This window comes from Pseudopipra pipra, chromosome 3 (assembly GCF_036250125.1).
Source record: "Pseudopipra pipra isolate bDixPip1 chromosome 3, bDixPip1.hap1, whole genome shotgun sequence".
NCBI lineage: Eukaryota > Metazoa > Chordata > Aves > Passeriformes > Pipridae > Pseudopipra > Pseudopipra pipra.
In genome coordinates, this window is record NC_087551.1 from 46,044,028 (window position 1) to 46,188,206 (window position 144,179).

Genomic DNA, 144,179 nt, shown 5'->3' on the forward strand with positions numbered 1-144,179 from the left:
GGTTGTTCAGCCTGGAGAAGAGGAGGCTCAGGGGAGACCTCATCACTCTCTACAACTCCCTGAGAGGAGGTTCTAGCCAGGTGGGCATCAGTCTCTTCTCTCAGGCAGCTATCACTAAGACAAGAGGGCATGGTCTTAAGCTCTGCCAGCGGAGGTTTAGGTTAGATAGTAGGAAGAAATTCTTTGCAGAGAGGGTAATCAGGCATTGGAATGGTCTGCCCAGGGAAGTGATAGATTCTCCATCCCTGGAGGTTTTTAAGATGAGTTTGGATGTGGCACTTAGTGCCATGGTCTAGTAACCACAGCAGTAGTGGACCAAGGGTTGGACTTGATGACTGCAGATGTCCCTTCCAACCCAGCTGATTCTAAGATTCTATGATTCTATACTGAGACAGATAGGTCACTGCAAAAGCCATCATTTTTTTTACTAGACCCACCTGAATAGCATTGTAAAGGACACTTGTGGTGGCTGCCTTTTAATTTATGACTCAGACTGGGCCGTAAGTTTATGTGGACAAAAATGCCTCTTTCCTTAACTCTAAAAATTAAATATCACCAGCACAGAGCTGCAGAGATCATGTGCTAATCCTTCCTTGAATTCAGATGTGAGAAGTGGAGCAGCCTCTTGTTTACTTGGCTTTGAAGTACAGTTGTGTATGGCCTAGAGGGCAAGATTATTTAAATATTAATAATTTTTCCTGAAAATTTGAAACAGCTAATATCCAGGATGTAATTTCCTCTTTTCTACTTCAGTGAATTGCATCTGAGTCCTTTTTTCAGGATGAACTGACTCCTACAAAGTAGGAGATGTTCTTCTACCTAGAACAGGGATGGATGTAATGGAGGGGGTGTGGAAGTGCGGATTGGGTACAGAAGGCTGTGATGGAAAAGGAGCTCATGACTGATACTCTGATTTTGCTTCAGTGATTTTCCTCAGTGGTTGATGCTAGACCCTCCTGATCATTCACTGGGAGCAAATACTGGTGTACTTTGATATTGTGTCCTTTTCCTCAAAATTAAGGCATTCCTTTCAGTCTCTTCTGTTCTGGAAAAGCCAAAATGCAAGTCTCATTCCAAGGCTGGCTAGCTACAGATAAAAAGAATGCCCATGGAACAGTAGCAGATAGGAGTTTGTTCTGCAGCACCTGAGTGCAATGGCACTGAGGTCCCTCTGGATCTCTGTTTCAGGCAGAGAAGCAAAAGGTTCCCCATAACAAAGTTCTCCTATCTCCAGGCCCAATGTTCCCTGCAGATACCAACACTGATAGGAAAAGGCAGGGCAAATGGGCAGGCACAACGTGACTCTTATGGCTATGGCACATCTACCTTCTTCATTTGACATGGCCTCCACTCCATGCACAGCAGATCTTTAGTAATTGCCTTGCCACTGGGTTTTATTTTGACTCTTTGGAGTATAATGAACTTCCCCCTTTTACGTATTGCATTTGCAGATATGTACTGCATTTGCAGTTATGTCTTCGGTATGAACAATCCCTGCCTTATAAAGTGTTTTCATGGTGCCACTAAGCACCCTGAGGAAGGAAGCTGAAATCTGAACAGGACATTCATCCCATATGACTCTCAGCAAGACTGTGATAGTAAGTTTGAATTTCTGTTAACCCTATTATTGTTATTAGATGGGTTTATAGGAGGTTACAGTCTTCAGAGCTGTCACTTCAGTCCTTAACTGACAATACTTTGGCTGTCTTTCATTTCACAAGAGCAGGAAGAAAGAGGAGAAGGGATGCTGAAGAGATTATCTCACAGAGGTGACCAGGGGACAGCTGAGGTGAAAGAGATTTTTCTTTCACGCAGTACAGTGCGGGTTACTATCATTTGCTCCTGTAAAATGCCTCTATTTTGCAAATGTATGCCAAGAAAATTGAATGATGGGGAGAAAAATTCAGTGGCTCAAGTGAAGTTGGCAGCTTTCCATATGCTATGGTATTTGTAAGCATCCATAGTGATGAAAGAAATGTGAACAATATTGATGGATGTTATGCTAATGCTACAAAGAGCTCTAGGTAAATAAAGAATTACATACATGTAAACTATCTTAAAGCTGGTTTAAAATTAACTAGAAGTCTACAGCTGAGTGATATCATGTTGGATTGGTGCCAGTCCTGAGAGATGCTTACCCACTGACTTCCAGTCTGGAGAATTTGCCCAACCTAGTAAAAGGGCCCTTTGTGCTTTGAAATTACCACATGGATAGATTATCACAACAAGTGATTTTCTCTTCATTTGTGATATATTCTACCATAGAAAAACAATTAAGCTGTATTTCTAATAAAAAGCAGGAGTTGAATGCTGTGGATGTGTTTCTATTAGCAATTTTAATCATCATTTAAACCAGAGAACAGAAAACTTAGTTTTAAATAATCAATTTTAATCTAGGTTTGCATTTTTACTTATTAGTCGCTTTCCTAAAGGAATATTGAACCCTCCTGATTAGTAACCATGGGAGAGTGCTGATTTTCACCTAAATACAACTTGTATGTTAAATAAAGTATTTATTTTTGTGAGGTGAATATATTATATGCATTTAGCCAGTGTATAGCCTGATATACCTTTAATCAGATTATGATTAGAAAGTAATTTTAAAAAATGGTGAAAAATATATTTACTATTTACCCTCTTATGATTATGCTCTTATTTGTGTTTCTTGTCAAGATACAATTGGATTGAATTTGCAAATCAATTAAAAACACAAACCTAACATTATAAAGTTGTTTGTTTTAGTTAAATTAAACAACCTTAAATAGCTAGTTACTTAGGGAAAACATTCATTTATTGAAATGAATTTTAAAACTAATTGATTCATTAAACAAAGGAAGTATTGTCTGTGGTTAACAAATTGTACTAATAGTTTCTGATCATCATGTCTGTCATGATTTTAGAACTACCAGATCTCATCCTGTTACACCTCATTTATATTTATGGATTGGAAGAGGGATAATAAGCTATCCAGTTTTTCAGCAGCCAAAATTTTCTCTGCAATGAATAAATTAGTCACTGAATTTAAGTTACTAAACAAATAAAAATGCAGAAAATATTATCCCTGCAGTTGCAGAAGACTCTATAGCTTTTTAACTCATTCAGAACATTCGCAGATTCAGATCTAGGACTCCACAACTCCTGAATTACCTGGTTCAGGGATTTGCTTTCTTCAGTTCACATGTACTACAGCGATATTAATATTTATTTAATATAAATAATTTCAAAAGTATAATAAATGCAGGTATGGATGAGAGTTGCTAGTATTTAGGTTTTAATTTTATATATGTTTGCTAATAAATATATATGGAATTTAAATTAGGAATCTGATTTGAACATAGGCTTCTACTCTGGAATTCTCTTTACAGAGTTATGCAAAAGGACAGAAAAAGTTACCCACCAACCAGTAGATGTTGATACAGGATAATACAAAGAAAAAAATCCATCTTGTATCTAGGCTGAAGCTGGACTAGGAGACCAATCTTAGTGAAATAACATTAATAATCAACTCACACTGCTAAGATATGAGAGAATTGCCACTGGACTAATACAGAAAAAATATTATTAAATGATGCTAAATCCACTTGAGAGAGTGTCAGTATGGCATGGAGGTGCAGAACTAACTGCTGATTCATCCTGACAGTCAGGTCAGGCAGGCCGACTCATTAACTCAGAAGTATAAAACCCTGAGATTTTCTTTGAGGCAAGAGAAAAAGAAGAAGGGACAGCAAGGTCCTACTGGCAGAAGCAATAAGAACAGTCAGTTCAGGAGGAATCAAGGACTAAAGCTTATGTTTATGAATACATTTCTGCCTGCAGCCTTTTCCTGTACTGAAAATAGGAAGAAAGTGTACATCTGAACTCTGTGGGAGGACAGGTATGTAGATGGGTCCGAGAGGTGATCATGGTTGGAGAGCTCATCTACCCCAGGGCTCAAGAGCACTTTGCTCCACAGCAGCTTGGAATTTCTTCTGTCCTCTGCTGCTGCTGGCAATCTCTGTTGAGGCTCAAGCATGCTTGTGAATCCTCCAAAAATACGGGAGAGCTGAGGGCTGCACATTCACAGCCCACTAGGAACATAACCAGTGACATTGTCTTCCTATGGTTGAGTCTTCAATTGCCCATGGCCAAGCATTGCTTCATGGGTTACAGTCACTAATGCTGATGACTGTCCCCATAGCTTTTGCTGGCTGTGTCTTTGCTCTTCCAGAGATGGTAGTTTTAAGGCATGTCAAATATATGTGTGAAATGGCAACAAAATCAGGGTGTTCTTTTTATCTCTCTCCTCCAAAAATGGCTAATCAAATAATTAGTAAGTTTTGAGAAAAAGTCCTGAAAACAATCCTGAAAACAGGATTTCCATTTTGAACCAGACACATTAGTTTCCAAAACCAACGTTGTCTTTTCCAGCAGATTGTTCCATAGTGTTGTGGTTTAAATTCACTTGGCAATTAAGCCCCACACAGCTGCTTGCTCACTTACCCCTGGCAGGATGGGGAGAACATATGAAGAGTAAAAGTAAGAAAACTTGTGGGTTGAGATAAAGAGAGTTCAATACGTAAAGCAAAAGTCAGACATGCCAGCAAAGCAGATCAAGGAATTCATTCATTGCTTCCCAAGGCGGGTAGATGTTCAACCATCACCAAGAAGGCAGGGAGTATTACTTGGGAATACAAATGCCATCATTCCAAATGTCCCCTCGTCCTCCTTCTCCCTCCAGATTTATATGCTGAGCATGATGTCGTATGTTACAGAATATCCCTTGGATCAGTTGTGATCAGATGACTCAGCTGTGTACCCTCCAAACTCCTTGTGCATCCCCAACCCACTCAGTGGTGGGGTGGGGTGAGAGGCAGAAAAGGCCTTGACTCTGTGTAAGCCCTGCTCAGCAATAATAAAAACATCCTTGTGTTACCAGCACGTTTCCAACACAAATTCCAAACACATTCTCATACCTGCTACTGTGAAGAAAAGCACGTCTACCCCAGCCCAAACCAGTACACAATCAGAAAAGGAGCAGCTACACATGAGGGCCTCTCCTTCAGGCTGGGAAAGCATGTCTGAAGAACAAAGGTATTTTTACAGAGTCTGTGGTGTTTTCTTTATATTAGTTCTGCAAGTAGCCCATTCTTTGGAGGAATTTCTAATTCTTCGTTGCTTCCTGGAAACAAAAATGGGATAGAATATATTTTGAGGTGTGTGTTGAAAGGCAAGCGCATTTCAGACCACAGAAGGGCTGTTCCCTGCTGTAGACCTGTGTTCACATCTCTACAGGTAGCACAAGAATGATATGAGATTACTGACTATCTTGTGTCCAGATGTCAGCTCTGAGCTCAATCCTACGGCTTTGGAACTGGATGGGAGGATTAACAAAGGCCAAGGTATTGAGGGACTGCACCTGATGTACTGCAAAGGCAATTACTTGTAGTACTTCCTCATGATAGTGATCCTACAAGATGCATCAGGAAGCCTGATTTCCAAGGAAGAGACTTTTCCTTTTGATTCACTGGATCACAAAAATCTCATAACCACTCAGTGTACCAAGGTATTGCAATATTAGAGTGCTGAGGCGCAGGCGTAAGAGTTGAATTGTAAAACCATTCTAGCATGTTATTCAATAAGTGATCTGGATAAAAAAACAGGAAAAAGAAAAAAAAGAAAAAAACAGAGAAAAAGAAAAAATAAAAAGAGAAGAAAAGCAAGCCTAAAAAAAACCCAAACCATAAGACAACTTAGGGGACTGGGCTGGAAGAAGGAGATCGGCCCTTCAGGTAAGTCTAGTCCAATCAAACTTAAACTTGTCTTCTTGTAATGACTGATGGTTTACTGAGACTAGATAAATTCATCTAGGGAACACACAAGCTAGTACACTTTTCTAGGCAAGACCTGTGTTTTTATGCAGTTTAAAAAGCAACATGATTTTTATTCAAGTTGACACACAACTACATATTCCATACCGTATTATTTATTCTATTTTGCACAGAAAATTATTGCTTTGCAATTCTGAAATGCCTATTAAATTATCAAGATAATTTTGTTAAATTTTGTGTCTTTTTCATTTTTTTTTAAGCCAGAGGAATTATTTTTAGGTATATTTCTTCCTTTTCGTCACTTGTTGATGTTAATGTGCTACAAAAGTCACATTCAGTCTAACCTAGAGACCATTCATTACACATTCATGAAGTAAAATAGATGTATAAGAGCAAATGATGATTTATGACAAAATAATAAAATAAGAGAGTTTTTGGCACAGGCCCATTATAATGAAGACTAGTATCACAAAATATTCTCAAATGCAGTCATGCATATTCTGCTTTATATTAAATATTTGTCTCTCAGAGGGCTGGAAAGAACTCAGTAGACCTTTTCAACAGGACATTGAATAAATAAATAGATCAAATATATGTACCAAATCGCAGAGGAATAAATGATACTGAATATACCATTCCCCGTGTGGATAGAAAATCAAATGAGAAGTTTTACAGGGGCAGAGCCTGCTCAGGATGAGGTTGTTGGAACTTTCATGACTAAAAGGAATAATTTGTGTGTTGACACTGCCAAAACTATAGGCAAAATCTAGGGTAAAGTAGTAAAATAAGTTAATGACAGACAAAAGAAAATGCGAAAGTTGGGATAAATTTGAAAAGGTGCTGTGCCCTCGTGTCCATCTCTTGGGATAACAACTGGTCTCCACAGCAGTTCTTCTGATACCTGTGTTGGCAAAGTCACTCCTTTTCTCACCTACGTATGCTGTAAGTAGAAGTGGAGAAAGGAGGTCATCAGTTTGCTTCTGGCATCATTTCCCTGCATGATGTCTTTTGTCTTGTGGGAGTTGTGCTGGCATAGCAGAACTCCTGGGGAACACAACTGGTTCTACATCCCTCCCTGGAAGCAAATCTTTGTTGGCCTAGGATATTTTTGTCATTCCAGCAGACTGGACCAAAATAAGACATTTATCCCACACGCCTTGCTCAAGCTTGAAAGCAGCTGGTGTCCTAAAATATAAACCATTGTTATTCCCATCAACTCTCTTTCAAGAAAATGGACTGCTATTCCTGAATTAGGACCAGCATCAAAAGCTCTAGTGATTTACAGTTCTGTCAGGTCTTTCATCCAGAAGTACTGTTCATAGACTGTTGCATTAGCTGATTTATCTTTTTTAGGCCAAACACTGGATTTTTAGAGCATGGTTTTTATTGACTATCAGGTGGATTTTGGCCAATATTAATACTGTGAGTGGGGTCTTTCACTGCCCATTCAGAGCACGACAGAAAAATGCAATCAAGTAACATAACTGATAGATCATTTGCCCACAGCTTACACACAGTTCTGGCTGCATTACAGTATGTCAGCCTCTTAAGACCGACAACATCCATTGTTTCTGCAAAGGGGAAACCCATGCAGGATATATGTGAAACTGCAAAGTGAGTATGCATAGGGATTATAAACTTAACTGCACTGAACTGAACCAAACTGAGACACCAGGGTTATCTCTGTCTTCTTTTGGACAGTACCACGTTCTCAGGCTTAGGAATGGCATGCAGTAGACCAGGGCTCCCATAAACTGTGAAATCAGGGGAATGAATGAATGAAATTACTGTCGAATTCATGCAGAGAATGGAGAACCAGCTTTGAAGTATTTTATAACTGACCTCAAAAAAGACTGTGCAGGGAATTAATTGTGTTGGGATGGAGTGAGACCGGACTTGAAAGCTAGGAACAATTGAAGGTGAGATTCTAGGAAAGCAGTGCTCTGCTGCTGGTTATCACCCATGCTGGCTTTCCAACACTCATCAGAGGAAGGAAAATGCCTTCTTTAATGTGACTTTAGGTCTTCAATTGTATGAGGTGATATGTCTGGGATCCTCAGTAAAAGAGCAACTTAAAGCTTCTGGAGGGGTCCATCAGAGAGGTACAAAGTTGATCGAGGGACCGGAGCATCTCTTTTATGAGTAAAGGCTGAGGAAACTGGGCCTGTTCAGCCTTGAGAAGAGACGACTAAGAGGGGACCTCATTGATTTCTATAAATATCTGAAGGGGGAGTGCCAAGAAGATGGCTTTCTTGGTGGAGCCAATCACTAGGACAAAAGGCAATGAATGAAGAGAAACTGGTGCACAGGAAGTTCTACCTGAACATGAGGAAGAACTTCTTTACAGTGTGGGTGACTGAGCACAGGAACAGGTTGCCCAGAGAGGTTGTGGGGTCGCCCTCACTGGAGATATTCAAGAACTGTCTGGATGAAATTCTGTGCAATGTGCTCTAGGATGACCCTAGAGCAGGAAGGTTGGGCCACTGTGGTCCCTTCTAACCTGACCCATTATGTGATTCTATGATTGCTAAAGAGGCAGATATCTTTCTGTTAAGAAAATTAGAAACTAAAGGGGATGTTTATTCTTTCTGCGTAATATTCCCAAAAGGCACTGTTGTAAAAACAGTAGGAAAAGTTCGAATCTTCATATTCACCAAATACTTTCTTACATTCAGATTTTTCCTCCTCAGGTGTATGGTAGATAGAAAGGTTATAGTGATCTCCAACACAGTGCTCAGATGCAAAATATCAGTGATGCCAATCACGATAATGGTTGAGGCAAATAGACAAGTTAGATCAACATCTACTTGGTCTGCATTGTGAGACACAAAGAGTAAATCAGCACAGGTAAGTTGTGTAGACACAGGCTTTAAACAGTGAAAATGCCACAGTCATCCTTTTTCCTGTTAAGATTTGACATGTTATGTGATTCTTAATGTCCACTAAATCCCATGTTTCCATCTGTCATGACAGGCTGTCCTCTGCAGAGAGCAGTGCTGCCTACCACAGCTTTGGAAAGAGTCAGGCTAACAGAAAACTAAGGCTTATCACTCTGCAAAGGAGATGGACACTATCCAAGAAACCAGATTATGTAAAGGGCATTTTTTACAGGCATCTTTGCTGTTATCACTAATATCACTGGACTGGACTGACAACAGCTCAAGGCAAATGTAGATGGAAGACAAACAATATGTCTGCCACAAGCACATTAGTTAATAAAGCTTTTGTTACACTTTGATTCATTGTCTAGCTGGGAATCAAGACTAGTTATTAAACATTTTAGAGAGAGAAAGGATTGCTATGACAACAAAGTATGAATAATTCATCTGAAGGGGAGAGGGGACATGCAATAATAGAACAATTGCTAAAATTCTTCTTAAAGGATTTGTGTGCATCAAAAGTAACAATAAAAAAGAAGAGTTTCAATCTATGCTATCTCACTAACTGCAGCTTAAACAACATCTGTCATCTTTGGTGGCTTGCACAATACAAGTCAGAGTACAAAATTTTCAGCTTCTTACTTCTTATAAATAGAGAGCAAGAGCACAAAAACCAATCAGGAAACCTCTCACTGAAGTTTTAGGTGTCTGCACTTGGCTACAATTTTGGATTTTGTTTCTATCATAATTGTTTCTGTCATAATTGACATATGGAAGTCAGTGATACAGTAAAATACTAAAAAGTAAAGTTCTTTAGATTAAGTTCTATTTCTATGGGAATTTTCTGGTCCCTTCCAGAAGAATGTAAGGAATTGGGGAAAAAGTAATTTTAGTGCAGAATGAAAGTGGTCTCATAATCTCCATTGCTTTATTTTGTGTATCATTCTAATCTCTTACCAAGAAGGCTTTTGCCTTGTATTTTTTTTATTCTCTTTAACACACGATATGTGTATTTTTAGCAAGGCATGGCAATTCTTGTTAAAAATATTTATTTTTTAAAAAGCTGGTTCATCTTTCCTTTCAAATAAAGATATCAGTCCATAAAGTAATTAAATACTGACTCCCTAAAAAGCTACCCTAGATTAATCTACAAAGGCAAACAGTGTATGTAGCAGCAATAAAAGTGTTTCTGGCCTGCTTTTCTCACACCAAGACTGGTCATGATGCCTGTTCAGGCTTTGGTCTCTCTTCCAGTACCATGGAGAAGTGTGTAGCCTGTTTTTATCATGTACTCACACACAAGGCAACCCGGATGAGATCAAGACAGAGAAAAATCTATTCTTTCTGTAAAAGAAAGGGAAGGTCATTTACTGTTTTAAAGGCAGTAGCGTATGAAGGGGATGGACAAAGAAAGAAAAAAAGAAAAATTAAAAAAAAAAAACCTAGGATTTTTTCTTAGCCAGTAAAAAAAAATAAAATTACCCAGCTCTGAAATTTGAAACTATAAGCCTTGTTCATATCTCTGATTAAATAAATTATTAAATACATTAAAATAGAACATTATAGATTAGAGACTTTAAAATTGCATTTGCATAACTTAAAGTGAATTTGAATTATAATACAAATGTGTTATTAGTTTAATAAAGTTTGATATCTGGTACTGTTTTGATAAAATTAATTTAGGTGGCTTTTCTCCTGCAGTATAAAAACCAGTTACTGTGCTGCATTGCTGTGCTTATATACTCAATAAAAATGTCCTTAGGACTTTTAGCATGTGAAATAAGCACACACTGCTAGCAGTTAAACTGATGGGAAAGAAGGTCATAACTAAATGGCCACTAAATCATACAGTATCTAAAATAGATCTACACAATGTGCCTGAAAAATCAACTTCGTAGAAAGCATTAAAGCTCATATTCATGATTCCTGATAGATCACTGTTTTGTTTTGGTTTTTGGTTTTTTATCCAGTGTGAACTTTCATAGAACCTAAAGAAACTCTCAAAATCAAAATACTAATCTTCAAAAGTCAGGTGGGGACTTACTGCAGCAGTGAATTCCAGAAGTAAGTTATACTTTGCCTACCTCTATGTGGCTTTTTGTATGCCTTGTATTTAAATTTTCCCTTCAGTCTTTTTCCCCTTGTATTTTGAAACAAGTTTAGGAAAACTCTTTCTCCTTTAACTTTCCCACATATTGATTGTGTCTTTTCTTCCCTTTACCTTCTTCCTTGCACAACAGCTTTCATATGCTCTCTAATGATGAATTAAGCAGATGAAGCAAGATTTCACAGAAAAAAAGAAGAGAAGAACAGATATTGGGCCTTCTCAATTTGCAAGTCAAAGCTGGCTGGGATCAGGAGTCAGTGGATGTCGGCTGTTTGCCCACACCTGCAGGCACAGCAGGGATGTGAAGTAATCACAATATGATGAGGAAGCATAATAGGGTTACCTGGCCAGAGAATTTACCTCCAGCTGGCTGTGGAGTTCATGAGACTTTGTGTGCAATATGGGAGACTCAGGACTCATTCACATAACAAGATCAGTGTCTAAGATGCAATTTCTTCACTCTTTTGTGCGGACTTAGGAAAAAGGTAATATGTTATTAGAGAAAGAAAGTGTATTTTTGCAGCAGCTGATGCCAGACAGAAGGCCCATCTGTGCACAAACTGAGTCATTGCATGGTTCAGTCCACCAGGATGGAGTTGTAAATTACAATTAGACCTTCCACGTGCTTCAACAGCTGAACTTGGCTAGGTAGATTGTACAGGTAGATTTTACAGGTAATAGCAGAAATGTGAAGTGGTGTCTCCTCTTTTCATCTGTGTGCTCTCAATGAGGGATGTGCTTCCTGGCCCAGACATGATCACCTTCCAGAATACAGCATTTCTGAATCTCCAAAATGCAAGTTATCTCTATGGTTACCTCTGTAAAGACACATCTGTAATTCCTAGTTTCTACTGGGAACAGAAATGCAAGTGTTAAAATATCAAGGAGAAAGCTCACTCTAGGGCTGTTCCTAAGCTTGAGGAAGGTGTAAAACTCACTGATTTCATTAAGCTATGAAAGAAAATAACTTATTTTTAAATTGATCAGAAAGAAGGAAATGTGAAATTGTACAAGCCATGATAACCTAATGATATTTCCAGTTCAGTCTTACCACCAAAATATTTAGATCATTCAGGACAGTATTTGAACTTCATCTGTGAATATACAGCTAACGTCAAACCTGGTTTATTCACTTTTTCTCTGGAAGTGCTGTTGATCTGCATGATTGTTATGTTTTATGGGAAGAAATCAGAAAAAAAATTTATCAGTTCCCATTTTGCTGTTTTAACTCTAAATTATATCAGTCAACATTGCCATTAATGCCATGTAATATTGTAGAAGCCTTCTAAAAAGGCCCTCTGAAACTTGTATTCTGAGTAGCACAATAATGAAAGAAGTATCTTTTTTTATATATACCCTTAAATACAGAGGCATCTTCCTGTTTGTTGTGAAGTAGCTGCTATTGGTTTTATTGTAAATAATGTGGCAGTTACTCAGAAGATATTTATCAGTTCACTTTGTTTCTCTCTGTTATTGGAAAGTTTGGCAAAGTGCATCAAAAATAGATATCCAAAATTAGGCTTAAGTTTGCATAGATCTGAACATCCAGCATCTTCTGTTAATGCCATTTAGAGAAAGAGCATTCATCACCTAATTCATCACTTAATAATTTAGATCCATTTTACATAGGGAAGCAGGTCTACACATGTATTTGTTTGTTTTATCTTTCCTCTTGTGTTGGCAGTTCAAGCAACTGCAGAGCTAAGGTCTCTGAGTGAGAGAATGGATAGGAGCAACTCCGGACAAACCTATAGTAATCGTTAGTAAGTTTGTCTGACATGAATTATGAGAAGCAGAAGCGGAAGAAAAGCAAGGTGTTTTTTGAAATCATGCACTGACCGGAAAGAACCATGAGCAAACAAACTTCCCAAGCATTGATTAGTGACTGCTCAGTGAAGGTTTGGATCAGTTTTTCTGTGAATATTTGTTCACATTTGAGTATGAATTCAGATTTAATGGTTTTGTTTGCAAGCCATTTGTGCCTGCCTTTCAAAATTGTTTGAGTGCTTGAGGTCTTCTATTACTGTGTAAAGCAAACAACAGCCTGAAATGCACAAACATTTACCAAGAGAATACTTCACGTAGTGTAAAATGTCTCATTTAGATTTTGTACTGGGATGAAGAATTGCACAAATCATCCAGAAACAAAGAGGTTGAGATATGTAACAAAGCATCAGAGCATGAACTGTGAATGGGGAGTCAGTGGAACAAACACTTTGCAAATGATCTGTAGACCTGGAACTAATTCACCATTTATATGGCATTCCCATATGAACTCTATTAAACCTGAGATTTTTATAGTCTGTATGAGGATAGTTTCCCAGAGAAAAGAATGTATGTACATGCTTGGAAATTCTTCTGGTGCTTTATTTATTTGCTCATGTTTACAAACATGCACAGTGACATCCTGCTGAAGCTTCCAACTGAAACAGGTTGCCCAGAGCAGTTGTCTCCATCAGATATTCAATACCTGATTGGACATGGTCCTGGGTAACCTGCTCTGATGAACCTGCTTTGAGCAGGAATGCCTGACTAGACAACCTTCAACATGAGCACTATTATCTGTTCTTTAATTCCTCTATTTATTTCTATGCTCAAGTTCTTCCTGTCAAAAATGCTTTGCTGATGAAGATCTGTGCATCTCAAATCAAATTTAGGGGAGCCATTGCACTTTTACATCAGAGAATTGTTGGCATAAATGGAAACCACTGTAGAGAGTGGTCCAGCATTGCCCATGATTTTGGATAGTCCCATCTGCGAGCCTAGCATGTTATGTGCTGCCTTTCTGAACTGATGGGGCTTTACTCTCAGAATGCAGAGGTGCAACACTAGTGACCCAGCAAGGATGGTAATGATGGACCACCATTAGTTTTGTATCTCACAGTGTCCTGCTCCTGTCCTCCTGAAAGAGGTTTAGCATACTCTCTTTAGCAGAAATCCAAGTAGTGCCCAACTGAAACTGAATTCTCCCTATGGCACACAGACACTTGAAATGCACTTTGCTTCAGGACATGTACATCAACCTGAAGTTTCTAGTATTTTTTACAGGCACAATCCAAGTTCTACATATTTGATTTGTTGTTTTTCCAGGAATTTTCTAAATCATTTTGCCATTTGCCCACTTAGGAAAAAAAATAAAACCAAAACAACTATAACCAGAAAAGGGAAATCAAACTAAATGGTGGCTTAGTCTTTTTTAAAAAACATATTCATCATGGTCACTCCTTACAATTGCTTAGATTAGAAAAGACCTTTAAGATCAAGTTCAATGCACGCAGTATGGGAAACAAACAAGAGGAGCTGGAAGCCATAGTGCAGCAGCAAAACGATGACATAGTTGCTGTCACAGAAACGTGGTGGGATGACGCACACGACTGGAGTGCTGCTATGGGGGGCTACAAGCTCTTCAGAAAGGACAGGCAGGGAAGAAGAGGTGGAGGGGTGGCTTTATATGTTAGAGAGTCTCTTGACTCTGTTGAAGTTGAGGTCAGCAGTGACAAGGTTGAGTGCCTGTGGACCAGAATCAGGGGGAAGGCCAACAAGGCTGACATCCTTGTGGGTGTCTGTTACAGACCGCCCAACCAGGATGATGAAGGAGATGAATTATTCTACAAGCAGCTGGCAGATGTCTCAAAATCTCCAGCCCTTGTGCTTGTGGGTGACTTTAACCTGCCGGATATCTGCTGGGAGCTTCATACTGCAGAGAAGAGGCAGTCAAGGAGGTTCCTGGAGTGTATAGAGGATAATTTCCTTCATCAACTGGTAAATGAGCCTACCAGGGGTAAGGCCCCACTAGACCTACTGTTTACAAACAGAGAGGGGCTGGTGGATGATGTAGTGGTTGGAGGCCGCCTGGGGCATAGTGACCACGAAATAATAGAATTCTCAATCCTCAGGGATGTAAGGAGAGCCATCATTAAAACCTCTACTCTGGACTTCCGGAGGGCAGATTTTGGCCTATTCAAAAAACTAATTCAAGGCATACCCTGGGAAACAACCCTTAAAGGTAGGGGGGTCCAGGAGGGATGGACATGCTTCAAGCAGGCAATTTTGAGCGCACAGGAACAGGCTATACCAGTGTGCCGAAAGGCCAGCCGGAGGGGAAGACGGCCGGCTTGGTTAAATAGGGAGGTTCTAAAAGAAATCAGGGATAAAAAGAAAGTTTACAGACTGTGGAAAAAAGGGCTGGTTACTTATGAAGAATTTACGAAGAGAGCTAGGTCATGCAGGAAAAAAATTAGGGAAAGAAAAGTGGAATTTGAAGTTAATTTGGCTAATTCAGTTAGGGATAACAAAAAGTCCTTTTATAAATACATTAATAGCAAAAGGAGAGGCAAGGAAAACCTCAGTTCTCTGTTGGACTTTGAGGGAAATATAGTTAACAAAGATGAGGAGAAGGCTGAGGTACTTAACACCTACTTTGCCTCAGTTTTTAGCAGTAAGACAGGTGGCCCTCAGGACAACTGGCCTCTAGAGCAGATAGACAGAGACAGAGACCTGAATAGCCCTCCTGTATTCCAGGAGGATGTAGTTAGTGACTTACTGAGCCAGCTGGATCCCAACAAGTCTATGGGACCAGACGGGATCCATCCCAGGGTGATGAGAGAGCTGGCAGAAGAGCTTGCCAAACCGCTCTCCATCATCTTCCAACAGTCCTGGCTCTCTGGGAAGGTCCCAAATGATTGGAGGTTGGCGAATGTCACCCCAATCCACAAAAAAGGCTGCAAGCAGGACCCTGGCAACTATAGGCCTGTCAGCCTGACCTCGGTGCCTGGCAGGGTTATGGAACAGATCATCCTGAGTGCAATCACACAGCACCTTCAGGATGGACAAGGGATTAGACCCAGCCAGCATGGGTTTAGGAGGGGCAGGTCCTGTCTGACCAACCTGATCTCTTTTTACGATCAGGTGACCCACCTGGTGGATGAGGGGAAGGCTGTGGATGTGGTCTATCTAGACTTCAGCAAGGCCTTTGACACTGTCTCCCATAATATACTCCTGGAAAAGCTGGTAGCCCATGGCTTGGACAAGTATACCCTCTCCTGGATTAGGAACTGGCTGGAGGGTCGGGCCCAGAGAGTGCTGGTGAATGGTACTGCATCCAGCTGGCGGCCGGTCACCAGTGGTGTTCCCCAGGGATCAGTGTTGGGCCCAGTCCTGTTTAACATCTTTATAGATGATTTAGATGAGGGGATTGAGTGTATCATCAGCAAATTTGCTGATGACACTAAATTGGGAGGGAGTGTCGACCTGCTGGAAGGCAGGAGGGCTCTGCAGAGGGATCTGGATAGACTTGAGAGATGGGCTGATTCCAATGGGATGAAGTTCAATAAAGCCAAGTGCCGGGTCCTGCACTTTGGCCACAACAACCCCATGCAGTGCTACAGGCTGGGCAAAGAGTGGCTGAAGAGCAGCCAGGCAGAAAGGGACCTGGGGGTACTAATTGACAGGAAGCTCAACATGAGCCAACAATGTGCCCAGGTGACCAAGAAGGCCAATGGGATCTTGTCCTGTATCAAAAATAGCGTGGCCAGCAGGAGCAGGGAAGTGATCCTTCCCCTGTACTCTGCATTGGTGAGGCCACACCTTGAGTATTGTGTTCAGTTCTGGGCCCCTCAGTTCAGGAAGGATATTGAGGTGCTGGAGCGGGTCCAGAGAAGAGCAACAAGGCTGGTGAAGGGACTGGAGCATAAGTCCTATGGGGAGAGGCTGAGGGAGCTGGGGTTGTTTAGCCTGGAGAAGAGGAGGCTCAGAGGTGACCTCATCACCGTCTATAACTACCTGAAGGGAAGTTCTAGCCAGGTGGGGGTTGGTCTCTTCTCTCAGGCACTCAGCAATAGGACAAGGGGACACGGGCTTAAGCTCCGCCAGGGGAAATTTAAGTTGGATATCAGGAGAAAATTCTTTACAGAGAGAGTGATCAGGCATTGGAATGGGCTGCCCAGAGAGGTGGTGGATTCACCATCCCTGGAGATTTTTAAACGCAGATTGGACGTGGCACTGAGTGCCATGATCTAGTAAATGGACTGGATTTGGACCAAGGGTTGGACTCGATGATCTCGGAGGTCTTTTCCAACCCAATCGATTCTATGATTCTATGATTCTATTTTTAAGTTGCATTGCCATGTCATGCTTAACAAAGCATGCAGCACATTAATAGTGGAATACAGAAGAGTCACTTAAGTTAGTTAATCCTTAAAAAAAAAAATATATTTAAAGTGGAGAAAGAAAAAGAATTAGCTTTTTAATATCCTGCTTGCGTTATGGCATGTGCATCTATCAACAGATGAGAGAGGCAACTTAAATCTTAGCAAGTAGAAGCAAAGACATAGATGTCCTACTGTGGTTTTAATTCAGTGTATAAATATCTAAGAGGGGGGAAAAAAAGAGTACTCTAGAGGTAATCTAGAGTTTTTGGTAATGTATTCAATGGTTAGCATTGTAGGAAATTATTAGAAGATACATCAATGAAAAGTTAATAGGGAGAAGCAAAATTACAAGCCATGGTAACTGAGATCATGATCTAGTTGCTGTTCAGGATCTGTTTTCAAAGACAAGGTTGTTATGACTGGAATTCCAGACATGATTAGATGCTGTGCCATGTCACACTTTAATCAGAGAATCATAGAATAGTTTGTATTGAAAGGGACCTAAAAGATCATCTAGTTCAGACACCCCTGTCACGGGCAGGGATACCTTCCACTAGACCAGGTTGCGCAAAGCCCTATCCAACCCGGCCTTGAAATCTACAGATTTATACAAGTCTGAGAAAGGACTTGATGAACTGTGAATGTAGGAGAAGAAGAATGTAAACAGTGATCTAAATAGTTATGTGAGTTATTGATGACCTCTTCCTTCCTGATCAGAAGATTTGTGGCTTCATTTTTTATGCTAGGACTCAGATTCAGTGTCAGGTGGTAGTAACAAAAAGCACAGAGAATGAGTAGTGCTCTGCTAAAGGCTGCATCTCCTCAATATGTAGTTTAATTGACTTCATTTCTAAGTGCCTTTTGTATGTAACTCAATGGATGTTAAAAACCCTGTGAAAAGAAGAATATTGGGAAAGTATTGTTATGGTGAATACTACTTTTAATAAAAACTCTTGATTCAGGGTCCAGGGATCTCAGTCAGCCATTGCTACCAGACAACATCTGGAGACTGAATTTCTCACTCATCTGCTGTCATGAATTCTGGGTCATCACCATTCAACTTCTTGTCGCAAGTAGGAAATGTGGTCTAAAACTAGAGCCTGGTTTCCTCTCCCAAAGTATCATGAGATTTGCAAGGTGAAAAAAATATAAAATTTAGCTCTCTCCCCAGTGTAGACAGGTTGGTGGAAATTCAAGATAATTAATGTAGTCAGGCTATGCTGAGACTCCTCTTTATTTCCCCAGATCAGTTAGGACATGTATTTCAGAAAGGTCTTTAGACACAAAAGAAGCTTGTAAGGTGAGAACTTTTATCTCAAATAGTGTTTAATGACTTGGACATTTTCATGATAATAACTATGAGCACTCTAAAAGGGGAACACATTTATGTAGTTATTTAAAGGATTGCTTCCTTCTGCCATTTGTTTTAATTGCAACCTACAAAATCACAAACAATTTTGGACATATTAATGCACAGCTATCTGAGCAAGCAGCTTATAAAATGAGATTATCTCTGTAAAAGCCAGTAAGCAGGAAAATAAACAATAAAGAATTTGAGAGTTTGCTGTCTTGTTTTGTTTTCTTTTTAACTTTGAAGAATATGAAAATCTTTTAATATGGTTAAAGGGAGTACCTACACTAGAGAAGGAAAAAAATCAAGTGCCAAGAACCTGTTATGTTTCAATGGAATGGACTGAAGAGAGCCACATGATGAAAAATTATATGACTGGCTCTTTCAGAATAGTTTCACATTTCTAAAACAGGAAATTATGTGAAGATTAATGGTACCTTCCGAGACAATCTTTTAGAAAGAGCACAGCAAGTCATCAGAGATGAGAGCTATTCTTAGCTTGCAGATTGGGTATATGTGATTGTGGAGCAGTGTACGAAGATCTCCCTCCAGTTCCTAGTGGTGCACACCACTGTCTGCACAGGCATATTGTGGCAGTTTAGACATATCCATAGAGAGATAGGTATCTGAGCACAGAAACCAAACTACCCTGACATAGCCCCAGTCTGCATTACTGTTACCTATTTTAAGGACCTATCCAGCCTCTTTGGGAGACTAAAGGAAAGAGTAGTTTCATGGTTCTGAGATGCCAGCAAAACTTTGTACCTTCTGCTAAGGCTTGTCTGTGGTTTTTGCATTTAAAGTGTTGCTAATATAATTTCAAACTCATGAAATGAAATGGTCGAAGGTCAAAATAGTCTTCTTATTGTATATAACCATTTATAATTCTATACAATTTGTTTGGTATGTGCATATATGGTTGTGGTCATTTAGAATTCTTCATCTCGGCATCCTTGCCCATCACAATGATGATAGAAATAACAATTTTCTGCACTATACACAGAAGGCTGTTGCAGTCAGTAACTAAATGCTACTTTTTAAAATGGTAGCTATAGTATGGTGTGTGTGCATGTGTGTGGTCACATGAACTCATAGGAATGTTCATGCGCTTTGCCTGTAAGAATCTAACAGGAAAGAACAGATGCAGGAGGACCCTGCTTCTGCTTAGAGTTCTAGCTCTGATGAACTGTGTTATAGTACTCAAGTCACCCCTCTGAGAGAAGAGGGAAATTAGCAAAACCACCAACAGAAATTTTTGAAAGTTTCCAAGTATGTATCAGACTTTTACTGGCTGAGAGTGTCATTTGCTTGCTGTCTGCAAAAGAAGATCCACAGTACACATCCAGCAATTATGGAGTATATTCCCAGCTACCAATTGCAGTTATAATATTAGAAACAATTTTTGCATGGCTGTAGGGAGAGAACACCTTGCAATTCAAAATGCATAATTTGTTTAGAGACAGCCATGGGTGAAAGGAGCCTTAAGTTAAAGCTAGCTAACTTGAGAGGTTTCTAGTGGGTTATAGCAGTGAAAATGCAATGAATGACAAATGCTTAGGGCCAGTCACTGGGAGAAATCTCCAGTGAGTTCATTCAAGAATCTACTTAAAAATTTATGGCACAATTAAAAAATATATATGTATATCTCTACAACAGCACAAAACCCCAGCCCTCAAAATAGCTCTGGGAAGGTTCAGAATTTGAGAAGGATGTAAAGAATCTTTGAACAAAGAGTTTGTTGTGGAACATCTGTGCTATACCTTTTTGAGTGACTTTTTAGGAGACTGATTGGAAAAAGGCAGTTTGAAATAAATGAGGAATGTTTGTTCAGGGGAAATGAAGAGAGGAAAAGAAAATGCTGATGGATTTTTCTCTGCTAAAGGGAAGTTTTCAAGGTGACATTGGAAATGATAAAGGACTTAGTTAAAGCTGAAAAAGATAAACAATATACACCAATGAGGAGTCCAAAACATGATGGGTTTTTTTCTATAGTGGCCTCTGACTGGATTTTGTGTTATTTGGTCTTCAGCTAGGGAAACGCAGGGTGGCTTGACAGCAGGAGTGCCTATCTGTAATTAATTTCTAGGTTTAAAGATGCAAGCTACCCAGAAAAACCTTTGCTGTTTTTAATGAAAGCAGTGGTAGCTTGGAACACAGATGAAGGAAGAAAGGGTTTTATTTATTTATTTAAATGATGGCTTTGGATAGAAAAATTAAACACAGTAGGTAGAAAGATCCTACACAGATGTGAATTGATCTGTGTGTGAATTGATCTGTGCTGACCGAGAAATGGGCAAACTGGCTGGATTAAATAGAAAAACGTACCTTTCCATGATGTTCATGGGAAAACCAAAAAGTTATTTTATTTGAACCTGAAATATTTTTTCACTTTGGCACAATTTTGTACTTTTGTCTTTCAGATAGATCAAAGCTTTCAGTACTGAATATATGGATTTATTGTTACTGTGTAATTTTCTTGAAGCAGTTTTTGGACAGAACTAGGAAGAAGGACAATCTGTTAACTTTTTCATTGGGAAACTGCTTTACAGAGGTTTAGAAGAAACCTTTATTTTAAAAAGCTGAAAAACAATGCATAGGATTTTTGTGACTTGCCCAAAGCACAGCAAACTGAGTATAAAATCCATTTTCCCAAACATCCAGTTTAAAACACCAAACTCTGACATGGACCTAGCCTTGCAGTAAGGAAGTGATGCTAAAGTGGTGAGGCATTTACCTCTGTATTGGTTTAAGGAAGGCTGGAAAAAATGTGGAGCAGGCATGAGGAACAAATTGTGAGTGTGAATGCTCTTGGCATGTTTATATTGCAGATTAAGGCATGTTCGTGGTCTTTAACAGCACCCTGTTAAGGAAATTTCTCTGCCTGACCATTCAGGAGGCACTTAGGCAGTCACACTCCCACCACCAGTGACTTTAACTGCTGGGACCAAAGCCCCTTCTCAGCAGGTGGCTCCAGTAAGAATATGGGTGCTCTGCATGATTCCCTACACACCCCACTCTCACACAGTCAGACCAGGTTTCCTTTCTGGCTTGACCCCAGGTTTCCTACAGCAGAATCTCAGACCTCCAGTTCTTTTCAGTAAATTTATTGTGATGCAGCAACAGAATAACAGCTCAATCTGGTGCCTCTGGAAAGGGATCCCAAAAAAAAGACTACCTGGTCTTTTATATCCTCAGTTTAAGTGCATGATAGTCTGGGATCTTCCAGCTGATCCCTCTTCTTCTGCTATGTCTCTGTGTGTCCAGTCACCCGGCTGTGACAAAGGTCCCTGTGCCCTTTGTTGTGCAAATGGTCAGAGACAGAGACCTCTTGCCTCAAGCTTCCACCACCCAGAGTTCAATCTGCATCTGGCACTGCAGCTGCACACTCAGCTACCAGCACTAAATGTGTTCCTCAACAAAACAGTGGTAAGGACAAAGGGCTTGGTTATTACTCTGGCTGTTGTCTAAATCCTTGTGGGAAGAGGGTTGTTGCTTACATGCTGGTAGTATGTGACATGTATGACACCCATTCTTGACGACAGCTATGCTCAAGTGTCCTCAACACGTGCTACAGTCCTCCTTAAAGTTACTTTCCAGATGTGCCCATAGGGTCAGTGGAGAGTACAATGATTGTGCTAGTATTAACAAGTATTTTGACCCAAGAGAAGTAGATTCAGAAAGATGAATGATTGGTGCTGTGACCTCTGCACAACTAACATTTTCAGAGGTGTGGCAATGACAGAGGATCATTTTGTGGTAGCTCTAGTCTGGTCCCATGAATTGAATGCTGATCAGCAGGTGGAGCACATACGTTGAGTTCCTAGGAAACGTCTGCTGATTTAGCTTCCTCTGCAGGGGATTCGGAGCCAGGACAGCTCTGTGATATGAAGTAAAACATACTAAGTGGGGGTGGTCTGGAATTTCACTTCAAAAGTGCATTTTGCTCCATACTAAAATCCTAGTGTAGGCACACGAGAAGTCACTCAGGGCTTCTGATACATCTTTAGAGTGTGCACTCTCTGAGTCCTTTTTCTTAGACACTGAGAGTCATTATTCAGGATTTTCTATATTTTATACTCTTTGTATTTTATACAGTGAGAAACAATTTGTTCATAAAGACTGTTCATATTCTCTGAGAATAGGATCCTCAGTACTGATGAGGCTGGACCTAGAGTACTGTGTCCTCTTTTGGGTCCCTTACTACACAAATGACATTTTGCTGCTAGAGCATTTCCAGAGAAGAGAAACAAAGATACTAGGGTTCAGTGTGGAGAAAAGAAGGCTAGAGGAGACCTTATTGCCCTCTACAACTACCTGAAAGGAGGTTGTGGCAAGGTGGAGGTCCACCTTTTCTCCCAGGCAACTAGCAAGGGGACATGGCATCAAATTGAGTCAGGGAAGATTCAGTTTGCATATTAGGAAAATTTTCTTCACTGAAAGGGTGGTTAGGCATTGGAACAGGTTGCCCAGGGACATGGTGGAGTCACCATCCCTGGAAGTGTTCAAAAAATGAGTGGATGAGGCACTTTGCAATATGGTTTAGTGGACATGGTGGTATTAGGTCAAAGATTGGACTTGACGAATTTGCAGGTCTTTTCCAAGCTTAATCATTCTATGATTCTATATATTCCTGGGATAATTAACAGGGAATTCTGCCTAGTGCTGTGGAGCATGAGGTTATCATTCAGCCTGATTTGAGTGTCCTGGGATGTCAGAGACGAAGGATCCACATATATGATATTCACATGTGTCTGATACCTTGGAATAAGACAAACTAGATTTAAACCTGTACCTCTCCTGTTTTAAGTAAATAATTCAGTAGGGATTATAACTACAAAGTATAGTATGGGACAGAGCTTTATGATGGAAATTAGCTGCTTTACAGGGTTCTGCCCACTCTAACAATAGCAAGTAAAACATAATAACTGAATAGATTATATTTATCTGGAAAGTAGATACAGCTAGGTTTTAGACTGGTTTTCTTTTGTGCTATTGAAATTTTCAGGTCTCCAGAGAGCATTTGTCATGTCAAGCATTGCAAGAGTGTATCGAGGATGGAGGACTGCTAATTACATTGAGATGTAATCTGAGAAGTAGCTAAACAGACTTTTAACTTAATAGTGCAGTAGTAGTACTTGCTATTCCAGGCAGAAAAGTTGAATAGAGTAAAATGGCACTTTGGATTAGAAACTGCCATCCTTAAGCTGAAAAGCATAGGAAAATGGAATCAAAATCTCATCTCTTTTTATTATGGCTGTACATGTTATTTTGCACCGTAAAATGTGGATGTTACCTGGGCTTATGGAGATTTGGACCCAAGAGACTAGCCTAGAAGAAACTCCTGGGTTTTAGCTCTGCTGGGGAATAATCCCCTAAGAATTTGTGTTCCATGCCTGCTTCCTAAGGCTTCACAGAACATTCTGATTTGGAACGGACCCAACTAGGATCATTGACTCAAATTCTTGAGAAAGTGGCCTGTATGGGGATAGAACTAGTGACCTTGACACTATTAGCACCATTCTCTAACCAACTGAGCTAATCTCAGAGTCATGATTTTCTGGCCATGGGTACTAGCAGAGCTCTTTTTCAACCCAAAATATTCAAAATTCAAGATTTTTGTAATTGTATATTTGTAGCTAAATAAACTTTGTTGTTCAGATTTTCTCTCTGTAAAATACTTGGAAATATACGCCCTTTGCTTCAGATTTTTTCCCATGGGAAATCTGAAAATTTCCCATGCATAGATCAGGTAGTCAAGATCCCACGTCTCTTATTCATTTTGAAGACAGTCACCATCCTTGGCTACTGTCCTGGATTACACAAAGACTCTGGTATCCACCTTTTCTCTTCCCCAAATATGCCTACTAATTTGGAATGTGGGGAGGGACTTAAGATAAAGGTGATACTCTATTATTCTAAGAGAAGAATATATCCACAAGTGTGAAAAGACTGGAATGCTGATGACTCAGACAATCCAGGTGTTGAGGGCATGCACACCTGCCACCTCAGGCTACAAGCTGGGTGTTGTTTTTTTGTCCTTACACAAATGACTCATCTGTGATAACTCCCTTTGGGGAGGCATCAGGACAATTCACACACATGGCCTGAAGATATTCATCTCTGCTGATGGCCATAATGGATCCACCTGTGACATAACAGGCAGCCATAACATCTTAGAAGGTGTCAAGGACTTGTGATCCAGTATTAATCAACCAGTGAAGAACTCCCTGCCCCAGGGGAGTTATCAGATCTGTTCCCATCCACCCTGAATCCAATAAAAGACCGCACTCGAACTTCACTAGGCAGGTCCGGCTCTCCTTCTGTCACTCCACTAGACTTCTACCACCCGGGGCTTCTGCCACCACCTCAGAGGATCGGGATTACGACCACCATCAGATTTGCAGTGACCAGGTCTCACTGCTGGATCCAGCAGGTGTCTTGTCGGTCCTTCCAGTCACCTGGGGGTCTGCAGCCCTGCTCCAACTGCCTGTGCCAGCACTGCAGCCTCACTCCAGCACTGACCCTCCAAACCATTCCTGCCAGGTTTTAATGGATGGGAGGAGGTTGGCTGCCATCTTGTTTTGGTCCAATGCTTGGAAGCTTGGGAATTTTCTCCTCACTGGTTAGCTTAACCCAGTTTTATCAGTATTGTTTAGCATTCTTCTTGGTAAAGAGTTATTTTTTTTCACTTACATCCAGGCGTATTCGGTGTCTCTCTCTGTATTGGAGAGAACCAGGGGCATTGAATAGAAGGAAGGATACTTCTATCCAAGGTCCCTGCCCCTCCAAATTGTCTCAAATTGAGACAGCTATCAATCTTTTGAGGTGACTAATAAGGCAAAATATCTCATCTGTGTCCAATTTTGTTTTTCTCATATCCACTCAACACTAATAATTGATAATTTTCCACAGTTTTCTGAAATATTTTACTGTATAAGAAGTACACACCTTCTGTACAATCCCACTGGATCTGATCACACTGAACCCTCCCTTCATCTCTTTACTCCTTACTGCAGATTCTGTGGAGTCAGATGAACCCCTTTATGGTTGATTGCAGGGATTCCCCATTTTTTTTTTAATGATGTCTCATTATCAGTTTTGCTCAATTTATGAATAAAAGCATTATTTTTCTGAATAGGAGTTCTGCCTGGGCCTTGCAAGTCAAGCTGTGTTGCCTTCTGCTTCTTGCATTATCACCACCAATAAAGAATCTGCAACTGGGGATTCAGCTGATAACTTTGTCAGTGATGCATGGAGCACGCTATACTCTAGTTGTTCTTCCACAGCTGCAGTAGAGACACAGTATGAACTGAAGCAGGAGTTCTTGGGAGGTTTTGCTTGGTTGTTTTTTTTTGGTTTGGTTTGGTTTTTGTTTTGGGGTTTTTTTTGTCACTGAAACAAGCAGGTGGGACAGGTGGCTACATGCAAGCCAAAATATTGAAACTTTTTAAAGTACCTTTATGCTGAGTTTGATTTCTAAATAGTCACCACTTCATCTTTACCATTCTTTTGGTCTACGTATCAAGTGCCCTAAAAGGCATCTCCTGCAACAACTTTTCCCTCTATTCCATCTTTTTCCCACTTTGTAGTTGCAGTGAACACAATTTTTGCCTTCTGCACCCTGTGGCCAGCAGTAATAGGGCAGTGATTGTCCCTCTCTACTTGGCACTGGTGAAGCTGCACCTTGAGTGCTGTGTCCAGTTCTGGGCCCCTCACCACAACAAGGACATTGAGGTGTTGGAGCGTGTTCAGAGAAGGGCACTGGTGGAGGGTCAAGAGCATAACTTTTACAAGGAGCAGCTGAGGGAGCTGGGATTGTTTAGCCTAGAGAGAAAGAGACTTATCGCTCTCTACAACTACCTGAAAGAAGGTTATAACCACATAGGAATTGGTCTCTTCTCACAAGTACCAAGTGACAGGATGAGAGGAAAATGCCTCAAGTTGCACCAGGAGAGGTTTAGATTGGACATTAGAAACAACTTCTTCACCAAAAGAGTTGTCAGACATTGCAAGAGGCTGAAGTGGGGGAAGTGGGGGAAGTGGTCCTGAAAGTATTTAAAAGATGTATAGATGTGGTACTTAGGGACATGGTTTAGTGGTGGACCTGTAAGTCCACCATGATCTTAGAGGTCTCTCCCAACCTAAACGATTCTATGATTCTATGATTGTCATTCCTCTATCTGCATACCAGTTTCTGCTCTTCTCTCAAGTTTTCCAGAACTTCAGCAAAAATGCCTTTTTTCAGGCTGAAAATATGAACATTTCCTCTGGTCCTTGATGCTTAGTTTTGAGATAGATTTTCCTTTACCAAAGGAAAAAAACCTGTGAGATATTATCCAACTGCTAAATTTCTTATTTAAATTTGATGATTATTTTTTTCCTTGGTAAACTAGAAAATGAACTCCTTTTATGGAAAAAGGTCAAAACCTTAGCTGTCAGAAATGATCAATTATGCAGTTGCTGTGATTAAGACCAGCTTGAGAAACAGTGCTGAATATCTAGGAGACACAGAAGTTCATATGAATAGATATAAGATTTCTTAGGGTTTTGCTTCTAAATTGTGACTCAGAGACTGGGAAGATACCTAATGATTACTCTTGGCTCTCATCTTAATAAAAAATCATACATCACAAAAAAGAAATCCCTAAACTAACAAACCCTGCACCACAGTCAGTAGCAATTGCCCCAGAAAGAGATGGTATATAGAAGAAGAAAAAGAACAAGTTAGAAAATAAGTGACCTTCTTTTTTGTTAGGGTCAGAAGTGAAGGGAGTTTTTTGGTCAGCCAGTTTGGAAGAATTTGGCTTATCCTGGAATTCAGATCTTATGATCCATGCAATTTTTGTAAAACAAGAAATTAAGAAAAAAATATTCAGAAACAAGAATTGTTATGGAGGGAACACCTAGAATTTCTGTGGACTGGAATACACAGAGGAAGGCAGTCCTAACCCTGGGGGAAACTTACCTCTTTGATTGCACTTTATGCTTTAGAAATTCAAAAAGACTTTTTAGTTTACCACTCAGCAGTGAGGGCACAACATGGAGGTAGCATCACCCCGGTATTGTGGATTCAGTACCTTTTGGTAAGGAGCATGCCAGCATAAAGAGTGGCTCTTTTCTAACCTGGCCTTATCCAAAGCAACAGGTTATTCACTTGAGATATCTCAGAGAAATCATCTCTATTCTCCCATTTCTTTCCACCTTTGAAGGGCTCTCCCACTTTTCTTTATAGAGCTTCAGATCTTTAACTCTACATACCCACAGAAAATCAAACCTGCTACTCTCTGTTCGTTTTTGAACTAAAAACTCTCTGATGAAAATCTACTGAGAAGTTGCTTGGCTTTTCTTGGTTTCATAGAGCCACCTGGAGGGTGTGTGCTCTGAGAGCTGTACAGCTCCAGGGTCATTCACTGATAGGATGTCATGCAGAGGAAGAAAAGGAGAGCCAGCTTTGATCACTGGCATCACACAAATTCAAAGGAAAAAATAGGAAGTAAAGAAATATGTGAGATAAGTTGAGGAATGGCAAAGGCTAATAAAAAGATAGCACTGAGTGAGGCTCTGTTCCCATTGTCAGAGGGGTGGATATGAGCTCTTCTAGAAGTATAGTGTGGGGGCAAACACTGGAGTGCCATGGGAAATGGCACAATGTGCCTCATCTCTGGCTACCCTCAAGTGAAAGAGCCATCTCCATGCTGGAGCTTTGCAGAAAAAGTATGCATATGATGTTAATGTGCAAAACAATAGGTGAGATGATCCCTTTCCTTTAACCACAGAATATTCTAGGAGGATTAGGAAAAAGTTGACTTCCACTGGGATTGTAGGACAGAAAGAAAAGTCACCATGTTTATTTCTGGGCACTCCCTCCAAGGCTTTGCAGGTGACAGACCCAGTGAAAGCATCCATCTCAGCTCTGTGCTCAGTAAGCAGAAAATGAAACAGAAGAGTCAGTGTGACAGTGAGTGATTTCAAGCCACTTGTAAAGGCATGCATTGAACCCCGAGGCCATCAGCTCGGGAGCCCTCACAACAATAAGGATAGTTTAAAAAAAAAACCCAAAACCACAGCCACCAGAATCTGAAGGGATCTTGAACAAAACAACAAACACAAAGTCTTCTAAAACTTATTCTGCTCATCAAGGCACAAAATTTCCCCAAGTCACTTCTTCAGGATTTCATGTTACTATAGGTATTCTTGCCTGTCTTCACCTTTCTTCAGCCCACCTCAGCTCAAGAAATTACTTCCAAAACAAACTGCAACAGCAGATGATACTTGTTGCTCTTCTCTTTTTGTCTTGAGAATCTGGATGAGCTGCATAGCTCTTTTCACAGTGTCTTGGCTCCCTCAAACCATTTGTTTAAGACTGGACACAGAAGACTGGCTTCTATGTAAATCCTGGGATTGATGTAATTTTTACTATTCTCTAATAAACTCTTACTGCATTGCTCTATGAAACTTATATATAAATATACATTTTTTCCAGAGAAGTCTACTCAACGCTGCATTACAGTGGCTCACAACATTTTAGAATCATGTGCCGGATTCTGCACCTGGAATGAGGCAATCCTGGCTGTTCGTACAGACTGGGGAATGAGATGCTGGAAAACAGTGCTGCAGAAAATGACCTGGGGGTCCTGGTTGATGACAAGTTAAATACCAGTCAGTCCCAGTGCCCTGGCAGCCGGGAGGGCCAACCCAACCGTGTCCTGGAGGGCATCAGGCAAAGCATCGACAGCCAGTCGAGGGAGGGGATTGTCTTGCTCTGCTCTGCACTGCTGCAGCCTCACTTTGAATACTGTGTGCAGTTTTGAATGCCACAATATGACAAAGTTATTAGAGAGCATCTAAAGAAGGGGAAAGAAGATGGTGAAGGGCCTTGAGGGGAAGCCATGTTAGGAGCAGCTGAGGTCAGTTTGTCAGTTCAGCCTGGAGAAGAGGAGAGTGAGGGGAGAACTCATCCCAGTCTTCAACTTCCTTGTGAGGGGAAGAGGAGGGACAGGCACTAATCTCATCTCTGGGGTGACCAGTGACAGGACCCAAGGGCATGGCCTGAATTTATGCCAGGAGAGGTTCAGGTTGGATATTGTAAAGAGGTCCTTCACCCAGAGGGTGGTTGGGCACTGGAACAGTCTCCTCAGGGAAGTTCAAGAAGCATTTGGATGATACTCTTGGGCACATGGTGTGACTCTTGGGAATGGTCCTGTGCAGGGCCAGGAGTTGCACTTGATGATCCTTGTGGGTCCCTTCCAACAGAGCATATTCTGCGATTCTGTGATTCTTTTCAACCTTCGAACACACACTGAAAAACACTGATTTAGCAAAACAGAACATTTTTCAGTGGCATCCTGGATGCTTAGATAAAGATACAGACTCACTCCAACATTACCAGGACTCCAGTGTTTAGGTTCGGAAATATAAGAAACTGGCATTAAAATACTAAACCAAAAGACACATTTCTACCTGCATCTTTCTAACACCAGCTACTCTATTCATCCAACACTCTGTAGTCAGTCTTTCTGTTAATCTTTTCTGGAGTTTGCACTAAACACAGCCAGGTGATTAAGCTTCTTACCTGCATTGTGGGAGATCAAAGACCAAATCCAGTGCTGTGTGATTTTGTGTCTGGGCCAAGAAATAGTTAATTTTTTTTTAATATGAAATGGAAAAGCTGTAATGGGAGGCATTAAGTGCTTGAATCCATAGGGTGGGAGTCAGAGCCGGCATGCAAAAGATAGGTTCAGAAAGCTGCTCTGAGCAGTCCAGTTAGAGACTTCAAGCTGACCGTTGTGTATTGCGATGCAGGTTGTAAACACTGGCTGGTGGGATTTCTCCTCTCTTTGTTTTATTGGGTAAAGACCAAGTTCAAATGGCAAAATCTTAGCCTGTTTTACAAAAGGAGATTCTTTTTTTCCAGCCTGCTTTCATTTTCAGCTTTTCTTTGAACATGTGTGTTAGGATACGGTTTCTGTTGCAGCAGTGATCAATAGCATGTGATACCTTTGAAGTGGGAGATTTGATGGATTCCGCAGTAAATCAGAGAAAACAGCATTATACAAGCCATTGTTTCCTCATTGAACTCACACACTATTTGGCCTTTCCAAGCAGTGGCTAGATGTGTATATCACAAACTACTAAGTTAGCAAGTAAATTTAATTAGAAGAAAATGGCTTAATTGCAGTTTCAAAACCAGTGCATTCTGAAGGTTTCCTCTCTCACCCCCCTCAGAAAAGTGTTGAAAGGGAACCAAGAACGCAATTTTCACCTTTGGTAGCACAGTCCATCTATTATGCAGACAAGGCCTTTCTACAAATCTTATTTTAAGGTGTGAATATGTACTGAGGAAAGAATTGTTCCTTCCTGCATCCTTTCTTCATGAAACAATGCTAATATGCTCTTTTTAACATTCTGATCTTCTGAAGGACCCAGACTCATCACCAAGATACTGAAAAGTGGTCTTGACCAAGAAATTTTACTGGACTTCCCTTCACAAACAAAGGCACAAAGAAAGAAAGCGAAGCTGAGGGATGGTAGTAACTGAATGCAACTGCATGTAGTATATCTATCTGCCACCTTTTCAAAGAAACTTTGACACAGTCAAACAGTGACCCTTTTAGTAAGTCTCTCAGGGGTGAGCTCTTCCCTTACAAACTTAATAAAAGTTGTCTGTCCCATACAAGTAAATTATCTCAGCTCCCTCAGTGACCAGTAAAGACAGCCAAGTACATTTAGAAATCAATCAACCCTTTCTCCCTGGCACAAATTTCTAAAGTAGATGAAGTGGCTTTTTCTACTTTGTTGCTTCTTTATCCTCATTGACAGTAGGGGCAATATAGAAGGAGCACTAGGCAGGGCAGGATATTAGGCAACTCTATCAGAAAATAGTGGAGAATCCTCCATTAACAGGTAGACTTTATTGTATTTTATTCAGAAATGGAGGGGTTTTGTTTGTTGATCTCAAGTCTCTCCTATCAGTTTCAAACAACTGTTTCTAACAAGGCAAGGTTTTGTTTGTTTTTGTTCTGTGCATTTTGGATTCTGTTTTTCTCAGATTTTGGGGGGTTTTTTGTTTATGTTTTTTGGTTTTTTTTTTTTTTTTTTTTTGAAATACAGAAATGTGCTAGGAAATTAAGATTTTGAAAGAAATTAACCTTTGAAAGAGTTAAGTTAAGCAGTCAGGGAGTATAATCAGAAAAAAAACAGGCCTTGTATGATATCCAGTGTTCATGTAAAGACTTCTGTAGTACAAAAGGTTAACACTGTGTGTCTCTGCCTCAATTTGCTGACAAGTTCATACAAGTTTGTGTGTGTGTCTATGTCTGTGTCTGTCTGTGTGTGTGTAGAGATACACAGGTTGCGGAAAGGTTTAGACTGGATTGTGGGATAGTGATTTACTTGAAATAAAGTTTCCTTATACTATTTCATTATACTCAAATATAGAATAGACTTGCAGGATGATTGATGCCTGTAGCATCCTCTCAGATCATGCAGAAGGTGTTCTGTCCCCTGCAGAGTTGTGGGGTCTTGTATAAACTTGCTTCAAAATTGCTCCATCTTTCAGGGAGTTCATATATTAGTGAACTCTGAAGATGACAGCTCAAATATATATAATATATATAATTTTTGTTTGAAAAAGACTTCTCCATTAAGTTACTAATAAGGCTGTGATTTCTAGTATGACTAGTGACCAAACCCCAAACACTGGCATTGCAATCAGGATCTTAATACTTACCTTCCTAAAGACACTAGAAATGTATCTGCTTTGTAATGAGTTTGAGCAATAATGACTATGAGAACACAGTTTGTTTTTTTGGTTGTTCGTTTGTTCTCATTGCTACTACATTACAACAATTTAGTCTTTTATGTATCTTAACCCAGTGGTCAAATTTTCAGCCTGAAGCTACTGAGTGTAGCTCCCTAAACAACAGTGTGGTGTTATTCTACAGTAAGGAGGACCTTACCTGCTATGACAATGTAAGGACAGGATCTCAGAGTATTCAATAACACTTAGCAACATGCCATAACAGCATATAAGCTAAGTGAAGAAAGCAGAGTGTCAAATCAAAACATAGGGGGTAAATTAACTTTGTGGAATATTGTTTACCTAAATTGCGATTTGGGACAGGCCTACAGCAATAATATAGCATTTGCCATGTAGCTGTTTTGCCTTGGTATGATCATTAAAAAATTATTAAGTGACCAATAGTTCCTTATGTAAGTAAAGATGACAGGTGTAATTTTCGGTTTTTAATTTCAAATATTAGTATATATTAAATCAGCATCTGTGCACTATCTGTTCCTTTCAGCACAGCTCCAATTTCAAGTTCCAAGTGTAAGAGAATGCCATATAATATAATTGTGGTCATTTTATTTTCTTCAATAAAAGCAATCTTTGCCTGTAGCTGGTTCCAGAGTGTTGTAATCAACTTGAAACTGTTACCAAATGTCTGTTAAAAGGCGTCTGAAACCTGGCTTTGGAGAGTTTTTGAATTGACATTATACTTAGCTTTAAGATAGAAAAGCACAGATTGTTCAGAACACCTAGCAGTCACTGAAGTAAAATGAAAGGTGTTGTTTTGCAAAAAAATCTCAGGTGAGTGCAAAACAAAAACTGGCCTAATTCTTTTATCTTAGTCAATTAAAAGTTAGTGTGTGCATTAAGAGCTTGATCCTTATCATACTGAAATTAATGGTAAAACTTTCACTGACTTCAATAGCAACAGCAAAATCCAAGATGAAATGGCCCTCTAGAATGACCTAGAATGATACCTTCAAGTTTTTTTAAGATTATTTTTAATGACAAGAATAATACTTTGAGCAAATGACTGGTAATCAGGAGCCCTGTATCCTGTTCCTGGAACAGAAAAGCACATGCTTAAGGTTAAGGACATGTCTAATTGTTTTCCTGAATATAGCTGCTTTCTGGAATTAAAATTTATATTCTGAGCACTGTTCTCTGTGCCTTTGGCTTTATCAGTTGGGGCATTTTCTTGCTAAGTGACAGACATTCTTGCCATTGGTGTCAGAGTAATGTCATCCGGGCAACTCCTTACAGGTCCAGGACCTTGGTGAATATCTTCATCTTTAAAACAGGTGACTTCATGCAGATACTGTGAAGTTAAATAATTTTATCTTTTCTGGTGTGTTGGGGATGAAGTGATATGTAAATGCAAGGTTTTGCTGTGGTATTGACATATTTCAGACCTGAAAGTCATCTGGCTTGCTAGGACTCCATTTCTTTGGTCAAGATGTTGTTATTAACTTCCGAATGATCGATTTTGTCAAGAGCTGGGCTATTCTTATGTAAATCCTAACTCCCTTCCTTTTCAAGGTGGAGGATGGGAGAATATTCCAGTGTAATTTTTTATCAGCAGCAATCTCTCAGAGTGTTTAAGTCTCTGTCTAAAGCTGAGGAGCAGTGATATAAGGAAGGGATGATGATTAATAGAGAAATATTTATGTACCTTAAGGTCAGATGAAAAGCTGGACTAATTAGTACAGATCTAGAATTTGCTAAAGTGATGTTGCCTTGTTCACATTACTTTTGCATCCTTGGCATCTGAAACCCGATTTCAGTCAATTGTTTTCTTCCAAAGAGTTGGAAGTTCCTACTTTAAAGAAGTACATTGATTCTAGTCTCTTAACGGCACAAGCTACAAGCCTCATCAAAAGAGCAAAAGTCCTGGCTTTTAGCATCTTCAATCTGATATTAGCCCTTTTGGAAGTTTGTGGTTGTGCCACATTTGAGGGTATTCTGAGCTCTTGCCTCTTTTCTCTTTAGCTTGGTCCCTTGCACAAGGAACTGGACTATGTTTAACATGCTCTGTCCTTTCCTTCCACCCAAATGCAGAACTCTGTCTCTGTGTCTGCTCCTTTGTCCATCCTGGTTCTCTTGCGGTCATCAAACAAGGACCAAGGGGGAGCCTTGGATCATGGTTCTAACTTCCCACCACAGTGCCCAGGGAGTTTTCACTGGCAGTGGTGCTGACCAAAACACGTTGTAATAATGACATAGAGACCCAAGTCATACAGGCAAGTTACAGCACAGGTCTACATTTGGAGCCTGAGGTTGTTAACTTGCTAGTCTTCCACCCTCAGTGATGCTCACTTATCACTCCAAGGGTTTTAAACTGAGCACAATGATTTGAAAAAATTGGCCACAAGTTATAAAAATTGGGTCTAGAATGTGGAATGGTGCCTTAGTTTTAGCTTCAGCAGTGGGTTTGGAGGGCAGCCACAGTTCTGGAAAGGCCCTGATGTGGAAGGCAAGCAGATTCAGATCTGGATCTAAATTCCAGGGCCTGCATCCATTGAGACATGGCATGTGCTTGATGGAGCACTGAAACAGGAACTGAAAAAGTTAATAAACTCTCTTTGTTTTTTCTGGTATTATATCCACATTTAATTTCTTTTCACTGTTTGCATTTACAACACATTTGAAAGTCTGGCATTTTACAGTAATATAATGAAAGTGGCAATTAGAGCAAACTGAAAGAATCCAAGCCAAAGTCAATAGTTACCTTTTTTTTTAAGTCTTGTAAGCAGAAGCTTGTCAAGTTCAACAGAGAAATTTTCTTCATAATAATTTATTACAACAGTTATGAAAACAAGATATCTCAGAAAATTAAACCTTCATCTTGCTTTCCAAAACTGATTTAGCAGGTTGAGAGAGATTAAACCAAAAGGGATTCAATATTTAAGCTTTCTCCACAAAAAAAAATCGACTCCACAAACAAAAACACTAGATGAGACAATTGTAAAATTGTTCTCTATTCACAGAAGAAAAATTGCCTTGCTGGGATTCATGCAATCCTCTGTGGTTCTTCTAGGAGAAGCTGGGCCTTGGGCAGTAACAGCTGTGCTGCTTGGGTGCCCACATCGACAGGGTGCTGGGATACAGTAAGCTACAGACAACAGGAGAGGGGCTATTATACCCGACAAAGGTACCAGTTTAAAAGATGGGGAATTTCACAAGATGTTTAAGCATCTTGCAAAACACTAACATCTAACAAGTAAGCTTATGGCCCAAATGCTGCACTTCAGCAAACATTAATACGGGCTGCCGTTAGCCAGGGGAAATACTTTGTGAGGCTCATTAGTTTAATTGGTCCCTGTCATCTAGTTAAAAAGGAGGAAAGAAGAAGTGTTCCTGACAAAGGCAGAGGCTCTGTGCAAGTGGTATTTTGCTGCTATAGCTCTGCTGTGTGCTGGCTGGCTAGCATGCCCTCACATGGCGTGCATGCATCCATCACAGCCTCATCTTCCAGTGGCACAGGGCAGCAGCGGGTAGCAATTCCCTGGCATAATTATGTGCCTAAAACACTACCATTGTAATCAGCTAGGATGTCAGCCACCATGGCACAGGTTTGGAGTTCCACTTGCCTGAATGTTATGGGCCTTTTCACTGTGGGCAGCCATGGGTGGTTCTCCTCCTTCAGTACTTCTGAGGGTGAGTGGCTCACAAAGGCTACTCATTTCTAAAATCACACAGCTGTGTGGAAGTCCAGATTCAGCAGTGACTGCTGTTGGAGACTAGTTGCACCGTTGCCTTGGGTAAGCCGGGGTAAGCCATGGACCTCTACTTTCTTATCTGTGGTATGGAGCTAATATTTGTTTAGGAAAAAGCCTGTTTTGATGCAGATGTGTACATCAGGAGATCATTCCAGGGAGGAAAGGCACTGCATTCAAGTAATTACAGCTATTGATTACAGTGGTGACAGAGGTGCCAACTGGGGCTTATCATAATGCTGACCTGTTCTGGTCTAGGCTGTTCCGTGCTGAACCTAGCTAACAAATTCAATTATACTGCTAAGATACATGCAAATCTATTCCTGCAGGTGTCTTTGTTTCTTGTTTGCAGCCTTAGCTGCTGTGTAGTTGTACTGAAATTCTCTTCTGTTGCAGAACCCAAGTTAAATCTACTAAGGCAAAGTGTGTATTGTGTTTTTAGATCGTTTAAAACCTGTGGCAAAATTAACAATATTGTTTTGGTTAATTGTCTTCATCCAAGAAACATTGGCAGCTCCCCTGGGTCACTACAACAGTTACTTTTATGCTGTAAAATGCTTATTTCTCTAGAGTGAAAATGTGAAGGCTGTCATGTGACTGCACAGTTCCACACTGATAAAGGCTACCCATGCATTTATTTTTTTAAGCTAGTAAGCAACAGTCATATTCACTGGACTAGTCTCAGAGACTTATTTCTATATTTTTTCTTTCCATTGTTTTTTATTTGATGTTACAGGACTGATAACAACATTTTGTTCTTTGTGAATCTTGCCCTCTTTGACTGTGCTGCTTAGCCTCTGCTTTTTCACAGAGGAAGTCAGCCACGATAAGTCTTTCCTTTTGATTCTTGCAGGTTGTAAGGTCAGTTCTGGTGGGTATGATTTGCTAATGAATTCATGCTCCATTTCTCAGCTGGCTGGTTCTGCAGGTAGGCCTGGACAAATACATTGACATTTGAATTTAAGATGACATTGAGACGTAGGTAAAAATATTTGATAATAGATTTAGAAACCTGTACAGTTCAAAAACATTAGAGTAGAATAAATAAAAACATTTTGATAACAAGAACAATTATATATGTATGTGTATATATATATGTATCTCCTTGTTAGAGATTACAAATATTATATAATTACATATATGTCAGCATCAGTCGGAGGGATTCCTCTGTGCTCCAAAGAAATGGGAAAAGTGAAAGACAAGGAAAGGAAGGGAAAGGGTGTCATGTAGAAAGCAGTACTTCCAGTCCACTCATTCCTAATGACATAGAAGGAGAGAGAGAGACTCACAGGGCTGCTATTTCATGTCATTTCCCAGGTGCACACAGAGGGTGGAACAGAGCATGGGCAGAACTGAGTACATCACTCCCCCTCAAAGTACCAGTCATCCATACTGGGTCATCTTAGCAAGAGGAAGTCTAGTCTGGAATAATTTTCCTACTCTTGAGATAAGGAGAGACCAGAATTTGAATCCTAGGTTTCGTTTGATCTTTCAACACCACAACTATGCCTGAAACTGAGAAGAGTTTCTAAAGGCAGGATTGCTCTGTGCCTAGACTGGTTTTTACATTTTTTGACTCAGCATCAGGAAATTTTAATTTGGTTCAGAGAAGGTCAGTCCATCAGATGAGACAAGGGTAGAGGCTAAAGCACTGCAAGGCACTTCCATGTTGGCTGAATTTTCCAGTTTTGTCTTATACTTCCTGTGTGACTGTACTCAAGTTATTTCATCTATCTATGTTTTGATTCACTCTGCTATAAAATACAATGTGCAACACCACTTCATTTTTACTGTCATTTACTTGTAAACAGCTCAGGGGAAAAAAAAAAGCTGTCTCATTATTTCCTTTGGCTATGGGTTCTCCATCCTTAAAGATGACTTTTGGTCTTCCACAGTGTTAATTAGAAATTATTAATGAACTAGTGGCTTTTCACAAGACAACAGCATTGTGTGATCCTTTATATGTAAAGGTCTCTTGGAGGTAGAAGGACAATAGGGATATCTGACGGGGAAATTCCAAACTTCCCCTCAGCTTCCTCAGTGCTTCTGTCCAACAGAGATGCTCATAATTCATCTAGCATACACCAAGAGTGTTTGGCTACCCCAAAGTGCAATGGTGAGAAGGCAGCATCTCATGAATGGAACTGGGAAATTTGTTTTGACTCACTCCTTTACCAGAGGACATTCAAAACTACATTCGTCGTCTCCAAGGAAGGTGTTATAAATACTATGTGAGAGTGAGAGGTACTTTCTGCCTGACATGTTGAACTTATTTTACTGCAGAAGGGAGAAATGCAGAAAATGTACTGGGAGTGAAAGAGAGATGGAGAGAAAGGCATGGAAAAAGAGGATATAATACTAGAGGTGAGAAAAGGGAGACAACAGCAAAAGGGGAGATCTTTCTATATATTATATTAAATGCAAAGTGACTAATATATGCCACTGTCATCACCACCACTGTTACCTAATAATATTTTTCCTTTACCAGTCCTTTAAAGGAAACATAGAGCCCTGAACAAATTCTGAGAAAACAAATTACTGGCTGTGCTTCAGGAATAGGCTCCAAACAGCATGTCCATCTTTGCTGCTGGTGAATAGTGCAACACCAAGAGAAGATATTTTTAGTCTGTTTCTAGTTTCTAGTCCCCCTTACAGAGTTCAGACAGGTTGTGAGAATCTGGCACTTAAAATGTAATTATTGTTGTACCTGATTTTTAGCCACCAAGGTCTATTACAGATTCCTAATCCTTACTATGGGATTAAATCTTAATCCCTTTACCCTGGGATTAAAGGTGTCTGAGTTTTCTGAAAATTCTCTGATATAAAACTGCCTTGGTTTTGTGCAGAACATACCGCAGGTATAGTTATTTAACAAAAACACCCGGCCAAAATTAATTTCTTGGAACAACTGGTAATTCAATTTCTTTGCAATAATCTGCATGTAAATAGGCATGCAAAATCTTAATTTCGGTTTTTCTAAAATCACAGTGTTCAGTATAGATACATTAAGGAATTTCAGTGGAGCACGAGAGAAGCTCCAGGAATGTGAAGTCCTTTGGAGTACCACATTTGTACTATCACTCAGAAACTAATTCCATTTTTTATGATCTTACCAAGGTGTTCAAACTATGTTAATTATGTCAAATGCTTTGATTGGTATTTGAACTGATTTCTCTCACTGTCAAAATGGTTGCCACTTTAACTGTCCAAGTGTAAAAAACACAGTTGCAGAAGGGTTTGTGTGTGGTAATGAGGCACACTAATCTTACCTGCTCATTCAATGTAGATTCAGATTTGTGTGTCTGAGATTAGTATAATGATGTACTCTTGGTTGAATTATACAGGAGTAAGTACTGCATTAAAAAAAAATGCAGGGAGATTAGTGTCGAAACTTCTTTTCATTTAGTGGGTAATATCTTGAGGAGAGGAGTCTTAGGTTCAAATTAGGGATAATTGCTATTAATTGAATATCATTTAGAAAGCAAAGTCTTTTACAAATGATGGTCAGCTAATGAGTAATGCAATACATCTAGCAGAGGGATTGTTGACTGTAAAGCAATTAATTTGATGTTTCAGTGTCATTTATCTCTGTTTCCACACAGAAAAGTGAACACAGAAGTCCGATGACACACAATTTCAGGAAACAAGAAGGTACAGGGATTTTTTCATGATAATACCATGCTCTGACTGGCTTCTTGAGGCAGTCTTTTCTCAGAAGGTTAAGTTTTCATTCCTGCTGGCACTTAACCACAGTACCATCTCTCTTCTAAATAGTTTTCAAACAAGCTTGTTACCAAAATTAAAAGGTACCTTTAAGTATAGAAATTATGTACGCATCAATGTATTTGTTTGGTGTGGCAAGGTTTTGGTAGCAGCAGGGGTTACAGGCATGACTTCTGACAGAAGCTGCTTGAAGGTTCCCCTGTGTTTTACAGAGCCAATGCCAGACAGCTCCAAGACACTCCAAGACTCGGTGCTGGCCAAGGCCATCAGTGATGGTGGTAGTGCCAACTGATGATGTACTTAAGAAGGGGGTAAAAAACCCTGCAAAACCCTGCAAAACAGCAACTGCAGCCAGAGAAGGGAGGAGTGAGAGTATGTGAGAACCAACCGTGCAGACACCAAGGTCAATGAAGAAGGGAGAGGAGGTGCTCCAGGTGCTGGAGCAGAAATTCCCCTGCAGCCCATGGTGCAGACCATGGTGAGGCAGCTGTGCCACTGCAGCCCATGGAGGTCCACAGGGGAGCAGAGATCCACGTGCAGCCCTTGAAGGACTCCACATTGGAGCAGGTGGATGTCCAAAGGAGGTTGTGATGCTGTGGGAAGCTCACACTGGAACAGGCTACTGGCAGGACCTGTGGATATATGGAGAGAGAGAGAAGCCCATGCTGGAGCAGGTTTGCTGGCAGGTATTGCAACCCCACAGGGGACCCATGCTGAAGCAGACTGTTCCTGAAGGACTGCACCCATGGAAGGGACCCATGCTGGAGCAGATCATGAAGAACTGCAGCCCATGAGAAGGACTCACATTGGAGAAGTTTGTGGAAGACTCTCTCCTGTGGGAGGTACCCCATACTGGAGCAGGGCAAGAGTGTAAGAAGTCTGAGGAGGAAGGAGTGTCAGAGACAACATGTGATGAACTGACTACAGCCCCCATTCCCCAGTCAGGAAGAAAGTTAAGCCTGGGAAAAAGGGAGGGGTTTGTGGAAGATGTTTCAAGATTTGGTTTAATTTCTCCTTATCTTACTCTAATTTGATTGGTAATAAATCAAATTAGTTTTTTTCCCAAGTCAAGTCTGTTTTGCCCGTGACAGTAACTGGTGAGTGATCTCACTCTGTCTTTTTCTCAACTCTCAGACCTTTTGGTATATTTTCTCTCCTCTTGTCTAGCTGAGATGGAGAGTGATAGAGTAGTTTTGGTGGGCAATTGACATCCCACCAGGGTAAACCCACCACAAGCAATTACTCTATTTAACCAGTGCTGGTTAACAACAACCTGATTGAAGGCCTATCAAGGTTAAAACTAGTTTTATTCTTTTTATATCAGATAATTTTTTTGTCAGATTCATTCACTGATCCATGTCTTCATGTGACAGGATAAGCACTTGTGTCAACACAATGGAAAGGCTGGAAAAGAGCAACCAAGGGAAGGGACAATGGCACTCCTTTTCTGTGGTGTTGTCATCCTTGTATTTGCCCTCCTTGTCTGTACTCAAAAGTACAAGCTGAAGTGCTCTTGCCCAGCCTAGCCCATGGCTTGATGACAAGAAGGGTGTTCTTTCTTATCCCAGAAATGTCAGATCTCTATCAGAACAAAAGGTTGAATCTGGGCTTCCTGAGCACACTGGACTCAAGAGCAAGGGAGTATTAAGCAAAACTGCAGAGAGTATGCAATGACACAGACCTGCTCGATGTCTAGCTACATCTTTCTTTACAGGCAATGTTATATGCTATCAATAGCAGTTGGCTGGTATAAATACTTGAAATAGCCACTAAATAGAAGGCTAGCAGCAATCAGTTAGCTTTGTTAAAAAATAATGTCTCTCTGCATTTTAAGAGGGGGGTGGGTCACTTCATAAAGTTTTGGATTTAAGAAAAATCACAGGAAAAAAGGTGAGATAAAATTATAGAGCCATAAAAATAGATGCCTAATCACTCATTTCTCTGTACCGACTCTCCTGCAAAGAATTCATAGTCAAGAAGAACTGGACTGTCTCTGTGAAGCAGGTAGTTATCAAAAGCTCTCCCATAACAGACCCTCTTTGCAACTTGGCAAAGCATAAACAGAGAGGAAACAGAATAACCCATCACAAATCAGCTGTTTTTCTGCCCCTTTTTCTCTTCCGTTATGCTGTCACTTAGGACATTTTAAAGACTGATGAACCAGATTTCTGGGACAGGTGGAAAAGTGCAACACTGGCAAGCCAGACAAGTGTACAGTTCTGTTTTTCATCAGGAGCAGCAACATAATGACATGTGTTGAAAACATCCAACGACATATGGTTCATCTGTAAATTGAATGTTCTTTCATTTGACATGTAGTAACCAGGAAATAATATACATTGCAGAGCCAAAAAAAACATTTATTTTTTTAGTACAAAGTCTCTCAAAGATGTCTTGACTGATCTCAGCCAGGATCCAGGATCCCAGGAGATCATTTACAGCTCTTTGATAAGGAAAAAGTAAGTTGTCTTTGAAGAGTTTACAGCATCGCCCAAATGATTGCTGTTTTTTTACAGTTTTTGGTTGCCTATTTTTCTGGGGTTTATGTTTGATTTCCTGTAAGTATAATTAAGAAGCTTTTGTTTGACAATTATTTTATCAAGAATCATGATTTTAAAGAATAGTGCATTTACTGTTATACGAGTCAAACATTGTATTATTGAATTCTTTTTTTTAAGAAGTGTTTTATGATGGGAGCCAGTGTTAATTAACATTCAACAAACTCAACTATCAGAAACATTGTCCCTGAGCTGAAATACAGATGATCTTCTGTAATACATGTGTAAACTGGTATTAGTGTCAGTTCCATATAAACAGTAAAGCTAGACAAGAAATAACAGCAAAGATAAATTAATTAATGCTGATCATCTGCTCCAGTGTTACAGTAAAAGGAAAAGCCTTTCTTTGTACATAGCCAGAAAGTTCTGCCCTGGGCTGCACATTCAGTTTGAAATGATGGGTTAAGAATAATTTACCATCTATACAACAGTATAGAGCTTGCTTGGGCAAGCTCTGCTGTAGGGCACACTTGAGAACAGGGCTGTAGGAGAGCACCAGAAGATACAGCTGCTCCTGCTCAGTAAACCCAGGTGCAAGGTCCCTGTGATGTCTCAGACTGGAAGGAGGTCCTCAAATTAGGCAGCCCAGAGTGGGGGATTGGCACCAGAGCTAGGAGGCATGAGCTCTATTGCCCCCCACAAAAAATTAGCTTTTCTCAATTCAAGTTAGTGCATACCAGCTGCTTCATTAACAGATAAAAGGATGGGGAAAAAGTCAGAGGAAAACCTACCTGAAATTGAAAGTGTTTTGTCTTGTTTTTTTTTTTAACTGGAGACCTGTTGAAATCCAGAGATGACATTAAACTTCCCTTTAGAAGAGATAATTGAAAAGAAAAAGACAATCAAGGGATGAACAAATGAAGCCTTTTCTTACTGCTGTATGAATAAAAAATATTATTAATAAGCCCTTTCATTTCAGACTTCCACTCTGCAGTCACACATTTTGAATGTAAAACTGCACAGATGAAAATTTTTACCTCTTAAGTCCTTCACTGCAGTACAGATGTTTTTGAAAATAGCAAAAGGAAGCACAGAAGGCATGGACACAGAGTGACAGTGGGGATATAGATTAAATCAAAAACTCTTTAATAATGACTCTTTTGTTTCTTAATTTCAGTATTTATATTGCATAACCTTTTGCAACCGGACGTGCCTATATCGTATTGGCCTTTTTAGCCACCAGCGCGCTTGTAACAAACGTGGGTAGAGCCCTCCCCAAATCTTCATTTACGAAGCCTAGCCATGATGATGATGATTGCATAACCAATTCTTTACTAAGAATAGCTGGTCTTATTTTGCTGCTTGTTTTTTTCTGTATTTCAAACTGAAGAAAAACCTGGACTCTCTACAGGCCTGAAAAATGAAAACATCCACTTGGAAACTTTCTGAGAGCCTGCAGAAAGGGAAATAATAACATCTAGTGCTGTGTGCAGGCATTTGGGCTCTTTCAGCACTCATAGAACATCTGCAGGATACAACCAGAATACCAGTCTCTTTTAGGGAAACACTAGTCTCACAGAGGTATTCCATCAATGCTTATTATTCTGTCTCTTTGTTGATGGAGAGATATTCAACAAAAGATAAATATTCACCTGCAAGCAGCTATCTACAGAGAAGGACATGATATGAGAAACTTTGAATATCCATCAGTGCATGGAAAGCCAAATGGTTCAGCTGTGGTGCTGCAGTCAGTAGGATATTGGAAACTAGAGCACCCATTGCCAGTTAGCTTTGAGATCCCCCAGTGAGACCCATGGTGTGATAACCAAGGACAGGACAACCCAACAAGCAAGAAAGGAGCAGACACTCTAGAAGGAGACATGAAAGCAGAGACACAATGTTGCATACACGGTTTATCTGTGATAGCAAAAGAAGTACACATAGAATCATCGTAGAATCATCTATTGGCCTGCATTGGAAAGGACGTTAAAGATCATCTGGTTCTAAGCCCCCTACCGTGGACAGGGGCAACTTTCACCAGACCCATGCTGCCCAGAGCCACTTCCAACCTGGCCTTAAACACTTCCAGGGAAGGGACATCCACAACTTCTCCGAGCAACTTGTTCCAGGGCCTCACCACCCTCCCAGTAAAGAATTTCTTCCTAACACCTAATCTAAACCTACACCCTGTTTGAAGCCTTTCCTCTTTGTCCCATCACTATATGCTCTTGTAAATAGTCTGTCTCCATCACGTGACTATACATTTATGGGTAATTAAAAGGAAAATCTAAATTGCATATTTAACTATGATGAATATAATATGAAGCTCAGAAAGCTAATGAACACACAAGGAAAGAAACAGAGGCAGTGAGAGTAGCATCCATGTGTTTCTGATTCACATCCACCTGGTAAGACCTGAAAAAGTTAGAAACAGCATCAGGCTAGTAAACAAGGATGGGAAGTGAGGAAAAGGTCATTCAATGTTTTATGCCAAATGCAGTCTCACCCTACAGAACTTTCTCTTTTTACATTCCTGTGGGGAAAAATTATTTTCATATATTAATTTTTGGGTTTATATTTAAGGCTGAATTTTTGCAAGATTATGTCTTCAAAGACATGCTGCCAGTATATTCATTTTGGATAGTCACAGTGCAAGGAGAAGATAGGAAGCATTCTGGGGAGGCAAACATTGGTTTCTCTAGTAGTCTTTTGAAGAAATATTGAACTAAACTGATTTTGTCCCTCTGGTACCCTCAGTGTGGTTAAAAGGAGGTATTTGAGTGTGCATGGCATTGACTGATGCTGGAATTAAGACAGGTTTAAGAGAGTTTCCTCAGACCCTTGACAGTCACAGTAAAGAAAAGCAAGTTCTACAAATCCAGTTGGCTATACTCTACAGCAAGTTTATCCCCATTGTTAATTGTATTAATCTACAGAAGGACTCAAGGATTAATTAGAGATAAAGACCAGGAGATGAACCGAAGATTCTCAGGGGATACATTTGTATGTATTATCCTTGAACTGTATAATTACTTGAATCCTTACTATTTTAGAACAGTGTGCTCACCTGAATGTAACCCTAATTGCCTCTTTTATTCTTAGCTTAGTGTTTTTGTATAGATTGCTAATCATATCTCAAACCAGAACCACCTACCAAAGACCTGCAGAAACAAAAGTGGAAGAATTCTTAGTGTCCTAATTTGAGAGGCATAGCACAATATTATTAAGATCAAACTGCCTCACGCCTGAAATAAAGAATAAAACACTCTGACTAAAGTCAGATAGGATTCTTCTCCTCTGCTTGTACTCAGACTTTCCCTTAGGTTAAGCTTTAGTCAAAAGAGAAGTGGTGCCTGATTAAAAGTGGGATAAATGAACTCAAGTGCTTTCTGAAGGCAAAAGCAGACCTCGGAGCTCTCATTTTGATGAGTAACTCTAATACCGTACAGTGCTGGTCTTGTCATCAACACTGACCTACCCTAGTCCAGAGCACCACCTGGAACCTGTGAAAGACTACAGTATACACCAGCTGGATATAACTGGGAAGGTACCAGGTATTGACTTGCTGTGGAAAGATCCACTTTTCATCCCTGTCACTTCCTGTGGGCTTCCAAAAGCTTTTGTCCCAGTCTGTGGCTGCCTTTTTGTGCCACTGTATCTCTATGTAGCATTCTTAGAAACTGATCATACTCGCTTTTAAAAAAGACGTGTTAAACATAAAAGTAAAAAACTCTGAAATACATATTGATAAGGTAAAAAAAGAAAAAAAAAAAGAGAGAAAGCAGAAAAGTACCTTGCAGGCAGTGAGGCAATGTTAAAAAGGCAGTAGAATAAACCTTTAGATCTGTTTCTTTCATCCAAACTCCAATTGAAATGACAGAGAAACCTTGCTCATTCATGTCAATGCAAATATGTGACTGTTGTGTTTGAGTATCAAGCAGCTGCTATTCTTTTTTTTTTTCATGCCAACAAGAATCTGATGTATTTTACTACTTCTGAGAAGTGCTACTGATACTATACAGCTACACAACAACAGGAAAATTGGATTTTTATATGTACCAGGAACTAAACCAAGTATATTCCTGTGTCCTCCCTGTATTGAAGCCTAAATATGAATTGGGAATTCTGGATATTTGGGGCCCTGGTCCAACACTCACTCAGTGTCAGTATTGTGGTTGACTACAGAGGACACCCTTACAGCCAAGCAGTGATGAATCTTGATGTTCCCAGCTGTTGAACAGATCTGAACATTGGACCAGCTTGCAATGCTTTCAGAATTGCTGCTTTTCCAGCAGCAGCTGTGACCCTGCCCACTGCTCAATACGTAAAGCATCTGTCATACAGTCTGGGCTGAAAGAAATCAGAGTAAAAATCTTTTATCTGCAGCTTCCAGCAAAAGGGAGGTGACCACTTAACTTCTCTCTTGATGGTGGTGTGAACACAGCCTGTACTGTACATAAGTGATAACTGATAAAAGATCTCTGGTGGGGTTCCTTACCTGAGGTAAGGATTTTACTGTAATGCCAGGTAAGCAAACATTATTAGAAGGATGGGTATGAATTTCCTAGTGCTTGAAGCTGTCTTAGAAAAGTGTATTAAAACAAAATGCTTGGAGAAGGAGGAAGGAAGGGAGAGTATTTCAGCCCAGTCTTTTAGAGGGACTGAATAAATCCCCTCCCTTCCCAAGCACTGTCAATGACCCATGGCTCTTTTGGACCATTGGCTTTGGCTGTTTGGAAAACACTGGGTCTCAATAAGACCATGTGCTTGTCAGGTGGCTATATAGAAAATCAGCTGGCAAGAGGCACGACCCACAATTTTTACTGAAATTATATAACCAGGTACCATTTTTGAACTGTTTTTCCTATTTTGTCTCTTTGAATTTGTAGAATGATTTGGGGGCAGATGAAATGCCACAGTGCACATGACTAAAATGTCTGAAAACTTAATAAACATAGTAATTGCACAGTAGAAATGAGATCTTGTCTCAGTGAAAATCTGGCTGAAATCTTGGGCCCTATGGAGTATGAGTCCAAACATGTAGTCAGTGGAAAAGACATTAGTCACAAAGAAGCAGCATCTGCTGAAAGAGTTAATCAAGTTCCTAGCTTCAAAGAACACAACATGCCTTAAAATACCCTTCTCTGGACTTCTCAGGCATGCTGTAAATGAATATGTGATTTTCTCCCAGCTACCTGGGTAAATCTGCGTAGCTCAATTAACTTCAGTTGATCTATAACAGTTACGCCAACAGAGGATCTGGACAGAACTTAATAGCATCTGTACATCTAATAGTCCAGCATGGTGTATGAAAATTGGGCATTATTCTGCATCAGCCACCCCTTTGCAGCTAGGATGAGTAGCAGAAGGATTTGTGATTTATTAAATGAATTCCTTTTCTACAGAGTTGAATCTACACTGCCTCCCATGAGTTCCTACACTGGCAGGCCATGTGTTTCTTCTGCATACCATATATTTTCTATGAAAAATATTAGGATAACCAATCAGTGTAATTTTCTTGACATCTGGTTAAAGACACATCATCTAATAATTTTATTCTTATCAATCCAAATTTACACCCTGCTAGAAATTGATCACCTTACTTTTTTCTTTCTAGGTTCTTAAATTATTTTAATTTTTGTCTGTTGGACAAATTTAAATCCTAGGAATTAATTTAAAAGTAAATGAGCCTGGATATTAGTTGCAGTTCTTTTTTTTAAAGCAGACTGTGTGTTATAAATCTTGGCTTTTTTAGTATTCCTCTTTCATTTCATTATTCATATAGGGCAATATTTAGGCCACTGAGTTGAAGCGAATCCTGAAGTGTGATTATCTTCTCATTGAAATGCTCTCTATTGTGCCTATTTGTTTGATGTGTTTTTCTTGTACATTGTATTTCTGATGGCTTTGGGGTAAAATAATCATTATATGTCACCCATACTATCTCTTTTAATCTCCAGAAGATTAACCATGTTTATTTAAAAACCCCTTTGATAGTGTCTTCACTAACTCAGCTATTTTATAAAATTAGAAATAATGAATCAGGGAGATGCAATTTTGATAATGCCATTTGCACAACTCCTATGAGGCTAGCTAGCAAAATAACTGGGTAAGTAGGTATCTGACATACATACACTGAGAATGGGAAAATATTGTAATTTCATGTAGGTTATGAGGAGCTGGAAAAATACAGTCAGCAAAAGCAGTTCAGTTAATGAATCACATTCTTCAGGGACTGCTGGACTCAAGAGATAGGTCATGGAATCAGGAGTCGTTCCTTTAATCTCTATATCACTGGTTCAAATTTGATCTCTGGTCACTGGTTCAAATCCAATATGGATAGACAGTAATTAAAAGTCACTGCTATTTGAGGGCTCTGTGATGATCCATTTGAAATGGAGCTGGTGAACAGATAGATGCCGCAAAACAAACCAGTCCAAAACCTAGAATATCTGGAAAAATCATGTTATTCATAGCTAGTAGAATGCTGAGCAAAACTTTATAGACTTACTGGAGCTGAGTGTAGGCTGCTTATAGTTGCTGTCAGGCAACTGGTACATGTCCATCACATCTGAGTTTGTGAAAGAGGGATCTGCATAGACAGTCACTTGTGGCACAGCCTGAATCATGATACTGGGAAGTCCACACTACTAAATTACTCAAAAGAGCTGCAGTTACAGCTCTTGCCTAGTGCTCACTTGAGTCTAGATGCACCCCTGGAACATCACTCCTCCTCACTCATCTTGAGGAGGTTGGTAAAATCCTGGGCTCTAGGAGCTCTCTAATGCCCAGCCATGCTCCACAAGCTGATAAAGACAGGGCATGCTTTTTTCTGCAGGTTTCCTGAATGTCAGGTAATCACTCTGTGGTGTGAGGGTTAATGTTGCCCATCACCAGTCTGGAGTACCAGACTACCAGAGGAAACTGGGAGTTCCCAGTGCTCTGCCCCTGTGGTTTGTAGTGTTTAAGTTATCCAGAAGGATGGGTGCAGAGGAGGCCATATGAGTGAAAAGACACATGCCAGTCAGCACTTCAGCAGGCTACCAGAAGATATGGTCTAGAAATAAAATGTGTAAGGCTGAAATATACTCAGATTATACAGATGAACTGCTTATACTTGGCACTCAGGAATTTAATTTTTTTTTCCCCTATCAGTGTAAAATCAGAGGGAGAGACTCTTGAATGCCAACCCTGGGGTCACACTGTCTTCTTTCTCAAAAACCATTTCTTGACAGGAGCCATGCTAGTTGGCACAGGACAATGTCTTTTGATAATTATACCTTTGTTTTCTCAAACTTTGTACAGTTTTAGTCCGTAAATCCAAATTCTCTGGAATTTGTATAAGACTGTGGAAGGAGCCTTTGTTTTTGCAAAGGATAGGATTCTGTAGCAACCAAATCAAAGTCTGAAGAGAAGAATCTATTTCAGCATCTGAAACTGCAATTTGGCATATAGTGAGAACAGCTGAGACAGTGCGGGAAATTTCACGCAAATCTCATACCTCTTAAAGCAATTCCATTTGCACTCTGCATTTTGTTGTTTTCTAGAAAATAAACTCACCAAGCTACTCAGATGAGCTGTTCTCAGAAAACTGAGGTTATTTTTAAGATGACAGATATACCCTAAGGGGAAGTAAAAAAGGAAGAAAAAATTACACTCAGAAGAACAGAAAAACAGGAATTAGGTATACCATGATTTAAATACACAAGTCTTTGCCTTGGTCCAAATGTGAATAAGCTATCCCTATAGCAGGGGAAGAAACCCTGGCTCGTATTTAGATATGTGAAAACACAAAATTTCCAATAAGCAAGACATATCTTGCTGGGCTCTGGGAATTCTTTCCACAAATGACCTGTGTAATTAAAATCTGCATTGCCTTCTTGGCCCAAGAGAATTTCATGGTAAAACAGCTGCTAGCATCCATTAACTGCATTTAAATGCAGTTTATAGGGAAACACTCAGGTGCCTTTTGGGCACTGAGAAGTAAGATATAAATACACGTTAGCCATTATCAACATGCATACTTGTAGCAAACTGCTTTCAGGGATTGAAAGCTGGAGTCACATATTTCAAGTGTCACTGATAACCGTATGTGTTAAAGAGCAGCCTATCACAGGAAATGTACTGTAGGGGATGTTTCTGCATTTGAATGTGAAATGAGGCCTTCATTTAATGACCAAATTCTTGGACCTTTCAATTTTGTTGCTTGAAACATCAAAACACAGAGATTATCAATTACTTTCACATCAAAGAATTCATATGAATGTTTTGGAAATAAAGGATTTTCATTTTATCTTTTTTCTACTCTAAAAAGTGATTCCCTGTGAGTTAAATCTTACTTTTTACTAAGTCTTCTTTCACAAAGCATTCCTTGCTTTAGAAAAGTTATCAAGAATCAGTAACAGACCTTCATGATTCTTTTTCCATTTGGAAATTTGTGCCTGGGTTGAGTTTTGAAAAACAAGGCATAGAGAAAGAAAATTGGAAAAAAGGAATATTATATGCCTTTCACTTTTTTAATACATTTAGGAGTAGAAAGCAAAAAAGTATAATGAAAACAGGGAAAGCAGTTCTGTAAGCTGTAGATTTAGTGTGTTGGTTTTCCTATGGATTTGAATTCGTGGTTGTTTAGAGCTCTGATGGAAAATCCCTAAGTGCTGGAACATTTAAAAATGTGTCTTTCTTGCGTGAACTCTTTGATGTGTAAATGGGTGAACTCACATTGCTGTCTCTTCTTCCCAGAGCCACTGACAGGGTCTCACTCTTTCTGCACAGCCTCTCAAAGTCTGTTCTGAAGATAGCCAAGAAATATGCAGAACCTTCATTATTTCTGAGGACTCCGCATCTTTGTCAAATTTGGCTGAACTCTGGTAAGAGATATGAATTTGAGGAAGGATGGCACAAACCTTGTGCTGTTCTATGCAGCCAACACTCGTGATTCTATAAATCATGAGTTTTCATGAGTAAAAACGAAATGATTTTTTTTGTTTGAAATGGCACTTGGTGTTTCAATTTTGCTTCAGATTTGTGATAAAATTGAGCCAAAATATATTGGAATGCCATGCAATAGTAAGTTCTTTCCTTTTTTTTTTTCTGATAGGAACGTTTTCTTCTGTTGTAAAGCTCAGTCTGTTCTTCAAGAAACAGGGTCAACGAAATGTTTCTCTCTCCTCTGAGCCCAAAGCAGAACTTTTGTTTGGCCTCACCTGACCTGATCTGACCTGGCACAGGCTAGTGAGGAGCCCCATCTCAGAGGGCTTTTGTTGGTACCAATGAAAAGTTCCTTATGGCTTATGCTGCAGAGATCAGGATGGCTCTCAGACCTAGTCTGTGAATTCACATGAGATTGAACTCTTTACTACTAGATGGTAAATAACATTGACTGAGATATACCAATTATCCTTTGCTTTTCCCTGTCACTGAGAAAAATTTTCGTCATTAATTCAACCATACTTTGTAAGCCATCTTTTCAGGAATGGCTTTCCTCCATGGTGTAGACATAACAAATATTCTCTGCACCTGCTTCTCTACAAGTACATGCTCTCCTTACTCCATCAAAAGTTACTCCAACAAGATTACAGAAATTAATGGGCTTCACATGACAAACATTCAATGAGAAAGCCAAAGCAAAGAGCAACCTGACTTACTCATGCTATCACAATTTACAAGTAGTAAATTGTTACAGATACAAGATGATAAGGAAGTGCATCTAAGACATAAGAGGCAGTCAAGTTTAAAGGTTTTCTGTCTTGCCAAAGATCCAAGAAGAGTGGGCATCTGCTTCAATATGTATAGAAAAGACCTTTGTATGGACACAGATGTCAAGCAGTGGATCTTTGATACTAGCTGGAGGCAATACATCTGTCTGCTGACTTTTGCTAATTTTCTCTTTCAGTGAAACTCAGAAGTAGAGCAGCCTGGCTTGCCTGAAAGACTTGGTAGAGAAGCTTTCCCTGCTGAGGTTCCTGCCAAGAGTGGACAGGAGACCAACCTGCCCCAGAGGGAGATTGCAAATAGACTGGTGAGGAGAAGAGTGATGCCTCTGCCAAGTTGGCATGAGCTGCTGAGGGGAGGCTTTCTAAGGCAGCAGAGATGGTGATGGTAGGCAGCCATGTGTTCTTTGCTTTGGTAGATGTGGCTTGTCCTCATTCCTGGCACTTCCTTCTCCTCAGTTTGAAAAAGGCTGCTAAATTTTTTCCCAATTACGCCAAAGAATAACATCATAAGTTAGGAAAGCAAATAAGCCAGTTTGGTCCTTCTCTATAATACCTTTTCCCTCAATATCACAGATGGGCAAAATCATCTAAATACAATGACGATTTTATATCAATACATCTATATAGGTGTGGATAAATAAAGAAATGAATGTGTAGTACATGTACAGGAAAATCACTTCAGGGTAAGTCTCTTTCACTTACACCATCAGTTTTTGGCACATGAAAGAAACAAGCAGGTATTACATGGGAGTCATAAAACACAAGCAACCCTCTTAGCACAAGTACTTCCTCTCAAAGAGGAGATCACTGTGGTGACCTCGCCTTGATGTGGTCTCTTGGGCTGAAGGGTGGCACTGGCCTCCTGTACCCTATGGGTAAGAAGATCCCTTCCAGCCCACTGAGATGGGCACATCTGTGCTTCTGCCTTCCAAGGTTTGGAAAGCAGGCCATGACATCGTGGATGGATAGTTGCATGCAAAGAGTTGCAGTCAACACCTCCCTGTCCATGTGGAGACCAGTGACAAGTGGTGCCCCTCAGGGTTCAGTACTGGGGCTGATACTCTTCAACATCATTGTCAGTGACATGGACAGTGGGATTGAATGCACTCTCAGCAAGTTTGCTGACAACACCAAGCTGTGTGGTGCAGTCTACATGCTGGAGGGAAGGGATATGATCCAGAGGACCTTGACATCCTTGGGAGGTGGGCTAAAGCAAACCTCATGAAGTTTAACAAAGAGAAGTGTAAGGTCCTATATCTGGGTCATGGCAATAACAGACACACCTACAGACTGGGGGAAGAAGTGATTGAGAGCATCCCTGCAGAGAAGGAATTGGAGATGATGTTTGATGAAAAATTCAACAAGAGCCAGCAGTTTGTGCTTGCAGCCCAGAAAGCCGAGTGAATCCTAGACTGCATCAAAAGGAGCATGGCCAGCATGTCAAAGGAGATGATTCTCCTTCTGCTCTTATGAGACCCCACCTGGAGTACTGCATACAGTTCTGGTGCCCCCAAAAGAAAAAGGACATGAAGCAAGTCCAGAAGAGGGCAATGAAGTTGATAAGAGGACTGGAGCACCTCCCCTACAAAGACAGGCTGAGAAAGCATCGCAGAATATTCTGAGGTGGAAGGGACCCAAAAAGATCATTGAGTCCAACTCTTAGGTAAATGGTCTGTACATGGATCAAACCCACAACCTTGGCACTATTAGCATCATGCTCTAACCAACTGAGCTAATCTCAGGGTTGGGGCTGTTCAGCCTGGAGAAGGTTTTGTGGACACCTCAAAGCAGTCTTCCAGCATCTGAATGGGACCTACAGGGAATTCTGCCCCACGAACCATAGTGATGCATACAAATTGAAAGACGGGAAATTTAAGTTAGTTATTAGGAAGAAATTCTTTACTGTGAGGGTGTTTAGACACTGGAACAGGTTGCCCAGGGAGGCTGTGGATGCCCCAACCCTGGCAGTATTCAAGGCCAGGTTGGATGGTGCCTTGAGGAACTTGGTCTAGTGCAACATGTCCCTTCCTATGACAAGGAGGGTTGAGAATAGATGATCTTTAAGGCCCCTTTCAACCATTTAACGTTCTATGATTTTATGATCCAACACAGCCAGAAACCAGACAAATCAAGCCTGAAGATAACATAGAAAACACAAAAGCTCCAGATCCACAAAGTGAGTAGCCTTTAATACTCTGGGTGTGTAAGGCTAACCTGTGAGTTTTAAAAAAGACACTGAGTGATATTTGAAAAAACACAACATCCAGGGGTATTATGATATACCAAATAAATGCATCACAGTATTACCTGTAGCTGTTGGTAGCAGTAGATGAATACCAACTCTCCATTAAAAATGTTGTTTCATATAAATCAGAGTGTTTTGCAATTCAATATTTTACTTTTTACAGGGAAAATTCAAAACACAATGCTGGAGCATTTAATTTTGGTGGGTTGTTTAAAGTATTGTAAATGACTGCTATGTATTATCCGTGTAAAATATTAGGTATATTAAAGATGTATTATTACAACATTGAATGTCATCTTAAACAAAGGCTAAATGATTCAGAGGAAAATATTTTAAAATGACCCTTTACTGACTTTTTTTTAAAGAATTGGCAATTGTAGAAAATGGTTATTTTAGGAATAGCTTTTATTCTAACTGGGAACTAGAATTATTAAAAAGCAGAACAGTCCGCAAGAAAAATTTAAATTCCCAACTATCTCTTTCCACTGGTTTAAATTACTTATTTTGGACCCTGCTGAAACAATCCATGGCCAAGTCATTAGATTGCTCTAGGAATTTGTACAGGCTATAGAGTCAGTCACGGGTTGCTGGTTTAAAACTAGAGAGAACAAGGAATAGTTGACACATGACCTCAGCTGTGTGGTATGAGTTTACCTCCCTGGGTGTAGGCGACAGTAACAGAAATAGCATTTATTAGTCCACTTCAGCATCTCATCCAAGGTCTGACATGGCAAAGTAGGGAAGCCTACTGTGCTGCAGGTTGAGCTGGGTTTGCTCCATGGATAAAAATTTAGCACTGTTGCTGTTAAGCCAAAGGAAAAGCTAAGAGAGCTGCTTAATAACTAGCAAGAATAACAAAAAAGCATCAGACTAGATAATTGGTTAGAGATGGTACCCTGGGAAGACAGGGACAAAAGGCAGTGAGCTGTAGCCAGTATACAATCCAAGGTAACAAGCAATCAGCGCTGGATTAGCAACCAAGGCAACTTTAATAATGTAACTATAGTGTTCACAATGATTTAACCACGCTATCCAGAACACAAAGCTAATGATGATATAGGGAATAAAGCCAGAAGAAGGTAGTATACAAAGAAAAAAATTGTAAGTGCCAGCACACGAAAGAATCTCCACTGAAAAAGGCCAATGTTTAAAATTTTTGTTCTGCTTGCTTGTTTCCCAAAGAACACAGAAGGCAAGCATTTAGGTTTTGGTAGTTGTCGTTTGCTAGCCATGCATGGAAGCTGGGCTGTTTCAGAAGTTCCTAGTGACAGGTGCCTTAGAGTGTGATAGACCAACGTATTTTGCTGCCTTTGAAAACCAAACAACAAAGAGTTTTGCTATTTACAAGTTGGAAGTGAAGGAATGGATCTGAACCACAGAGTACCCTCTCAAAATACACAAACCCCTCTCTGCATGCCCTGCCTTCATCTAAGTTAACATTATGTTATAACTCAACCTAATTCATGGAGGCTGCAAAAAGAAGGATAAAGTGAGAACATAGGAATGTTGTAACTAAGAACAGGCTCTCAAAATTTATTTTATTACTGGCCTACACACTGAGTCGTACCACTCTACTGCTGTGATTAAAATGGTAGAACCTCTCTCTAAGGACTACACCCACTACTTTGTCACTGAAGATGCTTGCCTGAATAAAATCCCTGACTGTCCTGTGTTGCATTCTCTCCCTCTGTGAAGTCAAATTCTTTTCTAGAAGTGACAATATAAAATGGCTGCTGCTTTTACAACTGCTGTGCTTTGTGTACATATTCATAGGCAGAGCTTTAGCTGTAGCGACAAACAAATGGATTTTTACAATCCTTTACCCGCACTAGCATTGAGGAGTCCATAATGTCAGGAAAAAATGAATAAGATTCAATTGTGCCTCACACATCCTGACTGAACCACTACTGCAAACTCCAATTGCAGCAACAAATTCTGCTAATTGCATTGTGCAAACTAGCTACAGAGCCTGAGCTGAAGGAAAATTTAAACTCCCAAGGGAAACATATTTGTAATACATACTATGGACTGCCCTCAAATTCAAGTTGCAGTGGTTCACCAAATCAATTCTGGCAGACTTTTGGAGCCCCGTGAATTCCTTCTGACCTGGAAACTATGCAGATCCTAAGTGCTCACCAGCTGCTGGGGATATTTTGGTTAGCTCCCGGCTAGCTCTAAGTGGACACTACGGAAATGGTTTCTGCTCCCGTTGACAGCATCTCTTTGAAAGAACTATATTTAAGAAGCCCAGTGGGGGCATTAAGGTAGTGGTGGCAGTGAAATTGTAATATTTAGAGTTTGTTCAGTTTATGTGCAAAATCTATATCAAGCTAGATTTCCTTCTGTGGGAAGCATGTGAGAAAGGATCCAGAGAATTTGCATCCTAATTTTGTCCCTATATTTCTAAGTATCTTTCAACTGCTGTTGCTAAACCCATATGCTAAACCTGGTCATGCCATTATCTTGGACCTTAAGGAAGAAAAAAAAGTTAGTCCTACAGAGCGGCCAAAAGCAAAGCTTTTGTCTTTGTTCCACAAAAACTGCAGTATGAACTGCACCACTCAACCTTTTGGCTGGAAGCTTCATTTACATAACAATGCAGTGCTGTCGGTAGTACTAGCACTTCAGGACATCTTTTCTGAGTTAACATAAATATTAGGCATGCTAATAATACCACCCATTTCACAGGTTGATATGATAAATGATTTTTTGTACTGCTTCTCTTCTGCATTATTTTTTTTTTCTGTTACAGTTCCTATATAAGTGGAACCTCTAAGCATTTCCTGCCTTGTGCCCCTACCTTTGTGCAGGCAGTCTTTAGGTCAAGCCCAGCTTTAGGAAAAGCTGAAAAATCGTATTCTCAGCAAGAATAAATGCCTGGCTGAGTCCAATAGTTCAAGGTATGAAATTTGCTCACTGAGCATGCAGAGAGCTTCATGCAACACATATGCAAGGAGCATCCTTACCAGGCAGTATCTGTGCTCCCTTCCATGACTAGCAGGGTGATCTAGGACCCCAGCAGACAGACAGGGGTTCCTCCCTCCCCCTCACTGCTCAGCCTCTATTACAGAGCTAAATTGTTGAAAAGTGAGTTTACTTGGGTTTCTTTAACTGAAAAGATAGCTACAGAAAAAGTGGGTTTGATTGCTTTATATTCTATCTCCTTAAACTCCTATGTGCCTATACCATGTCTGCAGCAGCAACACACTAACAAACACTGCTTGGTCAGACTGTATTCCTCACGTCCTTTTCTTCACACTTTCTACTCATTGACTACAACCTTCCCGTGGATGTGCATAGATGATTTTTCCTGCCTATTCCTGTTTGTCATATCCACAACTTTCAGTACTTATCTTTGAGGAGAAGAAACTAGTCTTTGCTTGCTACTGAGAAAAACAGATACAAAGAGGTACCTTCTATATCTCTCTCTGAGGACCTCATGTTAGAGCCAGCAGAGGAATTGGGTCTAAATTGCCATAACCAAATACCTCGAGACATGAACTACATCCAGCCTCAATAAGTATTGATAGGCAAAGACATGCAATAGAAGAAGTCACTGAGGAAAACTGCAGAGCTAATGCTGGCTGGTGACTAGAAAGCCCTAGTCCCTTTGGATCAGGACACAGCCATGTGCTGAAAAGATCAGTCTTTAGTTTATGGAGATCCCTTGATTGTTTCAGACAAATTAAACTACTCAGAAAGACTTGTTACAGGTCATTTTTATTTTTTTAAGATTATCTTCTGAAAGCAAGAGCCTTCTTTGCTGTCCTTTTGATACATTTGATTTTGTCATGCACATCCTTTCCTGACTGATTTTTCTAGAGTAGTGTTGCTCTAGAATGTAAAACCTCCTCTGGATTTCAAGCATAGTACAGCAAATCCACCTTGGGATGAATCTCCATGATAGAAGCAATGATGCCTTCAATGATTGTATTGAAATTAATTTAAAATATATTTACTGATTTAGCAAGACTTTAATGAGCTTCGAAAAGTTTTCAAAACAATTTAGGATGCTTAGAAGAAACCTCCTATAAAAAGAAAATGTTACCTATATAAAACACGACAGGATACCATGGATGGAAGAGCCATTCAGACCATTTACTGTGGTGGTCAAAGCGGATATAGGACTGAACAGTGTGCTGAGCAAGTTAAACTGCCTATTAGCCAGTCCAAGCTGTACCAGAGGCTGTTTTGAGATATGTTTAATGGGCAGGAATCCAACATTACTGTCATGTCTACTTCTATCCTTTGCCTGCCCCTGCAGTATGTAGTGGTGTTTTCATATTGTATAAAGCCTATTTATTAGTGAAACTACTTTCTCTGGCAATGTTGCAGCTTCAAGACTTAGGCAAGGTAAAAGAAGAAACATCAACACCACCCTCAAAAAAAAAAAAAAAAAAAAAAGATAGTTTCCCCCCACGTAAAGAAAAAGCAGTCTAGAAATTTAAAACATCTGTTTTAGAGGGGGTAATACTACAGGTCTCCTTTTATTTTTTTTCCCTTAGCTTCTAATTACTTTTCTCTTAACAGCTCCACATGACAAGATATCTCTCTTTCTAGCCCAGAGGGAATGACTGAAGCTCCTGTTTGACTATTCCACTGCTTTTCTGACAGCTGTACTGCTAACTTTGCCTTCTTTTTTGTTGTCGTTCTTGTTTTTCCTTAGCTCTTGGGACTGGCTAATAGAAGATCTCTGCTGTGAAGCTTATCTATGATGTTGCAGGACCTTGTTTCTCTCTGGCAAATTTTGTTTGTAACAGGTGAGGATGAGTTGGTGCAGACAACAGCAAGCTGTGGATAGTAGTAACTCCATCAGCTCTGAGGGTCTTTATCATAGGGCCTCACTCAGTGATAAATACAAAAACAGGACATGAACCTGATCTCTGGAAAGGAATTAAAGACGACTTCTGAGCTTGTGACAGACCCCAGTGAAATCAAAGTGAGTGCCCAAGTGTCCCATCATTGTCCTTTCCTGTTAGTTCATGAAGCATAGTGGGACAGCAGTCCTACTGAGAGCCTCTAGGGGCTACTGCAGTTCAATAAATCATAATAAATAAAGTGCAAAACCGCTTTTGAGTCTGAAATGGGCTATGTTAATCTCTAGTGTACTATCTTAGACTTCAGAGGAGTTGCATGCAACACAATTTTGCCCACTGAGCCTTTGCAGACTGCTCTCGCATTACCATGAAGGATGAAGGATAAAGGATGGCAGTGAGTACAGAGTATTCTCTTAGGACACAGTGTTTTGTCTTGTTTTCCTGGGGGAGAAATTAGTCTTTCAGTACTCTTTCTTGTTTTGTTCCCTGCTTTCTGATAATATTATAAAAGTAGCATCTTTATGTCACGCTGTGTTCTGCGCAGAACACACCTAATTTGTGTACATAACAGTTATTTTGCTCTTTGCTAATGCCTTCATGAAGTTTGCTTTTATTTGAGTTAACAAGAATCAATGTTTTACTAATTTGTTCTTTAAAGATACCATACACTCTTGATAATTCTCTCCCACCGCATGGGGTTTGGTTCACTGTGAAGTGTTGCACGCATCATACAAGGCACAGCAAGAGAGCGTGCATGTGAGAGAAGGGGCAAGCCTGAGAACAGCCTATTTGAGAAACTCAGAATTTGGAAGGAAATCTCTACAGGATATCAAAGCAAATTTCACTCCAAGAAGGTTTCACTGTGTCAATAGATGTAGCACAAAGGCTGCCTGTTGTTTCACAAACAATGAATCTTCTCCAGCCTATAAATAATGTAAAGACAAATCTCAGGATTTTTTAAAAATTCTGCTAGCTTGAGGCCACCTACCCAGCATGCCTCCTTGTTTACAACTTCCACTACAAACATATATTGTGTTTGTTTTCAGACAAACATCAGCTTTCCCAGCTCCTGCAATTAACCTCTAGTACACATTAGCAGCAGCCTTTTAAGCCACTTTTACATCCAGTGATGCTGGGCAGCATGGTGGAGGAGTAGTGGGCTCTTACACCACTAAGAAGTGAGCTCCTCAGCAGGAGGTGTGTGGTGCAGCCCCTTTGCCATACAGTGCTGATGAATTACTGCAATCAGCTGCCAGCCCTTTGGCAAGTACCTGCTCTTCAGGTAAACTCCCTTAAAGCCATTTATAAAGGTAAAAGAATAAAATGCATTCAGTAAAGGTTTTACCACACCTTACATAGATCTTAAATGGAATCTACACAAAGGAATGGATTCGTAACATTTAATTTTTTGTTCAAAGGTAGCAGGTCATCCTTAGTGTAAGAGGGCCTAGACTCCCAATATCTCCACAAGTGCAGGTGAATGCTCTTACTGCTCAAGCCCTCCCTGCATTTTGTTTGTCTCTCATATGCATCCTGTGCAGATGCAGTAAGCCCAGGGGAGAGACCTGGTGCTTAGTCTAGCCTGTCTTGCCAAAGATAGGATGCCTTCCACAGCATGGAGTCATATGCCTGGACTCCGGCAGGATGCAGAGGGGACAGACCCCATGCCTGCCCCTTCCTAACCAGGAGGGTCTTGTAGGAAATACATGTGCTTATTCCTTTTGCTTGGTGTCTGATCCTGTCCCTATGGTCTAGGTGTAATCTATGACAAGTGTCCGTTCACATGGTTTTTAGAATCTCATTAGATTGTAGATGCTTAGAAAGAGGTTTTTAGTGTAATCAGGAATATGGAGTCCTGGGCATTTGCATAGCTTACAGAAAGGAAAACAAAAGTCCACACTGGTGGAGTGTGGGCAACATGGGAGATTTGGATAGCGGTTCTGGAGTTAAGTATTTAAAATCCAATTTTTTTTCAGTTTCAGCCACTTTCACTCTTTATTGGAATGATCCTAAAACAAATTGCTCAAAAAATGAAATTTGGGTCAAGGACAATTTAGTCTATGGCTCTGTCTACTACACTTTACATGAAATATTTATAATGATGAAAGGGACCTGAGTCTTGACTACTTCCAAATACCCTCAGAGTTTCCTCTTTGTTGTTAGCCCTTTGGTTTTCCTGGAGGCTATTTTCAAATGAACCAGAGATTTTTAAAACGAATGCAATTTATTTAAAAGCACATTTTTGGGTTCAAGAAGGGACAAATAGTTTATTCTAATACAATGTAACAGGGCAAGACTATAATGAAGTACGGTCCACACCAGAGAGCTGGATTCAGCTGGGATCAGTTGAGGAACAACAGCAAGCCATAACCATTCATCAGAGTTTCAATGCTGTATGGAAAAAGGCACCCACCCAAATCTTCCCGGTTCTCTGAATCTTGCCCGACAGGTGTTCATCCACACGACAGCAACACAATAAACTGCTCAGCCAAATTCTGTGACTGGACACAGAGGGAAAATTCCCCTCTCCTCTGCTTCTGGTTGCATCACTTAGGACAGAAGGGAAGTAGTTTCTTGGACAAACTATGACTGACCCATTGTGGCAGTTATACGCATTTAGGAGCTTTCAGCCTGGCAGTTGTATAATCATGATGTATACTTACAAAATATAAGCAAGAAAAAGCCTGAAGTTGCATGAATTTAAGAAAACAGCATGGGGGAGGGAAGGGTCACCAGGTCAGATGCTGTTGCTGTGAGTCCTCCAGAAGGTCAGTTATTCTCAGGCTTTTGTTAGCTCTTAAAGGTATTCCAGGTGCACATCTAACCTCTAGGCCCTACATATCTGGGTGAGGTATTACTTCCTTACTGCCCAAGTCAGGTTTTGTGTTCTAAAAATGCTCTACAGAAATATCATTATAAATCCATAGCTGGAAGGGCCCATGCATCTTAAGTGCTCTTTCGTTTTCCACCTCTGAATATTCTGCCAGTGGAGATTTAGAACATTGGCTCTGTAAATGCTTTCATGTCAAGACTAAAGGCAACACTTGTTTAATTCATTCTTTGACCCAACAGCAGCTTTATCTTAGGTTATCACTTGTTAAGCTCTCTAGAATGTTTTAAACATGAAGAGAGCTGCTGTGTATATATATCCAGTGTATTGTATTTTACTTGAACAAATTTGACAATAGAGATTCATAAACATCAAAACTATTTCCTTTCTGTGCTGCAAATTATGCTTTAGATTCATTTTTCTAGACAGAAAAAAAAGAAAATTTATCTTCTATCCAATTTGTAATTCTTTACTCTAGGTCACAAGAGGTTGCAGATTTATATACACCTGCTTGTGTGTCTGTATTTTTTAATATACTTGTGTGCATAAGGAAAGTTTTGGTGTATGTATATAAATATACCTTTATATACAGTTTGAGTGCATATGTATTTATAAGTATAAATATGCACACACATGAGGACAACTGTAGCAATTATATACACTGCAGTGTAAATGGAGAATTGGATATATACATCAAATGCACTGCAACCTGATTAGAATAATAATTAAAGTTTGCTGTATATCAAAATAATGTACACTACTCTGTGTAAACCCATGGGTTCTGACAGCATGGGATTTACCCCTCAGTTTTCAAAAAGTTACAGCTGTATTTAAAATCAGAATCTAACAATGAACCCTCAGAAGTGACGTCAACAGAATCCTCTTTGATTTGCATCACATAATATGTTTCAGAAACTCAGAAGTCTTGTAATACAGAGTAACAAGACTTGGTATCAGACTGTGTATCTACTTCCAGCAATGGTGCTTTCTACACCATAAGACAGATAAGTTTTCACCCAAACACCCCATTCTTGGACTGTAGTCTGATTCCTCCCTCCCCTAAAGTCATGACAAGATCTGAATACTTGCCATCCTCTTATTGCCTCTTTAAAAAAACAAAACAAACCCAACAACAATTAAAAAAAAAACAAACAAAAACAAACAAAAAAAAGGTAAAAAAAAAATCAACAATTAGTTGGGAGCATAGAGTGGGCCACAAGCATCCAGCGATACATTCCCCAGTGCAGATAATTAAGGGACCAAGGACCTCAATGCAGACAGAGCAGCTGAGCCCTGTGCAGAGAAGTGGGTGCTATTTCAAATAGTTTAGTCTCAACATCCATCTCATCTTCTGGTTACCCACTGTGACATCTGCACAAAAATATTTAATAAGCACATAATATACTAGAATGAAACTGCAAAGCTCAGTGTCTGTGCAGGAAACAAACATACCACCTGCTCCTTGGTACTACCACCTACAAAAAGTACATGCTGCACTCCTTGGCATACTTATGACTTTCAAGCCAGAGATGGGGAAGCCCTCAGCTGACAATGGCTGCTGGTGGCCGTGCTGTGTCACAGAAGCTTAAGTAACTCCTGTAACCCAGTGGCGATCAGCTAGGGCATAGGCAGTGATGGTGGCAGAGCTCTGTCAGATGCCTCAGCCCTGAGTAATTTCTCAAGAAGACGTCAACAGGAGTAACATGAAGAAAATACCCTGAATGGAAGGACAGCTAAAGTTAAAACTCCATCAGGAAGAAGATGCTTTAGAAATGTGGGCAATAGCTAGACAAGGTTTAAATGATCTAATTTGTAACTGCAAATGATAGTTGCCAGCAGCGAAGAGGATACTTAGAAGAGAGATTTCTTTCTGACACCTGCTTGTTTTGAAGCACGTTATGGTTTTAATAATTTTTGGTTAATACAGGCAGCAAAACCTATTAAAATATAGCACAGAACTGCAGAAAAAAATGTGCCACACGCAAATTAACTGGTTGTGGCTGGAGTACAGGATAAAAAGCAAGGTGAGAAGGAACAGTGTACTAAAGTGAGTTGGAACTAGCCCTGACTAATGCAACCAGCAGATGTTACCTACAGTGTTACTCAGCTGCACTAGTCACAGCTGTCAAAAAGTTAGATTCTAGTCTAATTTAACCCCTCATGCTTCTAAGGCTGGTGGGGCACCACCACAAAAGGCAGCTCCAGAGGTTAATGAATCCCAGCTATTTGGAAGACAGCTTAAAACAGCAATATCTGTCCTCTCAAAGGAGCAAAACCAAATACCATGAATGATACCTCCTTACTTTTTCCTACTTTTAGCTTACTTTCCAGCTGCAGTTAATGTGAAATTAATCCCATTTATGACCCAGATTGATGTTCATAAGAAAAGAACAGCACTCTAACATAATGGACATGCTGGAACAGCCAAAATCCTCTGTTTTTCATGTGTGCTTGGGGTAGAAAGAAAATTAATTTGTAAAATACTCCAACATCAGGCACTGTGGAAGGTGAAGACAATGGTAAGCATTTCTGCTAAATCTCTGGTTCTGTGCCATAAAAGTTAAAAAAGTTTTAACTATTTAACCATAACCAAAATATCGAGCCCCCGACAAGTTGGACTGATGTCCCTGATGCACCAGTCACCATAAAAACATTCAATTGCTTTAATTTTAGTTTTCTTTTGAGTTCAGAAGGGCTTCTATTTAAATTTGCTGCCATTACTCATAGAAAAGGAAAATCACAGCTCACACCGAACGACAAAACCATATTTCCTTCTTTTATTAAAAAAACCCCTGCACATATTTTTAGGAGTTATAAACAGTTAGAAAGCCCTGAGGCCAGCTGAGCCTAATGATTTTCTATTCAGTGCTTGGAATTTTCTTAAATAAATAGATAAATAAAGAAATCAGCTGTCAATCCTGTGCTTATTGTTGCACTAATGTCAAAGCCATTAAAAAGATAAGTATGTAACATAGTATGCTCCACTAGCACTGAGGCAATGACATCTTTTTAGAGTATGAGTAGAAGAAATTATTGCAGACGTACATTTTGAATATCTATTTGAAGCTATCATGTTTCAGTGAATGAAATGTGTTTTATCCTTACTTAGTCTGCAATCAAGTCTAGCTCTATGGCTTAGCAGGCTAATGTTCTCACCACTTTAACTTTCTTGTTTGGCAGGGGATCAACCTCTCTTTGCTGCTCACATTGAGTAGGCAAACTTGCAGATTTCAGTCCTGCTGGCATTTTTCTCTGAAATAATGAGTTATAGTGTACCTTTTGGCCTGACAAAGAAATTGTGAGTCTGGGAGCATTTCCCTCAGACAGTGTAGGACCTCAGAGAGGGGCTGATGGTGAAGAAAATTCATCATTGATGTCACTATAAACAATGCAGCTCCTTAGCAAAATGCTTGAAACACATGCAGAGAACTAAATTAGCCATGGCAAGAACAACAACAAAACCCAGTCTATAAGCACTTAGGAAAAAATACTCAGATGAAAGCAACAGGACTAAATAACTTGAACTTGAATGGAGTTATCTGGGGTTTTTTGTTTCCTTGCAGGTCATGTAGGAAGGAGAAACAGTGCTACACCTTTGATGTAGTTTTAATAAATATTCAAAGTCCCTTCAATTACTGCCTGAGTAATTACTGTGGATGCAAATAAAATGAGGAACAACAGAATGACTTTCTGGGCTTCCTCAGGGGAATGGACTTTGGAAGTAGCAGCACTATATTGCATGTGAGGCAACTTCAAAAAGAGAGGGAAGGAGAAAGCTGTGAATAGTAGATGTTGTAAGCCTCTCAAATACACTACATTGATAGCTGTGCATGTAGAAGAGTCTGCATTGGCACTACAGTCCTCAGACACTGTGATTTGCCAATCACAGTTTTGGAAATGATACTTTCTTGCTCTTGGTACTCTGAAGGAAGTCTGTACATTATCCTGCTGCCTGCTTCAGTGAATCCTTTACAATAAAATAAACCTGGTCATGAGAAACACAGAATGTTTTCAAGCCAAAACACAAGTTAAGAGACTTGTGTTTGTAGTGAGAATTTAATTCCAGCGATCATTTTGAGCACATCTTATGTTTCAATCCACTGATTGCCATGCTGTGACCAGCCTTTTTTAGACGCATACCATGATCCCTCTTGTGATTCCCCCATGGTACTTCAGTAACACCGCTTCTCTCAAGAAAGCAGGTAGGGCTTTGTGGTAGCTGTTTTTAAGCCATTGCAGTTAATGAAAATATTTTGGACTGTGTTGATGAAAAACATTGGAGGGTCTGCATGCTCTCTTGAGTAAAGCTGAGAGATATCACCAAGTCCACGGATTAGTCATATTGTTCTCTCATTGTAGAAGTCGAAGAAAGCATTTAATTCGTACTGAAAAAGAGATACCTCTTGTTGTCTCACTCCATCTCTCAAGTTATCAGCTGGACAACCTTGTAATCTCTACGATGACACAGCAATAGGGTCCTACTCTCAGTTTTTTCCATTCATTAGGTCAGTGCTCCCACTGTAGTTATCACTTCACCTGACTCTGTGGTTGCAAGGATGGGGTATGCATCAGTGGACTCTATAACCTGCCAATTTTCTGAGAATTGTATCATCACACAGTGTGTGGATCTGTCCTCTGAGTCTTAGAGAATCAAGTACCAATGTCTCACCATCATGTAGATACACAGTCAACTCCTGTGATGTTGCTGTCCTCTGGTAAATCTAAAATGTGCTGGTCTTAGCAATAGTAGAACTTTCCTAAAACTTAAAAATGTAGACAATGGTTTAAATACTTCATGCCTCAGTCAAGCTAGTTGAAAGATTGAGGAATACTGAGGATGAGGTGTAAACACTGAAAATCAGAACATGGGTGTGAAAGTCATCTTTCTGTGCTTCAGCTCCCTGTTCTGCATTTTGTAATTTCTGTCAGCTGACAGTTGCTTTAGGGAGCCTGTATGGGAAATGCTGGGTTTCCTCTACTCCTATTTCCATAGATAGGGCAGTCTCTGCTACTAACTCTTGATATTCACATTTCTGTTTTGGAGAATGCAACCCACATCATTCAAAGCTTGTGAGTGACAGGGAAACCTGCACAGGAAACAGGATCCTTCTGTTCTGCTATTGCTGGTTAAGAAAGACTCCCTTTCTGATTGTCATTCCAGTGGTCCACAACTTTCTGGGTTTATTAAGGGCTACATTTATTATCTCTTGCCTTCTTCTGTGACTCAGCAGCAAACAGGCTGAGATTTACAAACAAAAGTAAAATGACATCAGCAGTTGTCAAACAGAAAAAGACAAAGCTGACAAAGACATTTTGCTTTAATGCTTCTAACCAGATATTGCAAGTAACAGAATGCACACACACACACACACACAGAGGAATATTCAAAATGGAATTTTAAAACAGTTGCCAGCATCCACATCCTGAAGAAAGAAAAGTCACTACCTGCCTCAATAGCAACTTATATTTCAAGTTCAGCTGATCAAAAGTGAGCACAGCAGTAGCTGTGGTCAGCTGCAGCAGCTGAACCAGTGAACCCTTGCACTGGGACTGAGCCAACAGGTGTCAGCTGGGCAAGCAGCACCTACCCATGGCATCAGCCTGATAAAAGACCTCAGTAGGATGTGGGGATGGTGCATGCCCTTACAGCTATGCTAGGCACTTCTTTTCTGTTACAGGTAGTTTCTGCATGACCAGTACTGAGGTAAAAGGATTGGTTAAATGCAGGGTAGTCATGGATTTCTAACTGTGCTACTCTGTGTATGGTCAGCTCCTATCAGTGACCGAGTCATCCATGTTATCCACACACAAACTTTCCCACCAATGCTAAGCTAAAGCGAAACCATATGCCAGGCTCTTCTGGAGCAGCAGTAGAAGCACCCCTGAATGTCATGCCCTGGGAATCACTTGGCACAGTCAAAACCATCCAGTAAATTCCTTGCCAGCATCTGATAATTTTTTTTATCTTTCTCCAGTTTTCTATGTCACTCAGAGAATCAAGAAGCTAATTCATCCCATAGATCAGCTTTCTGCTATAATCAGGTATCCTGTTTGGCATTTCCTTATCTGATCAGCTCACCAATTATTTTTCCTTGTACAGAAGAATGAGGACCACTCAAGTGAGAATTGATTGGGGTTTGTTTCTCAAAGAGCCCAAATCAAATTTTTGATGATGTTACCCGTGGATGCTACCCAGCTTTAAAAGACAGGTGCTCACATATTTCTGTCCTTTCCTTCCCACCACAGCTCTAACCAGAAAGGAAAAGGGCCTGAAACATAGTCAAAAAGATTTTTTGCTGTGGGCTTATATTTCTTCACCTCTGCCTCTCTTTCTGCCTCTCCAAGATTCCCTTGATCTTTTGGTTCTGAAAGTCGTCGCACCAACTTTCAAACATATCCAATCATTCATAACTTCTCCCTCTGAGAAAGATATCAAACTTCTTTTGCATGTTTATTTCTGATCCTCTTTACAGATACATTTAAGAGCTTCCTTACATTAACATCCCTACTCTTCACCTTGCTTAGGATGATTAATTTTTCTTTTCAAAACTAAATGCCAATATTTTTTTGATCTCAGGAGTGAAACTGACCTTTTACCTCTGGTTTTTTTAATAGCTGTGGGGAAGCATTGTTAGTTTTGAAGCCTCAAGCTCATGGAATTTTCTTCTTGAACAGAAGTTTAAGCATAGCCAAAGCATGTATTTTTCACCTTAGATAATATGTCAGTTCTCTAAGACTGAGAGGCTCAACAGGTAAATGGCCAAGGACTTTACTGAAATCAACCATCTAAGTTAGATCAGCTGAGACTCTGGTTGGAGATATCAAAAGCAATCCTCTCTAGACAGCAAGTACAGTCAGCAATTGACTTTAAGTTACTTTTCTTGTCAGTACATACTTTTTCCTTGAGGATGTCAAAGACTGTTTTTCTGAATCTCCTTTGTACTTTTTTGTGATGTTCTTTGTGTTATTTGGGTGTAAATTCACCTTCATGTAACATATTCACTTCTCTTGTACCTTGATTCTAGACTGGGTGCTGAGCTGATCTCTCTGTGAAAGCTGTCTGACACATCCTATGAGTGTCACTGAACAAGACCGAGTAGCCTCTTTTTCTGCACATTGGTTTTTCATACTTCAGTGACTGTCCTGTTCATTTTTGGAGGGTCTTGTAGCTCCGCTTCATTTCCTACGCAAACCAACAGCTGCAGTTGAGTAGGCTGAAAGCACTCATGTCCATTTTTCTTCCACACTGCCCTTTCTTCATGCTTTTTTCCTCCCTATACCTTCAACAATGACTGAGTTAGGTGGTAGAATATTTCAAGACCCAAAAAACCGCAAAGCGGCGACTCCTTAACTTCTTTGCATCTTCCATAATGATCAGTATTCTTCTCTTGTGTGGGTGGGAAGGTATGCATCAGCACTGCTGCCTGGCCAGAATGTTGCTGGGAAATGAAGTTTGGTAGAGGGGCAAAGCCCACAACAAAGAATGGAAACGGGAGGGACTTGAAGTCTCTGGAATGTTGTGATGGCTCTCCAGAACTGGAGTATTTCATGCAGTTTCTTGGTTTGCCTGCTCAGGTTTTCAATGAAAAATTGAAGTGTTCTGCAGAAAGCAGAATGATTTCATGAATAATTCACTGCAACTGAAAGCTCAATTCTCTGTTGCAAAAGAGTTTGATGTAAAATTTTTCAGCTGCTTTTAATTAGGACGAATGTAGACCTCTCTCTGTGCTGTCCTGGGGCTCAAAAGGCAACACAGCTGTTGTCCTGCATCCTCAGTAGCAATAAATATTTGATCAGCTTGTGTGCTTAAGATATAGGCTTGAGAGGAGGGAAACAAGGTGTAGGTTACTGGAAGTCCCCTTGGATTCTCCTCAGAAATTACATTACATGACATTCTTTTGGCCAGGGATAAGGCTTATTTTTTCCCTTGCTTGTTTTTTCATTGGATTTTTGCATTGCACAAAGCCTTAGGTTTGTTCATTCATTTGTTTGAAAAATTTCACCCTTGTTTCCTATTCTGCCATTGCACTGGGTATGTCGCCTGTTTGTTGCAACTGATATTTTTCACTGAGATGGATTAAAGTATTCAAATACCTTTAAGCTGATGTGCTTCTAAATGAAATTCTGTAATTATTACTGAGGATATGTACCATAAGAAATAATTATCCCATTTTCGGTGTAAGAGAGAAAACTGAGGCTGCCAATTGCTGCATGGACAACCTCAGCAAAAAGGTCACCACAAGCCACCATAGCTGGTTTGGGAAGTTTTAACTGCACATACATTAGCTTCTTCCTCAGCAGAATATGTGCTTTTTAATCCTCAGGACTTCCAGAGTCAATGGACACCTTATCCCTGACCACCTTCTCATTTTTCTGCCCAACTACTGGAATATGGGCAGCATTTGGTGGAGGTGGCACATAAACCCTGTGGCTGATTTCATCATTCTGTCAAAGGGAGGAAAATAATCAAAGAGCTGCAGCAAGAAAACAAATGGCCAAATATTTGTTGAAGCAGGAGGTTCCAATTCACTGGAGCTCAGCTTATTACAGGCCATATGCCTGAGTGGCTCCTCTCACCAAGTGCTGCACCCAGATATGGAAACAAGTGTGAAAGTGCCTGTGGTTCATCAGGCCTGATTTACTATAGCCATATGCAACTACTGAGAGACTGAAAATAAGAACCTGAAGAGGCTATGGGGCTAAGAGGAGAAAGAATCCTTGACAAAATATAAAATTAATATATAGATTTCCCAAATATTTATGTAAAGATGTTAACAGGCAATAATAATTTGCTTTCCAAGCTAACAGCAGATGCTCTTGTTTTAGTGCCTAGGCTATATTCATTAATGATGATCGATATATTAATATAAATAGGGAAATAAACTGAAATGCTCTTCTACTTTATTTTTAAATATCATGGGTTTGAATTAATAGTTTCTCTTGACAGATATCATTAGCTCATGTCCTTTTAACTATGCCCAATGTTTGCAGGGCTTGCTGTGTAAATGAGGGACTAAGCACATGACTCAGCTCCTGAATGATGGATGTGTTACAGAGACTGAATGACAGAACTGCCAGAATAAGGAGAACTGGAAGGGTGGAAGAAGTCTGGTTTTAACCTGGCATTTCAGCTATCTTTACTTGGCAGAGCTTGTTCCCAAGAGTGCTAAAGGCTTAGGCCCCAGCCGACCATTTCGTTTGAGTGTTAGGAAATCTTAATCATCTAGCATAGGCAAGTGACCATCAGCAACAGAGTTTGCTCTACAGCTGCTGTATTCCCCATTCTCTCTGCAGAGTGATCATTTTCTTATAGGTCTTAGTTGCTTGGTGACTTATTCTGCAAGACTTTTTCCTGCCAAAGTGGGTTTGCTAACTTGGAAAAAGTATTCTTATTCAAAACAATGCGACAATCACTTTTAATTATTCTGGAGGAGGTACTCCACTCTAACTTCATATCATGTCCTTGATTCAAAAGGATTTCTCTAAAGAAGATGATGCTTCATCTCTCATCACCCCTTCTGTATTTTTGTGGCCAGTTGCACAGCTCTGTGGCCTTTTTCTCCTCTAGACTGGGGTTGTGTCACCTGTTTAGTAGCTCTTTGCACACATAATTCTCACTGCTGTCATAATTCACTACATAAATCCACCCACATTTTGTAAAAAGGATGATGACAAGCTCTATTTCATTTCATTTCATTTATACTCCCCCTCTATGCAAGAGACTCCTGTTCTACCTTTGAAACCTTTCACCTTTATTCTCCACTTTGGTGGCTTTTGCCTCCCCTTTTATATTGCCTACCTGAAGGCTTTTTTATGGCTTGTGTGTCTTGCTTAACTTTCCCAGCAGCACATCAAGTAAGGATGCCCTTCATAACTACAATGAGCTGTGCTGACAGCATTGGTCTGTCTCTGTTTTGATTTGAAATGCTGTTACATGAAATGCTAGGAAGGTGTCTAGACATGGTGCAGAGTAGGCATCACATGCACACTGTTAGCAGACATTACTAATCCCTCAATGCCAGTTGCTGTCCTCATCTGTGTTAGTTCAGAGAAAAAAAGGTTCAGAGAAAAAAAGGTTATGTGACAACATTTTCACCTGCACAGGATGGTTTTAATAGCTTTTCTTCTCGTGTAACAATAAGCAGAACTACATATGGAAAGTTGGTTTCTTAGAAATTAAAAAAATTGTCTTACCAGTCTTCATAAAATTTGCCATTCTTTGCTTCTGTGTCACATAAAAGTCCATTAATTATCTCACTGTCTCTGAACATGGCTCCAAAGAAGAAGGTGACCACCTTTTTCAATAAAATTGCAGATTTATAATTTTCCAGCTCAGTGAATTGCTAGCATTTAAATATATTGAAAGGCCAGTGTCAGACTGTCCTGCCTCCCTGTGCTGCTGCTGGAAGGGTGCCTGAGGAAAGAAAGAAAAGGAGTAGAGAAGAAAAAACAGGGCAGGCAGATGTGATGGTAGGAAAAGCCTACAAAACCAGAAGGGATTAGAGTGCCCAGAGGGGCCTAAGGCTCAGAGTCTTAGTGTCTCCTCAACCTTCCTATTCTCCCAAGTGGGAGCAATGAACAACACTAGGTCACCAGACAGGGCAAGACTGGTTTCTCTAGAGAGGTACAGCCCATCACTTTGGCTGTTAGATGAGGCCCAAGCTGCCTTTTGCCTCTTTGCCTGCTGACTTTCCCAGGGAATATCAGGAGAACAGGACATGAACTTTGCACCACGCCTCAAATCCAAGTACACTTGACACAGCCATGCAAAGATGCAGGATGATTCATACTTTCTGTCAGCTCTCCTTGGTTGAGAAGGGGAAAGATGAGTCCATGCAGGACATTCCTGCTGTTGTCTGCATTTGAAAGTTGGTTTTACCCATCTGCAAAACTGTACATTCTTCTCACAATGAGGAAGGCAGGAAGAAAAAAAGAGTGTGAAACAAGGTAAAGTGGCTGAAAAAAAAAGAAAATTAATGTTGATCTAAATGAAAAATATCAGAAGGTAGACGGATGGGGGGTAGCAACAAAGGCAGAGCTGGGGCTTACATTTTTGTGCATATAGCTTGTGATCCTGACATACAGCTAAGCAACATCTCGTGGCTGCCTTAGCTGAGTAGGACAAACAGCCTTTCTTATAGACACAAAATAATAAAGTATCCAACTCCTCTCACTGCTCATAGTAACATGCATGCTCCTCAGGGCACCAGGGTACTGCTGGTTTGGACACTGCTGGTGGAGTGAGCAGCATGGCAATCTTCTACTAACAGCTCAGCTGAGTCCCAGGAAACTGATTTAGAGATGAGAAAAGATTTTGGGTATGTGGATCATCTGCTGAGAGCAGTACCAGCTTGTGCCTGGTTTTAGATATGGATGGACCATACTAGGATTGTCTCTACTGCCCAATTGTGCTGTGAGAGATGACAGGGCTGTGCCCAGCACAGATCTCTGCCAAAAAATCACTCTAACCATTTTGTTATAAGGGCTGCAGAGACAGCAGAGAGTCTCAAAGGCCTTTAAATATTGGATCCTGCATTTCCTTTGGCTCTCTGTTTTCAAAACTAAGGTGGTGTGATAACAGCCAAAAGGCTTTTCTCTTCCTTTGTAGGAAATTTTATTGGAAACTCACCCTGGCTTCCAGGTTGCACACATTGAATTCTACTGTGTGTGAGGCTTAAAGATGAGACATCCATTTCCCTGGGGCGAAGGCTTCCAAGAGCCTCTGAGGGAAGTCCTACTGCTGAAATAACATCCTACCCATTCCCCTCTTCCCATCATGGTCCTTCTTTTTCCTAACACACCACACTGCATACACAGAAGTCCATTCATGCCTGTGCTCTGTGGTACTGGATGAAGATTGATTTTTGGTAATTGGGAGACCTGGATGCTAGTCTCCCTTGGGGTGCAAGCTTTCTATAAGAGGTTGGTGTGTAGGGTGGAAATGATGTCACCTCACCATAGGGTGACCTTAAGGTATATCTGAGACTGTCATGTCTGTCCTCCCTCCAGAAGCTGGAAATGAAGACAAATTAATATATCAAAAGCACAGTTAATCAGACTTACTTTATTGCTCTCTTAGGATGAGATATCCCTCAGAGGGAACTGTTTCTTTCTGGCCATCTCAGAGTGGTCATGTTTGTAGCTACATTATGGATAGCTACCTTTAGCCAAATAAATTGTACCTGCAGCCACACCTGTCTTTTAATTTACCCTTTGTAATCTGAGGTGGCACAGTCATTATTCTTTTGCAGAGATGTTGTGAAACTTAAATCCAGTAATGCTTGTGTGGCATCTACATGTGGAGGTGAGAACAGCATGGGAATGCCTATCAAACCATGAACATGACGAGCTGCCCTCCTGAAGGCTGTCAGGGAGGAGTTCCTCCGGCTGTGGCACCTCTATTCAACACCATGTTCATGAGGAACCAAGGGACTCACCTCCATGGCCTCATCTTCTTCCTGAATTGTTGGTAGCATGTGTAGGTCATGAAGTAGAAGGTTCGTTGCGGGGAAGGCAATACTGAAACGTCAGCCTTCCTAGATGCTGAAGTTCCTCAAGAGACGTCACAGCCATACGTTGGCAGAAAGTAAAGATACTGTAAAATTATTGTCAAGGGAGACAATGAAAGGCAGCTTGATGTAAAATTTCTTTTTGTTTCCTTCTTATTGAAATTGCTTCACTTTGATTACATTTAGCTCTATCACACACACATCAAAAAAATGCCAGCAAAAAAGATTCCAGCAAAACTATATGTATTTTCAGTTTGTGTTTTAAGAGAGGTTTTAATTCTACCAAAAAGCAATGTGTTTACTGAAACTATTTTTTCAAAAATATTTATTTTCCCAATACACAGAAGTTGCACTGAAATATTTTCTTCTTTCACATGACACATTAAGAAATTAGTTTTGCTACTTGCTTTAGCAGGATCAGGAGTTCATCTAAATTACTGTATGTCTGTTTCAACATTATGTTTCGCTCTAAAATCTTATTCATGAAAGTAATTTTCTGGCCATATTTTTCGTTATTAAGATTCTAGTCTTACTTTTTCCTGATTTTTGGAATATTTAATCAGTCACATTTCCCTGTTCCCACATTCTTGGTCTAAATATGGCAATAAATAGTTGTTTACAAGACACAAAAAATGTATCACAGTAATTAAGGCAAGACTGAGGGTCTCCTGATGTTTGCTTACATTGCTGTGGAAGAGTATGCACAGTTATTATGAAAACTCGCCTTCAGAAAAAGACAACTGTTTGAAACTTGCAGATAGAAAACAAATTTTTTTCTTCAATACATTCTAGTATCTTTGCCACAAACACTAACGAGTATGCTCTCCTGGATTGCTCATGTGGATTTGAAAGAATGCTTTCCCTCTCTTGTTCTCTCACAGGTGCACGCGCATACATGTGCACACATGCACACATATTCACATGCACAGAAAGTGCAAGTGCACAGAAATTCCAACAGGTATTTTAGTATGTGTCAGGCTTCATAACTAAAAGTTATTTTTTCTGTAAGGAGATTAGGACTTTGATTGACTTTCTATGGCATGTAGAGAATGTGAAGTACAATAAACCATGCTAAAGACTAGAGACCAGGTAACTGTACATCAGCAGCTAATTGTACATCACACAACTGCAAATGAAACACAGCAAGAGACCAAGAGACATGAACAGATTCTATTATACAGCACTATTGTGATGGTCTGAGAACAAAGATAGACATTCAGACCAAAACAAACAACCAACAAAGCAAACAAAAAAAAAAAATCAACCCAACCCAAAAATTCCAAAACAACTAAACAAACAGCTGAAAGTCCTGTGGATTTTTTAACAATTTTGTAGTTGAAAGGGTCTTCCTATAATTCTTTTACATGACAGAGCTGTGTCTCAGGTTGGACATAACAGCTCCTGCCTGCTTTCACAACCCAGATGAGCAGCAGTGATGTTTACCTCCTGTAGGATTCTCCACTTCTTTTCATAACTACCGTGCATTGGAAGAGTGAGAGGTAGAAGGATCCTGAGTCTTGGAACTGGTGTAGAGCAGGGTACTGGGCACAAAGAGGCTCTTCATGCTTTATCTGTCCTCACAGCATTAAAACATCAGTTTTGTCATGTTTTGCTGTACGTATGGGGTGTTCTTGTCAGGCATCAGGAGAAGCAATGGAACTCGTGCCCTTTGGGCTACGCACATCCCAGTGCTCCAGGGCCACTTTCATCCTTCTTTCAAAGATGGCTGCGGCTGCCCTAAGAAACACTCTTTCCAATTTCCCACAATCTGCAGGAGCCACTTCTCAAACCTTTGGACATTTGAGCATCATTCAAATGTCCAAATGGGGTTCTGTCTTGCTCAGTTAAAGTGGGTTTCTTTTATTAAATTATGTGTAAGGTCCTGGTGTAATATGATTTTTTGTGGAGGTGAGATGTATGTGCCCTTAGGTAAAGGGAAGAATATCACTAGGCAACAATGTCAGTACACAAAGCAATTAAAGTAAGACCAATTTCCTCACAAGTGCAGGCTGCTCTGCTCTGTGCTTCTATAGCAGAGTGGGTCAAGTTTTCTCATGTGGGAGGACAGCAGAGAGGATCTTCAAAGGATTTTCAGATAAACCTTTGTGACTTCCTGAGGATGACTAATATTGAAGATGGATGGTTGTTAGAGAGACATACAATTGCTTTTCCATTTTTTTTAAACATACAATTTACGGTAGTGCTAGTTTTTAAGTTGTTGGCTGGTTTGGGTTTTTTTTCCCATTGTTGACAAAGGTTATTTGTTACAAACACATCTATTAAGCCATTTCCAGGTCCCAATCTCCCTTGCACATACTGCAAAACATTCTGAGTTTTCAAACAGGAAAAATATTTAGCATCCTAAAAAGGTCCTCTGTGTTACTTTGAGGAATTCATTCAGCTGTTGGCCTGAAGCCTTACTGAGATAGGTGTACTGCTTCTGGTATATTGTATATTATAGTGCCTTGTTCAGAAATACAAACACCTTATAGATAAAGACTATCAAAGAGATAAATAACCTTTCTGTTTGGAAGATTACTTTTCTATTGAAAATATTTTGACCCCACTAGAAACAGAAAGGAGACTAATTGATAAAAACAACTCTAAAAAAAATCAAAATTTGCAGCATAAAACATAACCCATTTTTGTTTTGTCTTCTAAGCTGTTGACACACTGCACAATCCTTTTCCACAATGCAACCTCATGCAGTCTCAGACCACAGACTTTCCTGGTTCAGACTCTGCAACCAGACTTTGAAAAAAAACATGCTTCCCTATGTGTGCTGTTTAGCTTCCATAGCGGCTGAGCACTCAGGTTCTCCACCAGGATGAAGTCATGCTGGTTTTCTGCAAACACTGCTCCAAAGCCTACAGGTGGTTGCTTTTCTGCAGGGAGACTATCCATACAGTGAGATGTTATTGAAGGTGACTACGGATGGCAGAAGCAAATCCCAGTCAGTGAGCCATAACAGCCCACAAGCTGATGTATCATAATATACAGAGAAACGTGCTGGGAGTTCCTCAAAATGCTTTGGTGTAGTTGATACTACCTTGAAAATATGTTTAGGGCAACCAAGATTTGAATTTGCCTCCTATTTGGTGAGGAAGCAGCTGCTGGTTTCAGAGTCAGTGGATGGCAGTAAAGGGGTTCCCCCAGGAATCAAATTTATCACTCATTTGTACTTATCTAATAAATACAACATAATTATTATATATAAAAATATATATTAAGTAACATAAAGAAGTAAATTACATTCCCAAGCTCCTGTGGATATAATTTTACAAGAATTCAGAGGACGTGAACAAAAAAATGTGAGCTCGGTTTCTTTGTTTCATTTTTTCACCAATACAAATGCAGTGCTGCGCAAACAGCTCTCAGATGGCTACAAGTTAAATTTTGTGACTCTCTGGAGCAAGAAGGCAATTTCGTTGCAGTTGAGTCTTGTGCAAACAGGGTGGCTGTAAAAATCTGCAGTCACTGGTGTTAGTCATAGAAGTTATAACGTATTACTGGAAGACTGAACAGAGGCAGATTGCTGATGTCTTTCGGTAATGCTCTTTCCTCTTCATATTTGTTGTAGTATCAGACAAGGTTTTATCGTTGTCACATAGACATTTGCTAATAACAAGCAAAAGTCTCTGTGAGAGATTCAGGGTATAGGTAATTTGAATATCTCTTTTCAATTTTATTTTTGTTGGATCTCACAAAGTATAAAATATTTCCTTGTAATTGTTAACACACATCCTTCTAGCATACCGATTATTATCTCTTCTCCATTTTATCACACTGAACTTTTACTTTTTTTGTACTACTTGGCAGAGTTTTATATTTCTATTCTTCCACCAGATAGGTTATAGCTATGCTTGTATTTCTCTCTTTATTTTTTTTCATGCTGCTGAGCAGAGCTGGGAATTTGGATGAATTCTTACTGCATTTGCAGGAAGAAGAGCTGACTGAGCCCAGCACAACTGGTCTGTAAAGCTTGAAAAGGCCTTCTCCACTGGGAAGGATGATACCTTTGGGCGCATGGTGTGACTCTTGGGGATGGTCCTGTGTAGGGCTACGGGTTGGACTTGATGATCATTGTGAGTCCCTTCCAACTCAGCATGTTCTGTGATTCTATGATTCCGTGATTCTGTGATCACATGTTCATGCACTCCCACTCTCACAAAAAAGGAAAACTGATCAAAATAGATCATGATAATCTGTGTAGAAAGTTCAGATGTTTCATGCCCTGGACAAAGGCAGTGAGGTAGAGCTGTGCCAAGTCAAGAAACCTGAAGTTTTTTACAAGACATCTTACCTTAACATACCAGCACTCCTGCTTCCATTTTGGCCTGGTAGATAACTTATGTAGGGGCTGAGAAAGTCATCTGACATCAGCATAAGGAAAATGTTAAGCTCTCTCAGTTTCCAGCACATGATTTTTAAGACATTTTAATCCCCTCCCTTTCAAGTGTGGATTTACTGGGGAGGTCAAGGGGTCATTAAGACTTCCTCTGTTCCTCCATCATTAACACAGGACAACTCATCAAGGATAGGTGTTGGATATTATGATTTCATTAACATTAATACCTGTGGTTTGTTTTTTTTTTCTTTCAGCCAAGTCTTCATGATCCTATTTCTTTATTGGTATTTGAAGTTTAGAAATGGTCTTTCATTTAAATATAATCAGTTCAAAGCACCAATAAAAGACTTTACTCTTTCCAGTGCTTGTGAAGTTCTAGGGGGAAGAAAGGAGGCTTGCCCACCATTGTCTTGCTTCCTATTGCAAGGACCAGAGGCACAACGGAGCTGTTTCACCCTTCTGCACCAATGGCTGTACGTCACCCTGTGGGCAGTAGAGAGGGGCAAGGTCATGATTAGGCAGCCTCTTCATGCAGATTGATAGAACAGATGAAACTAAAATGAGATAACTGGCACTATATCAAATGCAGTAAAGCTAGGATAGTTCCTCTACCTGCTCTAGGGGCAGGCTGATGCTCTGACTGCATAGCCCATTTTGAAAATCACTCAAGGATGCACAGTTTTATACAGCCAAATACCCCTCTGAGTGTAAACAACATAATTTAGTTGGTATCATTTTACGGTTATGTATGCTAAAGCAGAAGGATATGACATCACCAAGTGCATCAAGCTGAGTGGTATGACTGACACACTTGATGGATGAAATGCCATCCAGAGAAATCTGGACAGGCTAGAGAAGTGTGCCTATGGGAATATTATTAGTTTTAAAAAGACCAAGGGTAAGGTGCTGCTCCGGGGTTGGGGCAACCTCAGGGATAAGTACAGGCTGGGGGATGAGCAGATCAAAAGCAGCCCTGCCAAGAGGGACTTGGGGTGCCGGTGGATGAGAGGCCAACAATGTGTACTCAACAGCCCAGAAAGCCAAACTTATCCTGGGCTGCACCAAAAGCAGCATGGCCAGCAGTTCGATTCTGCCCCTCTGGTCTGCTCTAGTGAGACCCCACTGGGAATGCTGCATTCACTCTGGGGTCCCCAGCACGGGACGGACATTGACCTGTTGGAGTGAGTACAGAGAAGGGCCACCAAGTTGATTAGAGGGGTGGGGCACTTTTCCTATGAGGAAAGGGGAAGAGAATTGGGGTTGTTCAGTCTGGAGAAGATTTCAGAGTGACCTATTTGTAACCTTCTAGTATCTGAAGAGAGCCTAAAAGACTGATGGAGAGGGACTTTTTACAAGGTCGTATAGTGACAGGACAAGGGGGAATGGCTTCAAATTGAAAAAGAGTAGGTTTAGATTAGATATTAGGGAGAAATTCTTTACTGTGATGGTGGTGAGGCACTGGAACAGGCTGCTCAGAGAAGCTGTGGATGTTCCATTGCTGGAACTATTCAAGGCCAGGTTGGATGGAGCTCTGAGCAACCTAGTCTAGTGAAAGATGTCCCTGCCTGAGACAGGGAGCTTGGGACTAGATGATTGTTAAGGTTCCTTCCGACCCAAACCGTTCTGTGATTTATGCTTCCATGCTTCTGTGATTCTATGACATGCTTAGCAAGGGGCACAAAATAAGCTAGCAAGAAGTTTTCTGTGTGTCTGTCCTCTTCTGTTTTTTAAAGGTAAGCTTTTTTGCCTTCTAGATGGAAGAAATGAGTTTCAGAGGCTCCCTGCTCATATTGGATCTCTTGCTCTCTGGAAATAGAAAAAAACACCAAACACAAAACACAACCCAGGTACACAGAACAGATGAAGTCAAAAAAGAATTGACTCTGGTTAAGTATTTTAACACAATAGAAACTGAAATGATGACCATATGATGTGTAGTGAATGAAGTGATATGGAAGGAAATGGCACATCACCACAACATTAATTACTTAATGACACAAAGCTGGTGATATAAAAAGTGCTGTAGGTAGTCAAAGCTGAATATAGGCAGCCTGGTGTAGCACTCTGAACTCCAAATATCTATTTGATATTCTACCTAATATTAGATTCTTTTTTTCTCTCCTTTCTTGAGACTGTCTTGTTTCTTTTTCATTCTTATTTTTTGCTTCCTTCAGAGTGTGTTGTTTTTCCCCAGTTCAAACCTCCTGGGACAGACTAAGCTGGAAAAACTTCAATTTGCTGCTATTTTACCCTGTTTTATTTAGCTTCATAAAGTTCCTTTAGAGACAGTCACTTTCTGGTGCGTAAGAACAAGATGTCATAAGGCACCTAGTAGAATAGTAAACCCAGGCTTTGATCAACTGCCAGAAATGGGGATGGGAAGAGGAAAAAAGGGTGAGATTTTTTTAAAAATGTATATATACATATATACAGGAGTAAACAGAAGTTAAAGATACCAGAGCTCAAGGAAAATAGGTCAGATGAAACCTGCTAGAGTCTTCCTCTAGAGGATATGAGTTCCTCCCCTCCGACTCAGCCACGGAAACTAGCTACCAGCCTTGTTTAGTGAACACATAGGGTAAAGCTTTCTATGTGATCATTATTTTCACCCAAAGCTAGGGTTACCAGAAATTCTATGTAGCTGCAGGCCATTGCCACATGATCTCATTTTCACAGCTTTCTCAGTGAGAGCTCGAATCTTCTATTCCCCAAATGCCCAGCTTGGAGAAAAAGACGAGCAGATCCCTGGCAATTTGCTGAGCTGTTCTGGCCACAATTTGCAGGAAGTTCATCACCTGCTGACATATACCTGTCATTCATCTCATACTGAAACCTCTCACTGAAGTCCTTTCTTCATGAAAAGGGAATTGGAGACAAGAATACACCTGCTTTTTGCCTTCTATTTTAAATGTGACCTCTTGTCTCCTGCTCAAGTTTATTTATATACACTGGCACATCAGAAAAGGGATTGGCTATGTTAAATACTGTGCTTTGAATTAGTGGTTTGTGCAGCATCCAAATAACCTGAATAAAGTACATTACAAAAAGACTGGAAATTGACATTACATCTATGCTGATGCGCATTTTGGTTGCCAAGAAAAGAGCAGTTTGGCTGAAGGATCCAACAAAATCTGCTTAGTGGGTCTTCCTTGGCGAGAACCCACAAAGCAGATTGCTTTCATACAGTACTCCCTTAATCACTGTAAAGAGGTTTCAGAGAGATTAATAATAACTATTGCAGTTGTTACACCCACGCACAGTGACTCAGACACATGGCCCCGGGAGAGCCTTTACCTGTGTGGGCCTCACAGCCACATGCCAATATTTAGTCCAATAAAGTTGTCTTTCTAGCAGCATGAATGATAATCTTGGAGGCAGATGATGACAGGACCTGTCAAACAAGCCCCTATGCTAAGACACGGCCCAATATATAACAGCATCTCACTAGAGCCACATTAAAGGCTGCAGTGGAGTTGCTCATGCTCCCTCTCCTTCTCTCTCAAATATCAGCAACATTGATTAAAACAAAATAATACTTAGTCCCAGTGTCATGCTGTGTTGCACCAAGAGAGGACTCTAAAAGTAATGAGAGCACATTTGGTTTAAATGAATTTTTGGCCAGTCTTTCTGAGTGCAGGGCTGAGGCAGCTGGCTGTTAGTCAGATGCGAGGCAGGCAGGAAGTGATCAGACAGTGCTGTGGCAGTGGGAGCGATGGAGGAGTTTTGAGCTGCTGCTGCTGCTAAATGTGTGGATAGCCTTGGCGCTACTGACCCTGTGCTGGCCAGAGTAGATACCCATCCATGGTTTTGTCTCTTTTGGAGCTGTTTTTTAGCTTAAATTTTGTGGGGTTTATGTTATCTTGTCCCCTATTTCTGACCTTAAATAGCAGCAATTGTCATTTAATTAACCTCCCTGGGAAGGGGGAGTGCTCAGGAATACACTGGCAAAAGTGTTTAGTCAGATACAGATTAGTAGAAAATAATAATTCAGTGGCTGCTACAGAGCAAGTTGCATCTAGCAGTCAGAGTTAACTAATTAGGGGTTGCTTCTGGCTTGTAGCTCATTTGATGGCAAAGCTCCTATTGACTTCAATAGTGCAATGGATTGTGGAAGCATTGGATTAGCATGCAAGGCAGAAGTGAGTCAACTGTAACATTATCTATGGAAATAAAGGCCTTCCAACAAGAGAACTAGAGCTAAATTGAGGACAATTAGGAACTGTTTGAGCTCTTATTCCTACCTGCAATATGGCAGGAGGTCAGGCTCTGAACTAACTAATTTTGTGGTCAAAATAAAGTAAGGCAAGAAACCACTTTGGAGAAGAAGAGAAAAGGCAGATTCTACCCGGCTTCCCTGATCTCCTCCCGTGACACAGTGAGCTACTTAGTAGATGAGGGGCAGACTTATGGCTGCTTTTTATCTGGACTTTAGAAACCATAGACACCATTTCCCACAGCTTTCTCCTGGAGAAGGTGGCTGCTCATGGCTTAGATTGTGTACTCTTCTCTGGGTAAAAAGCTGTCTGGATCCCAGAGAATGGTGGTGAATGGAGTTAAATCCAGATGGCATCCAGTCAGTGGTGGTGTTCCCAGAGCTCAGTATTGGTGCAAGTCCTGTTTAATATTTTTATCAATGATCTGGATGAGGGGATGTATTCATGCTTAATTAGATGCTGCCATCTTGGTCTGTGGTTAGCTCAGCCGCCTGTGAGAATCTATTCTTTTCCCACCAAGTTATGAGAAAACAAGCACTGATAAACTAGAACTTCGTCCTTGAAGGGAGCATCTTGTATAAACCATAATTAACTGGTACCTCAGTATTGGTTGATGGCCCTCCAAGGGCATTTGAACTGGAAAGTAAAGAGGAGGATGATGAAGTAAGCCCCCAGACTCATTTAGGAAAGACCCCCTGAGGTGCAGCACGCAGGCACAGGGACATTCCAGAGTACCCACATGTGCGCAGAAGAGATGCCACTTGCATACTGAGGGAAGGGACTGAAGGCCTCTAGCTGGGTGGTGCTGACCACACCTGCACAGGGTGGTCAGGGTAGACGTCACCAATTAATTATATAAAAAGCAGAACTCATGCTAGGAGTGAAATGCAAGCTTCACATCAAAGGACAACGTTGCATTTTGGGGGGACGCCCATTATCTTGTGAGCCTGCCGACTCCAAGAATGCAGCTTCTGCTATGGGTAATTCTAGGCATTCTGGGATCGGTAAGATAACTTCGTAAGCAACATCTGAGTGAGAGGGGAGTTGTACTGAGGGCTTATTTTCCTCCCCTTTCCTCTCTCTCAGGTTCTCGTTTTTTTGGCCACCTCTTGGTAATAAATATTGTTTTTGTTGAGCTTTCAATCAAAGTCTCTTCCTGTACGAAAGGAGCACAGAATTTACTTGTGTGGAGCAGTACAATGTTGGCTGGCTTACCTAAAGGTTTTTTTTGTTTCTCTAACTCCTTCACCCTCAACCCAAATCAGACAGAAATGACAGCAGGAATATGGGCAGGGGCAAATTCACAACAAAGTGTGTAGTACTATGTGAAACTGAAAAAAAGGATTGGTTTTCTTGTTTTAAGAGAGGAAGTCAAACAGGAATTTAACTTGAACAGTTGTTTGAAGTTTTTGTACTTTTTGTAACTTGCAGAAAAGCACAAAGACCTTCAATAGTCAGAAAAATTTTCAGACCAGAAATCACATCATTAAACTTGTGCTGTCCATATCAAAGTTGCATTAGTTTGCTCCCACAATTTGTGCCATGAAGTAGAATGCTTCTTCAAATTCACACTGTTCAATGCTGTCACTGTCTGCACTGTGCACAGCTAACCAGTTAATTTACAGAGTGGCTTGATGAAAGTAGTGTTTCAATAGCCAATCTCCTAAATGGATGTATACAGCCTAAAATAAATTATCAACTCACATATTACATTAAATTCCAGGATATTTTCCAGAAAAGTAGCATGTAATATATATGACAAAGTGTGTGGGCGTCTGCATTTATGAAATGTGGGTGTGGAAAGATACAGCTAATTTTTTTCCAAATCTCTATATATTTATTGAAATTGGCAGCTTCAACTACTTAGGTGCAAGCTACCTATGTTTTAAAATTCTGTTTCTTGTGTGTCTTGTTTGTTTTGCATATTCTATCAGAAGCTACATTGCAGAGGGTCCCAAAGAGCCTCTGTGTCACAAATGGTGTGATGTGCTACTATGTACAGAAGCCTCTCTTCAGTGATCAGCCTTAACCTGAAGTTTCTTTTTTCAGTTGTCAAGACTGTCCAACTTGACAAGAACACTTGTAAAATGAAAAACAGAAATAAGTGGCTTGTCCTATAGGCTTGTTTTAATACACTAGAAAGGAAGAGCAAGTAAACCAGTAAAAAGGTTAGAAAGATGAAGAGAATGGGAGAAAGGGAGAAGAGACTACTGGGATCAACAGTTTGCTGAAGGAAGCATTGATGTTCTGAGATCAGCACTCAGTTGTGAGAAAATAGCTAATGATAGACCTACACCAAAGCCACATAAGGTCAGAGAAAACCCACAGAGAGTGTGCGTTGTCCAGTGCACCATGTGGAATAGCTTTGATAAGGTGGTTTAATGGTAACACAAATGTATAACAAGTTTAGCTTAGAAGTCACTGTTGAAAATTATGAAAAAGTAGTGTCACTAAAATGGTGATGGGAGGCTCATTTTTCTCCCTGCATTCATTTATACCATCTCTTTGTTTTCAGTGAAAACCTCTTGGGTAAACATTAGGAAGAATAATTTTGAAATGCCTACCGTATTGGGACATTGGATACTTCATAGATTTATAGTTACCAGTAGAATTGAATAACTAAATTTTAAGCAATAAAAATTTAAATAGTTTACTTGGACATGTAGGTAATTTCTTTCCTGTCTACAAATCTCCTTGAAGACTCCTACCTTATTCTTCATTTTTGCTTACTCTGAGGATAATTTCCAAAAACTGTGGGTTGTGAGCAGCTTTTTGTAGCTTTTTCTGTGCCTCTACTGAATAATTATGTCTCTGTGAAAGTGTTTGGTTCAAATTTCAGGGATTTCAAATCTGCTATCAGTAAATACTTAAAATATTGACTGTTTTGAAGCACATTCTTGACAGGAAATATTTCTGCTAGAATACTTACAGGAAGCAAAAATAAAATGGACACAAAAACTGTCAGTAAAAAACCCTGAAGAAATCTTTGCCAGTTCTTTTCCAAAAACTGCAGTAGTTCATTATCTTCTTGCACCAATTGGTGCAGAATCCCTATCCTAGTTGTTAATTTGAGGACATTAACCAAAGCCATGTTCTTTGCAAATCACTGTAGTGCTTAATTTCTCTTCTTGAAATTTAAGCGAAGGAAGGTACAGAGGGAAATTTCCGCTTGATCTGCTCTCTGCCACACCTAACAGAGATTTGCAGGCAATTTTAGTATCAAATCTTTCATGTGCTCCCCTGTCCTTTCCCCTCCGCTAGAGGAGGGTGAAGCCCCCACATATGGCATTATCATTGGGGATGACCTTATAATGAATGCAATAATGTAAGTAAAATGGCCTTTTCAACACCTGCTGTGCCAACTGAAAAACCTCCTCCCCTTGATGGCCTGTTGGTACTGCAGTTCCTCTACTCACTGCAGGCATGGTGAGATGGGATAGCTACATGGCATGTCTGGTTACCATTGACTGATAAGAGCCTCAGGACCCCTGTAACAGTACAAACCTGTGAGTGGAACTGTTCCTGACTGTGTGAGGGGAACCTCCCATGAACATAGTGGGAATGAGAGGGGCAGTGTATCCACACTCTTACTGGCCTGCCTTTTCTGTAACCAAAAATAAATGTACATACATTTACTGTCACTTCCAGACTGCTTTTCTGTCTTTGAGAGTTTATGGTGTGTGTCCCTTTGTAGCAAATACTGTACTAGGAATTAATACTTAAGAGAGTTTACACAGTGTTGAAGGTCAGAGAGTCAGAGATACTCTTCTGTTTATCCCTGTGCAGTAAGGCAGGATTTAAATGCTCATTCTGAGAGTCTCACTTCCAGCCTCCCCTGACCCACCCTAGAGCTAGCTGTGACTAATTAAAAGAGAATAAATATGTCAGTGCTGACCCTAAGGATAATACAGAGACAGGTCCTAATTTTCAGTTTTCAAACGTTGAACTCTGTTAAAATGGTAGCAGTGTTACAACAACTAACAGTCCTATTAACTCTACTTTATACAGCCAGTATATAAAATCTGATGAATGAATGACCTTGACTGTACTTCCCCTCAGTCCCTAGATATAACCCCATATACCCTACTTGGGATAGGTGCCATTGACACCTCAAACAAATGCTGTTTGCCGCACCGTAGTTTTCTGTAGCATTGTAGCACATCTGCTGCTTTTGTGTTCTCTTGACATGACCAGTCCTTCAGTTTTCTGGAGGGAATCACCAAACAGTCCTGCTAGTCCTTAATTATCAAATTTGCATGCATTCCTGAATCAGGAACTTGTACCAATGAAACTGTGAGGACAGCAACAAGTTTGGTCTGTGAGAAGACAGTGTATCAGCATTTGTCACATTAGCAAACACTGTGGTTTAGCAATCAAGAGGCAAAGCACCAAACTGGCTGGTGATTCACATCAGCTAGCTGGCAGAGTATATAACCCAGTGAACAAGACTGCCAAGCTGAGGGAGCACAGAACTAGTAAACCTGTCTTTAAAAATACCACAAGGTGTGAACTTCAGCCTTGTCAGTCTGTATGACTGTGCAATACTACAATGAATAAATCATTATGTTAGAAATTAAATAGAGCTCTCAGCTTGCCTAGGATGGTGCTAGCCTGTGTCTAAAGTGTACCTGAGGGGACAGCAAGCCACAGGATGGTGAATTGAGCAATTTGTGACAACTTGTGCTGCTACCACACTCAGTCATCCTAAGCAGACCAACAATTCAGAGTATGTTCAGAGACAAGACTAAGACAGAAAAACAGCTAAGAAGCGCATCTTTCTCTTTGTTATGATTTCCCCCTGATAGATTCCTGGGAATATGACATACAACTTGTAGAGCATAAAGTGCAGGGAAAATGGCGTGGGCCACCCCATGTTCTTCAACGTGTATTTACACGCATTTGTTCATTTGCCACTTGTGTACCTCTTCTGATCTAAGAGGCTTATCTCCTGGCTTCAGCTACTTTGACTCAGTTACTTTTTATAACCTACACAGATGGCTTGTTTTAAGAAGAGGATGAGGCTATTTCTACACTGTGACTGCATTTGAGAAGTTACTTGCAGAAGAACAGAGACTTGAACTCACACACAGGTGAGCTGAGACCCCAGTGCATGTGAGGGCTTAACATGGGCTTTTTAGTTGTGAAAGTCCAGAAGGGAGAGAACTCTGAAACTCTTAGTTAGCTAAATAAACAAGCTACTCCTGTTAGCTACCTTCAAACCTTCTTAAGGGGGAAAGAAAACTAGCAAAAGTGCTACATAAAAAGTAATTGGTTTTAATTCCCTGGAGATTAGCCAGTTGCCAAACATCACTATGGCAAATCTTCTTTGTTATCTAAAGCACAGAATCTAAAGAGACTGACGAGCCCACTGAGCTGCACAGGACCATGCTAAACTACATTGATCCGGATGGGCTGAGTCTACAAGTTCAGTCCACTGGGCACTACTCTCTCTGCTGCACAAAGCGCACTTTTTGTCCTCCTCTCATTGATACTATAGTAAAAAGGGTCTTGTGTGTTGTGATTTTCAGGCAAAATTTCTCTGCCAGTTCTGACATGAGATATTAAAGCATCATAGCTGTCTGAAAAATTCAGCATATCTGCAGCTTCTGTATCTGTTTCTGGTCCATGTTCCGCTTTTCAAAAAAAAAAAAAAAAAAAAAAAAAAAAAAAAAAAAAACAAAAAACAACACCAAAACCAAATCCAGCAAGATCAGAACATAATGGAACTCAAATCTTTTGTTTCTTGTGATATAATGATAATTTGCATGTAAATGTAATGTTGTCTACATATGACTTTAGCAATGTGTAAAGCACCTTAAGGAAATCAACTTCCTTCTACCTATAGAAACATGCATGCATTGAAATTTTGTTGCACTTTTTAGGCATAAATCATAGTAAAAAATAAACTGATAAGGAACACATTTGTTAGCTACTTTTAGGCTTTTATTCTTTCCAGTCTAATAGTCTGCTAATGACTAACCAGTCTGATAACTTTTAGGGATAGAGTTTGCTATTTTGGGCTATTTCCCTAGATGAAAGTTATTTCTATAGCAGCTATTCTTAGAAGCATTTATGGAAGAAACGGAGGGAGTGAAGCATCAGTAGAGAAGTGACTCACCACAGCACTACTAATTGTCAACCAAAAAAAAGTCTGCTTTGCAGATTAGGGAATCAGCTGTAGAAAAATAACCCCTGTGTATTTGAGAACCAAACACTACTCATGGTCTTTCAATATTAAAACTATATGGGATGGATGCACAGCCAATAACCAGTAACAGACAAACATCTGAAACTACTCCTTTCTAGGTCTGTATCTGTCCACATCATTACCTCCCAACCCAATTTCCCATTGCTTTTGCCTCACTCTTTATCATCCCTGCAACATCTGCTTGCCTTTGATTTTTTTTTTCCTCTTCTGTTGTTCTACAGTTTGAAATATGTTAAGTAAAAGGCAGCTAAAAGGTCTGGTAGCAGCCTGCAAAAATTTCAATTTCTAGGTCTCTGGCTAGGATCCAGACAGGTCAGTGGCAACTGAAAGTTGTTACCACTCCATGTCTGCTTGATGACCTCAGTGACATTAATTACTGGACTGGCTAGAGCAGCAATCTTAGCAGAGAACCACCCACTCTCTCTGCTGAAATCAGGCTATCCTCTCCCCTGCAGAGTCAAGGCTGTGGCAGGGCTGTCTCCAAGAGGCCATGGAAATAGACATCTTCATCTTCTTCATCCCTTTAAATATGTTAAAATTACTCATCATTCTTATTTTCTAGCCAATTTAAAAGTAGCATGAGAACTAAAGCTGTGCAGAGCTAAGGTTGTGCTGTCATGTTTAAATACTCTGCAAGTGACTTAACAATAAGCATTACTCTATGGGTAACTAAATTAACTAACTAAATAAGTATCAGTATAAAGCTCAGAGCTTATTGAGGTGATGTGTGTTTTCCTGCTCTCCAGAAAAGTGAAGAAAAAGTCTCCACGCCTCATGCTGCAGCCCGATCATAGCTTGCTTGCTTGCTTGTTTGCTTGCTTGCCTGCTTCCTTCCTTCCTTCTCCCCTCCCTCCTTCCCTCCGTCCCTCTGTGGGGACTACTTATGAATATTTTTCTAGTGTAAAGCAAACCTCTCACCCCCTCAGAGAACTTATGGTAGCATTAGAAAATGAAATTTTCCATTTCAGAGAACAATACTGTCAGATTTCCATTAATATTTTACACTTCTCAGTGCTCATGACAAATCTTGCTATATTCTCTAGTTTGGAGGAGGACCATGGAAATCTCTAGCTTTTTTTTTTCCCTCTCCCACAAAGAAAACCCAACTGTCAATATGAGACTTTGACCTTTTTTCCCTTCACCTTCTTGATATCAGAGAAGAACACGAAAATATGATCTCTGTAGGTAAAAACAATCAAAGGGAAAGCAAATTTAAAAATAAACCTTTATTTAAGGGGAAAAAAGGAACTAGCAATGGTTGAAACTTCGTCAGGGATGTTTGGAGCCTGCCTCAACATTTTGCAATGCTTGGGAATGGCAATAAAACTTTATATCAGATTAACCGGGATTTAAAGGTCTTTCTATTTAAACACACAAATCACAATTAAGCTGAATTTTATTCCCAGAATAATGTCATCTAAGTCATCTTGGTTAAATCTTTCCTATTCACTGTCTTCGGATGTCAATTTTTTATAATAATTAAATTAATTTACTTACAGATAGTTTCTGTAAAGGACTGAGTCACAAACATTCAAACTCAGACATACAAATTTGAACTTCCAGTCCTGGAAAACTTTTCTCATTGCTTTCTAACCTTAAAGAAGGGTGATGACATTTATCAGTTCATATCACTGAGGGAAACTGTTCCTGGCCTGGGTGTGGGAGCTGACATAGTGGATAGAGGCAAGAGACATCACAGTCCCTGCTCTGGGTGATGCTCTGATGAATAATGTTCCAGCAGCTTTGAGTCACAGAAACAGATTCAGGGCTCAGGCCCCATCTCATACACCTTGACAACAGGTCCAATGTGAGGAGGGTGAGACGATTTACAAAAGGAAGGAAAATCTCATGCCACCAATTAAAATCCAGGATAAATAATGTCCTGCAGACCTTCATCAGACTGACAGGCCAAACTGAGCAGATCCATTCCTCTGCTATGATGGCTCTTCATTCACCAAGGTTCCTGCAGTAGAGGCACACTTTCAAACTGCAGGCATCTAATACAGGCACCCAGGTCCTTTGCATATTTCTTGGGGAACAATTCATAGTGCATAAGTAAGGAACATCTGTCTTTCCCTTGAGTAAAGGAAGCTCTATAGCATGAACACAGACATAGTGGGTCAGACCAAAGAGCCAGCTAAGCTACCACTCTGCCTTTGACATAGGCAACAGCAGATGCCTAGGGAATAGCAGAAGAGCAGGACATTCATATCTAAATTTTCTTCCTCAGCTTTTTTTTAACCCAAGACCAGTAGTTATACATCACACAGACTTCCTAATGCGTCCATGGTTTGTATGAATTTAGAGATGCCATTAATTTTCCTGTCTCTCTTTGAACCTAGGTAAATATTCATTGTCTACAATATCTAAGGGCAGGATTTATAAAGTTTAACTATGTGACTACTATCATGAGAGATCACTGTGAAACTGCAGGTATACATGTATGAACAACCTTGAGAGGCATGAGTGAACTTGGAAATCAGAGCACAGCAACCTTTTCCTACCTCTGAGATGCACTCACATCCTTTTGCTGCATGGGAGGCATGCTGAGAGCAATGTAAAACATATCTGAAGTAGATGTGTTGAAAGTCCCAAGCTGATGAAGTACATATGTCAGATGCCATATAAAGTGCATGAAGTTTTTGGAGGATATTTCTTGTCATGTTTATCATCATTAGACAGAACTAATTGTCATGAATCAAGTCTAAGCAGAGTTGCACGAGGTCTAAGTGATGAAGAGATTGGGTTGGTGGTACTATTCAATCACTAACAACTTACTGGACAACTTGGCAGCTTTCCAAAGATTATATTCTTCTTCTCTCTTCAGAATTGTAAATACATATATGAAAATATTCTCAAATGTGGACATTAATAAGCTCAATTTGAGATCACATCTGCCCCATGATCAATTATTTTATCAATTGGTTGTATTGCACAACAAACCTGAACTCAGCTTGCCATGAAATGTCAGCAACAATTTCTGTTGGTTGCAGCACCTTATGCTGTGACTGGGGTCGTTGCAGTATGCATGGCTTCAACATGAGGGGGACTCATGTTAGCTGCCGCAAAATCATAGAATCACAGAATTGTTTAAGCTGAAAAAGATCTTTAAGATCATTGAGTGCAAGGATTACACAGTCACTACTGAGTCTACCACTAAATCACTTTTTAGAGATAATGTGAAGAATAATGAGCTTGTGGAAAACATGATACCCAATTACAGGCTATAGAAAAGCTTTAGTAACCCTTTGAACCTTCTCAGGACAAGTATTTGCTGCAGTTACTCTAGCTTTAAAAAAGTGTCACTCATAATAATGTGTTTCTAGTTATGCTTCTGTTAAAACATATTATCCAGTAATGGATTTCAGAGATCCTTAAGGTAGGACACACTGAAGCTACTAAAAAAAATTGGGATTGGAAGAGGACTTCAGTGGGCTATGAAAAGGCATACAGTCCAGAAGAAACAGAATTTGGATTCATGAGAACATAACCCAAATGAGCTGTAGACTTGACTGTCTTGAGCCATGAGCAGGGTATGAAGCTGCTTAGGGTGGCAGACTGCTGGAACTTTGCCTATGCCAGTAAGTTTTGTCTCTGTCAAAGACTCCTGTTGCAGAACTACTGATAGCCAGGTTGGTTTCTTATGCTGAGGAAGAGGTTGGACTATGGGCTATGACAATGGCACAGCAACTCTTGGCAGAGTCACTCTGCCAAGCTACTGCATATTATGTCTCTAGCTCCCAGGTAATATAAAATGAGGCAGGCTCTTTCCCTGAGTCCTTACCCCTCTTCACAGAATCACAGACTTGTTGAGGTTGAAAAGGACCTGTGGAGGTCATCCAGTCCAACCTTCTTGCTCAAGCAAGACCACCTAGAGCCAGTCAGTGAGGACTGTGTCCAGATAGCTTTTCAATATCTCCATGGAGGGATACTCCACAACCTCCCTGGGCAACCTATTCCAGTGTTTGCAGAAAAAAAAGGTGTTTCCTGATGTTCAGACAGAGCCTCCTGTGTTTCAGTTTCTGCCCATTGCCAGAAATTGTCCAGGCCTGGTCTGGTCTTGGCCCTTCAATTGTGAAGTGCCTACTTCACGGCTATCTGTATGGACCTGAGCTGACTTAGTAGCTCATTTTCAGAAGCTAGCTCCAGCCTTTCAGTTTCTTCAGGACTGTGAACTTGAACTGCATAATAAAAATAAAAATTGAATACGGTGCATACAAATTCAGCTGACTGTGATCAGATCCAGACAAATATCACTGTCTTCTTTCTTCATCTAGCTAGCTTGTTTCTGACAAAACTCCTCCAGAATATAAAGGGCAAGTAAAAGCCATCTGACTAATATTCAGTCTACAAATTAAGTTGGTTTTATCCTATTTTTCAAGCCCTCATTTATATCTGATTAGCTAATGTCACCCAAGGGCCAGACCATTTGTTTAACACTAACTGCTTCCGAAACATTTCTGTTAGTATCATCTAGAAAAACTGATGCAGCTCTATAATGAAACAAAGGGTTATTATATTTCACAGAGCTGTGTAACGACATTTAATGTTAGGATTGAGACTTGCTCTGTAGCTTATGGAAAAGAAAATTCTTTTTTTTTTCCCACATCAACAGCTTAAGAAAAACTCAGTTCTGATAATGTTCAAATATGTAAAAATACAGATGGGATTTTCTTACCCTTGCCTTTACAAAATTCATTAAAAGATCAAAAAGATTTTTTTAGACTCGATCTTTGTCCCATAAATTCCAAGGATCCATAATAAGCAAATAACTCACAGTAGTTAACTGTGATTTTACAATACCAGTGCACATAATAAACATAATAAAGCCAAAGTGTGATTTGCTCCTTAAATCTGTCTGTAGGAACTGCAACACCTTCCTCCAGGTATTTAAGAATTAATTCAGAAAGCTATATGTTAAAAGCAGAAAAAGAGCTCATACTTTTTTGTATCAGACTCATTGAACAACAGGCCCAACACTCTTTTATTTTCTAACCTGCCTTTAGGTACTTTCAACAGATTTGCTTAAGACTTGAAGTAGAATAAAACTCCATGTATCTGGACAGAATCCCAAGGAAGAAGCTACGTGGGTGCACTGCGCCAGGACAAGGCCAACAATGATATCTTGGTTTGGTATCCTGGTCTTAAGCCAACATCATCTCTGCCCCATCTCAGGTGCAAGGCTGCACCTTCTCTTTTCAGGGTACAGACCCATTTCTCCTTGCAGGTCTCTGTGGGGACATTGAGTCAACATCCACGGTTGAGTTGCCTTCCCTGGCCTGTAATACCACAAGCTCAAAGAGTTCAAGTGGGTAGGGAACCTGGCCTACGAGGAAATAGCTTACCAGAAGAAGTATAAGTTTGTAACAGTCCCATCCAATGAAGAAGCCAGCACTTGGCCCAATTGTATTTAAAAGTAACTTTTGGAGTTATTGACTTCCTGAGGAATACATCAGTATTTTCTGCCTATCAGTTTAGATAACAAGTTCAAACTCACCAATGCACTTTTTCAGATATTATAGGGAAGTTTGATAGCATCTCAGCTAATTATTTGAGATTATTAGAATAGCTGTAATGAAGGAAGGCATAATAACCTCAGAAATAATTGGATTTTGCAGCAGGCTGTGACAAGCTGTCCAACTCATATTCATATGGTCCACTCTGCTTTTACAAGCTAAAACCACAGATTGCAATTTATTACTGCTTCTTGAGTTTGAAATTAGAAAGCGTATTAACGTTGGAAGGAAAATATATTAGCAGAAACACTTGCTGGAGCTAAGAGATCTGCCTTTTGGCTAAGATCAATAACCTGAAAGCCTAAGGCTGATCTTTATCAGAATATGGAATGAATGCCTAGGAGAATGGATAATAAGTGCTGTCCAGAGATTTCATTCCCTTCCTAAAACCATGTGAAAAATGTAGACACAGGGTCCCACAAAATTAGAGGCTTCATTTAGATGAAAACTTGAATTTGTTTTTATTTAACTAGCAATAAAAACTTTGGAGCACTAAAAGCTGAAAAATGTGACTGCAGCTTTCAGCAGTAGGCATAATGTGACTTGTCCCCACTGAATGAGAGAGTTGTTGCAGGGACTTTGTTCCCTGAGGTGTTTGTACAGCACCTAACACAAATTCCACAGAGGATAGTAGCTGGTTCTCTGGTGTGCCAGTTAAGTAACCACAATTCACAGTGACATCTGACACATTAAGACTCCATGACAACCAGCAAAGGTCATATGGCCACGTGGATTCTTCAGTTTGGAAACTAGTTCTGGGTGAGTAGGTATATATTTTGACTCCCTTGTAAAGGAGAGACAATCAGTCACTACCTACTGGCTTTCTTGCTGGGAGATCCTAGAGGATGAACTCCTCCTCTTCCTTGAGGACTGTGTCCTGCCAAACTCAGAGCCATCACATCCTCATATGCCAAGGGAAGTGGATGTGTGTGACCTGTGACACCTCCAGAAGGCAACTTGTCTGTTAGGAAGTTCACACCTACGTGCATTGTTAAGACTTGCCATGTATTCATTTGGATGCATCTGTAGGATCAGCAAAAGAAAACAGATCCAGACTGAGCAGTGTCTACATACATGTCTGAACAGAAGGACTCAGATTGGATTTCTGATGCTGACCACACTACAGCCACAGCTTTCTGTCAGCTAGAGACTGTCTTTCATAATGTACTCTGTAATACACATGTGTACCTCACTCTGAAATGGCATGCAAGGAAGAGAAGGTGCACCTGAGGGATCTGCATTATTTATGACCTTTTTTAAAATTGAAGGGACTTGCTAGATATGCACATTCAGTAACAGACCATTGAAGTCAACAGTTTCTCCTTCAGTCATCTCCAAAAGCTGGAGTCTGTATAATATTTCTGCTGTACAGACTTTACCATAGCTTCTAATAAATAGAATGACAGCAACTGTAAATGCATCGGGAAAATGGAGAGGCATTCTTGACATGATGAGAAAACCTTGCAGAGGGCATTCAGATACCATACTCAATTTATTACCCATGACTTGTTTATGCTTTGTCATGTAATATATCCAAGGAGATCATGTTTTAGTAATTCAAATGAAATAAAGAATGCATGTACAACCTGACTTACCAATGCTCTTAGAACACTCAGTGAGACAAAATTAGCAAGTGACAAAATGAGCAGTATAGGATGGCTCAGAGGAATAGGTAAGAGGTAACCTCCTCAGAGGAGCAAGCCACTCAGGATTCAAAGTGATATACATGTGCTTGATACTGTTTGTACAGACTGTGAAGAAAGATGATGTGCAATTCACAGTGGGCCCATATGAATGAGGGGGGGAAAAACAAACTGCACTTGATTTAAGCATGCAGGCAGACCTGTTAGCTGAGCTTGCAGAGAGCAGCCCTGATGATCTTGTAATAACCAGAGAGAACAAGTCCTTTCTTTGTATACAAAGTTAGCTACTGGCACACACATTCCCTCTGTGGTAGCTTGACATGAGAGATCCTGAGGAAGAAGTTTTGTGAAAGGACGACAGATGACTACAGAGCTCATCTTGATCTGAATTGCTGAGTTCATGGTGACTTAAGGCTGACACCTAATGACTGGTCACATTAATGGAAGCGCCTTGGAAATATCTGTACAGCCTGTGCAAATGCAGTGCCCAGCACTGTTTCCTGCTGGCATGTCCCCAGCGAGCCACCACAGCCAAGACCCAGGAACAAAACACACCTTCACAGTCCATAAACCAGGATCGCTTCACACTGTCTGTCCCAGTTAGCACTGAGGCAGAGCAGACAAAAAGGAGGAAGTTTCATTTTCTGTAACATATTAGGGGTCAAAACCTTCAAGCTGAGAAGCTTTAACAAGCACCTAATTTAATTAAAAGGAGATATATATATATATATATATATATAAGTTTATATATAGTGAAATAAAATGAAATGGTGAAGAAATTCTTTCCAAGCAGAAACCCAGGTCAAGATTTAGGACTCTGAGAGTAAAGAGATGATTTCAGCCCTCTCTCTTCAATCACATGGAATTGCAGTTCAAAAAGTGAACTAAAAACAAACAAACAAACAAACAAACAAAAGCCAAAACAAGAGAGAGAGAAAAAGCACTTCTAAAAGTCAGTGTTTATCTGGAAATAAAACTATTGTTTCAATGAATAATTTATTTGCTTACCAACAGGTGGGTTGTGAGCTGACTGGTGCATAAGAGAGCTGAGCCCCTACAAAGCCCTGCCAGTTGTGGATGATCCCATCTTTTCAGGATCCAACCTAATTCTCTCACCATCTTGTATATCTAGGTATGTGAGACTTTCTAGGTTTTTTTCATCATCTCAGTAACAAGTTGTAATGATTTATAAAAGAACAATATCACTGCCTACAAAACAACTGGTGAGTTAAAACCAGTGATCCACAGACAGTACCAGGTTGTGCTATTTCAGTATTATTTCACTGAAACATTGTCACTGGAGCTCAGCAAATGCAAACCTTAACAAATATGACAAAAATAGAAAGAAATTTAGATCCTCCTGAAAACGACACAGCTACATGAGAAATTAATAAGTGCATTTGCTTGGAAGTGACTTTATTTTTATTTCAATACAAATACAGGGGACACAGAAAATGCATTAGTAAGCTTCAAGTTGTATTTCTTTTATATGTAAGTGCTGGATTTTAGATCAAACATAATTGTTTCTGGTTTGTTTTTTTAAAAATACTTGAGTGCTTTTTAGTGGAAGTGAGCTAACACTGATATTTTCCATAGTAGAGATGACTAGCACTGCTAAGTGGATAACAAATGCTTTGCTCTGTATTAGAACCCTAAGTAGCAGCTAATTTACAGGCTTTCAGAAGTAGGGCAAAAAAAATAGAGCAAAGTTAATACTTTTTTTTTTTGCCACAGTGCAATTTTAATTTTTCTGCTCGTCTGGGATTTTGCTCCGCTTTGAATCAGAGCTGTACAAATCAACATGAATTGTTTTATAACTTTTTAATTGTTCTGTCTTCCTATACACATGCATAACAGAGGAAAAGAAATGGAGTGATCAGTGGTTAATTACATTACAATTACTCTTACATGTTATATGATTTAATCTTTTACAATTATACTGATACTTAGCAGGAAATTCATGTGCACTTACATAATAATTTTTCATGAAAAAAATATTGTTAATTGGAATATTTTCTATAATTTTCTTATTCTAAGAATAACTTTAATTATTTCACATCATTTCTTATTAAGCTCTTCAGTTTTGGGGAAATACAAGTTTGCATCACTATTTAGCTGGGACCATACAGTCTTACTTTAAACTTTAGTACACTACAAGGCAATCATTAAAATTTTGTAGAAAATGTAATTTACTTTAATTAATATGAAGTCAACAATCGACAGGTACTGAAGACCTGAAAAGGTCTTGCTATCTTTAGGTCTGGATTTGTAACAATATGAAAACAAATAATTCTTGGGACTGAAGGAAATAAATGCCTATTGATATGAGAAGGTATCAATGTCTATTGACGTTGATGTGTTAATAACTGATTGATATAAACACCTTCAGATATATATAAATATTGATAGACCCCAATACCTATCTACATCAAAAGGGCTCACTATCTGCAGGTCTTGATTGCTATCAGTATCAAAAAGTTTCTTGACACCAAAGTGTTTGGATTCCTATTGAGATTGAAAGGTATTGATACCTATGAATATCAAAATGTCTTGCTATCTATAGATCTCAATGCTTACTCAGATCAAAAACATTCTCTAGATCAGTAGAGGTAGACACCTACAGAACTCAAAAGACAACAATATCTATTAATTGACACTGATGTCCACCCGTAGGTGTTGAAACTGATGAGTGACTAATGATACTGAAAGGTCTCCCCACCAGATGTTGGTACTAACAAAATCAAAATCAGCTTCTGGGCAATACTTATAGAACTTAATGTCTATTTATAGGCATATGAATTGATAGGCATTGATGCCCACAAATATTAAAAGGTCTCACTACTGGTATGTCATGGTGTCTAGCCATAACAAGAAATTTCTTGAGACTGATAGATGTAGATGTCTACTGAGAACAAAAGGTCTACCACTCAGTATTGATACTGATGCTTACAGATAGGTCTTGAAATTGATAGACATTGGTGCCTGAGAATATCAAAAGATCTCACTATCTATAGTTCTTAATGTCTACTGGTATGAAAATTGGTCTTTTGACTAATAGGGATAGTCATCTATTGAGATTAGAAGTTATCTATGTTCTGTTCTGTATCTATCCATCAATAGCTGTAACTATCTGTGCCTAAAAAATAGGTGTCTGCATTAATAGGCATTGACACCTATGGATATCCAAGAGTCTTGCTGTTGATAGGTCTCTGTGTCTACCAGTATAAAAATCAGTCTCAAGAGGTGATTGGAAACAGCCAACATGGCTTTACTAAGGGCAAATCATGCCTGACAAATTTTGATGACCTTCTATGATGGGGCTACAGCATTGGTGGATAGGGGCAGAGCAGCTGACATCATCTACCTGGACTTATACAAAGAGTTTGACACTGTCCTGCATGACACCCTTGTCTCCAAATTGGAGAGACATGGATTTGGTGGATGGACCTCTCAGTGGATAAAGAACTGCCTGGATGGATACACACAAAGAGTTGTGGTCAATGGCTCACTGTCCACGTGGAGACCAGTGACCAGCGGTGTCCCTCAGAGGTCAGTACTGGGGCTGATACTGTTCAACATCTTTGTTGGTGACATGGACAGTGGGATCAAGAGCACCCTCAGCAATTTCACTGACAACACCAAGCTATGTGGTACAGTCGACATGTTGGGACATCATTCCGAGGGACTTTGATGCACTTGAGAGGTGGGCTGATGGAAACCTCATCGAGTTCAACAAAATTAAGTGTGAGGTCCTGCACCTGGGTTGCAGCAAGCCCAGGCACACCTACAGGCTGGGCACAGAATTGACTGAGAGCAGCCCTGCAGAAAAGGAATTGGAGGTGATGGTTGATGAAAAACTCACCATGAACTGGCAGTGCGTGCTTGCAGCCCAGAAAGCCAATGGAACCCTGGGCTGCATCAAAAGGGGTGTGACCAGCAGGTCGAGGAAAGTGATTCTCCCCCTCTAATCTGATCTTGTGAGACCCCACCTGGGGTACTGGGTACAGTTCTGGTGCCCTCAGCATAAAAAGGACATGGAACTATTGGAACAAGTCTAGAGGAGGGCCACAAAATTGCTAAGAGAACCGGAGCACCTCTTTTACAAAGACAGGCTGAAAAAGTTTGGGGCTGTTCGGCCTGGAGAAGAGAATGTTGCATAGAGACCTCAAAGCAACCTTCCTGTATCTGAGGAGGGACTACAGGGAAACCAGAGAGTCAGGAACTGTAGTGATAGGACAAGGAGTAATGGGTACAAACTAAAAGAGAGTAAATTAAGGCTAGATATTAGGAAGAAATTCTTTACTTTTGAGGGTGGTGAGACACTGGAACAGGTTGCCCAGGGAGCTTATGGATACCCCAACCCTGGCAGAGTTCAAGGCCAAATTGGATAAGGCCTTGAACAACTTGGTCTAGTGGGAGGTGTCGCAGCCCATGACAGGAGGGGTTGGGACTAGATGACCTTTTAGATCCCTTCTAACCCTTAATATTCTATGATTCTATGACCCATGGGTATAGAAGCCTATCAAGTTTGAAAGGTATTGGTGCCTATCAAGAGGTATCAAAATTGTTCAGCATCAGTGTCTGTGAATTTCAAGTGTTAGTTCTCTATTGGTCTTGAATTCTACTGATATCAAAGGATTTCTAAAGGCCAATAGAATAGATGCTTCTCGAGACAGAAGGGAATCAAATGCCTATCTGCAATAAAAGCAGATTCACTGAAATGTATGGGTTCTACTAAAATTAAATTTACTGTAAGTAAATGTGACTTGGTAACATCTTTTTTTGAAATATCAGCTGATGGTGATTTGAAGATGACTCAAAAGGGCAAATCTAGATTGATTGCATGTATTTGTACAGTTCTTATAAGCAATATAGGCTTTGTGGTGGACCAAAGAGGTTTTTGATAACTGCCCTGAGAAGATTTGAATTTATACATACTGCAGTCAGATGTGAATTTATCTACTCTGCCTATTTGTTCTTATTTAGAAATTTACATGTAATGGTGCATCTTCTTTCCTCTCTTAAGTCTCTCCTCTTTTAATTTTAAACCGTTTCCCTTTGTCGTATCACTGTCTGTCCATGTAAAATATCAGTTTTCCTCTTTTTTATCATCCCCCTTTAAGTACTAGAAGGCTGAAATAAGGGCTCCCTGGAGTATTCTCCAGGATGATGAGTTCTCTCAGCCTGTCTTCATAGAGAAGGTGCTCCATCCCTCTGGTCATCTTTGTTGCCCTTCCCTGGACACACTCTAACAGATCCACATTTTTCTTGTGCCAAGGATCCCAGAGCTGGACACAGTACTCCATGTGGGGTCTCTCAAGGGCAGAGTAGGAGAATCACCTCCCTTGACCTGCTGGCCACACCTCTTTTGATGCAGGCCAGGATGCAGTTGGCCATCTGGGCTGTTAGCATACACTGTTGGCTCATGTCCAGCTTTTCATCCACCAGAACACCCAAGTACTTCTCTGCAGGACTGCTCTCAATGAGTTCTTCTCCTAGTCTGTAATTAAGCCTGGGGCTACCCCAATCCAGGTGTAGCACCTTGCATTTGGAATTGTTGAACTTCATGAGGTTCTCATGGGCCCACTTCTCAAGTTTTGTGCTCCTATTCCAGCCTTTGGGAGTTGCAGAGGAATAAGGAAAGGTAAACTGAATCTTTACAATAAACACACAGATCATGGCTCTGCGATGAAAACATCAACCATAAGAACAAATTTTCAAAGGAAGTAGCAGACATATTTCTTTTTAATGTTTCTATCATACATCATTTTCATGGGTCAATCAAGAAAAATATGAACAAAGAAATCTCTTTCCCTCTTTGGAGTCAAAACAGTAAGAGACAGAAAATGAGAAAAGAAAGGATTAGAGGTTTCTTCAAAGTAAATGGTACCTGGTTAGATTGAAAAACAAAGTCGTGCATTATAATAAATTTGAAAGAAATGTTCTCTTAAGAATGAACATAATATTCAAGAACCACATTTTCATTCTTCTCCACTACTAATGACAACAAACGCTTTGGAGGATAGACTGATGATTCAAGATAGAAAGTAATATAAAGCTTAAAAGGTAAAGATATAAAATGTTCTTTTTATTTTTTTTATATATGTCTGCTGTACAGAGTCAGCTTTTTCAGAAAGAAACCCATATAAATAACCCAGAAAACATTATTGCTGTTAAAGCAAGTTTTGTTCTAGTGTTTAAAAAAATTAGTGGAGAATTCCAATAAATCCTCTAAATAATGTCAGTTTTGTTTTACCGTTTCATCTTTTTTCCTAGCTAAAATTATTCATGGACAAATACTGGCTTTGCTAGTTTATTCTTTTTGTAAATCTTGAAAGAACATGCTTCAGTTGCCTGTAAACCTCTTCCTTTTGGTTAAAGATTGATAAATATATTTTCTAAACCGCAGACAACTAAAAAAAAATTAAATCGGAGGATTAATGCCTTACTCTTGATCCACAACGTACCGAGGAAGAAAATTGCCTCAACTGAATGTCAATGGCAAAACTCCATTAACCTCAACGGCCTCAGATTTCAGTCCTTGTTCCTTGCCTTTTTGCTGATATGAAAATTCAAATATCTCTATCTTCTGATACCAGGCCAAGCTCAGAAAATCTTGACTTTGTCAACATCAAATAAGAAATGGCAACAATCATTTTTGCTAACTAAGCAAGCATTTAGAAGTGGAATCAATGTTTTCAGACATTTTTCATAGCACTTGCCTTTCATTCTTAGCTAAAAGCGGCTTTTTTCTTTCACTCTCAATATTTTTGTCTCCTGTGCACCAAGGCTGCAAGTCCATACTGCGCCTTAGCTCTCAAGGTTATTTTCTTAGATCTGGTCAAGCTCAGCAGTGACTGAACACCATCACCATTCTACAGCTGTTTAGAGTCTGTGTGAAACACTTGATTGGTTCAGTACAGTCCCGGGTATATGCTGTCTACATTACAAAAAATGTGACCAGAAATGACATTAATTAACAGCTCTGTGAGTTTCCAGGTGGCCAAGGACTGAGTAAGCTGCAGATGACAGAATTACTCTGGCACCTCTGGGGTAGCCCCTTTGGCCAGAAATGTGGTCCATGGGTGAATCTGGTGTGAAAGAAACCTTGCAGCAAACTAACACAAATTGGTGAAGGAGATTATTGTCCAAGGATGCCAGCCCAGCACCTTACACCTCCACTGGAAATACAGCAAGTTGCACAAAAAGAAACAGAGGTAAATTTCTCCTTATTTTCCCAGCAGTTTGGCAAGACATTATTTTTGTTTACAATGTAGCCAGCAGGTGTGATCTCTGAACTCTCAGCCCCAGGGGTAAACTAAGTGCAAAAGTCATTTTAGAAAGTAGCATGTTAAACTAAGAAATTTGATTTTTAAATCTTTCCCCTGAGCTCTGGAACAGCTTTTCTGGGGCCAGCTCAGACTCAGTGTAATAGACAGCTGCACAGCTGCCTGGCAAAAAATTGCAAGCCCTCCCATTTTCATGTGGGCAAATCAGGAAAGGCACTGCAGACCAACATGACAAAACTTCTATAAATATGTAACTGACTATTCTCAGTTTTCTTTGTTGTCTCAAACAACTGCTGAATGATTTTTCAAGTAAATTTCACACTAATCTTCAGACAACGCATTCAACTCATTTGACTATTCATCCCTTTCTAACAGACGTGTCAGAGATGAACAACTCAATACGAACTGATGCTGAATTTTGCCCCAAAAGGCGCAGAGAAACTGCTCAGAGACAAAGTTTTAGTCTTTGAGCAGCAAGGTATTTATTCAAGGCAATGTTGGAGAGCAGCCAGCTCGTGCTGGACAAACTGCTCTGCCTTTTCAGTGAAAAGACAGGCTTATATACAATTTCTACATGCATATTCATACAACTGCAACATCTAGTTATAATATTCATAATAGGCGGAGTCTGAGGAGGAGTTGTCTTTTTGGGGTGATGTTTGGTGGTCGTTCCTGTTTCTTCAGCCTCGCGGGGTTGCATTTTACTCTTCTTCCTCAGCTGAACTTTTCAACTTTCTTGTTTTTTGCTGACTTTATGGTGAATTTTGCAAGACTTTTGGACTCTAGCTCCTATTTCATCCCTTATCTTTATTTATGTAGGTGTGTGAGCATTGTTTTAGTATACAGTACCATCTAATCTTTAAGATCTGGTTTTTATCTCTAGCTAAGCAGTACATTCTAGCTAAGCATTGCATTCTTCTGAGCAGGAGATTCCTCGGATCAGTATTCAGAGTTACCTCCTCAGGCCCTAGCTCCATTTCAAACAGCAAAACAAATACACAGAATAAAATTCTGAAGGTAAGGAAAAATAAAAGAAGCAATTTATTGTCTTTCCTTGATCCCACTGCAAATCCAGAGGAAAGTGGACAGTCCTGTCTTCAGATGATGGTTGAAAGAAGGATTCTCATGGCAGAGTGAGTTCTTAATTTCTGAACTTTGCCATTCACCTGCCTGGGCACACCACTGAAGACATCACTACCTGTTAATTTCATCAGCATTCCACTTCTGTGATTCATCTAAATTTCATAATGTAATAAACCCTCCCTACACACATTAGCACTGCTAGATTAGAATGTTTTACATATACATTTGTTATCTTGGGGACAGAATTAGTATTTTCTAGTCAATGTAATTTACATGAATGCAAGATAACTTTCAGTGGGAAATGCTCACACTGAATGTATCTGAAGGTAATAATAGCTATAAACTTTACTTATTTGTTATCTCCTGGAGATAGATTACACTTTCTATTAATAAGAATAATCCACAGTACTGGGATTGTGCTTCAAAATAATACATTTGATAAATGTTACCCAGGTGTCAATTTTCTTTGTCACTGTAAGCAGGTAGTTCTGCACTGATGCCATAACACTGCAATCTATCAAATCTCTGCTCTGCATGCTTCATCCCTACATAGAGGTGACTGCTGGGTATCCTTCATTTACCAACTCCAAGGAACAGGAGGCCCTTGCTTAGCCTAAAAAAATCTGGGATTAATGTTTGCCTTGCCCAGTGTACACAATGATCATCACAGCTTGCATCATGTTGTTTATATTATATTTTAAAAACAAAAAACCCACACAAACAAACAAACAAACCATCAAACCACAAAAAAATATAACTCTGCACCAAACAAACAAGAAAACTTTTATAGAAAGAAAAAGCCTGAATAAAACTCAGGACTCTTTTTCCTTCATGAACTTTCTACCACTTCTTTCCTTCTGTCTGTGCTGTTCCTGAACTCCTCTACTGGTTGCCTGTTTGGATCTTCTCCCACACTTATCTTGGAGCTGCAACTGCTACCAGTTTTGTTACTGAGGAGGCCAATGCTTTCCAGTCACTTGGATGCCATGCCTCCTCATCATGACCTGAGGTCCTCTCTGCCATGCCAGGATATGAAGTGCTTCCTACATCTTATACTTAAACAGAATATTGTCAGCTCCATTGACTTACATCTTATCATAGTCATTTTGAAACAAAAGCCCCACTGGACACTCTTAAGACATGCAAATGGTTCTGTCAGTCCCATAGGGCTCAAGTATTACATCCAGATAATCATCATGGGCAAGTCAGTGGGTGTTGGTCTGAATCCCAAGGGATCCCCACTAACGAGCAGGGATCAAAGGGAGCTCCCTGGGCCACCTGGGCAGAACCAGGACCCTCAGAGTTCCACTAAGTGACAATAAAGTGTTTCAACTGTGGACACAAATCCTGTACAACTACAGTCATTGTCTTTTACCTCTGGCTGTGGAACATGGGACAGGGAGAGGAAGGGATCACACACTACTTTTAAGAGGCCTGTAAAATCCAATTAAGGAAGACTAAGCCCATAACTTACCTGTGGGAACTTCCTTAAAGTGCTCACAAACTTACAAAAGAACCAGTACTGCTGGATTGTGTCTCTCTGGGATAAAAGTCCATCATTTTATTTATTTGTAATGGTCATTGTGTTACAATGGCTCTGTGAACAAAGGTAAAGGGGTCAAGGTGTACCTCTCCTGTGGGTGATGGCTCCTGTGATTAGAGCCCCTGAGCTCTTTTTGCTTTGAAGGCCTTGATGCTATTTTTTCTTCCTATCTTTTAGCTATTTTATTACTATCTTCCAAAGGAGGAAAAAACCACAAATTATCCAGGCACTTAGACATCTTTAGATGTTACAGTTCAATAGCAGTTTACTGCCATTTTGGTAAATTGTGCACAGCAGCAAGCCACAATTAAATGAAATCTTCATTCTTAATGTCTATATGTCTCTAAGATAAGAGTGCAGTTTTACTCTCCTTAGAATACTCTATATCTTTATTAAATGCACATGTCATTACAACATAAAATGACTGGCTCCTCAAGCAGCCTCTGAAAGATGGCTACATTTATTTTGCTCTCTGCCTCAGATGACAACCAGAAATGCCTAGAGCAAGATTCTGTTCCTGGTAAATGTCGGGCAAACTGTGAGCTTTCTCCCTTTACAGATCTATCCCATGAACTGGCACTTGGCTTGCAGACTGAGGATGGGGAGGGTGGGGAAGTAATAAAGAATACACAAGTGAAAACAAAAAACCCAATCAATAAAACCTCACCAGTACTCTCCTCACCCCACTGCCTGAAAAATCCACTTTCTTCAAGCCGTGTCCATAAATGCAGTGAAATACTCCATGCTTAAGTGTCCAGCTTATTTCTAGTCCATCAGAGTCAGCAGCCATTTCAAAGAGATAGAGACACTTGATGGGAAAGAGTTGATCCTCCATCTCATGGTAGAATGACCATTTTGATCATGCTGGAGAAGATGGGAGAAAAAGACCATACAAGTGGTGCTTGTCAGTTTGCCAGCCCTGTCTTGTGTGAACAGGGAGCACTGTAGAAAAAAATCTACCCCAACCTCTGTTCCCAGATTCTGTCTTTTGTGTGCGCCTGTCTGGGCAGTAGTTCAAACATCAGCACATCCTGGCAGACCTCCAGCTGAAGCTGGATGCTCCACTTTCCTTCCTGCATCCGTCCGGGAGTCTACCTTTAGCACTCAGGTGTGAAGAAGAGCCCAGCTGAGTGCAGGGCAGCTGAATGCAAACCAGCAATGCCTTTTTATCATATGTATCCACCACTGGGGCATGCAGGGGAGGATACAATGAGGAGCATGGGCCTGAGATTTGCCTCTCCAATGCAATTCTTACTTCACAGCAGCTCGAGAGTTGTCACTTCTTTTCCCTTGATGCTTTCCTGAAAGACTTCACGAGCTATTTGTGCCCAGGAAAGGGTAAAATGCAAATAGGCTCCATATGTATTTCCACCTTTTTTTTGGGGGGGACACTAATATTCCTATACTGCTTAAAAAAAAAACTAACCAAAAACCCTCCAACAAAACAACCAAAAAAGCACGTGCGCATACACACACACAAAATAAATCCAAGAAGAATTTCATTGGTTCCATAGGAAAATAACAGAGTAGATAGCCAGTCTTACCAGACCCTGAGTACTCTCTGCAAAGTGCAGAGCACCACCAGCTGCAGAGGGCAGCGCCACAGTGAGAAGTGGTGACTGGTGTATTTAAGACCTCCAAAGGAAAAGTCCATCCGAAACTGTGGCAAGCTCAGCGCTTTGGAGGAGCTCAAGAGTTAGAGCTGAGCAAGACAAGACAACACCACCAGTGTTTTAACACTGACAGTTTGGTATAATCTAATTAAAACTGTGATGAGCAACTGCTGGGCTGTGGGGTGTTTAGCAAAGTAAAAAGCTTCTGACAAAAAGGCATAATTTTCACACAAACCAGAAAAATGAACAGTTGTCTTCCAGACAGCTCTAGCTGACTATAGGGAACACCAAAGTGAGAAGCCTATTTATTATATTACATCTGACATTATGAGAGCCTGTGTAATGTAATTATCCATAAAAGTCCCAACAGTCTACCAATTGTTCCTCACAGGTATACTTGTTTTTAAGACAGCTTTTCTAGACATCCATTACTTGCAGCCTCCTGCTTGCCTTTATCTGTTCTCTAAACATTATTTTGCCATGAATAACTGAATGAAAAAATTTTGAAACCACACATAATGTCTTAATTTAAAAATATAGATGTATTTTTATAATTATTATGTTTTTTAATTTAATTCTCTGTTTATGCATTTGATGTATACATAGCCTATCATCCTCATCATTATGCTGGAATGGAAAAGTTCATTTGTTGGCTGTGGGCCTTACTCTGGACCCAGGGAGAGACTGAGGGCCTGGGCTTTATTCCACTGACCTCTGTAACTTTACTGACGAGTATAAGGAGCTGTGCTTTTGCAAGGAAAGAGGAATCTTTCCCCACAAGATTTGGCAATACATCCATTTAGGGTTCAAACTCTCTGATTTATAGAACAGGGTCATAGCTCTTAGAAAATTAATAACAGCAACAGACTAGGACAGTAAAGATTCAAAATGGCCCCCATTTAAAGAGGCTTTGGATGGTGAGAACGTTTTGAAATTTATGAATAACACATTGTTGGTTTATGCTATTTCAAACTGGCTTTTTGCTCCTTTTTATGAAATGCAGATTTTAATAAAGACCAGGAAAAGTAGAAATAAATAAGAAAGATCTTTAACAAAAAGTACTGAATGGTGTATGCCCTCTCACCTGTATATATATCAAGTGCATTGCTGTGGATTTCCTATGGAAACTATTTCTGAGGTGCTGGCAAATTTTCCATGTTTCCTCGAGTCTATTATTAATATCCAGCCATGAAAATATATCATAAACTCACTGAAAAAGGGATGGTTGACTGCTTTTGTGGACAGCTGGAATTATCCTCTAGGCTTTAGGATTTTAAAAGGTTGCCACAGTAATGAGGAAAAGGTCCTACATACACACATGCAGTGAAATTGGTTACGTACCTGATGAAGCACATTTGCTTGATTTGGGTTTCTTCAGAAACATAAGGTATAACTAGACTATGGAATATTCAGTTGTTTGAATTATATTATATAGTATAACTTAGAGTCTACCTACACCATAATGCTGATGGTAACTGAAATGAATTTCTACAGACTAATTCCCAGGATCCGCAGTCTTGATTCAGCTCTCCTGTTTGAGAAATTAATAGTGAAATGTTGGTTTGGAATTCCAACCTCTTTATGATTGACAGATGTCTTCCTTGAAATCATCTTTCTGCCATGCTGCTTAAGCTCAGGTGGCTTTATCCTGTGACAATTTACACCATCTGAAACCTGTCAGCCATGTTAATTGACCTGCACTGGACCATGGATTGGTCCTGTTGAAAGGAGGAAGGGTGCAGATGAGGGAGAGCTTTTGGTTTGCATTCATAAATAGATTGGGATAAGACTTAGGACCTAAGTTGTGTGTGGTTCAGCGTATATGTGAAATTCTTCAAACCTCAGCTCAGCTAACTATATGTGCTCTGAGAGGTTTCTCCAATCTTTACAACAAAGTCACTCTAGCCTCCAATATACAGTTATGAGCAAGTTTGCCTTAATTTTGACAGTTTGTGCAATTTCACATGCAGGCAGGAGAGTGCTTCCCTCTATCAGTCCCGTATGCATGGTCCAAAGTCAGGAAAAACCCAAGAAGGAAAGTACACCTGGCTCAGGATGTTCTGGTGGCCAGAGCACTTTTGTCAGGAGAAAGGCACCACCATTACCTCCTCTATCTCATTTCTGACTTCTCTCAACAGTCCTACTCCCCCCTCAATATGCTGCCTCTTGTGGATCTAATTCTTGGACAAGAAGATCGTTATGTCTCATAAGAAACCTATATGTTTAAATTGGAATTATTAATCATTTGGGGCTACAAGAAACCTAAAGGTATTACAAAATTTCATTATATTGCATCAGTAAAGATTCCATACTGTCAACGGTAAAAAATTCTTTCAGATTTTCCTCATTGGAAGTTCCAATCTCCTAACCGTAGAATCACAGAAGTTTGTGCTGAGTGGAAAAAATTTCTAAACAAGGGTGACTTTAATTAAGTATGTTTTCAAAAGGTATTATGAAAACATTTTAATTAATCTATTTTGAAAGATCAATGTAAGCATGGAAAGCGGGGTATTCACACATAACATCAGGTAACAATAAGCCTTAGTCTCTCCCTTGTTTGTAGGTGCAACTTTCCCAGCTAGAGTTTTAGTGTCCCTCTAACACTCCTTACAACATTTTCCATCTAATCATAGAGAGAAACTTGGAAACACAAGATCATGAGAAGAAGAAAGGATTCACTTTCCAAGGGAAGACAATAGCTCTGGAAAATGAATCAGGCTGTTTGCTTGGCAGCAGAATGGGAAGGAATCCCATGCAGCAGCATGAGAAAACACAAACCTAAACATATTTGATCTTGTGCCTCCGCAACTGGGTTATTGTGGCACTATGAGGTGATACAATCAAGAAAGTTATTCAGTTATTGATGAGCATCCTGGTTTAAAAAAAATGAAAATATTACCTTTGTCCTGCTAATGTACAATGCTGATCCATCATTATTTGAACTCCAGTGAATCAAGTGCTTCCCAAGTGCAATGTCATTAGGTGGTGAAGTTTCAAATCCGTTTGGATTTGATTGCGATCACTGGTACTTAAAGTGGCCCTTATGAGACCCACTGGATATACATTATGTGCTTGTACTCATCCAGCTGCCCCACATCCTAAACTGGATGAACTTTCCAGAGGCATAGGCCTTGGAACATACTGAGTTTAACAGGGAGCAGTAGTCATAGAATGATAGAATCGTGCTGGTTGTAAGGAACCTTAAAGATCATCTAGTTCCAGCTCCCCTGCCATGGGCAGGAACACTTCCACTACACTAGGTTTCTCAATGCCTCATCCAATCTGACCTAGTCAATCTCCTTTGAATTCACTCTTTGCTTTCCAATTATGTTTCTTCTTATTAAAGATATATAGAGAGGATTCAAATGCTTTTTGCTGCACATAGTTTCATGCCCTTGTAAACCACACCTGCTAGCTGTGCTGTGCTTTCATGCTGTAGGAGGACACTGGATAAGATTACTTTCTCAAAACAGTATTGGCACCAGCAAAGCTCCCCTTCTGACTGAAAGAAAGCACACCAAACAAAAAGATACGGAGGGGGGAAATCTGCCAGCAGCAACTATGGGACCTGAAGCATACTATCTCATAACATATATGTTTCTCTTGGGCTGTTCTGTGCTAATCCTTACAAGTATTCTATAAATTAAATGATAACTAAACATAAGCAAATCTTAAGAATAGCTCCACTGTTTCAGAATTTCATTATATTTTTAATTAGGTTTCAGTTTTATCCAAACTCCATGCCAAAAAGCAGCCAATGCAAGGCTTCAGGCAGCCTTGAAGAACACTTAAAAACCGAAGAACATGAAGAATACAAGCCAAAAATTGATCTGAAAGGCAACATTTCATTCACCTCCTTTATCCCCAAGCATTTCAGAGGCTATTCTGCCTAGTGCATAGGAAACAATAAACTCACTTAAGAACAGGGCTTAACTCAGCTACTAGGCAACTGCCTTCCCCTAGCCAAATCACTCCATGGTTTTCCTGTCCCACTCTTTTCCAGCCTCACCATTACAGGCTGACAACCTTCTGGGACTGGAACTGCCTATTTTCGTGTACCTACCCTCTGCCCATAGGTTCATTCCTAATTATGTCTCAACCCTTATTTCCTTTAAGACTTCTTGTTTTTTGATGGCAATGGAAGAGACGAGCCAATTTAAGACCAGAGGAAACATGAGATCAAAGAGGCAACCAGCAGAAGCTAACACCATGTGGTGGTTTGAGACCCCCAAAAATCCAATTTCCGAGTCCAAGCCCTCCTCCCACAACTCACCCCAGTGTGAGAGGGGTTTTCCAGACACAACACAAGACTCAGTATGGGGGGAAGGGAATCATATTACAATTATTACACAAATAAATATTATAGTACATTATGTACACAATTCTAACTAACTCTCCTATGGTAAAGCAGTATTTACATTGGATCAAATCTCTTTTCTCTCCAATAAAAGTCCAGAAGGGAAGAAGGAAAAATCCTTTCCAGGTTTGGGGCAGCAGTCTCTCTCTTCTTCAATGCAGCAGTCGTAGCTGGAGTTGTAGCTGTATCTCTTTCCACACACACACAAGGGGTTCTCCTCTCACCCCTCTCGGCCCTTCGACTCCCAGCGAAGGTCTCGCCCGTGGACTGCCAGCGGGGACAAAATTCACTTCATCACAGGCATATCACGAAGTGCATATCGTGAAAGTCCCTTCCTCAGGGGATTTAAGCTCCCCCTGAGTCAGAACGTTTGGGGCAGCTTTCAGTTCAGTCTTTGCCCTAAGCATCCTATCAGAGCTCCTTTGCTCTGTCTCAAAACTGCCTGTGTGGCAGCAGCAGCAGGGTCAAGGCCACTTCCCCCCCATTCCATCCGGCTGTCCCGGTCCAACTTCCAGGATGTCTCTGTGCTCTTAGCTCCTCTCTCTCTCTGCTGCATGCTGCATTTTAGGACTTCCATCAAGTAGGAGTCCACCCCCTCCTCCCAGGAGGGGTCTCAAAGGGATTTTAGGGAGATTTGACTCAGTCTTACCCCAAAACTGTCTTTGTTGAGCTTAGTCCTCTCTCTCTCTCTCCGTTGGATAGCTCTACGTCTCTCAGCTTAGCTGCATGCCGTCTTTGCTGCTCATTTCTTATCTTCTTGGCTTTCTGCCACAGCTCTCCATTTGCTGCTGTCTCTGCCACTGCTCCCGTTGCCCACTCACAGTGGAGAAAGACTCCCTCAGCTCTTTAGCCACAGAACTTGGTCCAGTTTAACACTGTTTCCGAGTTTCCGCAGCTCCCAGCCAGGGGCTGGGGGGGGGGGCTAGGCCCCCAGTGGGGCTCCTGGCCCCTCTCTCTCTCCTTGTGATCTAAAACATAGCTACTACTACTCCAACTACATCATCATCCTGCTTTTCCGGTCTGCTGTGATATGTTTAAATTTTGCAGGGGCACTGATTGGGTCAACATCAAGTGACACCATCCCCTCGGTGGTTACTATTTTTTTAACTCCAGGGGGAAAAACACTTTTTTCCCCACCACACACCATAAAGCCATAAACTTATGGGAAATAATTTTTTCTAGCTTTTTGTACTTTGTTATGTAAAAAACAAGACCATAGGGAACAGGATTTCCAGGAGGAGACAGGAAAATAGGAGCGGCCATTCTAGGAGACACACTGGTGATGATTAGCAGCTTAGGGTTGCTAATCTGATAGATGACAGAGAGAAAGAAATTAGCAGGTAAGAAGAAATCTATTTGCAGATAATCCAGCTAGTTTGGGAAATTATGAATCTGAATTCTTTTAAAGATCAACTCTTTTGAGCAACCCATATGTTTTATTTCCCAAGGCTTTCTATTTTCCAGGGTCTGCCAGGGGATGCCTGTTTGTTCACTTGACTTGTGTTCTGAGAAATTCCCCATGTTAAAAGTCTCCAAAGTTTAAAATTAACCCCAAGAGAGCTCACACACTTGAAGATGGATGAAGCTGAAAAAAGAGGCATAGCCACAGAGAGAAAAATATTTCACTAAAGGCTGTTAACAGGGGAGTATGCTGTCACTGTGAATATCTGCCTGTATAACAGCAATGTTCAGCAAGGGATCCATATCTGATGTCCCTTAGGCTTTGCAGGTAAACTGTCTGAAAGCCAACTGAGAGGAGCAACCCTATCTTCTCCTGCCAAGGCCAGGAGATGCTTTTTTAATAACTAGTATTCTTCCTGGAATATTTATGAGAAGTTTAGAAAGATTGATTTGGCCACTGAGGATAGATATGCGAGCATCTGCTGTAATGACAGTAAAAAGAATTAGACTCATCAGGAATAGTAATTCATAATGATAGTGGCAGTGTTTGCTCTTTGAATATAAGAATCTACTAGGCCCTTCCATCTCAGAATAACTAACATTTCTACATGCAAGAAAAGTCTTCCTTTCCACAGCAAGAGCTGCCATCAGGAAAGAGCCCAAATGTGTGTGCTCCTGTGCACAGGAGTGAGAGGATGATCATTAACCAATGCATCTCCTTTGCTTATCACCCTTGCTGAACAAAAGAGCATGCCATCATGTTTGCAAAGATACATGAACAACTGTTACTCTTTGAAACAGCATAGATGAAGAAACCTGAGGTGCAGGTCTGGCAAAAGTCAACACCATTTGCTGCAGTACTGACTCTAACTGGACTTTGGGTTCCCAAGGAAAGAGGAGAGATGAAGCAGGCTAGGTGGATGTCTTCTCCATCTGGGACCCAACGAAAGGAAGCCTGATCTTGCTTTATTTTTATGTATCCCATAAGGCAAAAGTAGATGCTGTTCAAAATACTGTCCTTCTGTTCTTTTTGAAGGATGTCCAGAAAGTCAACCTAACATCCTAAGCAAGGATGACTCACATTCATGAAGCAATCACTCAGTGAATCCTTGCCCCCTCCACCTCTGCCTCTCAGACGAACCAGCAGTACACGTATTTTTTTAATGAGGATTCTCCATGCTTTCTGTTAACAGACCTTTACATTTTTCAGGAATAAGGAAAGTCCTAAGGAAAGGTAGAATAGAACTTATAGAAATAAACCCAACATTGTATTCTTAATAAAACTGTGGAAAAGATTTCCTTTTTAACCGCAGTGAAACTTGCCTTAAACAGGTGCAATGCTGTACTTTAGGTCCCTGGAGGTAGTTAGTTGAGCCCTCCCTCCTCTTTTAGTCTGCATATTCTCTGGCTAAGCCCACATGATGCAGCTGAAAGAACAGCTCCTGGAGTACCATCCTGCTCTAAAAATGAATCTCTACATGATCATGCACACTGACATAGCCAGAGCATCATGCTTGTGACAAGTGTTGTATACAGGGTGTTTAGAATATGGTTGAAAAAGATTAGCAGCAAGCAGGTGTTTGGTTAAAACGAGATACATGTGGGAAACAAATAAAAATTAAAGAGTCTTCAAAGACCGTTGAAAAATCTCCTCATTCTAAGGAAACTCTGCCCACATTAGCAGTTTTAAAAAAACACCCATGCTTATTTTGGTCAACACAACCTTCTTCTATTGTGGAGTAGTTTCCTTCTCAAATAGTTAGGTGCTGCCTGCAGAGCATAGTCCTACTCACTGAGACCAAAGCTGACAAAATCTGCATCTCAGCTTGGCACGTTCAGCATATCACGGAGTTTATACTGTATATTTGGTGAGTCAAGCATCCATGCTGCCAAGCTTCCGTATGTAAATGCAGGCATACCCACACTGGCACAGTGTAGCAGAAGAGGTCCCCAGACTTATTTATTGGAAAAACATGTTTATTAAACAACTATGCTGCAAAATACAACTGCTTTTTTCTTTTCTCTCCTTTTCCCCCATGGCCTCCTAGGATCTCTCTGGCACCGAAAATTCCCCTGCAATTACAGCCAACAACTGAACTCAGCCTGAAGTCCAGATATAACCTTCACACACCTATGGAGCAATCACTCAGAATTTCAGGGGTTTAAGGAATTTCAAAAATTGACTTCAAAGAACTAAATCTTATAGAAGTATTTCTCGTTCACCGCCTGACACATAGGGACTGTACTTTCTATTTCAATGCTCATAAAACATGTACGAGGGCTGAAGCATCTTTGACACATAAATCTCAGGTGCTGAAAGTTCATTCCTGTTCTGCTGCCTCTTACAGTTATTTCAGGCAATGTGCCACTCCCAGAGTTTCTGGAAATGTAATGGCACACTTCCCCTAAAAGCCCAGAAGATTACTATTACACAAACTTTGGAAGTTAAACTCCTTTTGTTGATTCTTGATCCTTTTCTTAAAGTTCAAGTCCCACTTTCCTTGCCGGTCAGTCAGAAATCATATCAAAAAACCAAACAAATAAAAAAACTCCACAAAACCACACAAAAGTAGATTTTAGATATAGGGGTACAATAAGAGACTGCATGTACAGCTGGTGTATATTCAGTATAAGCTAAATTGTCACAGGCACTGAAAAGGGTGTGCTCACAGTGTGATCACGTGCCCCATCCACAGACAATGAAATAGGCAGTCTGGTCCCCCCTGTTCCCAAGCAAGAAATAGCCAAGGGCAGTTGCTGAAGCCCCTCACCACTCCTCTTCTGAGAGACCAGGCTGAACATCTGCCAAACCACAATGTTTCTGTGCTCATAGTAAGCTACATGAAAATACGTGTAAAAATTCCTTCCTTCTTCTATTGTCATATACAAGAAGTTGTTTAACATAAAACAGTGAAGAAATATGTATCTGGTCTTTTATTTATTGGCAGTTTCAGAGCATGAGTTCTGGTACCAATCCCCGTCACAACTCCATTGACTTCAACAGACTCGTCCAGAGGTTATGCTGTGCCACTGAGACTTGAAATAAGGCAAGATATGCAGTCCTATTTCTTTCCAGACCATAAAATCAGTCTGAAAGGTTTTGTTTCCTATCTTCATTTTATCCAAGATCTATCAAGAATATTGAGTTCTATCTTTGTTTTTGCTGAAGGATTGCTGAATTGAAAAAACCACTTTCTTTAATTACAGGGATAAGGGGGCTTGATCTCTAATAGATAGATAGTATTTCCCAGTTAGTTTGCACATAATTTAGTTTAGTGGGTGCTAACGAAAGAAAACTCAGGATGTTTAGGATGTTTCAAAAAACCCCCCCCACACATTCACATTTGCATAAATTTAGTCTTCATGATACGTTTTATTCCAGTGCTTGTTCCATAGTCAGCACTGCCATATCGAGCTCCTTCCAGAAGCGTATTTAACAACAAAATTAACATTTCCACGTGCTGTTTGGGCTTTTACCTTATTCGGGACAGGTGTATGTGGGAGAATGTCTTATTTTCTCCTTTATTTGTTTTAAAAATATATCTCTGTCTGAGAGACAGGCAGATAAAAGAGGAACATTTTGCACTAGGTAAATGTGTGCAGACTCAGACGTGGTGGATTAAATGAGTTCTTATTCCTTGAACTTCTTCTTCCAAACTAGCATTAGTTACCAAAGATGTGTTACACTCTATAAATCAAACCCAGAGATAATCCAACCACAATAGCTATGATGACATTGCTATGAATGATGTTTTATGGCCCTTTGCAGCATGGAGTAAGAAGTAACTCAGAAATACTTCTCCAAACACATTTGACAGGAGTTATATATTAAGGATATATATTTTCTGGTAAGGAAGAGTTTTGTGACCCCCCAAGTCATACAGGTTGAGTTTCAATTTGGTAAAACAACACAGTTTTTATAATAGTTGCCTGTCTCATGATTACCATGTGAACTATTTCCTTGCAGAAGCAGACAATCAAATAGTAAATGAAAAACATAATGCAACTCCACTGACGATCATGCTGAATCTGAATTAGGTGTCATGGTATGCGTCTACTGACATCTACATCAGAGTGGTAATGCGGAGGGGAGGAAAGGCTGTCTCTGGTTTAGATTCCCGAGGCTAAATGCAATACAAATATACCCTGAAGTCAACAGACCTTCATGTGTTATGCATCTGTGCTGAATTTACTTCCCAATATCCTGTTTCCTAGATTTGATATGGGTAAATGGTGGAAGAGAGCTCTCTGGAAGCAGCATGTTCTCCCCCTGAGAGGAATTCCCTTATGTCACTCAGACATGAACTGTCTGGCTGACTAATAAGCAGTATTGTTGGGCTCAGGAGAGAGTTCAGATTTGCTTCTCTTGCCTGCAGAACGGGACTTTACTAGGCAGGGGTGTTAAACTGGGACTATCAGAGATGTTTAGAGCAGGTGGTGAAAGTAAACAGAAGAAGTGGGAAGGGAACAAAAGAGGATGCTGTGTTCCCTGAGGTGGCAACCTGTTGCTCATGGTGAGCTTGTCTGGCATGGCAGTGTGGATGCCAATGCCTGGAGCTGCAGAGAGGTCCTCTGTCTTCTTGGCCCTCAAGACCTGCTAGGCTTACCAATGGCCTCTCCAGATCCTTCAAAAGACCCCATGACTCCTGGCAGAGAACCTGGCACAAAGTCTTGTTCTCTGAAAAGACTTCTTTCTTTCCCTGGATAAGGAAAATCCTTCTGCTCCTAAAGGAGACAAAAGCCCATTCAGTTCAGAGCTGGGGCTGTTTGTATGGCTTCCAGCAAGCACACTGTACTTCAGTACTGCTGATAAAAATATTAAATGGGAGCACATTGTTTTTAGAGGGTAAATGGATATTTTACCTAAATGCTACTTACACGTGAGTGTCAATCAAGAAAGACGTTCTAAACAAATTCTACCACAATAACATTTTTTCCTTCCTTTCCCCGGCCCAGCATTTATATATACATCACCTGCTTTTATTGCTGACTGTCCATTTCCTTTAACTTTACATATAATCAGTGTTTGGGATACATTAAGTTACAGATTTTAAGACAAAACTGGGAGTTTTTTGGCTTTACTTGACTCAAGGATAGTGGAGAATCCAAAGTAATATGTCCACCTCAGTGGGAGATCTTAAAGAGTGATAACATGGATAGTTCTGCAGCAGGATCCATCCCTGCTTTTCCTATAGAGAAATAGGAAGCAAGTGAGGCAGCTCTGGGGCTGTGGGGAAAGCCTAGCAGTCCTCCCCATTCTACAGCGTCATATGACGATGGGACTGGCATCCCATCGTCATATAGGAAAATTCTTTGGAAAATCTCAGGTGTGACTAAAGCAGAGGAGAGGGGACTAAAAGACCTCTAGGATAAAACCTAAGAGGTCCTTGTAAGTAAAACGTACAACTGGGATTTTGGGGGTATGTGTTAACAATAGCAGGTTAAGAAAAAAATGCCTCAGTTTAAATTCGTTTTTACTGAGGCTACTTGAAACCTGCAGGTAAAGATGAAGAATCCTGTGAACTGAGCCCAGTGGGACCACTCTGGAAAGTGTCTGTGAAACCAACACAGGATTTCACAAGGCTATACTTGAAAACTCTGCTTCCACAAAGTCTTCACTCAGACAGTGTTTACAAGGGTATTTCTAGCAAACTGCCTGCAGACTTCAGTGTACGACAAATGCTACAAAATAAGAAAAATTAATTTCTTGGCTCCTTCTCAGGATGCTGTAAAGGTATTTGAAAAAAATTAATAGTCATATTAGCTTGATATGCTTCAGAACATTAAATTAGAAAACTTCTTTATCAAACAGATTCACAATATTTATAATAACCCTTATGCTATGCTTCTTCTTGCCACCCATGTGAAGGAGATGCCATACAATGTTGTTTGATATTATTTGCTTAGCTGTAGAAATTTTGGCATGGAATTGTGTAGAAAATGAGAAGAATCAGATGTGTGCTGCTGATATATTTTCTCTTCTCACAGCTTCAAGTGGTTACAGCTCCTGTGTTGCACTCCAGAAGTAACTTCATTACAGTAGGTGAATGCTTTCCTGTGTATTAGGATGTGTTTGTAAAATATTTCTTGGAATTAAAGAAACTGGATGGATTTCTAATTGAACATTTAGTATAGCTGTCTGGCACATTGGTGACAGCTTCATTTAATGTATACAACTTAATTGGGCAAACCATTTGCCAAAACACAACTGGCAGCAGCAAGCACCAGGTTCTGCATCTAGATGACCACTTTTAACATCATATTGAGACACCATCCAAAACCAGACAGAAAACAAATCAAACTGCCAGAATAGTTAGTGAGCAATATATTCCGTGCTCACAAGCAGTGAATCAAACAGGCTTATTCAAACAGCACATTATTTGGGAAAGAAAAAAAAGAAAGAGAAACAAAACGGCATAGGGAAACAATCTACGATAGGTCCCTTTGCTCTCCACTGAGCTCCCTTCTAATCAAAGTATATGAAAAATAATTTGGATTGTCCTTCATTTAGCATGTTGTTGCTTATTGCATTTCCACAGCCAGACCCGTCACTTACTGACCTGCAGAGATACCAAATCGTCCAAATTTAGACCTTTTCAGAAAAATCCCAACTGGTTGTGGAGGGGCCGACTCCTCTCCTGATGGCCTACTCTGCTATGGTTTCCATTTCTCACTAGGAATACAAAAAACCAGACAGCTCATGAACACCTCCCTTAAAGAAAGTAACTTCCTTAAAAGTAGGGTCCTCCCATGCTTCCCAAGTTTCTTTGGCCCAGTTCTTTCTTCTGCAGCATTAGATCCGGGCATCTGGTCAGGCTCCATAATACTTCACTGGTTTCAATGAAAATGTCGTAAGAAATGTCTTAGAGCTGAGGGTTAACAGTATCTCTCAAAAATTTACTAAACCATGTGGAAACGGGACCCCAAACTTGCTCTAATCTTCAGAAGTTGTCATAGCTCTCTAGAAACCTTTGCTTTTAGTGCACTTAGTAAGTTCTGAGTTTTCTCATGCTCCAGCAGGCAATGTTCATTGCTGGGAGAACAATCTCGCTGTTATGCACAGGATTTTGAGAATCACAATCCTCTCTTAATCCTATTCATTGATACCAGTCCACACATTTATATTTGTTGGAGAATATAATCTTTTGATTAGTATTATACTGATTAGTATTAAATTTGTGGGTTTCTTTAGAGGTAAAAACCGGGTAGAAATGTTAATCTGATTGGCTAACTAAACAGTAATGTTAAATATGCAATCTTAACATCTCTTTCATGAGATATGTTGACTCATATTCTTTCATGTTTTTTCAGAAATTATTTTTCTACAGAAATGTGGCTAGGCTGAAAAACATGGATATACAGCTTGGCCACATATTGTCTCAACACAAAACCAGCAATAAAACGTGTAGTGAAGACTGAAATTATTGATATATAGCATGCAGAGATGAAAACCACATCCTGCTGAAAACAGAGTCAACTTTATCGTTTATTTCATTTTAGGTGGGAAATCAGTCAAGGTATGTACATGTCTCAGTCCTTGCTCACAGGAACATGTCTTTATGTGTGCACTGCCTCCATCCTACACCTATTTATGTTTCTTATTATGGTTTTCTCACCACCAAAATCCAACATTTTGGATTATGTGAGAGATCTGAGAGTCCATCAGTTCCAAAAATCAAGCTCCAGGTCAAGGACAGTATGATGACTGCTAGAGCTGTGCTGCCAAAAGTCACTATTTCCAGCAGAAAACTCTAGTATGTCCATGTAATTGGAAGTCAGGTCCCCAATACGCTCATTATAGCTTTACTAAAGGGGAATATGACTACATTTATAACAGCAGCTCATCTGACTGATGAGTAGAGTCTCAGCTTGCAAGATTGCAAAAGTGGGAGTGGAAGGAAGAGAAGCATTTTCCAGTGCTCCCTTAAGAAAGTTGAGAAAAAATTAATATTAAATGGACCATGGGTGCTAATGTGTGATGCGGACTGCGGATGAGAGTTTCAGAACTTGTAACAACCTTTGCTGAGCACCCAGAGCAGTGGTAGGTTTCAAGGCCCATTCTTTTGGACTGTAATTCAAACTTGGATGAAAACTCCTTTTTTCATCTCAAAACTGGAGACATGCAATATCTTTTGAGTTCCTCGTACCAATAACTGAGCTACAATTGAAATGGACAAGACGAGACTTGAAATGGGAACAAACTCCTTCCCAAAGAGGTCAGCTATGGCAGTAATGGTTCTGGGGCAGGCAGAGCTGATACTTGGGTGTACTTCCGGATACTTGGGTGTGCTTTCCCTATGAATGGGCACTTTCAAATAAAACTCCTTTCCTTGAGAAATTCCCAGACCTCTCTACTTAGACATGTAGATGCCAAACACAGCAGGAGGTACTAAGTCATTTAAGATGCACTGCTTTCAAAAGTTTTGATGGTGCCTATGTGGGATGGAGCTGTTAGGAAAAGATTTTGTCTGGGAAGGAAATTAATACCACACAAAACAAGAATAAAGGATTTTGTTCTCAAAATGCTATTTTTCTCCTTAAACCAGAAGAAAACTCACCCAAAGAACAAGGCTTTAGACATTTTAGAATTTATTAGGTGTAAGGAAATAATCTTGGCAAAACTTGCTTTTCTGTGTCAATAGCTTGAGCAAGGGCAGATTCAGACAAATGTAGCAGGAAGTACTGAAGGAACAAGAAAGATTTAAGAACAGTGAGGTGCTGCTGTCTTCTAATGCTGAGCTAATTCAATGGCCCATCAAACATCCTTGCACAAACATACAGCTCTCTGCCACATAATCAAGACAGCATACTGAAGCAAAACAAAATATTTCAATTAATGTGCCACTAATGGTAACAAGAAGATCTTGACTTGTCTAGATTTACCCTTTAGCAAATTATAGGCATGAATAAATAATGACTGACATTCATAGTCTTAATAAAATTAGTTATGTTCTGTATGGGGAGATGAGATCTTTCCTTTCACAGTATTTTCCTCCTCCACCTTTATCAATTTACTAGCTCCATCATGTTTTCTTCATGACCCTCGAATGCTCTATGTTGTTTTGATGCTGGTGTAGATAACGAATCACATCCAAAAACACCTTTGGTGCCCCAGCTTAGTTCTTACCTTTTCAGGGCTGTTTTCAGATATCGTAGCCATGTCCTACAGATGGCATGTCCCAGCCTTGCTCAATCTTTAGTCCTCTTTGGGCTACCCGTGGACTAGGCATAGGTTCTGGTAGTAGGGACAATTCTTTCATCAGTCAAAATTTCCATTGAGGTTCCCCAGATATACATCTTTCTTCCTCATGTAAGGCTTGTGGCTGACCCAGTCTTTTCAAGGGACTGAGATGTGTTTCAGAGTGCTGTGTGCTTCATGCACCCTCTATGCTTCAGAACGCATTCAAAATGCCAACATCAGCATCATGCACAACCAATTACTCCCTATAGAGTTAGCCTATTTTATCCATCAGACAAAGAGATATAACTGTCATCTACCAAAGACATGTCCCACAAGGTATAATCCTAAATTCAAAGCACTCCAATGAGATCTGTGTAAGCAAAATTTGTTGATGCTCTTTAGTTATGACCAAAGCTAGATATATAGGTGACCTGGTCTTTTATTTCTCTTCTACTCTCCAGGGAACTAATCATGCTTATCTTGATAAAGGCAACATTGAACCTTACTTGGACAGGGAGCCAGCACAATAGCAATGTCACTGTCAGCCATGTGATTTTTCAAACTCTCACATTTTCTATGTCCTTCCTTTGTTAAGGAAAAAATGACCTTGCACCCTATTCCCTTGTCTTCATTAAATTAGTCTCAAAATCACATTTCTCTCTTGTCTATTCAGAGAAAACTCCTTTAAAATCGCAAACTAAACTGGTGCACATATGGTCTTCACATTTAGGTGTTTTCCCACCTGGGATTCAAATGCTTCTGACACTTCAAGGTCTCAACAAGATCATATGAAATATTGCCTTTCTCAAAACCAAGAAAAGAAGAAGCTCCAAATATACAGGACCATTCAGTGAAAACATTTCATCTGCACTTTGCCCTGGGACTAGTAGTTTAAGTCCAATATGCAAGCAACAGCTTCAGGGTGCTACAAGCACATCCCTTGTCCATTAGCAGCATTTTCAGGGGAGAACATCATGGGTCTCTCAACTCCTTAGGCAACTACTAAAAGACACTTGTCCCACGGAGGAGGATCTCTCTCGTGCTCTCTCCTCTGATGGGTTCTTGTCACAGGTGAAACTTAACAAAACCTGCGGCCTGTCTTTATATTTCCATGACCAGCTTCCTTCTAGCAATTTACTCTCAGTTCCTCACAGGGCAGTCAGAATATCGAGTGGGCAATTAACAACCTTCTGCCTGCACCCCCAGCCCCAGTGCATTTCAATGTGTAACAGTATAGGAGAATATGACTAATGACACTCACAATCCAGAAAAACAGAGGGAGATAGAAAACATACTGAATTGCTGTGGAACAGTGCACTTACCCATGGAGGAAATGAGCCATAAGGGGTATGGTTAGAGCCTGGGGTTCTGTACAACTATGTGTTACTTCATTTTAATTTAATTGAATCCTTCCTTTAAAATATTATTTTCAATTTTTGGTCTTCAGAAAAAATTATTAAAATAGGCTACTTTTCACCTTTGTCAATAGACTATACACACATTCAAATGTTCCATCATTCTCTAAACCTTAATTTCTGAAGCAGTCATAAGTCCTGAGCCTGCATGGGGGAAAATGTGCTTGAAATCAGAGTTTTAAACACAGAGCTTATAATAAAATTTTCTGCATTTCCTACCACCCATTAGTGATGATCCAATTCAATATGGGCAAAAGAGTGAAGAGATTCTCTCACATGGATTCAAAACCAGGACTACAGAGTTTTTTGTGGTTGTCTTTTTCTTTTCCTTACACTGGCTTCCATTTGACCCTTAGTGTAAGAGCATGTAGTCTTCAAAATTGTTTTATTGCTGCATTTTGATGTGACAGATCACCCTCCAACTCACATTTGGGGGTCCTCCCAATTCTTCAAACAATTCCCACTTGGCAGATAGTAGTGGCCCCAATATCTGGGTACAGTAGTCCTGTACAGTAGATTTTCTGCTGAAAAGTGCATCCATCACAGTAACTCAGGTTTGATAATCATTTCCCATTGCAGGGAGGAGACAAGGACTTATCTGGCTACTGGCCCATTGCTGATGGACTGATTTGTGCAGAGGCTGCCCTACAGCTGAGCATGGCTCTAACAGTCTTGTGAGCTGTTAGAGCCTGTCCTTTTCTCCTGCTTGCTCACCTCTTTTGACACCCCAGTTTCAAACCTTCTTGACCTTACTCTGTGATGCCTCTGCCAGCACTGTCTGGCAGCTCCTTACACTTTGTGAACACCACTTTATATGTTTGCTCTTCAGGAGGTCACCAGGAACTGTCTCCTGCAAGGTCTCCTCAGAGCTTCTGCCTCCTGCTCAAGCTTTACTGCTTGGTCCTTCCCATCCTTTAGGCAGCTCCTCAGAACTCCTAAAGGTACATCACCCATCTTGCCCGTGTGAGGTTTATAGTGTTATCCCAATAGAATGTTATTCAACAATAAGAATTTACTATTTATTTACTGTCATTGTCAGATGGTCCACAAAAAAAAAAAAAAAAAAAGATTATTTGGGGATAGGATTCCCAAAAGCACAAATTATTGCTATTTTTGAGATCCTGTTTAAAATTAATCCTGAGTCTCAGAGGTAAAGAATTCATTACAGATAGATGAGAAATTATGTTTGAAATGTCATCAGTCATGTAAAAAAAAAAAGGTTTTACTACATTTGAAAGAACAAATGTAAGTTATCATTGTCTTTTTTAATCTTTACGAGAGGAATTTTGAAATTAGTTTTGTGATTTCATCAGCCATTTTGTGTTTTATTTTCCTTTCTGAGATTATTTGGATACAGCTGTTTCTTTGGGTGATTATTTTTAGTATTTTTAAATACGCAATTTTTAAAGGTTTCATAAGAATATAACTGTTAAGACAGTGCTTCTTCAGGAATCATTAAGCATAATCATGCAACTATAATCATGCATTGCAAAGAAAAGTAGAATAAAGAATTAATACAGTCGCAGTTGTGATTGCTATGTAATTTTCCTTTTCATACTACTATTGAATTTTATGTACAAAAGAAAAACTCATTTGTAAAGATTGAGAGAAAGCCTTAATTCAAATTTCCCTTAGATGCAGGCTCTGTTTATTTTTTGAAACTGCATTACATATTTTAACTAGTATGTTATTAAACATGAGTTCATCCCAGAAATTAACTTCTACTATAATCAGATAATACATTTTTAATAGCAACTCTCCTATTTAATTTATTATATACATTTATGTATCTGTATATCATATCAAATAAGTAACAGCCTGGTAGAAAAAAAAAGTGAGGGTGATATTTTCTATATTAAATTAAAAGTTTACAGGAGGGTATTTTCACACATAGCTGTCTTATCTGTGTAAGGACCTAGAAACTGGATATTGTCACAGGAAATTGCATAAGAAATAAGAATAACAATTGTTCTCTTCCTCTGTCACTTCCTCCAACACGCATCAAGTCTGCTGGTTCTAACTGGAAGAGCTTTATTGAAACCAATGGAATTGCACCAGTGTCCTTTGGCAGGGAACCTTGCTCTGAAAGTTTCTTTCTCTGGAAGACACTTGGAACCAGATGTAACAGAGATATGATGTTTCCAGAAAAGGTGAAGTGTCTTATCAACATCACTCAGAATAAAGTCTAGCAGAAATTCCTGGAAGGTTTACCTGAAAAACGGTCAAGGAATCAGATGCTGTATCTGCAAGGGTAAAATTATATGGTATGTACTAAATCAACGTGTTGCTAATAAAGTGTTATTATCAAGTTCTCTGCAAGCTCTCTGTAGAAGCATACTTTTCATTCCGTAGCCCAAGGAGCATCATTGCCCCAGAGATAGCAGGAAATGTAGGTGACTGCACGGCAGCTACGAGTCTGCAGCATGCAGAGTCCCACCGGCTGCAATGGTGTGACTGTGACTGATCTTGGAGCAACACCTGAATGCTGTGCACCCAAGGACTCATGCTGTGCTCTTCCTTGCAAACTGCCACACAATGGCTATGGCTCCTTGTTGCCTCTTGCTTTCACTCTTGGATGCTGTATCGCATAAAAAACACTTCTGTGTTTTCCAAGAGTGTTCATATAGTCTTTTTGGAGAAAATTTGCTAGTGCAGTGAGTAACCACTGTGGCAGATACCATCTTCTGGATGAATTCAGCTGAGACATTAGAGATTAAAAGAACTATGGAAATAAGCCTGCCCTATCTGATGCAGTGCTAATCTTTCAAGGCTGCAGAGAAGCCTATGAATGGATTTGTTGCTCTCCACTGCTTTTACTGTCCCTTAGGTAAGTAAGAGAAGATGGCAGTCTCCAAGACAGTCATCTTGGCAGCTATGATGAGAATGTAACACTTTAACACACACCCCCAGTGTCGGTTCAAAAGTTTTTTTGCTGGTGGAGATCTCAGCATAAAATTTTTGTAGTAGGTGTTTCCATGTATGTACACACCACTTGTGCATATAATACAATGAAAGTTTAAGGGAATACTATCATGGAAAACAAGAACACTTTAAGGTGTTCAATACTCAGATTATATTAGAAGTTACAAATACTCAATTGTTATACATTGAAAAACCAAAAAATTAGTTCAAAAAGAATGTTACAACTTTTTCTACCAAAAGCATGGACAAACACATGACAGCTGTAATGGGTTTTAGCATTTTAAACAAATGTCTATGGAAATTTCTTACAGTATACAATAATCACAGTTAATAACTTGTTATGCTGCTACTACACAGCACTGCTAGGGCAAAATAGTAAAACAAGATTTTAGAGAATTTTATAAAGTACTTGGCAGAGATAGGCTCATTATTCCAAAGATAGAAGCCATTCCTGCATCCGCCAAAGAGTTTCCCCTTTCTGTGAAGTATTAAAAGCTTCCAGAGTCCCTGAAAAAGCTAGTACAAATTTTGCCAATTTATGCCAAATTTTGCACTGTGCTTGTTATCACCTTTTTGGTTGGCTTTTGTGTACAAAAATAAAATAATTTGTTTTTTTTTTTAAATTATGCATGTAAATCTTGACATTAACAGCCAGTAAGGACCCTAAACCTGTTTACAGCCTAATTCTAGGTCTTACAAATGCAAGTGATGTTGACACCGCAACTCTACCTGATTCATATACCTACAGATAAACCATTTGCCAACCATTCAAGGGGAATTGGTGAGTTCATCAACTACCCAAACCTTTACTAAAGACAACTCATCAGTTTGTGGGCAAACCCATTGTAAAGTCGCACCACACTGTGAGTGTGGCAGACTTTGAGTTTGAATATCAAAAACCTCAAGCAGAAGAGACATCTTTGTATTTTTGCTTCCTTCTCAACCTTGCTGTGAGCCAAGAAGGACAATAACTGGGAAGCAGGTTCACTGATGCCAGAAGTTCTTGTTACATCTACAAACATTAGTGAAGACTGACACTAAGGGGGACTTTTTAATTTAATGTTGCAGACTACAAATTGAATTCTCAAACTTGAGAATTGCCAACCTGACTAGAAGCTTGACAATTCTTAATAGCCAGGTTACAAATTAATATTTTTTATCTAGTTGAGTGCATAGCATTTTGATAAATTGTCCATTTGCCTGTCTGTTTTATCCAGCTATGCTCTGTTTCCCTTCTAAATCTACAGAAACTCTGTCCATAAGATGACTAATGGAAAAAGCTATTTGAAAATCCCAGAAACCTCCATGCATTTCACATATTCTATTATAATAAGTATTGCTAAGCCACTGAATAAAAATAACATTGTATGTATAAACAGTTTCCTCATTCTTTATTTTTGTGTTTTTTCTTTGCTCCTTTTTCTTATGTCATTGCAGATTTGCAATTTTTGTATATAATTCAATACCTTTAACTTACAAGTCTTTTTCACTCTCATTCCTTGGCTCTTTGGTGTATTTTAGTCCATCTCAGATGTCCTAGAACAGCGCCCTTACTCTGCCGTCAATAACATGAACAAAGGAGGTTTGCAGTTGCACGCACAATAGTCTTTCCCAAATAAACTTCTATCTTCTGGTCTGGAATTCTTAGTAGTTTCAGGTTAGAAAGGCATGATGTTTTCCTTTTTTTTTCCCCGCAGTTAATATCGTCTCAAATTCAGTCTACTATAAGGCCCAGATTCTTTTCTGTGCAATGACTGCAGGGAAATTAATTTCCTACCTTATATTAGTGTGGTTCATCATTTCTGTACAGTAGTTTAAATGTAGCACTCCACACTTTTAGTGAATTAATTGATTTTTTTTCTTCCTCTGACCATTTCTTCAATTTGTCATGATAATCTTGAGCTTTCATCCTGTACTCCAATGTTTCGCAGCCTCTCCCAGGCTTGTATCACCTCCATGTTTATTAAATTCAATCCATTCGACTATCCATCTCATTAATGAGATTACTGAATAGGAAGAACCTTGGTGGCACCAGCATAGGGAGCTTTGGTTCAAATTGACAGCGAGCCTTTAATAATTACTTCCTTTCAGTAATTACTTTCTTCCTTACATTACCATATTTGTGAAAGATGAGGTGCCTGGTGCAACATGGAGCCTGAAGAAACATCTGCTCTCCATGAGCTGCAGAGCTTCCTGTCTTCCAGGGCTGGGAAGTTGTGTACTGTATAATAGGCAGTTTATTTTGTGTTAGCAATTTAATGCACCTGACCTTATACTAAAGCCAGCTTTGTCTGGGAAGATGTACAGACTTGGCTAACCATGAGTATGTGCATATGTTCTTCCTGGTACAGAACTTCCACCTTTCCACAGACCCAAGCCCACATGTATTGTCTAAGGTCAACAAACATGGCAGGTGCTAAGTAGCACTGGCTTTGCATTTAAGCTAATAGGTTTGAGGGAGATCTTTTCTCTTCCTGATGTGCTGCTTTACAGTGTTTCTCAAGCACAGCTCACAATGGAATAGGACAGCAGTCACAAGTGGGATGACTCATACTCATGAGCTATTTTCATCTGACTTCTTATATTGCTCCACTCATAATGTTTTCCATCTGTATTTAGAAGTCTTTTTCAGAGAAAATGAGGTCTTCTGGTGTGAATCCAGTGCTGCCATCCTCAGCTGGTAGCATATCTTCCTGATCTTCTCTGACCTTCTCTTTTCCTCAGTTTTCCCCCTGCGAATATGAAATTGTGAAACATTCTTCAATCATTTGTAGATGCAAGTGATTCCCATTAATTCCCATTTGTATTTTTTATGGTGATTTTTGTCCCTAACCTCCTGGAGAAGAAATCTCTTTCTTTCAGACCACTACGGCATCTAATCACTGAGTGAGATCACCGAGTACCTATGTGTGACATTGGAGTCAACTTATTTCATAACAACTTTCCAATCCTCCGACACATTTTCCTTGCCTTTCATCTACTTAGCAGCAATGGAAAATAACTTAGCAAGTGCAAGACAATGGGTAGTCCCTCCCTTTTTGGGGAGGTTGAGTCTGACAACTTGGTGGAAGAATTCAGCTGCAGCAACTTTGCCAGAGGCAATAGAGAGTTTTTCTTCCTCACCTCCTAAACATTTCTGAAATGACATACTGTGTAGATGTGTGTCCATGAAGGTCTCCACAAACCTGCCCAAGTCAAACATTTATCTCCATTAAGTCATGTGTGAAGATAAGGGCATTCCTGTAGTCAACAAGACGGCACATTGTATTTTAAAATGAAGGATTCACAGGGGTGGCAGCTCATTTGCATGCAAGCAATGTGAATCTAGCAGAGGAGGTGTTGTAAATCACCGAAGAGCTACTTGACAGTGCCACTCTGTGAGTCTGGTTCAGAATTATTAATTAGAGCAGGCTGAGGGTGGTTTGTTTGCATATCAGTTGAGCTAAGCCATGTTGGAATCCCTGTAAATAATAAAGCTGGTTGATTAGGCCTAGTCATTAATTAAGTGTCTTCACTGTGAATAAACAGTGAAATCTTTCAGTTTGCTGGAGACCCCTATGACACTGTGATAAATATGCAGTCGCAAGAGCTTCTATAACACAGTTTGACATCTTCATCTATTAAATTGCAGCTTTCTCCACAGTGACAATGGGTTCAAATCCCTCAGTGGGTGATACGTCTGCCTAATTTTGTTTGTTAAAACACATTACTTTGGAGGTTTCAGATAAGCAGGCTTGAGAACCTGCTATGATAAAAAAAGGGGGAAAAGACTTGTTAATGCTGTAAACTGCAGAGTTCGGTCACCTGCATGGGTCACTTTTGATTGGCATAATAATGCAGGAGATTATATAAAATCTAGTTTTATTGTTACAGGGATGTAAAAGTCATCTATTATTTATTTGACTAAAATGATATATATTTAAAGCTTAATTCACTCACCTCAAATGTTGGTGCTTGAATATTGTTTCTGGTTTTAGTCCACTGCCTCTCAGCGTGAAGTAAGACCAAAGCTAAGAGACCATTTTTAAAAATTATACTCTTTTAAATTAAAGGCAACGGTAAAGGCAATTAAATCGACCAGGTGGGTGATCAACAAGGAGATTTTATCTCGTTATGCACTGATACATAATTGGTGAGGTGAATGTTGGCATCTTTCATCTTCTGGAGGTTTGAATATGGGCAATGTTTGCAGCCAGAATATTGGGCTGACAGACAGATCAATGTGCTGAGCAGACAGTGACAAGTTCCTTTTTCTTACGTAACATATAACTGCTGCATGTAGTGCATGAACATCATCTCCTAAAAAATAAGGGAATCTTTACCGGTTCAGCAGCAGCGCAGAGGTCCACTCCATTCCTGTGAAAGTTAATGGCCTTGTCCCCAAACATTGCCACTCTACAGCATTCTCCCTGTACTCTGCCACAGCAAAAGAGGCCCAAAACAACCTTATTTATAAAAAGGGGTACAGCCATCATTTTGGTATTCTGAACATGGGGAAGAGCTTCTTTACTGTGACAGTGACTGAGCACTGGAACATGTTGCCTAGAATGTTCATGGAGCTTCCTTTTTTGGAGGCGTTTGGACACAATCCTGAGTTATGTGCTCTAGAGGACGCTGCTTGAGCAGGGAGGTTGGATTAGATGGTCTTCAGTGGTCCCTTTCAACCTTAATAATTCTGTGATTTTGTGATTCTTTGATATCCTAACAGCCAATTTAAAGGTGCTGAGATAATTATAATGCTGAGCATGAACATTTGAATAGGTGGGAGACAGATGACTCAGTGAGATCAATCTATTGATCTCAAGATTTTCTAAGTATTTAAGTGCCATGCAACAATTAAAGGTATTTCTGAGTACGCACTAAATGTCTTTATTCTGACAAGCTTTCTTGTTTCCTTTATACATAATAATGAGAACACCACTGAACTTAGAATATCTTTTAGGAAGTAAGTGTCAGCAACCTGACTGATGCTGACAACCTTGTATAGTGGTAAGCAATCAGCCAGGTGGCAGGAGATCCCTGAATTTACCATTGTAGCAAGTAGCAACTTCCAGGTTTACCTGGATGTGATCAAAGCTTATAGACCTATAGTGATATGAAAAATTTGGAACAGCTGGATTAACTCCTGTTAAATACAGTCAAAGAAACAAAATCCACAGTGGTTCCTTTAGGAGGATAGCCATGACCATGAGATTTGATTACTTATTTGGAGAGTCCACCATCACTGCACAGACTTGCTCTCTGAAGCTGAAATCTTCATGCTCCAGAGAGACCCTAACAGGTAGCTGTTGGCAGAATTCTTCGGTTTGCTGTGATTCCAGCAAAGTAATACGGAAAAGTGTGTGATATGTGTGCTGGGAGACCTGGCTTGTGCAGAGATTTGTAGCAATATTCAGTATGCTGATGTCACCCAGCTGGCACAAGGGAAGGGATTAGCCAATGTCTAGACACACTTGAGGCTTTCAGGGGAGCTGGCTATTTGCAAATGAGTCTGGAAGAGACTGAGACAATCTTAGTGGGATGAACAGAAGCAGGGAGAAATCCATGCCTGATGCCAGATTTTCCATCCCCACTGCTCACTGAGGGAGTGCAACTGGTGTTGATGAGGCAGATGGAGAATTTAGGTGTGTTGAGTCTGATATTCTCTTCCTAGCATGGTCAAAAAAATTCTATATTAGTTTCTGTGAGAGGAAGTGACACAGCTCTTCTCTTTTCTGTTAGACTTTCCTATTACTATCTGCATCTCTGTTGCCTGGAGATATGGCTGCCATAATTCTTCCTGATAACCCACTGTAGGCTCTACTATTCCTTTTATCCCTGGTTTCAATAGCAATAGGGATCTTGTGGCCCCAGGTACTACTAAATGATCCCTTTGTGCTGGAGCTCCTTTGCTACAAAAGTAGGGAACTGCTAAAGGAGTAGGCATCTCTGAGTTTGGCATTTATTCTTCTTCAAGGCCTTTGGGACTACAGGAGTTTTAAGTTATTAAGCCTTTGGCCATATCACAAACCACATACTTTTTTTCCTGGCTTTTGCAGAACAAATAGTCTGAGAACTAGAGAGGATGTAGTTTATTTTGTTGTCTTCTTATCTTGCCAATGTGCTTTGTCAGGTGGGATGAGCAGTCCTTTTGTTTGTGGCTGACAATGTGCATTCCACCCAGAGTAGACAGTAACCCCCAAAGAACCTTTCACAGAGCTAAAGAAATACATAATTTAAAGAGCTTCCCCTTCCCCACACAGCTCAGCTAAGCCATGTTTCAACTCTCATTAAAGCTGATGGAAAGCCTCCTAGGTCCTTCAGTAGTGTGGAATTAGGCCTATTAATTATTATGCTTCACACTTTCTGGGGATACATACCAGTGATGCACAGTCATCACAAAACAGGTGACAGTGAGAGTTCATGATAACTTTATTTTGGTCGATGGAACAAAATGGCATTAGGAGAAATTTCAAGGTGGCTTGAACATTATCACAGTAATTAGCATGGGATCACTTCAGCTTGATCCTCCTTCATATGAAAACAAGATCTTCCGCTGCGCCTCTGAATTTAGCGTTGTCTCGTTACTCATACACTAAAGACATGGTCTGGAGTTTGATTTCATATATAGCCAGGACTTCCAAGGAAATAAGGAAGTGTCATACATTACAAGTAACTTCCTCTAGAAAAGGAGAGAAAGGGGGTCTGTCCTGCTTGATGTAATAGACCACTCATTAGGCCTTTCAACAAAAGGAAAACATGCACTGCACTGTAGAATGCTACATAAAGACATACTAATCTCACTAATACATGCTCATCTACCATGGCTAGCACATACTTTTAAACAGATCAAATTGCATGGGAAATTGTTCCTGGAACACATGCTTATTCTAGCAGCAGCAGTAAGTAGGCCAGCCAGGGCATATGGGTCTGGTGGTATTGTCATTGTTTGACAAGAACCACTAGAAAAAGAAAAAATCCCAACCTTTAAGATTCAACAACAAGATTACTTAAGAAGAGACAATGAAGGCCTATGAAAAGCTTTCCACTGTCTCTTTGCCACTGTCACATAAAAGAGGGTAATAAATTAAAAGCCAACTCCTCAGAGGACTGGGGTGTTAAGATTGTCCCTAAAACATTCCTTGCATTTTAGTGATCTCCCTTCAGGCTGACCTTTCCAGATAATATTGCTTACTCTTGTCTGGGTACCTCAGCAGTTTTTCAACGACCTGCCAGTGTTTGTGAATTAACTAGCTGAATTAATTTTGAGATGAGTGACAGGCTTCAGCCTACCTAACTCCTATCTATTGTGGGCAGTAGTGCCTAAAATCTCCAAGGCCCCAAACAGTAATGCAGTCTTATGGGCTTCTTGGACTTTTTTACACTGTGGACACTTGTGACTATTAGATGTAAGTTAGGCTGAAAGCTCCTGGTTTACCTAACTTGCTTCACATGCTCTGAGATGCCCTTTCTGAGGGGTTGTTTCTTCTCAAAGGTTTGTTACAGTCCAGATTAAGGCAGTGGAGGCATCTCTCTGTCAGAGGTGCAGCTCTGGAAGGTTTGGGGTAATTAGCGTTCTTACCACTGCAGCAGAGGTGGAATGCAGTGTTGGAGCATGTCCAGAGAAAGACAAGGACTTGGATTTCTCCCTTGAAAAGAACCTAGGAGAGGTTCAGACCTGTGTGTTGGGAGCAGGCCTTGCTCTTTGGCTGGACTGAAGCATAAGTAAGAACACAAGGCATGAGGGCAAAATGCACGGATAGGGCATTTTAAAAGAGGGATAGCTTGAGCTTTTGTCATCTGTTCTTTACAGTGTGTGTGCACTTTCATCAAGTCATCACTGACCATGACAGGCTGGGGCCAGTCTGGAGTGAGGAACTAGCATCCTTGTTTTCGTATCCCTTTCAAACAGAAACCCTAACTCCTAATCTAGAAACCTAATACATAAAGCAGCACCATGTTCCCAATCCCAGGTCCCAACCTCACCAAAGGAAACATTGTGTTCTTCATTTTGGAATTATTTCTGTGAAACCGTTGACTTCTTAGTTAATTTTCTTTAAAAATATTTTAACAACTATAAATCAAAATGTATTTTCAAAATCAAGACATTTACATCAGTATTATTTTTCTGAATAAGAGATATTCAAAAATAGAGATGATTTTCATTTCTAATTTTTATATGGATAAGGAACATTTTTCAGAATTTTCACCAACCTAGAGGTTTTCTATTCACTTTTATTTTGATTAACCATTACTTATGCTTTGTTCAGGTTTTAATCTCCATGAAAGGCCCTTTAATCCAGGTTCCCCAATGCAGATTATGTTCTTTGAAAGTTGTCTATCTGTATGACTGCATCTGTAAGTGTGTGTGTCTGTGTGTATGAGTACCTATGTCTGGAATCAGTGGCCTCAGAAACAATAGGAAGGCACTACTACATTCAGAAAAATATGGAAAAATTTCTCTGAAATCACAGAGGGGGAGAAGAAATCTGCTTTTTAGTACACTTGCAAAAGAATTTATGCCATAGTATAAATATTATAAAACAGTCTAGTATATCTCTAACATTTTGCAAAAACATCCAATGAATTTAACAAAGCTATTTCTGACTAACAGTTAGTAGTAAAATAAAATGTGCATTCTGGGTGCTGGAAAAGGAAGTTAAGCACATTTGGAAAATCAACAGCAAGAAACAAGTCATTATGATTTTTTTTCTAAGCTTCTCTGAGTCTCTGAGATCTGGTGATTTTACTGAAATGCATATTTTAGTTGATGGTGTTATGAAGTAATACAAATTGGGATTTTATGAAAAAGAGAAGCAGCCCAATGAGTCTCAGGGGAGCAGGGGGGCTGATTCTCTGATGTGATATCCCAGATCAGTGCTAGCAGCACATCATAATTTAAAATGATCATTACATCAAAACACAGGCTTGTGTTTCAATTGTGCCTGAACATGTGTTTACATCAACATAGTTTGCTGCTTGCATCTCACCTCAGAGGCACAGCTTACAAAGTATGATCAACAGTGAAAAGGCTTCCTGAGTACTGAGAAAAGCAATTCAGTATATATCTTTCCCCAAAAGAGGAATATTTGCCCTATATATGTTTGAGAAGTGCCCAGAGCTCTTACTTATTCACAGTGTTAAACAAAACATATACGAATCTGCAGGTTGGTTACGGTTTTGCCTTCGTGGTTTGGGAAGCTGAATGGAGACAGAAATGCCACTGAGACAACTTATTTATTACAAAAATGTTCCCAACAGAGCCAAACTCCTTCTTTATTGGCCACATTGACAAGATTTCAGACATATGAAACTCTTCTAGAAGAACAGTTTCCACAGGATCTAGTTCTGATATGGATATCACTATCAATCTCCTTAAAAGCACATCAATGTTGGTACAAATACCCCAGCTTGTGTAAGGAGAGAATCCAGGTCTGTCAGGAGATGTGGAAGAGCCAAACTCTCAAGCAGATGATGATGTTACAGGAAACGCACTGATGAAACTCTCATGAATCAATGGACCAAGGATCTCATAATTCATGTAGGTGGAGTCTAGGAATATTGTGAAAATGAGAAACTGCCTAACTACAGAGATTTAAGATGCCCTTTCTGAACTGTTGTCTTGGACTACAGGCAGTAAGTATGCAACACATTCCAGAGACTATATGCTCTTGAGCTTCTGCACTAAGAAAGATAGGTTTACTATCAGCTCCCAGGTTGAAATGCATCTTGTATAAAAGGAATGGAGGGTAAGGACTGAAGTTCAATGGAGAATCCTCTTTTTATAGTGGTTAAAGCCAAGGGCAGTAATTGTGCTCTTACTGTGACTAAGCTACTTGGGAGACACCATTTTGATTCTAAAGAGGGACAATATTACATGGGTAAGGTACAGTTACTGGCATCTGTAACTATAACATGGGAATTTTTTTAAGACAGTTAGGAGAATATATGCATGACTTTCTTTACCAGAACAAAAATCAGTGACTATCTCAAGAATTACTACGTTTATCAACCTTCTGGGCTGACAGTTACTCATGTATGTTCATAATTTCCCTAAAGGAATCTACTAGTCAAGGACAAGAACGCTTTTTACTTTTCTTCCCAAATGACTGTCAGATCTCTTGCAGGTGATTTCCAAAACATTTTTGAATGAGAAGTATGGGTAACTCTGTGTCTCTCCCTCTGTGTTCTCCCAAGGCCCTGACTTACTGAGGCTGAGTTGACATCCTGGGTTTGTATCAAATGAAATAATTAGTCTTTGTGCAGTCCTATTAACAGTTTGATGCGTCTTGGAAGGCAACCTTGCAATGCTCTTTTTTTCCTTACACAATAAAGCCATATAATGGTAGAGAAAGGTTTATCTTTATAATGCAGAATCTTACTGGACTTTCAGCAAACCATTAAAATAAATTAAAATTACAGGCAAGTTAAAATGAAATGCTAGCATTATCACAAAGGTCACCCAGCATACACTAACATAGCCAGCAACAGTAGAGCTTACAAGCACAAACGTTTTGGAAGGTAACAAAGCATGGCCATGAATCAGAAGCCATTTCTGTCACTTGTTTCTGAAAACCGAGAAAGGGTTTGAATGAGCTCAGGCTGGAAACACTATTGTCAAAACAATAGAAAAACTGCTTTCATTTTTGAACTAGGCATATTTGCTGTCCTACTAGCATAAGGCAAATCCTAAGGTAAGGGTGAAAAGGGGAGAAGGAGGATTCTCAGGGGGCATAAATCAGAAGATTATCAGAGAAACTGTGATCGTGTTTAGAAGACTTTCAAGAATTGCACAAGACCTTCAGTTGAGCACTCACCTTTGCACTTCATTAAATGTTACAAAGTGCTTATCTTTCAATGAACAAAGAGAGAGACTTAGTGACACAATTTCTTTCCAAATTAATGGCAAATAAAGACTTTCTACTCGGTATAATGAATTTGATTACACAGCTTTAGCCTGTTACTCATAAAAATCACTCTCATTAAGAAGTCAAAGAAGGAAAGAGATTTCTAAGAAAGTGTACAATTTTAAATGTACCTCTGAAATATGCCTCTGAAAAAAAATGAAATACCGTAGGCAGTCACCAAAATTCTATTTATGCACTGTGTGATGCAGATACACTTGTTTTACTGACTATTTAATGTCACTGTAATCAGCAATAAAACATAAAGTTATGGCTCAGGAGCTAGAGGGAAAAAATAGTTTTCTATCATTTTTATCACCCTGATTTACATATCTACATCAATATTTGAAGCTTCTGCACAGAAAAGGTACAAGTGGACTACTAAAGCAAAAAAGTGTAGTGCTATTGATACATCTATGGCTACCTCAACTTTCTGACCCGCTCGTAAGATCTGACCCATTCATCCACATTGGAAATACAAATACAGATTAGAGGTTTCCACAGTAAGACCAAAATGAAGTAAACTTCCTTCAAGATGTAATTTGATTTTAATGGCTCATCCATGAAATACACAAAACATCATTAAAAAAGAAAGTTTAATGATGCACAATGAATCAAGAAAATATATGATGTGCCAAAGTACTCTTTAATCTTAACATCCTCCTGTCTATATTTTCTGTGACATGTTGTAGAAAAGCTGAACTCATCATGTTACTCTTTCAGTAACATCATGATGTAGAATTTTAACTGGAACAATCAATTTTGATTGGTGTTTCCCACTGCTTCATACTGGAGGGGAAAATGTGTTTTGGTGGTGAAAATTACTTTGCACTCTTTCCTTCTGCTTTACAGAGTGATCTGTGTCTCTTCTCTTCTTGCATGCTGAAAAGGAGTTCGTCCAGCTTTTATTGGTTCAGGTGTAAATCAGATATATTTCCCCATAGCAATTAAGAAAAGGAGAATTTGGCCTGACTGGGGAAGATAAATATCTTTCTCTTCTAACGCCAGTGTTAGATATTCATACTAGCTTGGCTTAATACTAGACTCTGATGCTATCTGTAAAGTAGGATGAAACTGTTTTATTCTTTCACCTCTGAAATATGCCACATCAATTTTCATAGTGCAATTTTTTTTTTGTACTATGGAGGAGCGTAATTCAGACCTACTGAGATTTCTGACTTTGCTGTAAATTAATCTTGCTGATGCATGTCTGGCACTTGAACTAAGCTGTATCTTCCACTTTGGTAGTCTGCATGACATCAAAATGCTACTCATGCTGTACACTGCTGTTTCTTACCTAGATTATTATGATATAAAGAAGACCAGAGGAAAAGGTAAAATACCAGAAAGACGTTCTGTGGTGTTTTCATAGCTTGTTCCTATCCTACTCCAACTCAAAAATCCATATAAAAGAGCTGAGTTGTCATGGGCTGTGTATGGGTGACAAGAAAATCTATTTGTCTTGGCTGAAATGACAGTTTAAAACTCTAGCCCTTTTAAAATATTAGCACTCTTATGGGTGTAATAGAACTGATTTTCCTCTTAGTTACCTGAGTATAAATCAGGACTGTTTACTGGAAGTTGTACCAGCTTAAAGCAGAATCAGGCCCACTTCCACATGCTGCTCTAGTGAAAAAGGTATCTTCAGCAGTTACGGTTCAAGCACTAAATACTGTGTGAGCACACTAATGCTGAGATAACTCATAGACTCCATCAACAGAGGTTGCAGAGAGGATATGGACAGAGAGAAAGGCTATGTGTGCCTGTGTCTCAGAGAATCCCAGGAGCCACCAAACCTCCTTCAGGAAACCCAGACTGCCATTAGCGCTCTCACCTTGTGTTTTACCGGTGAAGATGAAAGATATTTTTCAGGCTATCAGCATAAGCAAACAAGGACTGGGAAAATTAAAGGTCTGTTTAAATTACCTTTGCACAGATATAATATCTGAATCCTGCTGAGCATTTCTTTGTACTAATCTGGAACTTGTTCTCCTAGTTAGGGTATTTACAAGAATTTCACTGCAGCCCATTTAGTTTCAAGGTATCCACCATACCAAGGAGGTAATATATGTTGCTAACAGAAAACCAAAACATTAGTTATGGGGCTGTGGGAAGAGAATAGATAAAGATGTCAACACTGACATAGGTATTTTTCTTCCTTTTAATGCTTCTCAAGAAAGTTTCCCTTATGCTGAACCCTTTTAGAGAAAAAGCTGGTTTCCTACTGCAGAGGGAATTAAATTTGCTATTTATTTGTGCTCCCTTTTTATACAGATACAAATAACTATGAATGATGAGTCAAATGTCAGCTGTGACGCTTGGAGCTATGGTTCTGCATTAATCTTTGACTTGGCAATTTTTTTCCCCTTCTTCCTTCAAATTTGTTTCATCTAGAGGGTTATCCCCTTCAGCTGCTCAAGTGGAAGATCAGTTACCCATGCTCAACTTCTCCACAATCCCTCTATTTACAGGTGAGATAATCAGCTCTTATTTAGTTGACTTGGACTTAAGACAACCTCTGGACTAAAGACAAAGAGCCTATATAGAGAGAATGCAGAGTCTCTGCTTGCCTTCAGAGAAAGGAGGTGGTCTTTTATGTTCTCTCCAGCACTGAAAATTCTCATGCCCTGCAAACCCCAGCAGTATAACTTAGAGAATTACCCACAGAGAAATGTTCCTGTTAGTGAATATTATTTGGGCATCAGGCTCAGGAACATGCCAGAATATTTGGCATGGGTGATCATCTCAAGAGAAAAAGAATAAACAAACACTTTGTTCATCAAGTGATGGCACACACAAGGTTGCTGCTTGGGGAGCTACCTTTCAACTCCTGTTGATTGTCACTTTCCTTTTAGAATTGTGTGTCTTATGGAGGAGAGATAGAATTTTCTTTCCTTGTTTTTTTCTTTCCTTCTTTCCTTCTCTCTCTCCCCATCTCCCTCTGCTCTGCCTTTCTCCTGAATTCAGTGCTATGAAAAATTACTGGACAGAAAACTGCTGACAACTAAGTGGTTCACATACACAGAGGTTGTGAAGCCATCCAGGCTATCTCACAGCTTGTATCAAAATGTCTCATGAGTGGCTGTGCATTTCCCCAGGAAACTGTATTCCTCTACCTCTTCTGTTTGGACCTTTTTGTAAAGAGGCCCACAGGACTACACAATGGACACTGAATTTGTGCTTCTCCCTACTATGAACTGAGATCCCTCAGGAGCAATATTTCAGCCAGAGATTCTGGGCCACAGGAAAGTGAAAAAATACAGGGTATTGGAAAAAATCCCCACAAGGTGATGAGCCTCTTCAGAGGCTCATTAAATGAATAGTTTTGTTATCTACAAATAGATGTTTCAGTCTGCAGTTCTATTTCATGCTTTTGATATTTCAAGTTTTGATGAGTAAACAAACACTGCTGTGTTAGAATTTCAGCAAGACAGCAATTCCCATTTTAGGCCTAGGTTAGGAAAAGGGCCTAAAGAAGAATGCTTCTGTGCAGTGTATTTCTCTAGGAAGGTGAAGACATAAACGCTCAGGGAACAAATAACTTTGTTCAAGCCCCTGGAGTAGGGTTCTGGGTTCCGTCTGGGTCCAGAAGTTATCATACAATAAATATCCTGGCTCTTCACAGCATAAAACAGGATGCCTTGTAGCTCTGTAACTCTGTAGCTGTAAGTGTCTAAGGGAAAATGCATCTGGAATTGCCAAAGAACTGATAAGTGTTGCTAAACACATGTTACTGAATTTCTTGAACATGGCAACTCAGGCCAAATCTGATCCTGTTTGCAAGACTCTAGAGGCTCACCTGGAAGTGTGCAGTATCAGGAATGAACTCACTGGCCTCTCTGAAAAATCACCATGGCAGAAGAACAGTCCAGTGTTTTCCCACCCTGGTGTAGGGACCAACTGCTGTTTAGATGTGGCAGCATAGAGCTAGTACATAGGAAGGGATTGCTCCAAAGGCATGGGTCAGAGGGATGTGACATTCCCCCATTCATTGCAGTCTTATGATTGCACTATTACAGATTCAAACTTGTCATATGCAGAAGTTAAAGTTCCCATGGCAACAGTTATTTCTACCACAATTCATGCTCTGTATACTTATCATACACATTTAGCGTCAAAGAGGAATATATTACATGACACATTTAACAGCATAAAAAAGAAAAGAAAATACTCCAGCTGTGGAAGGCAGCCAAGTTAAAGACTGCTAGAGAAATCTTGATTTTTGCATTGCTCGACCTTTTCAATTTTAACTGTAAAACTTTATAGTTACATTAACGAAGATTTGTACTTATTACCTGTTCACTTCATCCCACAGAGGGTAAGGGCATTGTCCAAGCAGAAGAAATGTTCTGTTCCCTAGATACAGTCTGCCTTCTACAAACGCATTTCTTATTGTTATTTTCGACTGGTGGGGCTGAGCTTCATTTATAGTCTTGCTAGGACAGGAATTAACAAATGTACTAAGAGTAGAAGAATGGTGAAAAATTCAGTCATGTGATATCAGTTTAGGCAGTTGTTTGCTTTAGTCAGTTCTTTAGTCCTCTAATCTCTCAGAAAGATAAGCAAAATCGGATAAAGTGACATGGTTTTACTATCCTAGTTCTGATGCAGAAATGGGTGTGGTGGGATGGTGTTGCCCTTTCACCATACCTATAGGAATGGCCTTAACAGTTCAACCCACAATTCAGCTCCTCCAGCACCATGTTATCAACAATGACTGACTACAGGTGTCTGTGAAAGACTATACGAACAAGACAAAGATAGAAAGAGACTTCCCAGAAGTTTCTTTCAGCCTAAAGTAAACTCAGGAACATCACAAAACAGATTCTTGGTTTGGATTTTTTTTTCCTCTTCCTACTCTAAACCTGTCAACTTCTTAATTCATTTTATGCAAAATGCATCAGAAACAATAGTAGGCTGAAATTAGCACTGAGAGAAGTGGATATCATTCTACACATTTCAGTGGAAGTACTTCAGGGACAATATTGTGCTACCTGACTTATTTTTTCCTGGTATACTTGCAAATGCAAGCAATTTCGCTGAATCAGTACAAAATGAGGATAAGTAAAAGAAGAATCTGGTGGATTTTCCAGGCTTTCTGTCTCCATGCACTTGTGCCCTTCTTGACAGCTGCTCACCATCACTATAAACCACTGTCAGATCAGATTGGCATTGCCGTGCACATTATCTCCACATTTCAATGGTGTAACCTGTCATAGCACTGTTCATGTCAACTGATGTGAACTGATTTGCTCTAACCAGAGCTTGGAGCAATTTGATGGCAGTGCCTGTTATTCCACAAAGCACAAGGCAGTGCCAAACAGCACAATCTAATTAATCAATTCTATTAGCTTCACTATCAGGATAAGAGTGGGAAAGTAGATTTTTATAGTTATTATGACAGTTTTGTGCTGTGGTTTCTTGGGAGTTTCACTAATTTCATGTCTGTAAGTCATTATTTCCCCATACAGGTGTTTTCCCAGTCAAATTATGCAATGTACATATTTAGTACCTTCCATATACCATACACCCTCCCAAGATGTGCCCAAGATATCTTGCTGCCCAAAATGTGCGGTATATACGAAGCTATGAGAGTGCTTATGTATGGAACCTCTACCAAACCATACAAAGGTTTATTTACCTGTTCTTTACTCATGGCTCCACTGATATTTACAGAAGAGACTTCCTAGTAGGCTGTTATGCTATTTGGAATTAAAAATTACATAGCCACGCTAACTACCATGCCCCAAAACAGCTGTTATGCAAGTAAAAGACTTAGAAATATAACCCTAAGTGTCATCAGTACACTTTGTGAATAGATTCATAGTTCAGTTACGATCATTGCATGCAACACTTACACTGTAGTTTATTTGAAAGATAATTTTTGAAATAGCATCTCATTTAATGGGACCATAACATTTCTAAAGGAGAAATGTTACAGTTATTTAATATCGAAGAAAGAACATAGATGTGTACCTGCCAATACAAAGGTTGCTTTTGCCCTAAGGCTCTCACAGGATGAGGATTGAAAGTGTCTGAAAACATCACTAATTAAAGCAGAGAAAATAATTTTTTCTTGTGACCACTTAGCTTTTGACACTCAATTATCTCCACATATCTACAATAAAAAGTTGCCTAGATTTCTTAGATAGCCATATTTAACATAAAGAGGACTTGGATTCGTTCAAGATGGTAATAAAACTGCTTAAGTGTGACAATTTTGGAAAATCTGATGTTTCTATGATAAAAAATTGCTTCTTGTTGTAGTACCATAATTCTGACATCTTGGCCTACAGATTGGCAGATTATTTCTTTTCTCAGTCAACACATATCTTTGCTGGTGGTGGGTCAATATTACCATTTAATTTGCTTGACATACGCACGAGGAATATCTGCCAGCTATGTCAAGTCTGAGGCATACAAAGCA

General features: G+C 39.9%; 2 long non-coding RNA genes across 2 annotated transcripts; one reads left to right on the forward strand and one right to left on the reverse strand.

Annotated features, from left to right (window-relative positions):
* Positions 1 to 59,098: 59,098 nt before the first annotated feature.
* On the forward strand, positions 59,099 to 104,851 carry LOC135411437 (uncharacterized). The gene is made up of 5 exons (XR_010429151.1): positions 59,099 to 59,191; positions 87,693 to 87,788; positions 97,080 to 97,197; positions 103,065 to 103,282; positions 104,281 to 104,851. It is a non-coding gene; the product is annotated as an uncharacterized LOC135411437 (long non-coding RNA).
* A 24,580-nt stretch (positions 104,852 to 129,431) lies between these two features.
* Positions 129,432 to 131,383, reverse strand: LOC135411438 (uncharacterized). The gene is made up of 2 exons (XR_010429152.1): positions 131,192 to 131,383; positions 129,432 to 129,601 (listed from the first exon to the last, which is right to left on the reverse strand). It is a non-coding gene; the product is annotated as an uncharacterized LOC135411438 (long non-coding RNA).
* Positions 131,384 to 144,179: the final 12,796 nt, after the last annotated feature.